This window comes from Callospermophilus lateralis, chromosome 1, assembly GCF_048772815.1.
Source record: "Callospermophilus lateralis isolate mCalLat2 chromosome 1, mCalLat2.hap1, whole genome shotgun sequence".
Taxonomy (NCBI): domain Eukaryota; kingdom Metazoa; phylum Chordata; class Mammalia; order Rodentia; family Sciuridae; genus Callospermophilus; species Callospermophilus lateralis.
Window position 1 is genome coordinate 175,638,837 of NC_135305.1, and position 122,234 is coordinate 175,761,070.

Below are 122,234 nucleotides of genomic sequence, written 5' to 3' on the forward strand. Positions count from 1 at the left end.
TCTGAAGTCAGAGAATTACATCTTGTATTCAACAATGTCTTAGTGAGCACCCGCTCCATGCCCAACCTGTCCTGGTCAGCAAGACACATCGAGGTGTCCCTACACCTTCCCCCAACCCAGCCTCCTCGCAGGGAGACAAGACATTAGGAGGAAACACACACACACACACACACGCACACACACACTGATACATTATGAGCTAAGGGGGCCAGGAAGGCTACTGAGGGAATAACTTAAAGCCAACATGTGAAAACAGAAGACATGTACAGCACTGCAGGTAGGAGATAGCTAAGCAAAGGCCCTGATGTGGGAACTGAAAGCTGGGCAGTGTGACGGGAGGCACTGGGAGAGGAAGTGGGGAAGGAGTAGAGCACATGGCCTTGACAATGTGGGTAGGGAGAGGCCCCATCAAGGAGCTCAGTCTTTCTATAATAAGAGCCTCTGAAGAATTTTAACTGGAGCAGAGACCCATTCAGGCCTGCCCTTCAGAGAGTGTCCCTCTTAAGGTCCAGGCATAGTCCCATATAAAAGATGCTGTGTGAGGTTGAAACCCAGAGCCTGTCTCATGAGCTGAAAACCATCCTACAAAGGTGAAGTTGTCCCAATTACACAACCTTAAATAATGCACCTTCCTCACCCAATGCCACAAGCTGGTTGTGAAACGTGACCATGGAGCAATCTGCATGCATTATGAGATTATTGCCCGGGCTCATTCATCATTAGACAGAGGGCAGCGCCCGTCACTGGAAACACCTGTTTGAATCACATGGCCCATCCCTGCTAGTAGCGAGGACTTTCCTGCCGGCCCCTTGTTTCTTTGCTGCTTTTGAGTGACTCGGCCTGTGACACTTTTGCTCCTCCTGGACTCTGTGTCTTCCTCAGATTCCAAGGTACCCTGTCCACCAGGGCCTGTGCAAATGGCTGTGGCTGCTGGTGATGTTTGGGGTCATGTGTCTTAACTCTCAGCCCTCATTTCTGCCCATTCACCCAACATGCATAAGACTTACCAACAAGAACAAGAGCTTGAGGCTTTGAGGTCATCTGATTAACCCTGCACAATCAAACATATTCCCAAGGTGGATGTTGCTCAAAATATTCAAAGCAATCTTGAAGAAAAAAGTACAACAGGACTGGTGATGTGACTCAGGGGTAGAGCACTCGCTAGCATGTGTGAGGTCCTGGGTTAACCTCCACTAGCCCCGTGGGTGGGGGGAAGGGAAGTAGAAGGACAATAAATTTGGAACATCCTGTTTCAACTCATTTAAGCAACTTTTTTAAAATTACAGGTCATCTCAGAACATTTGATGCACTAATAGGCCTTGTAAGTCTCTTGAAAGGAGCGATACATATTTATCCTGTATTCCATGAGCATCCTGCACACTAGTGTTTGAAAGTACATGCAGCAGAAAATGTTATGCACAGCCACTAAATAACAGAAGTAAGGAGAGCCTAGAATGGTTTGTGAGGGTCAGGCCAGTGTCTAACTTTCCTCCCAGGTTCTCAGCTGGCAGGGAACCCCGATTCCCAGCACTAGGACCCAACTTCAGAGCAGGAGGAAGGGCTCCTCTCTCCCTGGGCCCCCAGGACTATCCTGTCCACTCAGACCCTCACCTTCTCAGTGACTCCTGAGAGCAGGAACTTCCTTTGACTCTGTGGCACCCGGAGATAGAAATGTGTTTGCATGGGCATAGTTAGTATTAGTATGAAAAGCATTTGGCATTTGCTTCTTTCTCTTCAATGACTAAAATACATGTGTTTGTTTAAAGAAAAAAAAAAAAAATATATATATATATATATATATATATCTCAAGCAATACACTTGCACATATGGTTATGATCAAAAGTGGAATCCTGCTTCAGTCTGCCAAGCCACTAGGATTACAGGTATATGCCAGAGCATAATTTCGTATACCTGTAATCCCAGAGACTCAGGAGGCTGAGGCAGGAGGATCCTAAGTTCAAAGATAGTCTTAGCAACTTAGGGAGACCTAAGCAGCTTAGCAAAACCCTGTCTCAAAATAAAATATAAAAAGGGCTGGGGATGTGGCTCAGTGTTCAACCCTCAGTACCAAAATAAAGAAGTGGAAGTCCCCTGTTCAGCCCCTTGACCACAGTGTGGGCGGTTCTGGGAAGTGAATATTTGGAGCATGAAAACCAGTTGACTCAGAGGCACTGGGTTTGAATCCCAGCTCTACCTTGCACGAGCTTTGTATCCTTGGTCCTGGGCAAGAATCAAGGGACCTGAAACAGCCTGGATGTAGCTCTTCCACCAAATTGGAGTCAGTTAAATTTGGACTCTGGATTTTCTTCCAGAATCCAGGCGCTTTAAAAAAAAAAAAAAAAAAGCCTAATTTTATGCAATGAATGGTGTCCATCTCTTCAGACTGTTCATGTCAATTTTAAGTCCTAAAGGACAGCATTGATATACAGAAACCACTATTTAGAGATTTAATTTTTTTTTCAAATGAATATTCAAATTACCAAAGTTAAAAATGCAGAAAAACCAATCAATTGACTCTCTATATCCTACAGGTTAGCCTGACTATTTATTTATTTTTTGTGTTGAGGACTGAACCTGGGACTTCACACATGCTGGGTAAGTGCTGTACCACTGAGCTACATCCCACCCAGGGTTTATTTATTTATTTGTACCATGGATAAACCCAGGGGCACTAAGTCACTGAGCACATCCCCAGTCCTTTTTATTTTTGAAACAGGATGTTGCTAAGTTGCTTAAAGCCTTGCTATATTGTAGAGGCTGACCTCAAATTTGCAATCCTCCTGCCTCAGCCTGCAGAGCTGCTGGGATGACAGGTATATGCCACCATGCTGGGCTGGGTTGGTGTATTTTTTGATGCTGAACACTGAAAGTTTTTCCAGGACTCTTAAAAAGTACTACATATAAAATTCAGCAAGTCTTCCCACCACCAGTGCTCCCCAACCCGCCTGGACTGAGCCGTGCACTCCAGGGAGAGACAAGCCTCTCTCCTCTCATTTTCTCTGTCTCTGTCTCTCTGTGCTGGGGATGGAGCCCAGGGCCTAAGCTACCCCCCAGTCTCCAGCACATCTCTTCTTTCTTCCCAAAGCAGGAGGGGCCTCAGTCACCTCACTGCCCAGTCACTGAAAAGTATTTCCCAGCTCAGGCTGAATTCAGGAGAGGGCTGGCCTTCCAAACTGATAGCTCAATAGAATCTAGCATCCGCACTCTTGGGCTTAGATTACACACACACACACACACACACACACACGCACACGCACACGCACACGCACACACACACGTGCATACACAAACATGACTTCTGTGTAGCTGTGATGCTAATCAGTACTGGTCTCTTTCTGTTAAACTTATTTATGTGCCCAAAGCGTATGAACCTCCGAAGATGCAAAACTTAGGAAAACACTTTGCAAGGCGGGTGTCCTCCAAACTCACATACTGGCAAGGCACAGCCTTTTTCAGTTTGTGTCGTGTGCTCCTAATTATCATGATTACTGTCTTTGAGCAAAGATAGTTAGATATGCCTAAACGCTTGGCATCCCAAACAATGCCAATTGGATAATTATAAAGATTGGACATATTTATAAACAAGTATATTTGACTTTATTTTAAAACCATTTTATTTTTTCTTAAAAGACAAAATTAAAATGGGATTTGTTTATTTGATTTAATATCTTATAATTGGCTAAAAGTCACCTGTTGTTGGTCAGTTGTATATGAAGAATTGTGTTATCCTTGACGTGGAGGTGGGAATTTCAATGTATTTTTGGAAAAGAAAATAGTGAAAGCCTGATTGATTTAAAGCTTAAAGGTGAAACAAACAAAAATGCTTGTCTACTTTTTACATAAAGAAAGAAAATTAAGATCTCTTAGTCTTTCTGTTTGATTCATGTTTCAGGTGTGACGTTATTGGGCTAGTTTTCAAATGGACTCAGGAAACAATGTATAAAACCTTTGTTTTATTTTTTATCCTTTTTTTTTTTTTTTTTTTTTTGGTACTGGGGATTGAACCTGGGGCACTTAACCACTGAGCCACATCCCCAGCCCTTTTAAATATTTTATTTAGAGACAGGGTCTCGCCGAGTTGCATTTAGGGCCTCACTAAGTTGCTGAGACTGGCTTTGAACTCACGATCCTCCTGCCTCAGCCTCCTGAGCTGTTGATATTACAGACTTGCGCCACTGTGCCCGGCCTTTGTTATCTTATATTCCTAAAAGGAGTGATGTTTAGAAAGAGGCCTGGATTAGCTTCAAATGTAAAAATTGCAGCTAAGATCTGTCAAAAGGCCAGCCTCACCCGGGATAATGCTCTGCCTGTTGCTTGTACCATGTCAGGACAGCCCTCCAAAACAGGCTGAAATTAAGCTCACTTAGAGTTCTGTTCAAAAGAATTTTTCCCATAAAGATTACTGTGATCCCAAAATAGAGAAAGATATAATGCAAAGCTAAATAAGAGTTTGGGTAAATTATAAAAGGTATTTCAAGATTATGAAAGGGTTCCTAAAAGAAATAGGACTTGTAAAAGATTTTATGTGTGATGGGGTTGACATATTTTGAGTTTCTACAGAGGCTAAATAGATATCAAATGTTTATTAGTGTTATTATAAAAATTACGCTTCAAAACTGTTTATACAAACTGAATATGCTTTTTGCTCTTATTAATTTTGTTTTGTACTTTTCTTGGAAAAATTTATAACTATTGCCTATTAGTGTTTTGCACTTGTTAGAAGTACAACTTATAACAGAGAAACCTGATTTGAGATAATAAGCCATTACCTACAGGAAAGATATGTTTCATGGGTTCATTTTTTTTTTTTTTTTGAGGAGGGGTGTGGGGGGGATTTCAGGGGATCAAACCCAGGGGCTCCTTACCCCTGAGCTACATCTCAAACCCCTTTTTAAAAAGATTTTTTTTGTAGTTGTAGATGGACACAATAACTTTATTTATTTTTATGTGGTGTTAGGATTGAACCCAGTGCCTCACACTTTCGAGGCGGGCGCTCTACCACTGAGCTACAGCCCCAGCCCCTTAAAAAAATTTTTTTTTCTTTTTTTTTTTTGCAACAGAGTCTCACTAAGTTGCCCAAGTCTGGCCTTGAATTTATAGTCCTCCTGAAAGACCCTCCGACTCCCTGTCCAAGGAAGAACGCACGAGACACTGGCTGCAAAAACAAGAGGCAATTAATTTATTGTTACACAGGCGCCTGCGGGTGCTCAGCAAAACCTCAGCTGGAGCTTTGGTGAACTGGCACACGGGGCTTTGGGGTACAGGTCTTTTATAGGATAAAGGGGCAGGTTTCGCGCACGCGGTAAGCAACAGGTTTCTTATTGGCTATTTTGAACCCAGCATATAGGGTACCGAAAGGGTAAAGTTGTTTTTTACTTCACGTTCCTGGAAAAATACCACATGACAGTTACATATGAGCACTCTGGTTTTTCTGCTCTTTCCCAACCATCCTGTTTTTCCTTTTAATTGGTTACACTTAACTGATTGTCTAAAAAAAAAAAAAAACACATCTGGTGCCTGCGCAGGTTTGTGACATGCCCTGGTTATTCTGTAACTAGGCCTGAGGTTGCTGGGCTAGGGTCTTTCACTCCTGCCTCAGCCTCCTGAACCTCTGGGATTACAGGTATACACCACCAAGCCAGACTCCTGGGGTATTTTCTATATCCTGAATAATTAAAATAGACCATGATTTCCAAAGGCATTCTCAAGTGCATAATGTTGGGTATCCTTCATCAAACCATCATCCAGAATGCTTCAACCCTGCCCCCTGCACCCATTGGCCTGTTTATCATCTCTGTAGTTTTCCTTCTTCTGGCGTGTCATGTGAAGAGTGGGTCATGCAGTGAATAGCTTCTTCAAACTGCCTTACCTCACTCAGCAGTATGCAAGCAGGACTTATTTATGTCTTTGCAAGGTTGACAGTTCATTCCTTTCCACTGGATATTGCTGAATATACTGCACTATATGGATGTGCTCTGATTTGGTTGTGCATTCAGCTGCTGAAGGACATTCTGATTACTTCAAGTTCTGAACAGTAGGAATAGAGCTTCGGTACATAATTACACGCTGGTTTATATTTAGACACAAGTTTTTTAAAGCAGTTGTCTAAATTTAGGGATGTCATTATTGAATCATAAGGTTAGACATATTTTTTGCTTTGGAAAAAAACTGACACACTGTGTTCCAAAGTGACTGTGCTCTTGTGCATTCTACCAGCAATGATTGATAGTGCTTACTCCCTCTAGTCTTCTAACAATTGGAACTGCTGTTTTTTTTTTTTTTTTTTTTTAAGAGTTTACCAGTTTTCATAGGTGCCATTAACCATACAAGAACAGGCCAGTTCTAGTAGCTGTGCCAATAACCATGCAAGAAGATGCTCAACATCATATATCATTGGGAAATTGCCAAAATGTGATGATGATTATTATTTTGGTATACCGGGGATTGAACTAAGGGGCATTTAACCATTGAACCACATCCCCAGCCCTATTTTATTTAGAGACCTGGTCTCACTGAGTTGCTTAGGCCCTCGATAAGTTGCTGGGCTGGCTTTGAACTCGTGATCCTCCTGTCCCAGCCTCTCAAGCCACTGAGATCACAGGCATGTGCCATTCCGCCCAGCATAAATATTGTTTTAATTTTCAATACCCTAATGATATATGATATTGACCACCGACTTTGTATTTTCCTTTGCTCAGGTGTCTGTTCAGAGATTTGCAGTTTTACCTAAAACGGTGCTTGTATTTTGCCCAAAGAAAAACTCTCACAACTAATCAACACATAACCTCCAAGTCAGGAAATCAGCATGGTTTCTCCATGACAATCCCATCCACAGGCTTGCTTCACTTTCACCACCTGCCGCTTCTGGGAGAAATTCTTTTTCTATTTGAATCCAGATTTATTTTTTGGAACTCTTCCTGAGCCTGTCCCTCATTTTAAAGACCATGACAGATGAAAAGAATGCATACTTTTTTTTTGTTTGAATACCTGTTTTCAGCTCATTTTTAAGTTTTTGTATATAAAGAAAAAAAGATTTGTGTGTTTCAAATACAAATTCTTTTTCTGATCCATGTTTTGTAGATAATTTATTCTCCTCTGTGACATGTCTTTCTTCTTTAAACAATCTTTCACAGAGTAGAGCATTTAAATTTACCAAGTCCAAGTTATCGGTACTTTTTCTTTTGCAAATTGGCTTTTGTTGTTGTATGTTAAAATTCATCAAGTCCAAGGTCTCATAGATTTTCTTTTTCTTTTCCTTCTAGAGTTTTAAAAGTTGTTTTTCCTCTAATTTGTTTAAAGAATATTTTTAGTAAATAGTAAATATTTTTAATAAATTAGTGTAAACTTTGAAGTTTGTGTCTATATTACTTCATTCCAAATACTTGTTCCATCATCACTTTTTGAAAAAAGGAATGGGAGTGAGTTTCATTTCAGTTTGAATTTCCAAAACTATGGCATTGAATGATCTAAATACAGTAGGGAAAGAATTTGTTCCTTTTGCAGGAATTTCATTGTACCTGTTGAATTTCACTGTACCTGTTGTTAAGATTTGTTTTTAGGGGGTCTAATTTTGTTTATTTTGGCCATCTTTTATTTGTCAGTTTAGCTAAGGGTTTGTCAATATTATCATTTCAGCAAACCAACTGTTTCATTGATGCTTTCTATTATTCTTTTAGTCTCTAATTTATTTATTGCTTTTCTGATCTTTACTGATTTTTTTCTTCCATAGATTTTGGATTTTGTTTGTTCTTGTTTTTGTAATATTTTATAATATTATGATTAATCATGATTTTTTTTATTTTTAAAAATTTTTTATATAGGCATTCATTCCTATAAACATGCCTGTTAGTACTTAAAAAAAAAAAAAAAAAAAAAAAGAATTTGTTCCTTTTGCAGGAACGCCAGGAGGGGGCGCATGTGCACCGCTGAACTACCAGCAGCCTGTGCTGAGGCCTGGTGGCCACCAGAGGGCGTGAAGTACCTTTCCTGACTCACTGCAGCCTCGAATGGTGTAGAGATGCAAAGCGCTGAGCTGTACCCCCAGCCCCATATGACAGATTCTCATTACTAAGACATTATCTTCCCAGTGTCCTCTAATATTAACTTATTGTGCACACAGTGGCCACTAATACATGCTGTAGCCTTTAATACTAATATGCACACAGTAGCTACTAGGGACATTTTCTTTTTGGTCCTGGGGATTGAACTCAGGAGCACATCCCTAGCCCTTTTTAATTAATTAATTAGTTTATTTGTTTTGGATACAGCGTCTTACTAGGTTGCTTAGGCCTCGTTAAGTTGCTGAGGCTGACCTTGAAGCTGTATTATAGAGGCCACATCTACCCAAATCCAATTCAGCCCAAGTTGTAAAACCATCATCCTTGTAAGAAAATCTGAGTGGTGCTTTATAAAATGGAGTAATTCAGGTCAAGGAATGAACTATCAACCTTGCGAAGACCCGGATAAGTCCTGCTTGCATATTGCTGAGTGAGGTAAGCCAGTTTGGAGAAGCTATTCACTGCATGTCCCACTCTTCACATGACACCCGGAGAGGGAAAACTAGAGATGATAAACAGGCCAAAGGGTGCAGGGGGTGGGGTTTGAAGCATTCTGGATGATGGTTTGATGAAGAATACCCAACATTATGCACTTGAGAATGCCTTTGAAAGTCATAGTTTATTCCAATTATTCAGGACATAGAAAATACCCCAGGTGGCATCCACCTATAATCCCAGTGCCTCTGGAGGCTAAGGCAAGAGGTTTAGAAGTTCAAGGTCAGCCCTAGCAACTTAAAAAGACCCTAAACAACTTAGTAAGACCTTGTTTCAAAAATGCTTTTTAAAATTTTTAAAAGGGTTGGGGATGTGGCTGTATTACATGCTCCTGAGTTCAATCCCCAGTACCACAAAGAAAAAGAAAACTGAATGTCCCTAGCAGCTACTGTGTCGCATATTAAGAGGTTGTGGGTGGGCTGGGGATATAGCTCAGTTGGTAGAGTGCTTGACTTACATGCACAAGGCCCTGGGTTTGATCCCCAGCACCACAAATTAAAAAGGTTATGAGATCTGAGATTTAATTTGTGGGAGCTGGTCCTATTTCAAGAAAGACAGTGTCAGGATTGTGTTGAGCTGTGGGACACCCTGCTGGTATGCTGAACTGAGAAGTTGGTTTGTGTAGGCAGCCAGCTGTACCCTGCTCTGAGCCTAGACCTGAGTTACTCCATTTTATAAAGCACCAGTTTGTCCCAAGCTATTCCATCTTGAGTTCAAGTGCTAAGGCAGAATGACTTGGTAACTTACCTGAGCAAGCAGATAACCACCAGATATTAGTCATACAGAACCTACTTCAAAGAATAACCCCAGCTCCACAGCACAATCAGAAAGCTTAAGTTAAAGCTGATTATAAGTAAATTAAGTATGCTAACAAAAAACTATCACCTCTGCATTTATCAAATTAAATCAGGGATACGTGGTTGCATGGCCATATCAAACCCATGACAGAGAAACTCGGCCTGTCAGCATATCAAACTCACTGGACCTCTGATTGATGCCTCTCTAAAGTACATAAAAGAATGTAGAATTGGCAGTTCACACCAGCCCATTTTGTTACCAAGATTACTTGGTGAATGCAACTTAAGATCAATAGGTGACAAACTTCCAACTGTCCCTAGGCCTTCAGCTTAGCTTGATCTTCCTGCTTGAAGCAATCCACTTCAAAAAAAACGGCCTCCCTCCAGATCCTTATCTTGAACAGCTCTAAGTGCCCAGGTAACCTTTTCTTAGGCATTCTGGGCTTTATGAACAATCATGTAAAGTCCGCTGTGTGACTTGATGTGTGAATTAAGATTGGGAAGGAATAAAAGAACCTGTGATTGCCACAGTCATGATACCAGGTGACCCGTGAGTCCTTGGTGAATTGAAGCTGATGAAGTTGGCGCAGCTTGTGAATTTATTGTTATTTGATAAATTCTGACCTTGTGGAAAGACACGAACATACCCTGTCTGTGTCTGTAGTTCTGCTCACAATGATTTGTTTGCTGCTGGTCCTGAAAGCTGAGATTCCCTTCCTGCCTCAGCCATTTGAGTCGCTGGGATGACCAGCACGGGCCACTGGGCCACCGTGCTCGGCTACAGTGCCTCTATTGACTTTCTTGATTGAGAGCCAACTCAGTGAAGGGACCTGTATGTGGCTATGTGCTGGGGAGGAAAAAGAATGGAGGTGTCCTTCCAGTTCAAACATGCCCAAATGTTCAGATGTTGCTCTGCTGCTGGACTGCTGTTTGTATCGGGCATCTGGCCCTTCTGTTTGTGGGGCAAACAGATCGCCTAGCCTTCCGTAAGAGGTGGAAGATACCTGTTCAGGTGCAATAGTGGCAGTCCCTTCAGAAGCACTCAGCCGTAGGTAGATCACTGATTTTTGAAGCAGCTAGGTGAGACTCTAACCTATCCTACATGTGTCTCTCATTTGAAGACGACAATCCTTGCCTAGTTGGATGGCTGGGAGGAATAAATGAGGTTTAGTAAAATCCCTGTCGAGTTTATGTTGTAGTAAATGCCCACGAACATATGAACCCGGCTCTTGGAGGTCAACCTGGGGGTTAGCAGGGATTAGGACCCCATACTTCATGTTTGAACTTGTTCTTTAAAGAACCTTTACTGTTGTAGGAACTGACCAGGCAAGACACCAAATGTAGCAGGTAGCATATTTATTGTTTATTTATGGTGGCAACCAGGTTCAGAGGGAACAGCTTTCACTGCAAACAATTAGTCCCCCTGAACTGCAAAGTTCAGGTAGTTTTAGAACTTTATACCCAGTGTGTAGGGGGAGGGGCTCAGAATTTCACAATCTGCAGAAGTTCACACAAAAGCAGCTCCTTCTTTCACTGTTTTGGGCAAGTTAACCCTTCAAGGATAGCATAAGGGGAGAACCCCCCTCCAAAACCAGCTGTTCCCATGGAGCCCAATTAGTAACATCTTCTCTTTGAAATTGTGAAGCTCTGGCCCAAGGCCAGAGGCTTCTTTAAAGAATCTGTCTTTGTAAGGTCCTTGGCTTAGCATCTGGATGGCCATCTTTTTTTTTTCTCTTCCTCTCTCCCTGCTCCTTCCTAATCTCTCCCCCTCCCTAATCTCAGGGAAACAAGATTAGTTTTCTTTCCCATTTTAGATAGATTTATCTGTCCTTGAGTCCACAACCCACTGAAGGATGTGGAATTGGGCTGGCATGGTGGTGCATGCCTATAATCCCAGCAATTGGGGAGGCTGAGATAGGAGGATCTTGAGTTCAAAGACAGCCTCAGCAAATAGCAAGGTGCTAAGCAACTCTCAGACTGTCTCTAGGTAAAATACAAAATAGGATTTGGGGTGTGGCTTAGTGATCCAGTGCTGCTGAGTTCAATCCCCTGTCCCCCCCCCGCCCCCCCCACACAAAAAGGTTATGTCCCCACTGTAAAGGACAATGGAAAAGCTCTGTAAATCAACAAGCCAAAACAACCATTTATTAGCAGGACCATAGCGGCCAGTGGCAGAAGCGAAGGGAGTGAAGGGAGTCGAGGGGGAGAGAGAGAGGAGAGGGGGAAGAGAGAGAGAGGAAGTGGAGGAGAGAAAGGAGAGAAGAGAGAGGGGAGGGGAGAGAGAAAGGGGAGGGGGGAGAGAGGAGAGGGAGGAGAGGGAATAAGAGAGTAAGAGCTGGATGGCCATCTTAAATGACAGTCACCATCCTGCCCAAGGGATTTTCCCAGAAAGGCTCAGCACCCTGTCATACACCTTTTACCCCCAGCATTAGGACCTGCCCGACTGTAATCTGTAAGCCTGCCCCATAAAAGTCCTGAACCCTGTTTTCCTGTCTCCGTCTATGGATAGCTGGCCTTTGTCAGCTCTGACATATAAACTCTCGTGTGTATCTCTGCTCTGGCTCTGTCTTTCATTTCTCACTCACCCATCTCCCGGGTCCTTGCTTTCCCTTCATTTTGGTGCTGAAACCTGGGATCGGGTTCCCAGGTGTGCCTGCTCCCCTCTTCGAGGGTCACTGAGCATCCCCAGATCCTGATCTGGATTCCATCATGGGACCAGGCCCTCCATTCTGCCGAACGTCCTCTCTGCACCCACCACCGGACATTTCGTGTAAGACCCTTGTCTCCAGTCAACCTATCCATCTACAGGTCCTGGGAAGTGACCATTGATCGTCCTGCACTCCCAGGGTTTCCATATGGTCAGGGGCTCCCCCAGCCACAGCTTTCACAGCTACAGCTGATCCGTACTGTCGACGGGGTCTATAGGTGGTCTTCTATTTGGGTCCTGGGTTTTAAGAAAAACCACTGAGGGTGGTTGGGGGTTGCTCCTGGTGAGACCTCTTGGCCTTGGGTTAATCTCTATGGCTTCTGCCCCTATGTAGTCCCGGCCAGGCACCCAAGTGCCTCTACAGGCCCTGCCCCCGACTCTTATTCAGTAGTGGTGACGACCCCCTGAGTGTAACCATCCTCTTGACTGGGTGATATTAGAGACTGGGGGACACCCCACCTCTAAACTTACCTCCTAGGTCTCACCATGGGCAGCTCCTCATCCATTCCTTCCCATAGTCCCCTAGGCTGCCTCCTGACTAACCTAGGGTCTCTCTCTCTCACCCTGGACCTAAAACCCAAAAACTTATCCACTTGTGCAACCAGATCTGGCCTCAATATCCTCTGGACTCTAAATGGCTGCACTCTAGATCCTGTTAGCTGCAGGGCAGGCTGAACAAATGTTAGCTGCAGGGTGGGCTGAACACTGACCCCCAACAATCTGGTGCAATGGTAACCCACTGCGACCTGGCCGGTCTGCCTGAGGGCAGAAGATAACACCCTTAGCAACTACTGTATGAGCCAATCACTGTACACCAACAAAGCGGCTTACAGATCCAGAGACCTCATAAGATTTTAGTTATAAAAACTCTCTCCTGCCAGGCCCTCTCCACCCACCTCCCCTTATTTTGCTCTCTCCCCACCCCCCTCTCTCTTTCTCTTCCTTCCCTGTCAATCAGACACCGCCGCAATAAAGATCTCTTGGTTGCTCTGAATGTCACGGTCACTTTCCTTTCATTTGGTGCCAAAACCTGGGAAGGTATTGTCCAAGTACATGTCCCCTTCTCTATGGTTCACCTTTCTCAAATTGAAAAACAACCAGGCTTGTATACTACCAACCTGGTCCTATAGACCAAAGAATTCCAATGCGTAACACAGGCCAGCTCACCTTCCATGATGTCTATATGATCCTCTCCAATACTTAACTTCCTGAGGAGAGAAGACGGATTTGGGAACAGGCTCGCATTCATGAAGACAAGATCCATCAGTCCAACCCGGCACTTCCCACTGGGCCCCAAGCAGTCCCAGACCGAGATCCCCTCTGGGATTACAACACCAACAACGGCATCATAAACCGAGATCATTTCACCACTTGTATTCTAGCAAGCCTAAAAAGGGCAGCCCAGAAGGCAGTTAACTTTGAAAAACTTCAGGAAATTATCCAAGATAAACATGAGGACCCACCACTGCCGGGGTCCAGCCCCAGCGGGGTCCAGGGAGTCCTGAAGGAGGAGTGGCGTCGGCGAAAAGATGAGACAGGAGTCGTTCTGTTCGAGCAATCTCCAGAGAGAGAGCTAAAGCAGCTTTCTCTGGGTCCCCTTTTATTACAATTTTTCTCATCATTATAGATTCACAATACGTCATTAATTATATAATTTAAAACTTTGCCAAGACATGACATTTCCTTAACCATGATTGAGGGTACATTAATTTACATTTTTCCAGGATGTGACCTTCAGTTATATAATTATTAAAAGTACACAATCATTAATAAAATATGTCACTAATTTACATCCTTCAGATTTTCCCAAGATTTACTATTTTTCCCAAGATATGTTATTTCCTTATTAACTAATGCCAAACTACGTAACCAGACTCTAAGTCTTTTAGCCAATCATTAACCTAAAGTACACTTGTACTTTATTTCTAATTCAAAATTCCCATCTAAAAACGTCCCTTTAAATCTTATATTTAAAATATCCTAAAGTTTATGAATCATCCTTAAAACATATCAGAAACCTATACAACTAAAGACTTAAGAATTTCTAAACTTAAGAATCTAAATAAAATAATATTTCTTACATTATTCTAAAACTGTGTCTTATAAAGCTATTTTAATTAATTCCTAAATTTATTCTCATAAAACTGGTTGAGCTGCTTTCTCAAAGAGTTTCTTTGTTTCTCAGTCAAGGTGCACTAGTTCTCATGACCTATCAGAGGATGATTGTTGTCTGTAATTAGGTTTGTCCACAATGTACTGAGATAGAAGAATAGCCTTCTACTTTGTCCTTGATATGCTGAGGGGAAGTAGAACAGCCTCCAAGGCATGAACTACCTGTTCTGTTCTAGCCATCTGAAATTTAATTTGTTTGGCATTTGACATACTCATGCCTCCTGTGAGAAACATAAGCATGAAAATGCAAAGTCCCAATTACATAAAAAAGGGTCTCATGGTTTCGGTTGCCCACCAACCAGCGTGGCTTTGCCAGCATTCATCCTCACTGTGACCCTGTCAAGACAGTGAGTGGGGGATCGCCTCCACCACACCACCCTTTCTGGACGGCCTTACTAAGGTTCTCCTGCAATACACTAATTTGGACTCAGAAACCCCTGACGGCTGACAGTTATTGATGACTTATTTCTTTGCCCAAACTTTTCCTGATATTTGGATCAAACTTAAAAAATCAGAATGTGGCCCCCTCACTCCCCAGACTGAGATGCTTGCTACCACTTTAAGGTCTATCATACTGAGATGAGAAGGCTAAATGCCTAAAGTCCCAAATGCTGGCTCAGGCCCTCCTGGGCCTTCCCAAAACTCATCTCCTATGTCATGAGGCCATCCCCCAAGGTCAGAGCCCCCTGGGGCTTGCTTTAAGTGTGGACAAGAAGGACATTGGAGCAGAGCCTGCCCCAATCCAAGGCCACCTACCAGACCCTGCCCAAAATGTTCCACAATGGGCCACTGGGCTTCAGACTGTCCCAGTACCCAAAGGGGTGTACGGCCAGACCCCAGCCCTCAATAATCTTGCAGGGCTGGCTACCAACGATTGATGGGGCCTCAAGACTCCTGTCCCAACAAGCCAATCACCATGCTGGAACCCAGGGTCTAAATGATGGTTAATGGTTGCAAAATCCTTTTTTTTTATTAGATACTGGAGCAACATTCTTGGTCTTACAGGAGTTTTGGGGACCCTTCCTTCCCTCTCAGTCCCCTATTGTTGGGGTAGGTGGACAAACAATATATCCCAGAGCCACCCCACCCCTACCTGCTCACTTTCAGGCCACTCGTTCTCACACTCTTTCCTGGTGATGCCCAATGCCCCATCCCCCTTTTGGGCAGAGAGGTTCCATCTAAGTTTAAGGCCATGATTTTCTTTCCGCTGTTTTCACCATCCTCCCTCCCCTCAATTATAGCCATGGCTGCCCTACAGACTACATCAAATCATTTCCTTCCACTTCTGCAAGTTCAAGTAAACCCATTAGTCTGGGACACTGAGACTCCCTCTTGGCTCAATGCCCCCCAGTTGAGATCTACTTAAAAAAAAAAAAATCCATCACATTCCAAACAAGCCTCAATATCCCCTCCTGATGTCCAGTCAAAAGGGACTACAACCCATCATTTCCAGCCTTCTCACAAAGGGCTTCCTTAGACCACACATTCACTATATAATACTCCCATTCTTGCAGTCAAGAAACCCAATGGGACCTACCGCTTGGACCAGGATCTCCGTCTCATGAATGAGGCGTCAAACCCATCCACCCACTAGTTCCAAACCCATATACTCTCCTGTCCCTTATTCTGGCCTCAACTTCCTATTTTTCTATTATAGATTTAAAGGATGACTTTTCCGCCATTCCGTTGGCCGCACTTTCCCAGGACCTCTTTGCCTTTACCTGGACAGATCCAGACACTCAACAATCCCAACAATTAACAGGGACTGTCCTCCCTCAAGGCTTTAGAGACAGCCCATACATTTTTGGTCAGAAGTTGTCTGCCGACCTAAAGGGCCTCAACCTCCCTCTTTCAACTCTCCTCCAATATGTAGATGACTTACTCCTCTGCCCCTCAATATTTCCAAGACTGATACCAACACACTTCTTAACTTTCTGGCTGACAAGGATTACTGAGTGTCTCCCCAAAAGGTACAATTATCACAACCCCAGGTCACCTACCTTGGAGTCCAACTCTCCCAAGATTCCAAGGCAATCACCCTAGATCGAAAGGCTTTAATTCAGGACTACCCCATCCCCCAAACTAAGGAGGAAATCCTATCCTTCCTGGGTCTAGCAGGATATTTTAGGACTTGGATTCCCAACTTCTCACTCCTGACCAAACCACTACATGAAATGGCCAAAGGACATAAACAGGAGCCCCTCCCCTTGTCACCTAAATCTCACTTTCTCTCTGTACAACAAGCCCTCCCCCAAGCACCAGCCCTTAATCTCCCAGACATCCAACAAACCTTTATTCTTTATGTTCATGAAAAAACAGGCTTAGCCCTTGGAGTGCTGGGTCAGAATAAAGGGCCCACGTTTGCTCCGGTTGCTTACCTTTCCAAACAACTGGATCTGACTGTTGGGGGGTGGGCTCCATGCCTGCGTGCTTCAGAGGCAGCACACATTTTACTACAGGAGATGAAAAAGCTGACTTTCGGAGTGAAAAACCAGCCTCTATCTCAGAGCAGAGCCTGTCCAAGGAAAGGACATGACCTTTGTCCTTGGAAAAACCCACAGAGCACTCCTAGGTACATTCCCACCCTCTAAATTGTTTATCTACAGGAGAGATCTGCTGCACCAGGTGTCCCTGACTCAGTCAGGCTAGGTGGGGATCCATAGCAGTCCCCTAGCAGCCACCAATCAGCATGAGACAGGGAAATACCTGGGATGCCAGATGACCCTCCCAGTAGTTTATGATGTTGGGAAACCATGTAGTTCAGCACGTACACCCCTCTTGGCTTAAACCAATCAGTTCAAATGAATACCCCTTTTGTACTGACCAATCACCCCTACCCAACTTGTTCCCGCCAGTGAATGTGCTAATCATGTTTTAGAGTTGTTATTTGATTTTCCTGCGGTGTGTGATGATTTGCTAAAAGAGGCTATGATGTATGTGAAGTCCCTGCCCTCTCCAAAGAATGTATAAAAATGCTGCAAACCCTGGGTTCGGGGCCTCTCAGCGTCACCAGTTGCTGTGTGTGTGCGCGTGGAGGACCAAGCTAGCTCACAATAAACACCTCTTTGCTGCTTGCATCCATCTTGGGTCTCTGGGGGTCCCGAATTCAAGCATAACAGTGATACCGCTGTTGACCGGTGATGAGTCCTTGCTTCCCCGATGTTGAAGAATAACACAAAGAAGCACGCCGAGGCAAGGTCAGAGTAGAAATTAGAAGTTTATTAAAGCCAATCCCTTAAAAACAAATGCCAAATGTCTTCTTTGATATAAGGAGAGTAACTAAGAACAGAGTAGGGACGAAGAGCATGAGAAGAAGATTAACCTTAAACAGGGATGAGAGGTGGGAGGGAAAGGGAGAGAGAAGGGAAATTGCATGGAAATGGAAGGAGACCCTCAGGGGTATACAAAATTACATACAAGAGGAAGTGAGGGGAAAGGGAAAAAAAATACAAGGGAGAGAAATGAATTACAGTAGAGGGGGTAGAGAGAGAAGAGGGGAGGGGAGGGGGGATAGTAGAGGATAGGAAAGGCAGCAGAATACAACAGACACCAGAATGGCAATATGTAAATCAATGGATGTGTAACTGATGTGATTCTGCAATCTGTATACGGGGTAAAAATGGGAGTTCATATCCCACATGAATCAAAGTGTGAAATATGATATATCAAGAACTATGTAATGTTTTGAACAACCAACAATAAAAATTAAAAAAAAAAAAAAAGAAGTTTATTAAAGGACAGCAGAAAAGACTTCTCCCGGAGGAAGAAGGGGACCCAAGAGGTGGAATCCATGGAAGTGCGGTCGTCTCTCCATTTTATAGTTTCTTTCAGTGATGGAATGTAGGTGGGAAGGCCCGAGGGGTGGGACACAGGTGGACTTAATTATCACCTTTTGGGATGGGATTATCACTTCTCTGGGATGGGCTATCCCCAAATCTGATGGGGCTGTTTCCTGGGTTTCATTAACATTCCTTTGGGATGGACTTTGGCTTAGGGCCTTTTCAGGACTTCATTAACATTCCATGAGTTGTCCTGCATTTCCCGGAATGCATTCAACATGGCCTCCATTTTAGATTTCACTCGGTTTTAGACCCGATTTATCTAACTATACTGACTACCTAACTTTAAATCTGGCTTCAACAGGAGCATGAACTATTATCATTTCCCCTCACACTCTAGAGGGTCTTCTCACTTACAGAGGCTTACAGACCCTCCTCTCTTGCTGCATCCTTTCCCTTCTAGTCTCATTCCTCCATTTCCTTTAAGGCCTGCTCAGCCTTAAACCCAGTCACTCTGCCTCCCAAGACTGAAGCACCTCCCTCCCACCAGGCCTCGAAGCACTAGAGAACCTTATGCCCTGTCCCACTCATATCCACGAAGGGCCTTTGCCTGACGCCACTTACACTTGAGTCACTGATTGGCCACCACTACACAGGATATGCTATTGTCTCCCTGACTGACCCACTCGGCACAGAATTTTCTACAATGGAGGCAAAATCCCTGCCTCTGCACGCCACCAACCAGCAAGCTGAATTAATAGCCGCCACTAGGGCATTCCACCTGGTGGCTGACCATTTCCTAAATTTATACAGAGACTCTAAATGTGTTTATCCCATAATCCTCTCTCACTCTGCCCTATGGAAAGAGAGAGAGGACTCCTTACAACCAGGGGCTCCGCAGTCACCAATGCTAAACTCATCACCAATCTCCTAAAAGTCTCACTCCTTCCCACTAAAATTGGAATCACACACTGTCGCTCACACCATCGTGACTCTTTACCTGTTACAAGAGGCAACTTGAGGACTGATCAGGAAGCCCGACCAGCAGCCCTGGCCCCATATTGTACCCTAGCACCAGTTATCCCGCATCCCAAATCCTCAATGTCAACCCGATCCATGCTCTCATACGTCCATTCCAACTTTCACACTGACTCCCGAGTTCATTTCTCACACTCAGACCCAAGGACGTCCACTTTCTGCAACAGCTAACTTCTAACCGCTCCATCTGTAAAAGAACAAATCCTCAAACCCCTTTGAAACCAAGAACCTTCCCCACACATCAAGTGCAGGGCCACATTCCAGCAGCCGATTGGCAGCTAGATTTTACCCACATGCCAAACTTAAATACCTACTAGTTCTAGTAAATACTTTCTCAGGATGGGTTGAAGCCTTCCCAACTGCCAACAAGGGGGCGACCAGAGTCGCCTCTATCCTCATTTCTGAGATCATACCTGAAAGAAAAGTGACCACAACACTCGGAGCAACCAAAAGATCTTTATTGTAGCAGTGCAACAAAGAGAACAGAAAGAAGGAGAGAGAGAGAGAGAGAGAGAGAGAGAGAGAGAGAGAGAGAGAGAGAGAGAAGAGGAGAGATGAAGAGGGAGAGAGAGACAGAGAGCGTGCGCAAGAAAGACAAAGAGAACAAGAGAGAGGGGGGCCTGGCAAGAGGGAGTTTTTATAGCCCAAATCTAATGGGGCCTCTGGGTCTGCAAGCTGCCTTGTTGGCCCAAGGGGGCGGGGGTTAAGTGTTCAGCCTTGAGCGGGGTTGAATGTTCAGACTTGAGGCAAACAGGTGATAAAGGACCAGATAGAGGGGGGTTTGAGTGTGTGGGCTATTTTGCAGCCAACATCTGTTCAGCCTGCCCTGCAGACAACACAGTCCAGCCTGCTCTGCACCCAACAATACCCAGATTTGGAATACCCACCTCTTTTCAGTCCAACAACGGACTCAAATTCATTTCTCAGATTACAAAACACATTGCTAAGGCTCTTAACATCCCATGGCACCTGCACATCCCTTATCATCCACAATCATCCGGAAAGGTGGAACGTACCAATCGAACAATAAAAGAAATTTTAACCAAACATACCTTGAGATTCACTTAGATTGGACCAAATTCCTTCCCCTCACTTTATTTTGACCCAGGGTATTACCAAGGAAATCCACCCTTCTCTCCCCATTTGAGGTCATGTATGGCCACCCTGCCCACCCCCCACCGGCGTCATAGCTTCTCCGTGGACTCTATCAGAAAGTCTCTCTTTCCCTCTCCTCTCCTTTATTCGTTCCCAACTCTGGAAAAACCAAGAAACCCTTATCCCAGACCCCCGGAGGTCCCACACTTCTTTTCCCCTGATGCCAGGAGCCTGGGTATTCTTCTCTCCCCCACAACTCCAAAGTTCTCTGTTGTCACCAAAATGGAAGGTCTCCCTACAAGTTACCCTATGTACTCCCATGGCCATGAGGCTTCAGGAGTCTCCAACAAAGCCAGCTTCCTGGATTCACATTTCCAGGTTAAAACCTGCATCAGCTCCTGAGCCTGAGTCTGCGGATACCTCTTCTTCTCCTTCACTGGTATATGTTACAGCCCCTCTCCCACCAACCCACCGAAACTCCGTTTCACCAGGTCCCCCCAAAGTGATGAATAACTTCCAGATCTGGGTCCACCTTCCTTGCCTCCTCTTAGGCTACACCTACCTCCCTTTTCCATATTTCCTTTGGGTCCTACATGTAGAGGTTCACAGTTCTTTGATCAATGGAAGGATGGATCCATATCAAAAACTGAACAAATTGCCACTTATGATATGCCCCTTAACTCAACCACCCCCATTACCATTTCTCTTGCAAATTCTGGGTTCTACGAAACAGCCTCGATGGGACCCTATCTCTGCTTTCTATTTGATCAGACCCAAGATTACTGCAAATGGTGGCCAGACACTTATAAAGGTTGTCCTTACTGGTCATGTAAAATCCATTACTATGACAGGAGCCTGGAAGCCAGTATGCTCCAAATGGTACCGAGGAGATTTGGCAAGAGGCCAGAGCACAGAGCAGATATGGTGACAATACCATTTTGCACTGAAAATCTAAGATCTGGCCCACCCATGATGGGCTTTGGGAGTCACCGGTGCTGCCTTCTGGGTGAACTACCAGACCAAACCCTCTGGATATTTATGGATAGGGAGGAGCATAGCAGCACAGGCCCCGTCCAGGTCATCGATCCTAACCTCAGACATACAGACTCCGAAAAGGTCCTAACTAGGCAGTTAGAAGAACACCAAGGTCCCTCCTCAGACCTCTCCAAACCAGGTTCTCAGATCCATACTTGGTTCAAAATCATCCAAGACACGCTGACATTTCTAAACACGACAGTCCCTACACTAAATCCCCATACTGTTTCCTTCGTATCTTCCTGGAAAGGCCCCTCCTGGGCGCAGTCCCCCTCAACTTCTCCTCATATGAGCTCTCCTCCACTGGCACTAAAATGCAACCTGCCTCAAATGTCCCTTTGTGGGAACCCACCCCCAGTAACACCAATTCCTCTTCCTTGCCTGATGGCTCTGCATTAGCCCCTCGTCACACACCCAACACACAGATGCTCACACTACATGATTGCTTTCACAAATAATTACACAAGCCCTGGAGACTTTCTTTGGGGTAACATCTCTGACAATATAACCGCTCCCTGTTTCATTGTCCAAGTAACCCCCCATATTGCTTTATATAGCACTGCAGAGTTTGAACTCTTACTCCCTCACCCTAATTTCCCACGCAGCAAGCGTGCAGCCTTTCTGCCTATTTTGATAGGAATCTCCCTAGCCGCATCTGCAGCAGCGGCTGGTGTCGGAAGCCATTCTCACACGTGACTGGGTGACTCCCGGTTAGGGTCTGAGGCGCTCTGGCTGTGTCGGAGCTTTCCCGGCCCTCTCCTGTTGAGAGAACCTGTCCGTGTGGGGGTGTAACTGACCACTGACCCCGGAGGCCCAATCACTGACCCTGACCTTGGAGTGCGGCCCCCCTTCAACCTTCATTGGATGGAATTCTCCCCTGAGTTTCTTGCTCCCCAATAAAAGGCTACTCCCTGGCGTGCTCGCTCTCTCTCTCTCCTGCTAGCCCTGAGTAATCCTTGCTGCCCTGCCGGGCGGTTAGAGGAGGGAACCAGAGAGGGGAGCCGTCTCGGACCTGGTCATAGAAAAAGGTAACTGAGTCTGTGTGTTTATTTCGATCTCACTAGCTAACTTTTATGCCAAGAACCTCATTAATGAAACCATTGTGCTGGCCGCATGGTAGAATTGGCGCCCACGAGGGGGGCATTCTAGATTAGCTAGATTGAGTGGGAGCGCGCGCTATAAAGATAAAGAAAAAAGTAAAGATAAAGGAAGTGGTGACAATTTGGGTCACAAAAGTACCTTAAGATATTGAAGGAAAGAGACGTTAAATTAATTAAAATAAAAAATTCAACTTCTACCTATAAGGAAATGTAACTATTTTAGACAGTATAATTAATCAGAAAGGAAAACAGATAAAGAAAGCTCAGTTATTACAATTCTTAGAGATTGTAGGTAAATATTGTCCTTGGTTTTGTAAACAAGAGTCTCCAAATTTACTTACTTGGGAGAAATTAGGAAGAAAGTTACAAAAGGTCTGTCTTTCTAATGAATTACCTGGAGGCATAGATAATATTCAGAGAACCTGGACGGCTTTGGAAGTTTGTCTTTTTGAATATATGGGCCAGAATTCGTGGCCCCCTGAGGACCTGCTAAAAGACATTCAACGGGCTATCAAGTCTATTCAAATGGAAAATCCGCCTGAGGCTAAGTTAATTCCTTTTCCTTTAAGCCTAAGGGCCAAGCCCAAAGTTAAAAATGTAAGTTTAAATTTACAAAATCAGGCTACTCCGCAGGGAGATTATGGAGAGCAATATCAAAAAGGAGATACCTCCGAGGTCCTAGAGAGCCCTCCAAGGGAGGTAGACGATCTTCCTGGAGAGAAAAATGTGGAAGAGGTTCCTAGAGGGGCTCAGAGTTCTTCTCAGCCATGTGACTTAAAAGCCCAATTTCAAAATGGCGACAGCACAAAACCTTTACCAGCTAATCTATGGGGAAGAGATATTTTAACCAAAATGAGATTGTCATTAGTTACTCCTAACTCTATAAGGTCAGTTGAGGAAGTTAGTCAAAGGTATTTTCCTGGAGATGATAAGGAGACCCTTCAGGAAGAGTATCTGTTTACAAACCAGTCTCCACGACAAAGATTAGTAAATGCTCCAAGCCAAAATTTTTATTAGGGGCCCTGAGTACTTCCCCGATCCCTAAGACAGCTGAAAAAATCACTTGGCTCACAGAGGAGCCTATATGGATTTCTCAGTGGCCCATCTCAGGGGAAAAGCTTAAAATAATTCATAGGTTAGTTGAGAAACAACTTCAGGCTGGTCATATAGAGCCAACGCTTAGTCCTTGGAACACACCTAATTTTGTTATTAAGAAAAAGTCAGGAAATTGGAGATTGCTACAGGATTTAAGGGCAATAAATCATGCATTTCAGCCTATGGGATCCTTACAGTCAGGACTTCCCTCTCCCACAGCCATTCCTTTAGATTATAGCTTGATGGTAATAGATTTAAAAGACTGTTTTTTTCTCTATAAGGTTACATCCTGGAGATTGTGAGAGATTTGCTTTCACTGTCCCAACAATTAATTTTAAGGAACCTGTTAAAAGATATTGCTGGAAAGTACTCCCACAGGGAATGCGTAATAGTCCTACTCTGTGCCAAAAATACGTAGACCAGGCGATAGATCCCATAAGAAATAGCTTTCCTGATGCATATATTATCCATTTTATGGATGATATATTATTGGCTCATGCTAATCCCGAGGTACTTTCAAAAATTTTTACTCAGTTAGAGACTTCGCTTACAGCAATGGGTTTATGCATAGCTCCTCAAAAAATTCAAAAAGTGTCTCCTTTTCAATATCTAGGTCAGATAATTCAAGGACGTACAATCCGTCCTCAAAATCTTCAGATAAAAATTAAGGAGTTACATACCCTTAATGATTTTCAAAAGCTATTAGGAGATATTAATTGGCTGAGGCCATCCTTAAAACTAACTACTTCTGAGTTAAGTCCTTTATTTCAGATATTACAAGGAAATCCTTCTCCAACCTCTCCACGTCAGCTAACTTTAGAGGCTAAAACAGCTTTAAGGAAAGTTGAAAATGCAATTAAAAATGCACAGCTTACTAGAGTTGATCCTAAGGAAATGGTGTATTTATTAATATTTCCAACTGAACATACACCAACAGGAGCCATATGGCAAAAATTAGGAGTTATTGAGTGGATTTATTTATCCCACTCCCCTCAAAAAACATTAATTCCTTTTCATGATTCTATAGCTCAGTTAGTAATTAAGGGTAGAACTAGGATTTTACAATTAATTGGATCTGAACCTGATATCATAATTATTCCATTTTCTGTTCAACAGATTAATTGGCTTTTTCAAACTTCTAGCCCATGGCAAATAGCTTTTGCTGATTTTCCTGGCCAGATAGATAGTCACTATCCTCGTGATGAGATTATACAATTTGCATCATTAACGTCACTTATTTTTCCAAAGATTGTTCGTGCCCATCCTATAGATGAAGCCTTATCAGTGTTCACTGATGGATCAAGTTCAGGTAAAGCAGGATTTTATAGTCGTGTTCACACAGAGGTAATACAAACTTCTTATACTTCTGCCCAAAGAGCAGAGCTTCAAGCTCTGATTTGTGCCTTAACTTACTTTGCAAATGAGCCTATTAATATTTATTCTGACAGCTTATATGCAGTCGGAGTTACTAAAAATATTGAAACTTCAGTTATTGGGTATACTTCATCACAAGAGTTATTTAAATTATTTCATAATTTACAAAAGGCAGTGCTAATGCGAAAATATCCATGTTTCATAGGACATATACGAGCTCATACTAATCTTCCAGGACCTTTAGCTTCAAGTAATAACAAAATTGACAGACTCGTAGCTTTTTGTCAACAGATGTCTTCATATGATTGTGCACTAGCTTCCCATTCCTTGCATCATCAAAATGCTTCTAGCTTACGTAAAAAATTTAATATTACTAGAGAACAAGCTCGTCAGATTGTAAGCCAATGCCCTAAGTGTGTTATTCACACTCCATCTCTGCCATCAGGGGTAAATCCCCGTGGATTAAAACCAAATCAAATCTGGCAAATGGACGTAACTCATATTCCTCAATTTGGTAAGCAGTGTTATGTGCATGTCATAGTGGACACTTATTTTAGATTTATTTTTGCCACAGCACGTACTAAGGAAAATTCTCAAAATGTAATTTCTCATTGCCTAGCAGCTTTTTCTGTTTTAGGATGCCCTATGCAGATTAAAACAGATAATGCTCCAGCTTATGTGAGCTCTTCTTTTCAAAAATTTTGTCAAGAGTTTAAAATTAATCATAAAACAGGAATTCCTTATAAACCCCAAGGTCAAGCCATTATAAAACAAGCTCATTTATCTATTAAACTTCAATTACAAAAATTAAAAAGGGGGGATAGGCTTATGACTCCCCAAAATAGCCTTAATCATGCCTTGTTTGTTTTAAATTTTTTAAACTGTGACGCAGAAGGTCACACTGCTGCTGAGAGACAAATGTCTCCCTCAGTAACAGGCCCTTTAGGCAGAGTTTTGTGGAAAGATTTACAGACCGGTCAGTGAAAGGGCCCAGATCCGGTGATTATATGGGGCAGAGGGCATGCTTGTATTTTCCCAGAAAATTCTTCTCGTCCTATTTGGGTGCCTGAACGTGCTATCAGACATGGAAGAGATAGAACCCAGATTCAAGCGACTGAGGATCGACCCAGAGGAGCCCCCATCCAGAAGGAGGAGATATCGGAAAAGGATGAAGAAAGACCAGATTGACCCAGCCAAAAAGCTGATTTCATGGGAAGACGTGAAGAAGCTAACAACCCAGGCTTCCCGAATACTTCGAGACCTAGGAAAAAACAGGACCCCAATGATGATGGTAACAACAGTAATTGCCCTACTGGGCTGTCAGGTAAAGGGGGATCAAGTAGACACTTACTGGACATATTTCCCAGATCCACCCCTGGTACACCCAGCTGTGTGGACTGGAGAATCTATTCCAGTATTTACTAATGACTCATTCATGATGGGAGGATTTACAGATACTCATATTACTCCCAATCATGTGACTAGATTTAATTATTCTGGCTATAGTGCCCAATTACCCTTGTGTTGGTCCCACGATAAACATGCTGGCTGTCTGAAAGTATCATTCGAAGAAAAGACAGCGATTGGTAGACCTAGACTGACAAATAATTCTATTTATGGAGATTTAAAACTTAATACTAGATCAGTAATTAAGATGGGACTTTCCCATGATAAGCCAGTCATTTCTACAAAACCTCCACAGATACACCACTGTCCAAATAGTTCTACAATTGAGATTGGCACCTTTCCTAAATGGATGGATTGTATAAATCCCTTTCCTGTACAACATAAGGTGTCTAAAGATAGTGGGTATATTTTAGACTGGTCTCCAAAAATTGATAAGAGACAATTACGAAGAAATTCTGCTATGACACCTGCAGGATTTGTTAGTAATATTTTGACTTATAGTAAAGGTGGTGTTCAAAAAAAATATTTGGCGTTTAATTGCTGCCTCAGAATTCTTACATTTTACAGACAAACCCTTACCAAGATTTATTGGCAAGAACTGTAAAGAGGGATCTTGCTATGGCTTACGAGCTTGTGTCCAATCTCCTTATGTTTTAATTATTGGAAATGTAAAAGTTAAATGGATAGATGACAGATATATTGTTACTTGTAATAAATGTAACCTAACCAATTGTATTACTAGGTATAATGGAGAAAAAAGAGTGCTGATACTTCATCAGCCCTCTTTCGTTTTATTACCTGCTAATATTTCAGAGCCATGGTATGCTGATGCTGGTTTACAAGTCTTACAACAAATTCATGCCCAGCTGGCAAGACCTAAACGTGCTATTGGAGTTATAATTGTTGGTGTTTTGGCGCTAGTCTCTTTTATTACATCAACTGTCTCTGCGTCTCTGACATTGTCTCAAAATATTCAACATACAAAATTTCTTAATAATTTAGCTCAAAATACTTCCAAGGCTCTGCGTAATTAAGTAAATATTGATAAAAAAATTAAAACTAAATTAAACGCCTTAGAGGCAACTGTTATTGACATAGGTAATGAACTTTCAGCCTTAAAATTTAAAAAAAGGCTTAAATGCCATGCTAATTATAAGTATGTGTGTGTTACAGCTGCCAAGTACAATGCTTCTCTCTGGGATTGGGAGAAGGTTAAAAACCATTTGTTAGGTATTTGGCAAAATAGTAATAATAGCTTGGATATTCTGGAACTTCATCACCATATCCAAGATATTCAAAATAATAGAGCTGATTTTTCAGATCCTTCTTCTTTGGCTAACCAAATATTAAAGGAGTTAAATGGATTCAACCCTGGAAATATTCTCAAACACTCGGCCTGGTACATTATTGGATTATTCTCTTTGCTGCTAATTCTTTATTGCGTTGTAATTGTAGGATGGCGAGTCTTCAGAACAAGAATGCAGAAACTCCGGAGAGTAAACCGCCGCCTCATTTTTGCGAAAAGAAAGGGGGAATATGTCGGAAGCCATTCTCACACGTGACTGGGTGACTCCTGGTTAGGGTCTGAGGCGCTCTGGCTGTGTCGGAGCTTTCCCAGCCCTCTCCTGTTGAGAGAACCTGTCCGTGTGGGGGTGTAACTGACCACTGACCCCGGAGGCCCAATCACTGACCCTGACCTTGGAGTGCGGCCCCCCTTCAACCTTCATTGGATGGAATTATCCCCTGAATTTCTTGCTCCCCAATAAAAGGCTACTCCCTGGCGTGCTCTCTCTCTCTCTCTCCTGCTAGCCCTGAGTAATCCTTGCTGCCCTGCCGGGCGGTTAGAGGAGGGAACCAGAGAGGGGAGCCGTCTCGGACCTGGTCATAGAAAAAGGTAACTGAGTCTGTGTGTTTATTTCGATCTCACTAGCTAACTTTTATGCCAAGAACCTCATTAATGAAACCATTGCGCTGGCCGCATGGTAGAGGCTGGAGTCTCAGAAAGAGCTATCGGACACTCCATCTGGACTAAAGATGACCTTCACAAAAAGCTTTAAGCGGCTCTCACTGCTACAGTGGAGTCACTCTCCTCCCTCCAGACACAGGTCACCTTGCTGGCTCAGGTGGTTCTCCAAAACTGAGGAGCTCTAGACTTATTGACAACCGAAAAGGGAGGTAGTTGTCTTTTTCTAAGGGAAGAATGTAGCTATTATGTAAATGAATCAGGCCTAGTAGAACAGAATGTCAACAAACTCACTGACCTTGAAACCCAACTGACTAAAATTACTTCCCAAACTGCTTCTCTGGGATTTTTCAAAATCCCTTAGTCACCTGGCTCCTGCCCCTCCTAGGCCCACTTATAGGCATTTTGCTCTTCTGCACCTTCCTCCCAGGCACAATAAAGTTCCTGCAAAACCAGATGAACACAATTTCTAACCATACCTTTAACCAGCTTCTTCTCAGGGACTACCAACTGCTTCACGAACTAGATGACTTCAACTCCCCTCGCGAAGCCCTCACCCCATATTGACACTGCAAAAACAATGGCCAGTGGTCAGCGAGAGACTATGCACCCAGGGAACCTCTTGGCCTGTCATCCTGGATTTTTGAGACTTTATGCCCTTTAAGCCTCCTCATGGCCCTTGGCCTTTTCTCCATTAGTCCCCCATCGTGGAACTCCTGCCCCAAACTGAACTTTGCTTTAATCCTCACCCTGTTTTTGCTTGCTCTGATCCTCTTCAGGTGCTGGTGACACCATGTGGAGACAATGCTTTCAATATTTCCAAGAGTCCCTTCAAACAGGACTGATGGCGAATATCAAGGATCTCCTCCTCTCAGGAATGGTTGATGCCTTTGACAACTCATGGCTTCAAGGAATCTTTGTGGACTTTTCCCCTGCTGAGATAACAGTCTACAGCCACTGGGTGCTATCTCTAGCTGCCCTGGCATTCCCAAGCCTGTCCCGGAATATGCCCAGCCTCTCAGCAGGAAGTAGCCAGGTGAACTTATGCCACCCCCATGCCACTTAGGAAAACAAAAAGGGAGGAATGTTAGCTGCAGGGGAGCCTGGGCACTCAACCCCCATCCATCTGGATCCTTATTTTTGTTTGCCTCAAGGCAGAACACTCAACCCCCCTCAAGGTTGAACGCTCAAACCCCCCATACCCCCACCCCTGCTCAAGGCTGAACACTTAGACCCCTAACGCCAACAAGGCAGCTTGCAGACCCAGAGACCCTATTAGATTTAGGGAGCACAGCACCGCAGAGGGCTATAAAAACCTTCTCCGGCGAGGGCCCCCTCCCCCTCCTCCTCTTTTTCCTGTCGATCAGACACTGCTGAAATAAAGCTCTCTTGGTTGCTCAGAGTGTTGTGATCACTTTCCTTTCAGATCCCAATGTTATCAGGGATGTTTTCAACTATTGTGAACGTTCGGGAAAATGGAAAGAGATATCATACGTTCAGGCCTTCTCTGTATATTCTAAGTCCTTTCTCTGCACCTCTTGCTCTCCTGCACAAATCCCCTTAGCTCTCACCTCCCCTATGCCTGCTTCCAAAGGGACAGAAGATCCTTCCTAGGACTCCTCCTCCAAGGACCTAGCAGATGAGCCCCCACCATACCACAATTCTCTTTCTGATGAAGCTGCCACAGCAACTGTCCCCACAGCCCCTCTACCCTTCTCTCGTCCTGCCACACACTCATGGGCTGCCGCTGCCCAACCCACATCTCTGTGTCCTCTGTGAGAGGTGGCTGGGGTAGATGGTGTAATCCAGATTCATGTGCCTTTCTCTGCCACAGATGGAAAAGTGGCTTGGGTCCTATACTTCAACCCCACCACATATATCAAAGAGTTTCAATATCTGACCCCAATTATATGATTTGACCTTCCATGATGTCCATGTGATCTTGCCTACCACCCTCCTGCCCGAGGAGCGCAGGGGAGTTTGGGAGCGAGCTAGAAATTATGCTGATGAGGTACATCAGACCTCCCCTGCCCATCTGATTGGCACTGAAGCGGTCCATGATTGGGACCCCAATTGGGATTATAATTTGCCTAGAAGAGTAACTAGTAGAAACCCATTCATGACTTGCCTTATGGCAGGACTTAGAAAGCCAGCCTCTAAGGCTATTAATTATGACAAGCTCCAGGAAGTCATCCAAGGTAGAAATGAAAACCCTTCATCATTTTTAGATCACCTGGCCAAGGCTTTATTACAATATACTAATCTGGACCCTGAGTCTCCAGATGGGAGACAACTACTAATGACCTACTTTTTCTCCCAGAGTTTCCCAGTATTATGGCCAAACTAAGGCCCCTCAAGAGGGGGCCCCTAATTCCCCAAGCTGAAGTTCTGGGAGTGGCCTTTAAGGTGTATAATAGGAGAGACAAGAAGGCCTGGTAGCAGAAACATCAGATGCTCACTCAAGCCATCCATCCAGATTAAGCATCTGTCTCTGTTTCTACTGGCCCATGGAAGAGTCCCTCAGGACCACCTGGACCCTGTTTTAAATGTGGTCAGACAGGTCACTGGGCTTGTACATGTCCCAAGCCTTGCAAGCCTCTAGGCCCTTGTCCTAAATGCCATCAGGAGAGACACTGGGCTGTTGACTGTCCCTGAGACCATAGCAGCCCCCAACCATCTGGTTCCCCTTTCCAACTCTTAGGACTGGCTGCAGAGGACCAGTGAGGCCCAGGTCCCCATCACCTGACCACTACCATCACTCCACAGGAACCCAGGGTAACTCTGCGTATTTCAGGTAGGCCTGTCCTCTTCCTCCTAGACCCCAGGGATACATATTCAGTCCTCAAGGAGTTCTGGGGGCCTACTACCAACCCTTATAGACACCTAGCCTTGTTTGCACTTTTGGCTCTAATTTTTACCCACTCCTTTTTGGTCATTCCACAGTGCCCAGTTCCCCTAATGGGAAGGGACATCCTCTCAAAGTTGGGGGCTACGCTTTCTTTCTCCCCTCATATACACTTCCATCCAGACTCACCTACTGCTCCCCTGATCCTCACCCTTACCTTAGGACCATCCCCTATTCCGTCCGTCAGGGCCTTCCCATTACCCCCTTCCGAGGTGGACCCTGCTGTCTGGGATGTTTCAAATCCTTCTATTCCTCACACCATGAGCCCATTCACATCCATAACAAAGACCCCCTCCATTTTCTGGCCCAATCACAATACCTGCTCTCCCTCCTTGCTGCTGCTGCCCCTCTCTTTTTGCAGAGCAGCCTTGTCAGGCTCCTGACAATAAACCTGCTTCTTACCCCATCTCTGTGTGTGATTAGTCCTGCGCCATTTTCTTTCATTGATGCCAGTGACTTGATCACGTTCTCCCATCAGCTTTGCTTTCCCCTCCGGAACTTGAGCGACTTTGGGATCCTGGCCTGAGGGCCCAGGACAATGACACGCCTTCTTCCATTCACCTAGCACTCTTCTTCTTCATCCACACTCTGGCGTCATTTGAGTAAGGGGCTTCGCCCTTCCCCTCTCTTCCCCCTCCCAAGTCTACTCCCTAGAGACAGCAGTGACAAGTCTCCTCTCTAGAACTTAGATCTTGGCCCAGCACCAAGATTCTCACCCATCCCTTCCCCTTGGTGAGTTCACTCCTGTTGTGGGGACAAACGAGGCAGGGCACCGAAGACAGCAGGAAACAGTTTTATTTGGCTGCAGCCAGGTTCAGAGGGTACAGCCTTTGCTGTAATCGATCAATCCCCTGAACGGCGAATACAGGTAGTTTCAGAGTTTTATACCCAGCATGTAAGGGGAGGGGCTCAGAAGTTCCCAGTCTGCAGAAGTTCACACAAAAACAGCTTTTTCCTTCACTGTTTTAGTCAAGTTAACTCTTCAAGGACAACACCTGAGAAAGGGAAAGCTTCTTCTCCCCTTTCTTTCTTCCCCTGCCAGATGTTACCATGGAGCCCAATTGGTATCTTCTTCTTAAAAAATGTAGGCATCTCTGTGAAGCCCAGCTCCAGGCCAGAAGCCTCGCTAGCACATTTCTACAAACTACTATACTGGGTACATTTGTGAGAAATTATTAAGGGGGTGCCCAGCACCTGGAGTGCTGGTATCTTCCTGTCCAGTGGCCAAGCTAAACAGGGCAACAGGAAAATAAGAAATTTATCCATATTTAACTTTTTCTCAGAGACTCTTTGGCTGACAGTCCCAAAATCAGCCATGGTGAGAATTCTTGGAGAAGCCCAGTTAAGACTTTTTCTGTGGAGAGAGGGGGTGCCACTTCACTCCAACTCGCCATGGGGAATTCCCAATCCCTTTCCCTTGGCGAGTTCACTCTTGGGTCTTGGTTCTCAGCCCTGGCCAGGCAACCAAGATGCTGTACGGGCAAAGCCCAGGACTAGGGAAGTAGCAGGTGACTCCCCTCTCTCAGTCCCAGACTCCAACTCGCCATGGGGATCTCCCAAATCCCATCTGACTCACCTCTTGGCTGCCTCCTTGCCCACTTAGCCTCACTCCGTTTGGCTCCTGATCTAAAAGCCCATGGGTCAATTGAACCTTCCAATCTTCATAACGTTTGTGAGTGCCTAGGAAAATGGAAGGAAATCCCTCATGTGCAGTCTTTCTCCTTTCTCCATTCTAAGTCTTCCCTTTGCTCCTCTTGCTCCCCCCCACCCAGGTTCTACTCGCCACTTAAGCTCTGGATTCCTCCAGAGACCCTACTTCTAGACAAACAAGGGACCCAGAACTCTCCTACATTGTGAAGTCCTAGGCAGCCATCTCCCTGGCCAGGGCCACACAGAAGCTAACACACTGAGCTGGACCCCTATCTATACATGAATGCCAGGAATTGCCCTCCTGTACCACCCTAAATGAAACCTATATAACCCAGGTCCTTGCTGCGATCCACTGCCATAAGAGGTCTAAGGAAAAAAAGAAAATAAAAAGAAAGAAAAATACAGTGTCAATTTAGCTTTCCCCTTGGCTACAACACAGAAGAATAACTTCAAAACTTTCTCTCTCCATCTCCCTGATCTCACATGCCCATTTCACCTTTACATGGCTGAAAAGCAGAGATTTGCTCTAGGGGTTCTCCAATACATGCTGGGGCCAAACTTTGCTCCTGTGGCTTTTCTATCAAAGGGTCTTGACCTCTGGTCGCAGCCTCTCTACTCATTAATGAGTCAAAGAAACTCATCTTTGGGGCTCCACTCACCATCCTGGCTCCCCCTCACCTAAGGGAACTGCTCCTCTACAAGGGTGACATTCCTTACCCCCCTGTCGCCTTTTACCTCTACAAGTTTCCCTGGTGGAAGATTCCAGGCTTACTCTCCACACGTGCTCACCTTTAAACCCTGTTACTTTCCTCCCTGCTCCTCGGGACTCTTCCACCTCTTCTCCTCTTACCCATTCATGCATTGAAACTCTGGAGGGGCTTCTTCTACATCCCTCCCAAATACAGCGAAGGTGAGGATCAGGGGAGCAGCAGGTGAGACTGAGGGGAGAAAGAAAGTATAGCCCCCAACTTTGTGAGGATGTCCCTTCCCATTAGGGGAACAGGCCACTATTTCATGTGTATGTTGCCTAGAGCAAGGAAGGCCCCTTACTCCAGACAACATACACATGGTTCACAGATGGCTCCTCCTTCCTTCAAGAGGGAGTTTGTTGAACAGGGTATGCACAGTCTCCCTAACCCCGGGTGTGGAAGTGGCTCCCCTCCCCAATAATACATCCAACCAGCAGGCCGAACTGGTTGCCCTCATCAGAGCCTTGATTCTGGCAAAGGGAGCCTCCCTCAATGTCTACACTGACTCTAAATACGCTTTCCACATACTTCTCTCCCACTCTGCTATTTGGAAGGAGCACGGATTCCTTACCACCAAAGGAACTTCAATTACTAATGCCCCCTTTATCTCCGATCTCCTTCAGGCCTCAAAGCTTCCAACTGCCACTGGAACTGAAGGATGGCAGCTAAGTAACCCCCTTCTCCAGTGGGCCCTTCCTTTCCTGACCCCTCTCCTTGTCATAGGCCTTTTGCTAATGCTTGCCCCCTGCGTCATTAGATTTATTCAAGACCAGATTCAAAAGATCTCTAACCAAACTATGAACCAGCTTCTGTTACAGGACTTCCAAGCCCTCAACAAAATTGGGCCATCTGGAGTCAGCATCGCCCGGCACCTCCCGACCATCATAATCGCCTCAGTGGTGCCCTGCACCCCTAACAAGTGCTCAGAAGCCAATCTTCCCAGCAGGAAAAAATCTGCAGAAGATTGATCTACACCGCTGTCTCCTGAGAGGCCCAATAACAAATAAGAAAAGGGGAATATAAGGCTCTTGCTTAGCATCTGGACGCCTTCTTAAGCGACAGCCACCATTTTAAGAAAAATTTTGCTTTCCCACCCAGGGCCTTTCTGATAAAGGCTCACCAACCCTCATAGCAACCCCAGGCTTAACTGCCTGCATTAGGACCCACTGGGCTCTGATCTCTGAGCCTGCCCCATAAGAGTCCTGAACCCCAAGCCTGTTTTGCCTCTCTCCGTCTATGAAGAGATGGCCTTTATTTATCAGCTCTGACAAATAAACTCTCCTGTGTGTCTCTGCCTGGTCTCTGACTTTCATTTCTCACTGGGCCATCTCCAGGTTCCTTCTTTCCTTTCAGTCTTCCTTATCACACTTTGCATTTGCAAACACACTTCCTGATTGAAAAATTTTACAAACTGTTGTATATTTGTTAATATTACTAGATAGTCCATAAATGTTTGTGAAACATTAGTAAAGGGGCATTCATCACTTTTTCAGGCCTGTGGCCAAATTTACTTATTCTAAGATAGAGCAACAGGAAATAGGAAGCTTAACTACACTGAACTCTTTTGCAGAGATCCTTTGGCTGATAGTCCTAAGATCAACTGTGGTGAAGACTTCTGGAGATGCTTAATTAAAATTTTCTGTGGAGGAAAGGGTGCCACTATATTACCAGGATTTCCAGTGACCTTTACAAGTTCATGTCACAGGGACAGTTATTTCTGACAAAAAACAAACAAACAAAAAAACCCCAAAAAACGGAGACCCGAAACTTTAGGGGACTCTGTTCCCCTACTCCTTTTAGACCATTTGTAAGGTGAGGCTTCATAATTTATCAGGATCCTGATGAATTTCAGGAAATCCGCCAGTTCTAGTCTTCATTTATTCTCAGGTGAGCCTGACCTTGAAAGATATGGAAAATAAGTCCAAGGACATTTTCCCTAAGCTTTTGTCATTTTAAATCCCAGGCCTTAGCCAGAAAAGGAACACAAAAGGAACTCCACCTGTCTGGCACCTGATCCCCCACCCTAATGGGTTACCTGATGCCAATACAATAAGCCCCAGGAAATTCCCTATTCACATTCCCGACCCAGACTAATGACTGAGCTGGACCCCTACATAATGAACGCCAGGAATTGCCCTCCTGTCCCACCCTAAATGAAGCCTATATAACCCAGGTCCTTGCTGCGGCCCACTGCCATTTTCTGCCCTGAAAATGAGCCATGCCAGCCACCAATTGACTGGGCTGCTAAATACTGAATAAGGAAAAGCCTTCTGATCAGTGGTTTGCTTCCCATCTCTTGCCTTTGACATGTGTGTGCCGTTTGTCCTACAGACCTGACCTTACTTTAAGAACTAGCCTGGCATTTGCCATATCCACGATTAACACCTTCCCATTTCTGGTATCCTGCAGGGGTGGAAATACACTGCATTGCGCATGCGTCTTGTCCAGAACAGTTTCTGTGTAGCTGGAGCCAGATCGCATTGGTGCAGGGAGAGTCTGGAAGGGATTTCCTGGTGATTGAGGAACAGAAGGGTGTCCAGATGACAGTCTGAGTTGGGAGCTTGTGTTAATATGGTAGGTGCATTATGGATGGAAGAGCCTGAGGATCTTGGAGAAGCTGGCCTTGGGACAAGTGTCTTGCTTTGGAATTTCAGAATGAGGGAGAGCTGGAAGGGCTTAGGCATCCAGGGCAGGTGTGGGGGGGCAGAACAAAGGAGCATGGAGAGGGTCTTCTGATGAGGTCAACTTCCTGCTCGATAAAAGTGTTCCGTGGGCACAAGCCAGACACTTCTAAATGCATGCTCCTAAGTCGGGGAATCCAATAGAAAAATTAAAAACAGAGGGGGCATCAATCAGTAATGGTGGGCAAAGTGTGGAGAGGGGAGGAGCTAAGGAAAGGAGGAAATTCCAGAGACCATAAAAGATCATAAAAAGAACAGGCCAAAACTTCCCCACCTGATTTCCAGCTCTGGGGTACCTTCTGTTTCAAGAAGTCTATCTTTGTATCTCTTTCACTTTTGCAGTCAACCCACTCTTGCTTGCTATTTCTGTATCCTGTTCTTCAGTTTGCTGAATGAGGCAACGAACCCAGCACCCCCTAGATGGTAATAGAGGCCTAAGGCCTCCTTGCTAGTCTCTCAGTCACTTAGTGCCTAGTATCAGGCTGTGCTTTAGGCTCTGTGGCTACAGAGGCCAACTGGACAGCCTAAGTCTCCGCTTTGGTACCCTCTTTTTCTACCATTGTGTCCCACAGGGCTGTGGGGATTAGGCTTACTTATTGCCCAAGGATTGTTGAAGATGTGTTTTCTGAAGGTCTCTGCTCTTTCTGAACATGATTAGACTCTTCTACTCCAGATGGGAGAGGATTTTCTGGCTGCCTGCTTACGTGGGCAGGGACTGTGTTGTAGACAGCGCTGGGTCACACTGTGATTGGCACTGTGCTCACCTTTTTTATTTGCAATATCTTGTTCTCAATACAGTCTGTGAACATAGAGGCATTGCTATATCCATTTTTTTTTAGACAAAGACATTGAAGTCCTCAAACATAACATAACTTGCCCAAGTTGCTTGGTTATAGGAAGTTTTAAAGTTTTACACTACACTATACAGAGCATTGTGAGCCTTCTGAAAAAACACACCAGGAATCACCCATGAAATAGTTTTTCTTATAAAAAAGTGAAGCTGAATCCATCAAGCTTCTAGATTCAATACAAGAAATACACTTTAAAGGGGAATACAGTCGGGCACACCTGTAATCCTAGCAGTAAGGGAGGCTGAGGTAGGAGGACTGCGAGTTCAAAGCCAGCCTCAGCAATAGCCAGGCACCAAGCAACTCAGTGAGACCGTGTCTCTAAATAAAATAAAAAATAGGGCTGGGGATGTGGCTCAGAAGTTGAGTGCCCCTGAGTGCAATCCCTGGTACCAAAAATAAATAAATAAATAAATAAAGGGAGAACATATTAAATGATGTGGGTAGGATGCGCTAGCAAAATTCAAGCTGTGGAAAACTCTACAAGGCAAACAACCATTGTCTTCAACAAATAAATTACAAAGGGGAAGAAAAAAAGAGAGTATAATATGAAGAACCCCAATTAAGAGATTTAAGAGAAATGCCAATTTCTTTTTAATTTTATATATTTTTTAGTTGTAGATAGACACAATATCTTTATTTTTATGTGGTGCTGAGGATCAAACTTAGGGCCTCGCACATGCTAGGCGAGCACTCTATCGCTGAGCCACAGCCCCAGCCCCGAGAAATGCCAATTTCAATGTGTGGACTATTACAATTTTAAAAGTAGGACAGTTTGTGAAGACACTGGAAATTCAAACATCAACTGTATATAGACTTTTAAAATTTTTGTTTTAGTTGTCAATGGACCTTTATTTATTTATATGCAGTGCTGAGAATCAAACCCAGTACCTCACACATGCTGGGCAAGTGCTCTACCACTGAGCCACAACCCCAGTCCTTGGATATAGACTTTTGATGAAATATATTTTAAAATGAGTTACATAGGAAAATATTTGTGGATAAAATCAGATAGTGTAGGGATTTGTTTCAAAGTATGATGGAGCAGAGTAAGGGTGATGGATAGGGTTGACCACAATAATTGTTGAAGGTGGGTGTTAGGTACGTGGAGGTTCATCATCTTGTCTGCTTTTGTATATGTCTGAGCATATTCATATAAAATGATAATACAAACTTGGGTGATTCTACAAACTCAAAATAGAGTCCAAACTCTTAGTAAGACATAGAAAGTCATGCATAATCTAGCCCCAATCTGCCTTTCTTGGCCTTATTCACGTTATGACCTAGACACATAGGTGCATGTTTATTTCTCCCTGAACAAGACCCATACTTTCATACCTTTCTACCTTTGCACATTGACTTTTTTCCCTCCCTCATTATCTTCTGAATGAAGTTCCAGATCAGATGTCATCCAAGCTGGATGTGATTCCCCCCATTTTGATTCCCCCAGACAGTGATTCCCCCATTGGTTTAATACTCTGTTCTTTCCAGTCACACAGCAGTGACTTGGACCACTGTACCATACATGGTATAGTACAGGCGCTTAGAACAAGCAGGGTTCTATTAGAGTGAATTCCTGTACTAAGGGTAGAGATGTTGAGCAACTTGAGGGCAAGTTTAACACCCTTCCTATTTATTATAGCAGCAAGGACAATGCCTGGCACATATTAATTATTTTCCTCAGGCATAAATACTCAAAGATTGGCAGGTTCTTACATAATACAGATAACTTGATGATATACTTGGCAAAGTCTTTGTTTTTAGTGCTCAAACTATTCAAAGGATTAAATCTCCTAGTGGATCATTTATTCTGCTTTAGTTCAATTTCAGCATCTCATATCCTAATACTAAAATCAATGCTGTCAAAGTTATTAAAATCTGTACTGTTATGGTCCACATTTAGGTTCCAGTGTTTCAAGTGAAAAGTACAATGCTTGGGTACATGATATTAGAGGGTGGCTTATGGTTTCCTAATGAAACCATAAGCCAGGGTATGAGGGCAGAGGCTATGGAGTCAAGCCAACCCAGTCTAAATTCTCATGATTTAGTAGGTAAAAGGCATTGGTGAAATTACATAACTTCCTAAATCTCAATTTTCCCATCAGTAGGTGGAGTGATAATGACCTCAGAACTTTCTTAAGAAGCACAAATGAGATACTGAAAATACTTAACCTGACATTTAAAAGGGCTCAATAAATTTCACATGCAATTACTTGTTGAATGAGCATAAACTCTTACTTTATTCTGTTGTTGGTGATTTAATATTGATTTACCACGCTGTATAGTGGCTAGCATGCCGCAGTCTGGCTGGGCACAAATCACGAGCCACTCATAGCTTTGTAGATTCAAACAGCAATTCTTTATTCCCGATCTCACACCGGCCTTCTACAAACACGTTCTGGGGAAATCCACGTTCTCTGCCCAAATCCACACCTCCACTGGGCTTCTGTCTCCCCAAAATACTGTCTGAACCCCGTGAGAACTCAAGGGGAACTCAGGCAGCAGGATACGCCCTATTCCCAGTAGGAATAACCTTCCTAAACCGGGAACGCCCTAAACCCGGATCCGCCCTGGTCCTTGAGCAAGGTCACCTTACATGCAATGTCACTGCAAAATGTCCTATTTCCACGAGTCCTTCCACTAAGCAACATGGGGTATGCTGGCAAGGAAATTGTCATACCTACTTGGCTAATGGCTCCCAGCATCAGCATATGATAAAAACTGATGGCAAGCGTATTTTAAAACTACGCCCCCTGAACAGTTCCTTTTCCTATCTTCCCTTCAAATAAATCCTTGAACTTTAAGATTTCTATTACACTGTTTCAGACTTTTGTCTCAAGTTGGTAATCATAGCCTTATGTTTCTGCAACAGTCACAATTATTGGGTGTACTATGTCACCTCTTTGGTCCTTGATTTCTCTAAAAAAAAGAATGGTACTATGTAATCTCTCATAAACTTAATTCTATTTATTTCTCATCATCTTTTACAGCATGCTGATAGAAACATGAACCGCTGGACTTAGATTTCAATTCTACAGTGAAACCATTATTGTATCAACCAATGGTTTCAAGATCTGAAAGATGTCTTGAGGGTGGGGTCCGTGTGTACACCCTCACATCTAGCACATTGTCTTACACTCCTCAAAGCCCCCATATGTATTTGATGAATTAAATGCAATGTTTAAACTAACAGAGACAGAGCTTCCTGAAAACCGACAACACTTTCAAGCCTCAAACATTTCATAAAAGGAATTATCAAGCAAACACAAACTACTGTAATCAAATCAAAATATTCCAAACAGGAATTTAACAAGTAATACATAGTAAATCAAAAGTTCTTATTCACCCTCTCCTGGCTAATTGTTGGAGTAACACTGAATTAAAGCATATAAAATAAAGCAACATTAAAATTGAAAAAAAAAAAAAAAAACCCACTAATTCCAACTGAAGGTTTCATGAATTTTTTTTTTTTTTTTTTTGGGCCCAGGGATTGAACGCAGGGGCACTTAATCACTGAGCCACACACCGAGCCCCTTTTCTTTAATATTTTATTTAGAGACAGGGTCTTGCTGAGTTGCTTAGTGCCTTGCTTTTTCTGAGGCTGGCTTTGAACTCTGATCTTCCTGCCTCAACTTCCTGAGCACTGGGATATGATTGATTTTTTATTTGAGAGAGCCTGTGGAGAGTCAGTGGAAAAAAAGCTCAAGAAAAGAAAAGTGGTGGAATTAACAGATGATGGCATGGGTTGTTGGTAGATCCCTTTCCATCTGTAAAATGTTTTTCCAACAAAACTTCCAAACAAATTTTAAGGCTGCCTATAGCTCTAGTTTACTGTTAGTAGTCTAAAGAATCAAACTAAATAAAAAGTTTTAAAAAGAGCATCGCAAGGCATCAATTTTAATCATTTTAAAATTCAAGTATTAATCACTGCTCGAGAGACAGGTCTCCCAAGTACTTATAACACCACGTATATACAAAAGTGCCCACAGTAAGATCAACCTGTCAGAGCTTATGCACAAAGCAAGACATAGAGGAACGCCATCTAGATTTCCTTATGTTTGTTATTGTTTTCTACCTGTTGATGATTAACGAGGATAAGTTCATTTAAAAAAATCTGCCCATGGTCATGAAGAGTACAGACATAAGCCAAATATTTGGATTAAGAAATAATTCAGGATTACAGGATTAATCCACTTCATCTGGATGGAGTTCAGCTGACCAGAACAGGAAAGGTCCTCACAGCAGTTCTCTTGAGAGTTTGTTTCTTACTTTAGAGAACAGGCAAGGCTTGTAAAATATTTACACATCGGGGTGTCACCTGATTAACAAGGAAAAAAAAGAACCACTGCTTTGTGGGTGTGTAAAATATCAACTAACATTTATTTTTGTTTCAGATCTTAAAACCGATGTTGTACTGAGAGATGTGCTAGAGGAGGATGTGGTTTGAAAAGACAGATATTAATAGAAAATACCAGAAAACATCTCAAGCTCTGACATGTAGGAGGAAGAGGGAACCTGCCTCTCCTACCTCTTCCCACAGTTCCCAGGTGGGATCTGGTGCCCCAGAAGTGGGCGGCTACCCCCAGGGGGAGGTGTTCCTGTGTACATGCTCTGTGGCCTGTGGAGGGCGGGGCTGCCACGTGACAGCCAGGGCCCACTCACAAATCACACACTTGTCCTAGTTCTTCTCATACAACCGCCCATAAAGAGCTGCCGTCACCAGACCAGAGGACAGTCCACGCTTCCTCAGGAAATAGTGGTCATTCTCCCAGCCAAGCTGGTCAGGGGATTCCAGGGTCATCCCTGAGGTCAGAAACAGAGGAAAGATATAGGAAGTGCTGAAGTTGCCCCACAGGTGAAACTCGAATATCCCCGTGGCCTCTGTGATCTCCTGCCCACAGGTGTGGATGTCAAGACCCCCACACTTGACCAGGGCGCACACTTGGATGTAGTAAGTGCCGTGCACAGTGTGGAAGCCATCAAAGACCCCCAGGGCATAGAGCTCTTGGGACAGGGTGGGCCTGTCATACAGCAAATGGCAGCAGAGGCTGTTGGAGCAGACTTGGAGATAGCCTTCCTTTCCCCAGACGGGGACCAGGGTGAAGTTGTCATACATCATCTCAGAGTGAAAGGTGGGAGGAGCATCCATGTTCCACTTGGCAGCTTCGCAGTGGACTTCCTGAGCGTCCTTCTCACAGTATGGCTCACCTGATACAATTTTTAAAAACCTACTGTGGGACGGGTCTGTTTTACCTGTTGTGTTCTCCGTACCAGCAAGACCCAGTGGATTTTTGGCTACCTGGGCAATGATAAGGTGACCTTTAGGGCTTTCCATGTCATGGTACCAGAAGGACTTCAGAGGGGTGTGTATGCCACTCCCTGTCATCCCCAGAGATGGGTGGTGGATGTTGGCCGCCAGGACATTGACACCAAAGGCAGTGGCAAAGGCTTTCTGAATCTCGATGGCTGCCAGGAGCGGGAGCTGGTTCATCCAGGCACTCGGATACACCACGTGCTTCACCTCGGGGTCTCTCAGCAGTCTGATGGCAGGGTCGAAGAACAGTATGTCAAAGCAGGTGAAGATGCCAAACCTGCCAGCAAAGGGGGTATCGAAAGTGACGCGATCCACTTCAAGAGGGGTATCAAAAGCTGCCTCGAAGTAGAGGTTGTGTTTTCGGTAGCGGTCAACAAGGGTTCCATTATTGCTGAAAATGACATTTGTGTTAAACTGGTATCTCCCATCATTTGGGCACCCTGGGTCATTGCTATGACATGGCTGTTTTGTCCCAAGGTTGGCCACTAAGAACATCTCTCCCTTGGTGGCCATGCAACTCAGGCGCTGGAGGACCTGGGGGAGGGGGGAGAAAAAGGGCATAAATATGTGGATTTTAAATATTCTGCCTTTTGTCTCATATTTTTAATAGAAAAATTCCTCACTGTATTCACAATAAACAAAGAGCTCTCATAAGTCAATAAGAAAAAAAAATCACCACTGAAAACATACAAAGGAGATGAACAGGTGATTCAGGAAGAAAAAACAAATGGCCAAGAAATATCTGAAAAGAAGCTGAACCACAGGGCTGGGAATGTGGCTCAAGGGTAGCGGGTTCGCCTGGCATGCGTGCGGCTGGCCCAGGTTCGATCCTCAGCACCACATACAAAAAAAGATGTTGTGTCCGCCAAAAACTAAAAAATAAATATTAAAAAATTCTCTCTCTCTTTAAAAAAAAAAAAAGGAAGATTTTCCTTTTTCTACCTTAAATTAAAAAAAAAAAGAAGCTGAACCACATGAGTTATAGGGAAATGCAAATTAAAACCACAATGAGACATTATTTTTCACCTTCATTAGATTGTCAAAAATTCTAAAGGTTATTCTATCTTGCACTGACCAAAAAGTGAGAAAATAGGCCTTAATGACTATTATTGGAGATAGAAAGTGAAATAAAAATCTCTTGAGGAAGAAGTTTGTTACTCTTTAAAATAGTGTAAAATGTGCACAGCCTTTGAGAAATCCCATTTCTAAGAATTTCACCTTACGGAAGCACTTGGACATGTTTCTGAAAATATATGTAAAGGATATTCATTGAATTGTTGCTCTTGATATCAAGAGTTTTAAGAAAATAATGAGCATATACCATGCTAAAAAAGGATGGCAATAAATATAAAAGCATAGAAAAGGGTAAAGTTGGATACATAGCAAATGGATATGTTTCTCTAGGAAAGGAAGTAGGATGAGAATGGGCTGTGGTGAAGGTGAATTTTTACTTTTTTTTTTCTTTTTTTAACTTCTATTTGACATGTTTAAGTTTATATTCATGTATTTCTTGTGTAATTAATAAATTAAATATTCATAGAGCAAATGCTTTACAATAGTGGATTTTCTTTTTTCCTTTGCAGTACTAGGTGTTAGGTCAGTAGGTTTCCCTGACCCCCCGCCCCCTTTCTTGGTGGCTGCGGGGTGGGACTTTCCACCTGGCTGACCGAAATGGCCAATCAGAAGTTGACATGGCAACGGACCCCAACCTACACGGTCCTGGCAGGCAGAAGCAATCGCCCTGTCAACCCAACCAGCCCTGACCAACCTGCGACCAACAAGATACCCCTAAACTCGGCGGCCAACCTGCTGTCAGTAGCTGCAGTGTAGATGGCCTGGGCCCTCCCCCTCCAGTTCCCTTATTAGCACTGTTCTTGCCTTTCCCGCCTGCGGCTTCCCCGGCCCTCACCCTTTCGTGGATTGGTGAACCCCTCCCAGGGGCGCCCCCCAATAAACCTTCTTTTGGTGCCTCATTCTGGTTCCATGGTTGCTGATCTCGCACGCCCCTTTCTGCTTTACACTAGGGATTTAACCCAGGGCGCTTGACCACCAAGCCACACCCTCAGCCCTTTTTATTTATTTAGAGATGACTCCTTATGTTGTCAGGGCTGGCTTTGAACTTGCAGTCCTCCAGCCTCAGTCTCCCAAGTTGCTAGGATTACAGACAAGTGCCACCACACCCAGCTCTAGACAGTCTTTAACTGAATGTATAGCACATGGAGTTTGGGTTTGGTTTTTGGGGTCCTTGGGTCTCCTTTATATCTCAGCATGCTGTGGCTTTCAGGCACTCACTTGGTTCACCTTGGCATGCCCTCTGTTATGGGTCAGGCTATATGGGCAATGACCAAACAGACTCCATTTTACCTGGAGACTCCATATCACCTAAGAAATGCTTCTCCTATGGGAAAGCTCTGCCTCTGTATCCATTAATAGTTACCTAACATAGCATACTTGGCAACACAAAATAGCAATTTTTATACAATGTAAAATTGTTCTCTTTGGTTTCCATTTTTCTTGGGCAATGTACCTTGTCAGAGATTGATTGTCTAGACTTTAGTAACCATTCTCTAACTTGTTTTGAACTAGGGTCATTTTGACCCACTTCCCTTCTGCTTGCTTGCTGCTATGCCAACCTGGAAAGTCCTGTGGGAAAAACCAATGTGCCCATGGCATTGTCTTGCTAACTGCCCAATTCAGCTTCTGTACCTGCTTGCTTGCAGTTACATCTACCCAGATGTGTTTTTTGCCTTTAAATATCCTAAAATGCTCAGGCTCAGGGCTGTTCCCTGCAGAGATAGTTATGGGTCTTGTGGGAAGCAGTCGCTGGCTGGCCAGCTAAATAAAGACTCTTCAATTTGGACAAAATTGGGACTTGGTGTGTTTTCTGAGCAACCTGCCCCACAACACCCTTGGCCTGCTGAAGAGGAAGACTAAGGCCCTAAAATACCTCTGTGTCATTGAAACGGTGGGGCTCCAGGCACGGGTTCCATTTGACCAGCTGGGGAGATGGCATGAAGTCCAAAAATGGGTAAATGGATGTTCTTGTGAAGTTGAAGCCATGGATGCCATCTTCTGGAAACACTATGATCTGCACGCCCTGCAAGTCAGAACAGTACAATGTAGTCTGGTATCAGACGTCGAGAAGCGCCACTTCATTCATTAGCTCACACCCTGGGCAACCACCGAGGCGTTAACTGTACCAGAGCCAGAGATACAGAGCTGGTGGCTGGACTCTCATCAGGGATCCTAGTGTTGGGGATGCTGGCTTGCTTGGTCCAACCCTAAAGGCACAAAGACAAAGTCCTCCAGGAACATGCATCACTTGTACCTGGAGTGTGTCAGGGAAGGAGGGTGAGTAAGCTGCTGAAAGAGCAGGAATTTACCAGGCAGGCTACTAGAAGGGGTGTGGAGTTCTCGGTGGTGAAATTGGAGCTGGAGCTGTTTACAAAGGGCATCAAACATTGGACCATTAACAGATGAGGTGTCTCTCACTCTAGTAGTTCTCAACTTCATTCTGTTCTAAATCAGTTGGGGGTTTTTTTTTTTTTTTAACTAGGGATTGAACCCCAGGTGTGTGTGTGGGTGCTTAACCACTGAGCCACATCCCCAACTCTTTTCATCTTTTATTTTGAGACAGCATCTTGTTAAGTTACCTTGGGCCTCAATAAGTTTCTGAGGCTGGCTTTGAATTTGTGATCCTTCTGCCTCAGCCTCCTGAGTGGTGAAATTACAGACATGTATCACCACACTTGGCTAAATTTTAAGTTCTTAACACGCATTGTCAAATAGCTTTTCAGAAAGGTCATATCAATGCATAGCACCCTGTGAGACTGACCCATTCTGAGTAGTGACTATATAAATAAAAAATCATCAAAAACTAGGAGTAAGGTAAGAAAAAGAATCCGTATATTTCCAAATTAGATTGGGGTATTGATCAACAGGCTCACTCAAGGATTATTTAATTATCTAGAGAATGTGTCACTGTTTGTTACTTAAAAGCTCACCTCAACTGTGTTATCCTATAGGACCTTTAAAGTCAGCTGTGTATCTATTAGCAAATTCATTTCACTATTCCCTGAGCTGCTGATAGACACATTTCCGTTCTTCAAATTCTCCTTTGAATCAGTTTTACCATGTTACTGATTCCTTCATTAGTTAATGCATTAAATAAAAATTTTGTTCATTCATATTTGCATAAGAGTTATGCTTTTAACTTTTTAAAATTTACACATGGACAAATATTTTCCTTTATTCAAATCAAAACTGAGAGCATTGGATGGTTCCTTATGGATTTATGTATACATATTAGATTAAGATGAACATTAAATTGCATTTCCTGAGTACACAGCAGCCAGGAATGAGGCTGGGAACCAAGCATGAGCTGGGCAGAACTTTGGGTCTGATGTGAGCACTCCCAATGAGCACCACCAGCCATTTTCTGATAGACTTTGCTGAGATCAAGAATTCCCTCTAGGGGCTGGGTTGTGGCTCAGTGGTAGAGTGCTCGCCTAGCATCCACAAGGCACTGGGTTTAATCCTCAGCACCACCTAAAGCTAAAAAATAAATACTAAAAAAAAAAAAAAAAAAAAAAAAGAATTCCCTCTAAGGAACAAAGGTCACCAACCAAGTGCCTGACCACACTAATTAGCTGTAAACTCCTCCCTCCAGCCCTACCCCAGTGCCTCCGCGAAGAGAGCAATACTTCAGTTGGCTTGTTTAGGAACCTGTGCCCTTAAAGTAAATCTGATGGACAACTCTGACACATGCTCCCCATTAGTTTGTCTAAGCAGCTGCTTTAACACACGCAGCGATGTAGGGCAGCTGAGCAACCAGTGAGCACCAAAGGGATCCTCTGATCAGCTCCATCCCCGCTCCTGGACCACTAGTAATGGAATGGTATCTTGCAGCCTGTGCAGGCTCCTCAAAACCATAGCACTGGTTTCCATTAAACCTGGAAAGCTGGGGAATCCTAGTCACAGTCTCTGGGTTTCAGTGCGGCATCTGCTGAATGTCCCAGGATGGTCTTGGGAACAGGACAGAGAAGCAAGAGGGGGTAAAACTGAGGTCTGAATTCATCGCAGTGCAGCAAACACCTCCCCCCCAAGGAATGCTGCCCTCGACAGGATCGGGGGCAGCAGGTCATCTGTGGGCATAGCTGGGATTTTTTTTTTTTTTTTTTTTTTTTTACACTGACTTCAGCAGAGACACAAATGAGGTATGTACCAAAAGTGTGAATGATGTGCAGGAAATTGACATGTGGGAGGTCCAGTAAAGATCCCTAAATCACCCTTTGGACTGGAATGATGACATTTAATGACATTAGTGTAAAGGCTTGCTCTTGTGCTCAATCAGCTTCCTAATGGCAGGTAATGGCAGCACATGTGTCTGTGTGAGAGAAGGGCACAGGAGTTTTAGTTGACAGCAAGAGCTCTGTGAATCCACAGAGAGAAATCACTGCCAAGTTTGCAGGGGACAAGGTCTGGAATGAGGGAGGTGAGAGTGGCCTGTAGCCTGCGCCATCAGCCAGCACCTGGAGAGCAGTACACAGCTGTGAGCACTGGGCTGGAGATGGAAGCCCCCAAGGAACTGGGATGGGACTGGAGATTAACAGCCTTGGGGTGACATGCAAGGGGCTGGGGCAGTCAGCCTCAAGTGTGAAGAAGATGGCACTGTGTATGGGACTTGGGCTCTGCTCTTTAGCTCCAGGACAGAACTGCTCACTGAAAGAAAGGCCTATCCAGAAGTTCCCACCACTGGACGAGTGGACCTACGAACAGTGAGTTCTGGGCCCCTGAAGGTGTTCAAGGAGAAACTAGAGTCAGCTGGGACAAAGAGCAGTGCGTCACCCATCAGAAGCTCCCTTCCAACATCAGTTTCAGATATGTACACGTATATATGTCTCTGTGTATTCTAGGTATATGTACTCTAGGCTAGAATTTTTTTTTTTTTTAAACAAGACTCTACTGACTAAGCTATATTCTCAGCCCTGATCTGTAATCTTTTTTTTTGTTTTAATATTTTATTTACATTTTAGTGTTCGGCAGACACAACATCTTTGTTTGTATGTGGTGCTGAGGATCGAACCCGGGCCGCACCCATGCCAGGCAAGCGCGCTACCACTGAGTCACATCCCCAGTCCCTAGGCTAGAATTTTTAAATGAAGTGACAGATGTCTTTCCAGGCCATCCTGACCTGCTTAAAGAGAGGGGACTTGCAGGGCAAGACCTCTTAGCAGGACCGGGTCTGCCCTTTAAAAACCCATGACAACAGAGAAGTTTTTACACCCATGGAATTTACTTCACCTTAAACTTCCCTGGAGGCAGAGCAGGGCCTTCTGAAGCAGCAGGGCTTGGTCCAGGGTTAAAGCCCAATCTCCTCTGGTTATGGGTTTCCCAGAAGGGAATTGCTCACTTCTGACACTGACATTCCCCTCTGCCCTATGGGGCACTTCTCCTCCATCCTCAGGCTTCCTGGCAGGAGGGGAATGAGGCCAAGCAGGAAGCCTTTACAAAGGCTGACACTGACCTGCCCTTTGTCTTGGAGTGAGCTCTGACTGGGCGAAGGTCTCAAACTGTTTAGTCTGGCATAAGAAATGAAGTGAGCCCCAGATAATCTGCAGGCAGCAAAAATGGCAGTTCTTTGGACAGTGACTCTTTCAGGTGAGCTGTGAATGCTTCACAGATTGTGGTGCTCATCATGTTCAGTGGTTTTCAATTTTTTTCTGCACATTAGAATCCCCCAGGGAGATTGTTTAAAAAAATTCCAGTGCCCAGATCACACTCCATCTGGACCATCTGGACAATGGATTCCTAGGGATCCAGGAACCTCTAGTGTTTATAATTGGCCCAGTGATTCCTGCCCACAGCCATATGGAGAACCTGTGACTGAACCCAGGGCTTCTCAAACTTGAAGGGCCTCATCGCCTGAGGATCTTGCTAAAATGCAGATTCTGATTTGGTGGGGCCTAAAATTCTGCATTTCTAACAAGTTCTCAAGTGCTGCTGATGCTACTGGACCACGGACCACTCTCCGAGTAGCAAGACTCTAGCCACCTAAGTCAAATCAGGCTTACTTGCTGGACTGACTTTCACAGAGGTCGTAGGAAGCCTAGGGTCACCCAACCACTGCTTGAGGGTCAAAGCACCCTTTGTTCTGTTCTATGAGAGGAGCCCAGGTCATAACTGAGGAGTGTTTCTTGCCTTCTGGGCTGCAGTCATCACTTGCCGTTCGTAGATATCGAGGTTCTGGTTCATGAGCTCCAAGGCCTGCTGGCGGGTGGTGAGAGCTAGAGGGTTGGGACTCAGGATGGAGTGGTGCTCATACACGGCCGCCATGTAATATTGAGACCCCTGATGGTCAGCCACGCAGTACTCCCCGGCCTGGACTCCCAGGGCAGTGACATAACAGATGAAGAGGAAAAGAGCAGGCTTCCTGCTGGCTCCAGACATGATACAGGCCGTAAATCTGGAATGTAATGGGGCAAGGGAAAAACAGCTGAGTAAGGAATCCGCCAAGAATCCAACGTTTGTTGAACATGTTTTTTTCCAAACATGAAGGAAGCTATGTTTAAAATGGCTCACTGTGTTAATAATCGTCTCTTTTTAGAATATTTCCACAACAGACTCTATGTTCGCCATGATTTTCTTACCCAGTATTCAGCAAGGCTGTAATGCATCACTATTCACTTTCCTGGCTGTGCACTTAAGTTTTAGGCAAGAGTAATTATTCTGTTTATCAGATATAATTTCATGATATATTTTACACTCCTCCTGCTCTCTGTGCACACAAATGCACTATAGGTCCAACATCTACATTAGCTATGTTTGTCATGATGATCCTAACAATACAGCTCTGCTTTCCCTGCCTTTCTTAGAGTAATAAAGAATACAATGGAAAACTTTCAAGGGAGGAACAGACAAACTCTAGATAGGGCAGAGGGGTGGGAGGGGAAGAAAGGGGGCAGGGTGGTTAGCAAGGATGGTGGAATGTGATTGGTCATCATTATCCAAAGTACATAAATGAAGACATGCATTGGTGTGAATATACTTCATATACAACCAGAGATATGAAAAATTTTGCTATATATGTGTGATAAGAATTGTAATGCATTCCACTGTTATTTATTTTTAAAAAATCAATTAAAAAAATCACCACATTGTTTGGGGCCAAGAAACTGCAGACTTCCACTTAAATGCCACTTACACTCTCTGTTACAAAAGCAGCCTCCTAATCAAAGCACAGCATTGTTTCCTTCTCTACTTGAGAAATGCCATCACACATTTCACTTTCTCAACCTTCATCTCTGTGATTCCAAATCTCTTGCTCAAAAGCAATGCTCTTTTGGAAATAAAATCCTATTTGCAGTGATAATGTAGAATTTTCTAGAAGATAAAGTGGGCTTTTCTAGAATGTAAACTCCATTTTGTGGTTCCTACCATCAAAGACTAGAGGTGAATTACACATCTGTGTATCCCTCCTTGAGTCTCCAAGAATAGGAATGGCTACTTTTTTTTTCTTTCACATTTTCCATTAATTTCTATTTTTAAAAATTTTTTTAAATATTTATTTTTTAGTAGTAGTTGGACAGAATACCTTTTTATTTTATTTATTTATTTTTATGTGGTGTTGAGGATTGAACCCAGGGCCTCACATATGCTAGGTGAGCGATTTACTGCTGAGCCACAACCCCAACCCTAATTTCTATTATATTAATGCATATCAATTATACAAAATGGGTTTGTGAAATGTTCATACTTATATATATATAATGTATTCCCTATTACCCTTTGCCCCACCACCTTCCCTCCTCCTGGTCCCTTTCCTTAATGGTCCTCTTCTACTTTCTTGTCTTTTTTTTTCTAGATTCCACATATGAGAGGAAACATGATACTTGTCTGAGTCTGGTTTATTTTGTTTAACATGATGATCTCCTTCTTTATGGCTGGACAATACTCCATTGTGTGTGTGCATGTGTGTACATATGTGTGTGTGTTGTGTACATATGTGTGTGTGTATACACACACACACACACATATATGGCCTCTTCTTTATCCCTCTGTCTCTTGATGGGCATCTGGGCTGATTCTGTACCTGGCTATTGTGTATGGTTTGCAGGTTTGCAGGTCTCTATTGCATGCTGACTTTTATTGCTATAGCTGGTCATATAGTAGGTTCTATTTTTTTTGATAATAAAACTACTAGTACATGGCATAAATACATATACAACAGCATGTGACAAAAATACAAAATATATTTCACTTCTGTATAGAAATATCCACTACAGGACTTTTTTAGATTAGATTATAATATTATAAATAAAGTTGCCAGGTGCAGTGGTGCATGCCTATAATCCTAGTGGCTCTGGAGGCTGAGACAGGAGAATTGCGAATTCAAAGCTAGCCTCAGCAACTTAGCAAGGCCCTAAGCAACTCAGTGAGACCCTGTCTCTAAATAAAATATTAGGAAAAAAAAAAAAAAGGGCTGGGGATGTGGCTCAGTGGTTAAGTGCCCCTGGGTTCAATCCCTGGTTCCAAAATATAAAACAAACAAACAAACTACCGCACCCAGGACCAATGTTTGATAAATGGCAACTACTGCTTTGGGGAGGCAGACAGATAATACTTAGGACTACAGGCTTGGGAGTCACTCAGGTCTGGATGTGAATCTTGAGTGGCTTCTTACTGCCCTAGGAAAGTGGCCTGTTCGCTTAGGACCTCATAAGCCAGGAAATTGGGCTCCGGTGGCTTCAAAAATGCATGATTTTTTTACTGAGATAATCATGTTTAATTCTCATTTGCATGTCTACTCTTCTAGTGACTTATTTTTTCCTATGTGCTTGCGATTGTATTTGTCTTGCTTCTTCTTTTGAGTATAGGATTCCTTTAAGTATCTTCTGTAGTGATGGTTTTAGTGGTCATGAATTCCTTCAGTTCATATTTATCTTGGAAGGCCTTTATTTCATCTTAAATTCTGAAAGATAACTTTGCTGAATATAGTAATTAGATTAGCTGTTATTTTATTTCAGGACTTGAAATACATACTACCATATCCTCCTGGCCTTTAGTTTCTGCTGAGAAATATGCTGTTATTCTGATCTGTTTGACTTTATAAGTGACTTGGCACTTCTATTACAGTTTTCAATATTCTTTGTTCTGTACCTGGGGCAGTTAATATTGTCCTGGAGAGGTCCTTTTCTAGTTATTTCTATGGAGGGTTTTGAATGCCTCCTGTACCTGGATATTCATATCTTCTCCAAGGTTTGGGAAATTTTCTGCTATGATTTCACTAAATAGGTTTTCTATTCCTTTAACCTACACGCTGGCTTCTACCTCTAAACCAATTTGTAGGTTTGGTGTCTTAATTGTGGACCATAAGTCTTGAATAGTCTGTTCATAATTTCTTCTTCTTTTTCTTTATTACTGCCTGAATAGGATGATTCATCAACTTTTCTTCAAGTCCTGGTTTTCTTTCTTCTGCTTGATCTAGTCAATTGGTGAGGCTTTCAATGGAGGTTTTTATTGGACTTATTAAGCTTTTCATTTCTGTGATTTCTGTTTGATTCTTTTTTCAGAATCTCTATGGTATTAACTCTTTTGTATTCTGTATTGTTTTTCTTAGTCCATTCAGTTATTTATTTGTATTCCCCTTGAAGTCATTGAACATTTAAAAAATTACTCTTTTGATTTCTTTGTGTAGCATTTCATCTATTTGAGTATCTTTGGATTCAATTAGTGAAGAGTTATGAACATTGGAAGAGTCATGTTGCTTTCCCCTCACATTTCTTGTGTTTCTACATTGAGATTTGAACATCTGTTGAGATGAATATCTCCTCCACTTTTATATGAGGGTCTTCTTAGTAGAGTAGCCTTCTTCTGAGGGCTCCATCTCCAGTACCAGAGAGGAGAAGACAAACTTCACTCACAATGACAACACAAAGATGAACAGATGTAGGAATTCAGTAAAAAACACTTAATAGAGTAAAAACCACTTAAACCAACAGCTACATCACCAATAACAATAGAAAATGATAAAAAGAATATGGAATAAACTAAAAAATTAAAATTTAATGAAGGTAAAAGTAGTACTGATAAAACAAATTTTTAAAATACGGGGCAGGGAAAGGGGACAAAGAAAGAAGCAGAATTTTTTAAAAAAGGAAAACAAGAAAGAGGAGGAGAATAATGTGAAAGATTTTTTTTTTAGTCCAATTAAAGAATAAAAGAAACTGGGCATGGTGGTGCATGCCTGTAATCCCAGCAACTTGAGTGGCTGAGGCAGGAGGATTATAAGTTCGAGACCAGCCTCACCAATATAGTGAGGCCTTAAGCAACTTAGTGAGACCCTGTCTCAAAAAAAAAAAAAAGGAAATAGAATCAAATAAAAGTAAGAAAAGGAAAATAAAAAGGAAAGAAAAACAAGTCCACCTTCTTTGCAGGTCCTGAAATACTGGGATTTACCACATATGGGGAACAGGGAGAGTCATAGCAGGGCCTGTTGTGATTCCTCTTTGCTCCCACAAAACTGGTTGGTGTTGTATGTAGATTGAGCCCTGTCCTGTGTTTTCTGCAGACTGGGCTGGCTAAAGATATGTGGCAAAGCTATATTCACTCCAGAGGCTTTCTTTATCATATGCTGCTAGCCCCAAAAGGTGGGCTACAGGTGCTGCTTGCTCCAGGGGCTCTCCAGTCTGTGGTACCTGGGGTCATGGTAAATGTCCAAGCCCATGACTTTTCCCTTAAAGCACTGGAGTAGGGGAAATAAACAAACTATTGAGTTCTGCACTGGTGCAAGGCAGATGAGGGAAGTAAGTAACTCGTTAGCCTCAGTCTTGGTGCCTTCAGACCAATCCCCTCAGTAAACCATGCACCATGGGTCTCACTCCTCACCACCGAGGTCAGTGCCACCGACCACTGTGCTCTTTGCAGTCAGAGCTCCCCGCTGCTTCTCAGTGGGTCTGCAACTGATCCTCCCCTCTCCATGACTGTCTCTTATGGTCACCTGCCACCCAGTCACTGTGGCTGGGTGTCCCTAGGGACCCTGAATTATGACTGGTCCGTGTTTTCTGACCCCAAAAGTACCTCTTCAAAGTTATGTTGATAATATTTCCAAAGTATAAGTCAATGATTTAAGATGTGTGGAAATTGAAACTGGGGTAGAGGTCAATGAGCCAGTCTCAATTGGTGGCACATTAGGAGTTCCTGGGGCTAATAGTGGCACATACAGGACCTTCTGTTCTCAACAGGGAGCTCTGTACCAAAGATTCATGAACATAGAACATTTATTTATTTAACCTTTATCTTATTTATTTATTTATATGTGGTACTGAAGATTGAACCCAGCCCCTGGCACATATTAGGCAAGTGCTCTACCACTGCGCCACAACCCCAGTCCAAACAGAGCATTTAAATCTAAGAAACTTGCAATCCAATAAAACAAGTAAACTGGAATGAACAAGATATCATATTCCTTTTTATTTTGAGAACATAAGATCTATATTATTTATAGAAGGAGCCTGGTAGGAAAGCTGTAAGTGGCAATCATCTGTGCAGGAACAAAGGTAGGTCAATTAGAAGAGGCTCTGCAGATTTAAGCAGGTATTCATGCTTGAATGTTGGCAAGTTTAATGAGGCAGGAGAGAATGAATAATTACAATAAAAACAGGCGCAACCCTTTGCTTACCCTAAATGTCACTGGGCAGAACTATAACCACTTGTACTTCATAAATACTTAGAGCCGAACTTGCAGGAAAATAGGTATGTTTTCTCTCATATGTGGAAGCTCGAGAGAAAAAAAAGGAGGGAATCTCATGAAAATAGAAGGGAGACCAGTGGAGTAGAAGAAGGAGACCAAGGAAGGGAGGAGAGGAGGGAAAGAGGAGGGTACTGGGGAATGAAACTGCCCAGATCATGTTGTGTGCGTAGGAATATGTAATGAATCTCACTATGTACTGATAATTTTTTAAAGATAGGTTTTATTCAAAGCCAGCTTCAAAGGAAGATAGAAGAAACTACTTTATGTTTCAAATTTCTATTTTCAGGAAAACTGAAGGCCAGGAAATCTTTTATAAGGGAAGAGGCTGCATCAGATTTGCAGAGGAGGCTTTGAAGTGGGACAACAGGCAGGAAATATACATACGCCGATGCAGTTATGGGACAGAGAATGTCAGTGGGGTCAGGTGGGGCAGGGGTCACCCCCACTCTCAATTTCCTTGCTGTCCTCTGGGCCAGGCAGGTGGCATGGGTAGCCTTTACTCTCGGTGTAAGGAAAGACAGGATGCAGAAAACAACTTATCAGGAAGTTTCCCTTAATTTCAGGGAAACTGAAATTCACCTGTCTCACAACTGGTGAATCAGGAGATATTTTAACCAAGGCTGTAAGGCTGGTTTCCCCTCTGTGCTTAGCATTGTCTTGGGAAAAAACAAACCAGGTTGGGGCAAAGACTTTGAAGGGCTGATGAGGCAGCAGAAGTGGGTATTTAGTTTTAAAATGGCAGTGTTACAGAGCAAGGGCCCACCACAGAACTGAGGTAGCTACTGTGGTTTGGTTCTTGTGATAACACCAGAAAGATTTCAGACATAGCAGGCGTGAGTTTATTAGAAAGGTTAGGACAAGGGAAAAAGGAGACACGCTCATGGGAGAGAATGGGTCCTCCCGAGAGGAGAGGATGGTGCGTGCCTCCTGCCTTCCAGTTTTATTGAGGGTCCCAGGCCAAATTCTTGGCTTTTGACTGACAGCAGGATTGCATCAGAATTCCAAGTCCCACTGTACAGGGTCTTACCCCATGGAGGGGAGACATACTAAAAATCCAAGGCAACCATGGGTCACTTTGGCCCATGCTGACCAGTTATAATTTGAACTTGTTCTTACAGATTTTATGGTTAGGGGGCTTGCTTCGAACTATCATCACCTCCCTGAGTTCCTGAATCTGGTCTGCATAAAGGTCACAAAAATCTTTTCAGAGTAACTTGTATTTTTATTGGCAGGGAGGAGCTTTTTGGCCTTGTATTTTTCCTGCAGATAACAGGTTATTTGCTAAGGAATATACTAGATCCCATTCACTTATAGGGAAGTTTTTAAAAGAAGGCAAGTGGGGGTCAGGACAGTAGGCCCAGTTTATAGAATTATCCCCTTAACCTCACGTTCCCTCCATTTACATCTATTACCTATCAGAAGGACTGAAGGAACTGGGACAGTCCCCAGACTGTTATCACATGGTACTTGGCAGCAGAATCACACACAGGGTATTAGGAAAAACCAAACCAGGTTGGGGCAAAGACTTTGAAGGGCTGATCAGGCAGCAGAAGTGGATGTTTAGTTTTAAAATGGCAGGTGCTAGCTCAGGACAGTATGCACAGGCAAATTAGGGTACAAGGTTCCCTGGGAATAAGGTGTTATGAAGTTGTTAGGTAGTAGACAGCAATGAGCAGAGAAATGCATGGAAAGGTCACAAGCGTTCTTTTAATTATTTTAGGGTCTCTACTTTAAACTAATTTCTGAGAAAGCATTGGGTAGTAGTTAATTTGTAGAAAATAAACAGAAGTAAAGGAGCTAATTGAAAAATATGTTAAAAGGATTAATGGGACTAACTCTTGACAGGGTCCATTGAGGTTGATGTGACGCTAGGAATTGCCATAGGTGTCTCCATTTGTGTAGGAAGGAGGATTCCTTTAGTAGCACAGGGGCACTAAGATAACTTCTGACCAGCTACTGACCCCAGTGCCCACATTAACATGGGACTGACTTGTAGACAAAGCCCCCCAAATAGGATGGCCACCATGACAGTTCCGCAGAGGACCAACTAAGGTCAAAACCTCCACCGCCTGATGTGAAGGAGGAGTTGGACCCCTGAGAAGCATCAAACAGTAATAGTTTAGATATAGTGTTGGCTCCTTTGTCATTCCTCTTGCTTGGAGTTGGCCCACTCTCTCTGCTTGGGCTTTGCCTTGCTTTTACTTTTACCTCAATAAAACTTTACTTTCAATAAAACTGTCTTGTATATTTTTGGTGTCTGACTTTTTTTCTTTTGTCAGAACACAAGAACCAAGGTTTAGAGTTTCAGCTCCCTGTTTTCCTATGACAGAATCAGGGATTTTTCTTTTCTTTTTTTAATCCAAGTGACTCATCTTTAGAGCTGGTTGGGACTTGGACCCTAGAGAAAATACTGACTGTGGGTATGTGTGCCTGGCCTGGCAAGGCAGAACATAATCTGTTTCATTGAAAGGCCTCTGACATAGGAGGCTGAGCTGTAGGGGATGTGCTTACTCTCTGCAAGTATGCTCTATTCTCTTGGCTTGTGATGTGCCCTGAACCCCACTGCCAGGAAACAGCCGGGCCAAGGCTTGCTTCAGACATCCATGAATACCCACTTGAGCCAGGCTCAGCTTTAGGTGTTGAAACAAACTGAATTTGGAAGCCTCCCCTTCCCAACCTCCTGAAATTAGGAAGATAAAGATAGTGGCCCAAAGAGAGTGGCTCCTTTGGGTATAAGGAGGCTCCAAGAACCAGTGAAATACCTGTGATAACTCCTTTTAGAACTAAGAAGGAGGTGGAAGCTATGGGAATGCTATCTTTGTCCTAATCTACCCCTTCCCCTCTTAAAACCTTTCCTTGTCCCAGAGCTTTTCAGAGATGGAACTGTTGAAACAATGAAGTTTCTTCCATCTTCCTTCAAAGCTGGATTTGAATAAAACCTATTTTCCTACCAATCCGACTCTGAATATTTCTGGAGCAGAGAACATTATGGTCTAGTCTGCTCCTACATGGGTGGGATCTTGTGTACCCAGTAATAATATGACAGCGGACAAGATCCCTCATGAAGCTCAGTCTGCACAGACCAGGAGGCCAGGCATAATCAAGGAGATAAATACCTACAGGCCAGATGTTGATCAGTGCAAAGGAGGAATCAAGGCAGTGAAGAGGGTAGCGAGGGCTAGTGGTTGGAGGGGGTATCATTTTCAATAGTAAGGGTGGGAAGGCTTCAGTGAGATGGGGATATGTGAGCAAACAGCTGAAGAAGGGAAGAAGAAGGCACGCAGGTGACTGGAGAAGCATTCCAGGCAGAGGGCCTGAGACCACAAGGAGAGCAGTGTGGCTGGGGCCAAGGAAACAAGGAGGTCAGTAATGACAAATGGAATCACAGAGAGAAATAACGGCCACCCACCATTCTCCTAATACCTCCTGGCCCTTGTTCTCCTCTAGTCTAGTGTCATCAGAGGAGCCAGTGAGAACTAGGAAAACCTGAGCCAATCATTACACCTTCTGAAAAATTTCCAGTGACTCTCCATTTAATACAGAGCAAAATCCAAGGTCCCTAAGAGTCCAGTGGTTGGAAGTGATTGATGGGGTGTGGGGAGATGCTGGAGAGGCATCTTTAGGTGAGCAACTGATCTTTGCAAGGCCTACATCTCTGCTACTTAGTTCATACACCAATCCGACTAGGGAGGTTCTTTAGATCTAGGAGAAAATAAGTCAAAGTTGAAATTACATAGAAATCTATTTTGTGGAAATCTGGTGGCTTGTCAATCACTACACAAAGGATTTCTTTTCCCAGCTTGTTAAATGATTCATCTCATAATTAGCTGTGTTTCCTTCCTAGCCACGCTTCTACAATAAAATAAAAATTATATGTGGATCTATTGGTCTTTATAATGAAAGATCTTGTCACTCTTTACTTGCTAGGGAGAATAACAGTCCCATGATTACAAAGGGAGGTGAGGAAAAGCGGCAAAGGAAATGTCACATGTGGAGGAACAAACCCCGAGGGACCTGCTGAGGCATCAGGATCTGCACAGTCTAAGTGCCTATGTATAGCTGGCACGATGCCAAGAAAACACTGTAAAGTTCCAAATACTTTAAGAACTATTCTTACAATTTTGTGATTTCCTCCTCTAATTCCTTTATGTAAGAAGTAGAAATAATGTCCATCTCCACCTAATTTACATAATCTCAAGTGTACAGAAATAAGAGATCTTTTATTTCCCAGAAAGCCTCATAACTGCCTCTTATTTTCTGGTTTCCTATCTGAGAATGCTGGCCATGAGCTTGTCTGTGTCTTGTCCCTGGATCAGTTTTAGCTTGGACAGCTTTGTTCAGATTCACTAGTGAGACTTTTGACATAGCGGTTGGAAAGGTCAAGTGTGAACACTCGTGAGTGGTAACCAAGGCTGAGTGTACAAGGAAGAGTAAGTAAATTATAGAGTCTCTGGGTTGAACTGGTAAATTGTGTTTTCAGTTTAAAAATAAATTACAGCTATTATCTTCAAAAAAGGAGACTGATGGACAGAAATAACTTTCCACTATGCCTTTGATTAAGGCCAATTTCTGCTCCATTAACAAGAATAATTTATCTTAAACTAAATGAGCAATTAAAGGACAAGTTAACCTAAATGTCATATTTCTTTTCCTCAAATGGGAAATTATCTTCACAATTTAAATCAAATAAAACTTCTTCGTGGGCTAGGCTTGTAGTTCAGTGGTAGAACACTTGCCTAGCACATGTGAGGCCCTGGATTCTACCCCAATACACCAAGAGTCTTCCTTAGGCTGGGCAATGACTGTAATCCTGGACTCTGGAGGCTGAGGGAGGAGGATTTCACCCACATCTATAGCTTTGGCAACTTAGTGAGGCCTTGTTTCAAAATAAAAGATGAAAAGGACTATGGATGTAGCTTAGAGGTAAAATAACCCTGAGTTCAATCCCCAGTACCTAAAAAATAGTCTTCCACAAATGCTGAATTGTTTTACGTAAAATGTAGTATTTGTATACAGCCTTAGAGTCTATTTCACTTTGTATAGACAGAAAGAACCCCAGCCCAGGCTGACTCTACAAGTTTGCTACTGCCATTTGTGGGCCAATTGAGGATCACAAACTCAGTAGGTATTTGATCTTGACCTAGCCAGAAACAGCAAAAGGCAGGCCACTGGGTCCTGATGGTGTCAGTTTCCTAGCACCTACAGAGGATGCTCTTGACATAGGCATGGTGGGAAGATGTGGGGACACACAGCATACTGCAAGCGGTCAACGGCGTTTGGTTACAGAGCAGAACACAATCAAGAATGACAGTGACCTGTCCAGACCTATTCACAAAGTTGGCAGACTTCTTCCCTCACAGCATGGCAGATGCGCAGGGAGATGGTTAGCACCTCCGCCTTGCTTCTCTTCCTGGAGGCACTGAGCATTTTTGTTCTTTTCTGTTTGGTTAAATTGGTAATTGCCACTCCTCCAGCCAAGTCCCCGCTCAGCCATAGCTGCAATCTGGTTATAACACAGGTCCCACTGCCCTATGCCACCCAGACTCACAGCAAGGCAGGCATCTGACAGGCTCTCTACATACCTGGCACAAGGGTCCAGTCCTCAGACTTGGGACTGACTTGAGGGTGGTGGGAACACAGGGCTGGTATGGAACTTTCAGTCTCTTCCAGGATGCTGTGCTACCTTCCTCAGCACCAGAGACAAAGCACAGGAGTACAGTCCAGCTTCTTTTTGGGAAGAGGTTATCCTAAAACCAGAAGGGGAATGATATCCAGAGTCAGAATTTTACCCACATCTATTCTGTCCAAAAGCCCAGTCTTTTTATGCCACCATGCTCAAAATAATGGGGGGAAATGTTGAATAAGTAATATTGAGATGACTAAATAACAATTTAGAAATACATTTAATACCTTAGGACATATATAAAAGTAAACTCAAAATCAGGGGTTCAATATATCATGAATTAGAATTGGGCATCACACACTTGATGGAACAACTTTCTAAAAGTTGAGGCAGCTAAAATAATAGAAAAAACAGGCCAGGTTGTGGTGGTGCACATCTATAATCTCAGCAATTTGGGAGGCTGAGGCAGAAGGATGGCAAATTCAAGGCTAGCCTCAGCATCTTAGTGACATCCTATTTCAAAATAAAAAAATAAAATAAAATAAAAAGGACTGGGGATGTGGCTCAGCGTTGAAGCACCCCTGGGTTCATAGAGCCCCCACAGGCACAAGCTCTGGGTTCAATACCTGGTATCAGAAAAAAAAAAAAAAAAAAAAGAACTCATCAAATTTTCTCATTAACTTTTCTTAAAAAAGACATTGATAAAAAACTTCTGCCAAGCAAGAAAGGAACAGAAAAATTATAGCAAGAGCCTTCAATAAAATAAATATGAGGAGTATGTTTATAGAACACAATGCAAATATTACAAACTCTAATGATGTTGAAATTATAAAACCAACACAAGGTGGCAAGAATAAGGGGAAAAGTTAATAAAGGACTGAAAAGAGAAGGAAGGAGAAAACAGAAGTGAAAATTTAAGTTAGAAAATTTTAAACATGGTAGAACAAATAAGCCTAAGAGTTTGTTTTTTGAAAAAATTATGAATTAACCTAATTATGGGGGAAAAGAAATGTAAAAATTAAGTAATTATCAGGGGCTAGGGTTGTGGCTCAGCGGTAGAGCTCTCGCCTAGCGTGTGTGAGGCCCTGGGTTCAATCCTCAGCACCACATAAAAGTAAATAAATAAAGGTATTGTGTCCAACACAACTAAAAAATAAATATTAAAAAAAGAATTATCTACAAATACAAAAGAAATTAAAATAATGAATAATCTACTTTTTCAATTCTGTGTATTTTGAAAATTTAAATAAAATGAATAATACGTATTATATTCTTAATATGTATTCATTTTACCATTGAATATATTCAATATGTTCATACATATATATTCATTTTACTATTTGGTAAAATAAATTTTCCCAAAACTTCAGATAAAAGAGAAAACCAAACCCAGCCAAGAAACACAGAAGAAATACTTACTAAAAACCACTCCCTCTCATTTTCCAGCCTCAAAAGAGGCCTAGATATTCCTTGCCTAGCATGCGTGAGGCACTAGGTCCGATCCTCAGTACCACATAAAAATAAAATAAAGATATTGTGTCCACCTATAACTAAAAAATAAATATTTAAAAAAAGAGGCCCAGATAGGTTCTACAGGAATTCTTCCTAACCTCAAAGGAGCAAATAATCCCAATGCTACTTAATGTGTCCCAGAATATAGTAAAAGAAGAATTTGTCTTCTTAGGAAATGATAAAATTCTGATGACAAAACCTGACAGGTGGGAGCTCCAGGACTTTAGGTGACACCTGGGTCCTCCTCTCTTTCTGCTTCACTGTCCTTAGCATGTGTCTTCATCTTTAGGGTCACCTCGTGGTAGAAAGATGACTATATAACTCCAGTTACCCTGCCATGCAGAGGTGGAAGGGTATCTGGCAGCTCCATCAGCCTTCCACAAAGCCCTGCCTGGTGACCTTCATTTAAATTGCTTTGATCCATGCGGAAACACATGACCTCCTCTAGCTACAGGGAGGGTTGAGGCAGGTAACCCCCTCTTAAAAATCATGCTTTGCCAAATATAATACAGGAGGCCCAATTAAATTTGAATTTCAGATAAATAAGTATGTTAGAACATACTAAAAAGTTATTACTATTAATTTGAAATTCACATTTAACTGAGAATTTGGGTGTCCTATTTTTCTGTTTTTGTTTTGAAAAACCTGACAGCCTTACTCATAAGTTATCAGGTATTCGTAACTCTGGCTCTTATTGTCATCATTTCCTTATGTTTTAAAAATAGCTTTGTCACCTGTTGTGCATCCCTAGACATTATTAGTCTTGCCCATTATAAATTTAAATCTCTTTTAAGTCTCTTTTAATATATCTTTTATAATCTCTTTTAATCTATTTTCCATCCCTTCCTTTTCCTTATAATGAATACAATATACAAGATAGTTTCAAAAGAGTGAAGCAGAAGGACTATATATATATATATATATATATACATATATATATAGAGATAGATAGATAGATGACATAGGTATATAGAGATAGATATGGAACTCTGATATATGACAGGTCACATTATGAATAATTCACTGGAATAAGAATGAAATATTTTAAAGGTATTTGGACAACTGAATTAAGATAAACTGACTACTACAAAAATAGTCAGCAATTATTCCCCGATCTGTTTGTAGGTTTCCTTATCATGTAACTTTAATGCCTTGACTCAGAGCCTGAGGTCAGCCAGGCCACTTGCTGTGGCTAATGGGATGCTGCCACACATGACAGGCAGAAGCTTCCACAATGGGGCCTGTTCCCTTTTGCATTCTGTTGAAATCATATGAAGAAATCGGGTAGGTGGGCAATGAGGGATGCCTGGCTCAGTGGCAGATACGTGGGACACCTAGGTGGACAACCTCCCAGTAATCAACATCCAGAGTCAGAGGAATGTAGGTGACTGGCAACTGACCACAGGACCAGGAGTGAGCTCAACCTCACTGGAGCATAAGTTAAATGAATAGGAGTTGTTTTAAGCTACTAAATTTTGAGGTGGTCAGTTATACAGCAAACTAGCAGATACAAGTATTACGTGGAAAAATATGAAACAAAACTCTGGATTACTACCTCCCATTTTATGTGTGTGTAATATTTTTCTATCTCCATATGTATCCAGGTAGATTAGGTGTGTCCTAGACATGTATCCAGGTATATTAGAGACTTAAATATGACAAACAAAACTTAAACTTTTTGACAGAGAAAAGAACATTATGACCTCAGATTAGGGATGTTTTTTAAGCAAGATGCAAAAAATACAAAACATAAAGGAAAAAATTATCACATGTAACTTCAAAACATTTGCATCTCAAAAGAAACTAAAAACAAAGTTAAAAGACAAAGAATTAGCATTTGGAATATATAAATAACATATAGAAATCAATAAAAATTAAATAATCCAATAAATAAATGGGCAAAAAATATAAACAAGTAATTCACAGATGAAGAAATCTGCATGCGTGTGTGTGTGTGTGTGTGTGTGTATGTGTGTGTGTGTGCACATGTGCATGGACACACACATGCACACACACACACAACTTAACCTCATTAGGAGTCAGGAAAATGGAAATGAGAAGCCATTTCATATCCATCATTGGCAAAAATTTTCAAAATTCCCATTTTGAGGACTTGGAGGGGATTCTCAAACACCGATGGAGGGGATATAAATTCATACAATGACTTTAAGATCAATTTGGCATTTTCTGATAAACTTGATAATGAGCTCCCCATTCTCACACACATTCACACACACCCACTCCCACACACATACACCCACCCACCCACATACTCTCTCTCTCTCTCTCTCACATAAATTCTCACACATGTGCACAAGGAGATTCACAAGGATGTTCAGCATCTAAATGTCTGCAATGCTTTAAGCATGTTCCCCAAAATGCCTGTGTTGGAACTTTAATTCCTCACTGTAGCAGTGCAGGGAGGCAGGACCCGTGAGGAAGTGTCTGCTTATGGAGCTAAGCCCCTGTGAATGAATTCATGTTTTTCTCTCATGAGTGGATTCACTATCTCAGGGGTTCTGCCCCCTTATCTCTCTTCCTCATGCATCTGCTTGTCCTTCTGCTATGAGGCCCTTACCAGAAGCCGAGCAGATTCTAGCACCATACTCTTAGATTTCCTAGCTTCAAGAACTATGAGGAAAAAAATCCTCTTTCCTTTATAAATTACCCAGTCTCACGTATTCAGTTACAGCAACAGAAAATGGATTAAGACAATGTCCACTGCCTGAAAAAAAGGGTAACGTGGGAATTACAAACATCAAATTCAATGGGATAGGGAAGGCAGTACAATAGGAAAGGGACATGCAGGAGGCTCATTCAATTTCAACATCATATTTCTAAAGATAGCAGCTGTGTGTATCAATGTGTTTCTTTCATGTGCCTGAAAGATGTCATAAATGTTAAACGTATAGAACAATAAATCACATCTAAGCTCCGAAAAGGAACTTAAAGGTTGTGATGAAGAGACAAGTTCACAGACCTAAGTTTTCATAATGAAGATGTCATTCACTTGGAGATGTACCTAGTTCAAACCTGCACCCTGTGAATCACTCAAGAGAGTCTGCCCTAGAGATGACTCTTTGTTTTGCAGACTCAGAGAAGAGATGTAAAGCAAAACAAAGCAATAAGGTACAACTTTTTTCTGGGGGGTGGGTACTGGGGATTACACCCAGGGCCTTACATGTTAGACAAGTGCTCTACCACCGAGCTATATCCCCAGCCCTTTTTATTTGATTCTGATACAGGCTCTCACTAAGTTGCCCAGTCTAGCCTCAAACTTGTGATCCTCTTGCCTCAGTCTCCCAAGTAGTTGAGATTACAGGTGTGCAACACCTGCCAGGCAAGAAGGTACAATTTAAAAAGCTAAGCAAGTCATGGTAGTACACACCCATAATCTCAGCTACTTGGGAGACCAAAGCAGGAGGATCCCAAGTTCGAAGCCAGCCTTAGTAACTTAGTGAGACCTTCTTTCAAAAATTCAGAAGAGCAGGAATGTAGCTGAAAGGTAAAGTGCCCATAGGTTCATTTTCCAGTATAAATAAATAAATAAACAAGTAGCTAGCTAAAGCAAGGGGCGGTAATGATACTAATGGCTACTTAGAAGAAATAAATGAAAACAGAAATTCTTTCAATACTGGTGATACTGGTAACCATGTTTCAAAACACACATGCATCACCAAGAGGAATAATATGACATGACTTCCAAGCCATTTGAAATGAATCTCTTATGTCCTCACAACACTACATACAGTTATCACCATTTCCTGGTGTATTTTACACAAAAAAACATTCTTGTCAGTGATGTTTACCGCTGATGTCAAACTATACCAAATTTGCTTAAAAAAAAAAAAAAAAAAAAAAAAACCACCCAAAACCCCAAACTCCATAATGGATGAATCAAAGCTAGAACAGGGAAACAACATTCATCCCATCTTATTCCCATAATGCTCCCTGCTCCAGTCCTAGGTCTCACTAGCATCCAAATACAGGGCAAAGGTTAAGGGCTTGCCAATGTAGGCCATGGGCAGAGGTCAGAGGGCCCCCGGGAAAAACTCTCAGTGCCTGTCAACCTATAAAAGGCACTGGGAGTTTTTATTATTTAGTTGCTGTTGAGCTGTCCCCTGATGGCTCCATAATAAAGGTGCTTTTCACTGGTTTTGCTTCAGGCTTATCTCTTGGTACTTTGCAGACTATAAATTTAATAAGAAACAAACAAAATCAATTAACCTATTTTATTCAAAGAATCATTTTATGATATTATTTTATGTCCTCATCTCTGTTGACATGTTTCCTATAGCACATTTCCTTTGTATAGTTTTAAGTGTTGTTTTTAAAAATAATATGCCACGTAGATTTTCTTTCTTATTCCTTTTGTTGGCTTTTTATTTGTTTTTAAGATATTCAGTTGTAATTTTCTTTTTTAGCCATTTTATAATGTATCCTAAATAATCCCATTTTTTCCTTTCTTTCTATCTTTTTTTTTTTTTTTTGTATTAGGTATTGAACCAGAGGTACTCTACCACTGAGCTACATCTTAGTCCTTTTTATTTTGATGCAGGGGTTCACTAAGCTGACCAGACTAACCTTGAACCTATGATTCTCCTGCCTCAGGCTCCTGAGTCACTAGGATTACAGGTATGTGCCACCACATCTGGCTCCAATTTATTTCTTCATTTGATAACCACACACTTCATAATTTTGATAGAACATGTCCATGAGACTATTTCTTACAGGTCCTGCTAGTGTTGTGTTTTAAAATAATCACAAAGGTTCTTAGTGTCCTTGTTAGGTTACTGAAATTAAAATGTACAATCAGTGTTTTGGAGTCTAAGGAGTCACTGCCTGTAGAAGCTGCAGTCTTCCAAGAGTATGTTTTCACCAGATGCTAACTTACCTATTGCCTAGATATTCTCTTCATCCAGGTGGGAGACAGCTGTCAAACAGCTTCTTTTCATAATCTCAGATCTAGAACCCTTGAATAATCAGCATGCAGGCTGGATGAGTAGCTCTGTTCTTTGGAGAGCATGTTATTAATTATTTAGTCTTTATTTTTAAAAACATTAGGCTTATTCCTTTTTGATGAATAAATAAAACAAAACCAATAAATAAACAAAAACAAAACATCCAGCAAATAAAATTCCATGCCTACTGCCAACAAAAGTAATAAAGAACATGGTCAGTGGTTACAAAGTCCACACAAAGGGCTTCGGATAAATTCCAGATCCTGGGGTCTTTTAATTACAATTGGACTAACAAGGAGTTGCTCTTTGACCTGTGAATCCTGGGGCAGGACTCAGAACTCCTGCTGAATCATCAGAGACCAGTGAATAGGGGAAGGCTGCACCCTGAACTGAAAGGGGTAAAGGTGAAAGCAAGAACTCTCTAATGGCTTTTCTCTTTGCTAACTGGTAGAATCTAGCTTGTTGAGGATTTATGCTTTTGCAAAGCCACTTAATTTGAATTCTAGGGAAATTCCCTCTGCACTTCATATTGTCAGTGATTCTTTTGACAGGAAAGCAGACACAAGGTCTCATGAATTGACTACCATCTATGCAGCTTGTGCTGTTAATGTCAAACAGGTTTAGCCTTGAACCTATAAATCCAAGTTCATCAACTGTATTACATTGGTAATAGTTAGGCAATCAGACATTTAATTATTACCGCCAACATGAGTACAGAGCTAATGGTTCTGAATTTGGGAAGAAAATAAAAATCAGGTGTGGTGGTACATGTAATTCCACATGAGGCAGAGGATTTCAAGTTTGAGGCCAGTCTCAGCAACATGGCGAAACTACATCTCAAAACAAAAAAAAAAACAAAGGCTGGGAATGTAGCTCAATGGTAAAGCACACCTGGGATTCATTACCTAATACCACATACACACATGCACAAATCAGGTAGCAGCTTTAAAAAAAAATACAAGTGCCTAACATATTCTAAGATGCTAATTCATGGTGCACACCTGTAATCCCAGCAGTTTAGGAGGCTGAGGCAGGAGTCTTGTGAGTTCAAAGCCAGCCTCAGCAAAAGCAAGGCACTAAGCAACTCAGTGAGAAGCTATCTCTAAATAAAATACAAAATAGGGCTGGGGATGTGGCTCAGTACCCCCAAGTTCAATTCCAGCCCTCCAAAAAGATGCTAATTCAGGAGATCTGAGGTAAGGCCAAATAACTGTACTTTCTATGTGATTCTGATGCAACGCGAATCATGCAAGCACTGTCATGCAAGTATCAATATAAACTACAGCACATAATGGAGGGGAGTTAATCAAATAGAGGTAGGAGTCACTGTGCTAAGGACTATTCAAAGCACAGAAAGAATGTTTTACATCTTTCTGGAACATCAGTTTTACTTGGCAGGTAAGCAGCTTAAGATATCATTTTAATTTTGGGTGATAGCTGCATAGGTATACATAACTGTCAAAACTCACATATTTAAGATTTGAGTATTTAAGCCAGGCACATTGGCACACACTTGTAATCTCAGAAACTCAAGAGGCTGAGGCAGGAGGATGGAAAGATGCCAGCCTCAGCAATTTAGCAAGACCCTATATAAAAGTAAAATTTGATTGTGCTCATTAAATCTTAAGAAACAAAATGCCATTTTATATCAAAACATGGATACATTCTGGAGTAGAAGCAAAATCTGCATTTACTGTTTAGATGAACCTGAGACTTCAAAGAAATCTCCCTCTTAGATGGGATCCACAGACTCCCTCATAGCTAGGGAGGCGACCATTTCACTCTCCATTGATTGGGGTGAAGAGAGAGGTTGAAATAAAGAGAGGAAGACATTTTGAAAGGGCCTGAACTACACTTTAAAAATCTCTAGGTTTAGAATTCCTTTCATTTCCAATGCTTCTCATTTATTTCACTACCCATGATTCTGGCTCCTTGTCTTCTACCTATACTTTTTAAGCAGATTACCTATTTATTTTTAATTTTTATTTTTGTTACCGAGTAGGAGGTGGTCTAAGGATTGGGGTATAGCCTCAGAAATTGCACATGCAAACATCTTTCTTATTGGGAAGTGTTTTGAAAGGCTTTGAAGAGTAGGGCCTGGTTATGGGAAGGGACTGGTGTAAAAATTGTGAAAAGCTGCATGTCCTGATTTGGAAAGACAATAATGGAGAGTAATGGTCAGCAGCACAGGTTGAATTTCTCGAGGTTCATGGGCCAAAGAAGGACAAGGAACCAGAATAGTCTGAAGCTGGTCCGGGCAAGTTACTTTCTCCCCTCCTTGGAAGCCAGGTGTCACCTATGAAGCCGGGGTAGCTGCTTGCGGATTTAAGTAAGGCGCATTAGTATGATTTACGGAGTGCAAAGGCACAAGTTATGAAACCAGAGGATTTATCAGTATGACAACACGACCCACAGACCACTTTGCTCTTCGTTAGATGAGCTTCTGCCGCCCTCATTCCTGCAGCCTTCCTACAGCCTGTCGGAGACCCCTCAGCAAGCTGCCCGGGCGGGGGCGGGGCGGGGCCGGAGCCACGCCCCCTTCTCTCGGGAGCCCAGTCCGCCTTCCGTCCCATGTGCGCATGCGTCACTTACGGTGCCAAAGAGCGTCGGGACCTTGGAGGAGTCTTGGGCAATGGCGGGAGGCCTCTGAGAAGCGGCTTCTTACCTGCTCGGCATAGGTCGAGGCCTCCAGCTAGTCCTGCCTCCTTTTCACTCTATGTGTCTGCCAATGGGGGAACCGGGAAGAGGGCTGTTTACATTCTCACCTCACGCGGAGCGGGCTAGTTTAGCCCCGCCTCTTCCGTCCTGTTATTTAAAAGCGGTTGGCTGCCCTGCTGTCCGTCAGAGGCGCGGTTCCACTGGCGGCGTGCGGGGTGAGGGTTTGTTTTGCCGGAGGCTGGTGGCTGCGAGAGTTCCTTGAACTTTTAGGTGGAAGATGCCGGAAAGTAACTTGGCAGAGCGGAGTGACAGAAGCGAGGAGCAGGTGTCTGGTGCTAAAGTCATCGCCCAGGCCCTGAAGACGCAAGTACGAGGGCCGCCTCTGAAGTGAAAGGCTCCTACGGTGGCCGCACGGGACCCAGGCGTTGTCATGGGGACGAGGAGAGCTTGGGAAGTTGGGGGTGGGGTCCTTTGGGGTTTCCTTTTGGTGCCCGGGCGGGAGGCTTCTTGGGGAGAGGCCCGGGCGTTTATTCACCTGTTCTCCTGCCGGCAGAATGTGGAGTACATGTTTGGCGTCGTAGGCATCCCGGTGACTGAAATCGCCGTTGCAGCCCAGGAGCTAGGCATCAGGTACATCGGGATGAGGAATGAGCAAGCGGTGAGTAAGGACTCAGCCGATGCATTATTGAGAATGATGGATAATCATAGCTGTTCATTGCAAACACTCAGTGCTTACAACTGTTCTAGTGCTTTGCACGCATCAGTCCCAAATTTAATTATTGTTAATCTTAGTTGACAGATAAGAAAAGTGAGACACAGGTGAATTAGTGGCAGAGCCTGGATTTAAATTCAGGTACTCTGGCTCCGAGAACTTGGTCATACTAGTATATTGTGTTGTGCTCTGCCAAGTCTAAATTTCAGGATTGGAAAGGACAGTTCCTGAATGAAGTCTGGCTTCCCTATTAGCCTGTGAGCTCCAGGAGAGCAGAGATGTTATTTCTTCACTACACATCTATATTGCTATCCTGGTGTGTTAGAGGTGCTGAGAGAGTAAGTACCTGCGGGATGAATGAGTGAAGGCCAAGTCTCATGTTACATAATAGGTGTCAGGGCAGGGTGAAGGATACCACAAATGGTAAAGCCATGATTGAAACTCAGGTTGCCCAAATCCTGGTCTAATGCACAGTATGCCACCTCCTTTCTTGGAGTATTATTTGGAAACAAGGAATATAAGCTAATAAATTTTGTCAGCCCACTTCTAGTGCTTCTTCTGCCATCCCAAACTTACCCTTCTGTCAGCAATGCTGTCTTAAAAGATCAAAAATCCACTTTTTTTGGAATTGCCTTCTATTATCTTTATGACAAGGTGAAGTTTTTCACGGTTAATTGCATTTATTTTTTATTGTTTTTCTGGAGGTGTATGTCTTCTTTATACAGGATATTGGGTATGTACTATGCTATGTAACTGGTGCTAGAGAGCAATATAAAGAAGGAATTAGGTTTAATCTTAGTCTTCAAGTTCATCACAGTCTGTGACCATGAGAGCAAGACATACAGAAAAAACTTATTCTGTATAATAACTCCCCCAATAGATGTACAATATATGGACTTTGGTGGCACAGGGAAGATTGCTTGTAGAGGTATTGTTTGTTCATGGTGCATCAAGATAGTTTGAAGACATGGTTGACTAGGAAACTGGATAGGTAGGCCAAGGAGGCTGTAAAGAATCTTCTCTAGCTGGAAAAGTTTGAAATTTTTTTTTAACAATAGGCAATTGGGGAGACTGTAAAAGTTTTTCTAATTAGTAAGAGACATATTTAGGATTTAGCTTTAGAAAAATTGTATTCATGGTAGAGTGAAGTATGGACCAGCAGGATTGGTGGTTTAACTCAGAGTTAAAATACTTGCGAGCATGCATGAAGCCCTGGGTTCAGTTCAATCAATAAACAAACAAATAAGGACCAGGTTAGGAGCCAGAAGACAGACTCCAGCTTGACTTTTTTTTTTTTTTCCCAGTCTTAAAAGCTTAGTTGAGGGTTTCTTAGGTTTAAGGTGCTATGCTGGGCACTGGATAGAGGGAAGGGCCAGTTTGGAGGGGAAAGATGATCAATTTGATTTTGAACATTTGAGTTTGAGATGTGTGTGGAACATCCAGCACATACGTCCCTCAGGCAACCTGAGTCTTTATGGTAGTCAAAGGAAGACTTAGTGCCTGAATTAAAGTAGTGACAGGATTATTCAGAAGGAATAGGAGAATAAGTTCAGAAGGATTTAGGATCTTGTTTGTACTAAAGAGAAAGGCATAGTTGGTTATGACTTGTTTTTCATCAGTTCCTTATAGTAACCAAGACATATTTGATCAGTTAACCAGCAAACAGGCAGATTGTCAGAAAGTCAGCTGCTTAGAGTTTATTGAGTACAGGCACTATTCTGAGTGTTTTACATTGATTACGTGATTTTATTCTCACATCAGTGCCCTGAATTACATTTATTTTATGAAGAAGCCAATATACAGAGTAACTTGCCAAAATCATGCAGTAGAATGTAGGGGAGCCAGGCACAGGGCACACATCTATAATCTCTCCCACTCAGGAGGCTGAGACAGGAGGATCACAAGTTTGAGGCCAGCTTCAGCAAATGAGGGAGGCTCTAAGCAACTTGGTGAGATGCTTGTTAAAATAAAAAGATAAAAATGGCAGGATATAGTTCAGTGGTAAAGCACTCTTGGGTTCAGAGGATTAATACATTTGATAAACCCCTCATGAGACTGATGAACAATCAAAGAAGGATAACACAGCTGGGTGTGTTGGTGCATGGGAAGTGACTCAGGAGGCTGAATGAGGAGGATTCCAGGTTCAAGGCCAGCCTCCACAATTTAGGGAGGGTGGTATAGTGCCCCTGGTTTAAATCCCCAGCCCCTGCCCACACACAAAGAAATGAAAAGAAACAAACCCACAAATTACCAGTATTAGTAATAAGAAAAAGAGGACATTTCTATTGATCCTGAAGATATTTAAGCAGTTTTAACTAAGCATTTGGAAGAGGATATTATAAATAACAGATGATAAAATTAATTCTTTGAAAACTGGAGATTAGATACTTTTAGGTACTGTTTAGCATTATTTGAATTTTTCGGGTAGCACATTTCTCATTTTTAAAATGAAAAGTGTTCCAATTCCTCTTTTATCATTTAAATTCTAGTCTCCTATTTAGTAATAAATTGTTCTCATATGTACACTATGAGAATCCCAATATGCTTGATTAAGTTCCAGTGTTCTTGCTTTGTAGGCTTGTTATGCTGCCTCTGCAATTGGATATCTGACTGGCAGGTAAGCTAAAGTCTTTATTTCAATTACATTAATATGATCCTTCAGTTAAAGGATCATTTGATTTGAAAATATAACAGAAGATGGTATTGATAAAAACATAAGAAATTTAGAACTCTCTGAGTCATATTGAAAGGATCATACCAGAAAAGTGTTTGGGGTAGAACATATTTCCGTTTTGTGTAGTGAATCGCTAGTGAACAGATACTGACATTCTTTGTCTTACATGTCCCAATTGCCCTAGCCCGCTGAATATAAAAATGCTAAGTTCAAAAATGAGATTGTTGGGACTTGATTCACTTATCATATTTTTAGTTTGTATCTATATTAACTAATTATTCACCCCTCTTTTATTATTAAAAATTAATACTTTCTTGGGTTGCAGATATAGTTCAGTTGGTAAAGTTCTTGCACAAGGTCCTGGGTTCAATCCCTAGCAACACACACGCGCGCCCACACATAAATAAAAAAATTAAAAAGTAAGAATTAATATTTTTTAAAGTGCTCCATTTTAGGGCTGGGATATAGCTCAGTTGGTGGAGTGCTTGTCTAGCATGCACAAGGGTTCAATCCTCAGCACCACAAAAAAAAAAGGTGGGGGAGAAAGAAAAAAGTGCCCATTTTAGAAAATTTGGAGAGTATAGAAAAGTATAAGGAAGAAAACTAATATCACCTCTAATCCCATACTGTTAAGAATTTGTAGTATTTTCTTCCAGTTATTTTTCTACATGTATTTTTTTAAGCAGAATTTGGACTCCCACTGTAATTTTTATCCTTTTTTTCACTTATATTATTAATTTTTTGTTTCCAAAAATGAAATGAGTAATTAAACTGCAAAGAAATATAGACAAATGTGGTTCTCAAAAGTCTAGACCTCACCATAGTCCCACCTCTTTGATGGGGACCTTCTGAACTTCAGTGCGGAAAAAAAATAGGCCAACCAAAAAATAACATCTTTTTGCCACTTTCTGTCACATTATTTACATAAACAATATTTGATCTTTTTGTTTAGCCTAGAAAACATTTAAATCATAGTCACTGATGCCTTAATTTTTAAAAATGCTGGAATGATGATCAGGAAACAGTCAAGTTTATACTTTCAAAGATTTTGATATTTATTTATTTTTTGTTTACTTATTTGTTTTTGATACTGGGGAATTGAATCCAGGGGCAATTTACCACTGAATTACATCCTAGCGTTTTTTTTGTTTGTTTGTTATTTTTTTTTATTTTGAGACAGGGTCTCACTAAAGTTTCTGGAGCTGGCCTTGAACTTGAGATCCTCCTGCGTCAGCCTCCCAAGTTGTTGGGATTACAGGCTTGTGCCATCATGCCCAGCAAAATTTTGTTTCCTTTAATGAACTTCTGGTACTACATTGTTTATTATACTAGCTACTAGTCATATGTGACTACATTTAAATTAATTAAAATGAAATAACATTTAAACTATAATTTCTTATTTATGATGGCCACATTTCAAGTGCTTAGTAACCATCTGTGGACTGGCTGCCATATTGGACTGTACAAAAAGTTTAGTCAGTATTGTAGAAGTTTTAATTTTTGGTGATAAGTTAGTGCATTTTAAAGTCTGTCTTACAGACTCTTAAGAAATTATAAATGTTAAGTAGCGAACTCAATGAAGAGATACCTTTTTCTTGAGTGCTTTAGGCTTAGAAAGTCATTTCTAGGGTAAAACATTGAACTTTAGTTGGAAAAGAGTTTTGGTAGAACATGATGTATAGAATTACTTTCCTCTCAAAGCTCAGTTGACTTTTTTTTTTTTTTTAATTTTTTGAGGTTGTAGATGGACAGCATGCCTTTATTTTGTTTATTTTTATGTGGTGCCAAGGATCGAACCCAGTGCCTCACAATTGCTAGGCAAGCGCTTTGCCACTGAGCTATAGTTCCAGCCCCTGAATTGGCATTTATTTGTTAAGAAATGGAAAAAAAATCACCTTCCTCATACAAAATATACCCATTTCCAAAATGCTTCTCTATGCAGTCAACTCATTTTAGCCCACATGAAATGGGAGCAAAATATGAAGAGGATAGAGAAATTCAATGTGAAGATGATATGTGCTTTATTTCTTATAAGAAGGCTTATGTAATCATCTTTTTTATTACAAATATTCTAATAATTTTTCTACAATTATAATAAAGACCTACATGTCTTTATTTGAAGTTCATGAAGATTGCTGCTGTGTTTCTGTGATCTGAATCATTTGTTGTTATAGACCAAAAATATTTGGTTCAAAAATGAGATTGCTAGATTGGGCACAGTCGTACATGTCTATAATCCCAGCTACATGGGAAACAGAGGCAGGAGGATCACAGATTTGAGGCTAGCTTGGGAAACTTTGCTAGACCCTGACTCAAAGTGAAATTTTAAAAAAACCTGGGTATGTGCTTCAGTGGTACAGCATTTACCTGGCATGCACAAGCCTTTGGGTTCAGTTTCCAGTTCTGGAAAAAAAAAAGATTTTGGGGGCTTATTCTGCTTGTTTAGTTGTAAATTTGATCTGCTTTTAATAAAATAAATTCTGTTTTGCTTCTAGGCCAGGAGTATGCCTTGTTGTTTCTGGCCCAGGTCTCATCCATGCCTTGGGTGGTATGGCAAATGCAAATATGAACTGTTGGTAATCAAAGTTTTATTACTGAAAACATTTTCTTAAAATGTCCTCTGTAGTCTTACTAAGTAGAACTGATCTTCAGTGGAAAGACTGGAAAAAATCCTCTAGTATATAGAAACAGAATAGAAAGGTGATTAAGGGAAAGGCGGTAGGTGAGAGGTGAAGGTCAAAGGGTACAAGGTTTTAGTTATGCAGGATTAGATAAGCCTAGAGTTTTAGTGTACAACATAAGGACAATAGTTAATGTTGTGTTGTGTTAATTAATAGAATTGGATTCAGGAAACTTGCTTAGGAGAGTAGATTTCAGGTTCTTTTATCACACACAGAAAAAGTATCTATATGAGATGATGAATATGTTAATTTTACTTTAGGATATTTCATTATGTGTTTGTGTATTTTTTAAACACCATGTTGTATATCATGAATATAGGCTGTTTAAAAAGGTATAAGGAAAATGAAAATTATTCTTATTCCTTTACTTAGAGGTGAACACTGTTAACATTTTAGAGTTTCTTTCCCTCTCTCTGTATGTTTATTTGTATATGCATATGTGTATGTATGTGTATATTTATATAGTTCTGTTTGCATTCAGTGAGGAATTATTTTTTAAAGATCCCAGCTTAGTATTTTAAAATCTGTCTTAATTCTTCACTTTGTATAGTTAGCAAGGCAGTTGAGATCCTTGTATTTGAGTTTGCTTTACAAACTGCTTGGTACTTATTCTCTAACTTTGCCTTTGGCCCATTTCTGGTACTTTACCAATAAGATCAGGTTGAAGGGGGTTATGTTCTAATCAATGTATAGCATGTTTAATTTCTTCTCCTTCCTTCCTAGTCTTTCCCTTTATCAGGATCTGATATTTTTTAGTACCTTTAGGTTTGCTGTGATTTTTTTTTTCACCTTAAGGGTTAAAAGTTTTATTGATGAGGAATGTCAGTCATTTTGCCATTTCTAAATAGATTTACCTAATAAAGTATTGAATTTCTCTTTCCCCTATCCTAAGAACAAGAAGAAGAGCATAAAAATTTATTTTATGCTTCTACCCCTATTAGTCTAGCATCAGCATCCAGTAGGGGTGAGGCAGGAGTAAGGAAAAACATTTACTATAAATGTTACATTTTTCTGAAATTGAGGAAGGGTACTCTCACCACCTATAGTTTCTAAGGGAGGATGTAACCTGTTCTGTTTCTCTGTTTCTCATTAGTATTATTGCAATGTTATACATTGAACACTCTGTAGAGGGTTTTACATAGTCTCATTTGTAGTTATCTTTTTTCAAAAATTACTATTTCAGGCCATTGATTGTGATTGGTGGTTCCTCTGAAAGAAATCAAGAAACAATGGGAGCCTTCCAGGAGTTTCCTCAGGTATCTAATATATTAACAACACAGTTATATACTGTAAGAATTATGGACAAGATATAAGAACTCCTGCCTGCAAAATAAAAAATTTTTAAAGGCATAAATTAGAGGTGCCTAAGGTAATTTTCCTGAACAAGACAATCTCAGGGGAATATTAAAAAAAGGGCTTATTCCTGCTTTGAGATCAGGCTTTCAATAAATATACCAAAATTGACAGGATTTTTAATTTTGAAAATAAGTTCTTGTAAGAGTCAAAAGTGGTAATAAAAATGAATTTGGACTATGCTTCCTAAATTTCATGGAAATAAAAAGTTGAGAGGATAATTCCTATTTAAAGTGATTATCAGAAGACTCTGGACAAATTTATATTTATTTTAGAAGGAAGAGAGAAGGAAGAAGGAAAGTATTTCAAAAGTAAAATTAAGATTTTTTTTCAAGAAAATATTAGTTTAAAAAAAGTTGTAGAAAGCAATACATAAGAGTGAATGATAGATACAAAATAATATATATTTCAGCATTTATAGGATAAAGTAAAGAGCAAAGTTAAAACCAAATTGTGGAAAGAATTATAAACAGAATTTTTAGAAAGATTTTCTTGCAGTGCCAGAGATCAAACCCAGAGTCTCACATAGGCTAGGCAAGAACTTTACCACTGAACTACACCCACAACCCCAAACAGAATTTTATAAATGATGAACTAATACAAAATTCTATACTTTGGTGTAATTTAATATGAATGTTATGTTTTTATACACTTAAAAGGGACTTGAAATTTTACTTGTCAAAGGAAGATAATTATAATTATTAGTTATTTAAAAAATGCTGATACATCTGAAAGAGTAAATGGAGCAGATAAGTTAATTAAAAGGAAATTAAGGTTACTCCAAAAACAATCATTGAGTATAAAAAAAGAATACTGACCATCACAAATATTTTTTTACCTGATAAGAAAACTAATAGCAGCTTATTAGAGTAAATTTTAAAATTGAAGAGAAAGATCACTGATTTAAAATCCAAGTATCTTCTTTTTGTAGAAGTCCTTAAAACTAAAAGACATGACCATAAACAGAAATTTCAGGGATTAGCTTAATTCTCTCTCTCATGCCCATGGCACTGAGGTGTCCAAGTTTTTCATAGATTTCATACCAGAAACTCAGGAGAAACAGTTGATATATTATGCTAAAGGTACATTAAACAGTGAGAATTTATCACTACTAAATTCACATGTTCTAAACAGCATAGCAACAAACATAAAAGGGGAAACTGGTAGAAACATAAAAATAGATAAGATGTAACAGATGAAGTTGTATATTCCTAGCTATGGAATTGCTAGGCTCAGGTTATGGAAGCTGAATTTTTTGGTAGACATTAGTAAACCTTCTTTTCTATTTATGTTCTTACCAGAAGTTATGAGAGTGCCTGTTTTCCTGTGGTAGATGGTGGGTATTATCAAACTAATTTTTGCCAGTCTGAGAAATAAAAAAGGTCTCTTGTTAGAATTTTGATTATGATTTGAATAGGCCTTTAGGACATAGTCTTAAAATGCATTTTCTTCATCTTCTAAATGTAATAGAAAGTAATAACTTAACACTTTGTCTTACTTGAGAAGAGTAATATGATTGTGAGCTGAATGTTTAGATAATTTTCATTTTCTATATAGGTGGAAGCTTGTAGACTATATAGCAAGTTCTCTGTCCGGCCAAGTAGCATAGAAGCTCTTCCCACTATTATTGAAAAGGTACAGTATTTAATAACACTCTTTCCTTTGGATTAAACCCAGGGCCTCACACTTGCTAAGCACATGCTCTAACACTAACTCTTACACCTTTAGCACTGTTGTTATTATTTATTTTTTTTAGAGAGAGAGAATTTTTAATGTTTATTTTTTAGTTTTCGGCAGACACATCTTTGTTTTTATGAGGTGCTGAGGATCGAACCCGGGCCGCACGCATGCCAGGCGAGCTCGCTACTGCTTGAGCCACATCCCCAGCCCAGCACTGTTATTTTTACTCTCAATAAAATTAATGATAATTAGGAGTATACCCAGACTGGTAAAAATGACCTTGTTACAAAGCTTTTTACATTTTAGTGTTCACTATAACTACATTTAATTATAGAAACATAGGGGTGATGAAGTAAGTTATTTTTGGAAAATTTTTTTCCTGTGCTTCACTTTTTATAATTATCTTTTTAATTATGCATAAGTGAATATAAAGGTATAACAAACCCCTGGGTACTCCTTGCTTTTGAAAAAGATTATTTTTGAAAATTGGGTCTAATGTGTAAAAAAACTCTCTCAGTTAATAAAATGAATTTTTAATAAGCTATTTTATCTATCATTTTTTATATACACATTTGAACTATGTCAAAACCATGAATTATAGAAATTATACATATTACAACATCACAGCTTCTGAAAACTTTGCCAGATTATTAGGATTAAGAAGCAGGTGAAAGTACACATTACAGTGTCAAAACTTGGCATGCAGAGTCTAGTGAATAATTTCTGAAAGTGGAATAGAACATGAATTTTAAAGCCCTAAGTGAATACTTTCTTTCTTGTCTCCCCCACCCCCTTTTTTTCAGCACTGGGGACTGAATCTAGGGGTGCTCTCCCATGGAGCTACATCCCTACCCCTTTTTTTTAATATTTATTTTTTAGTTATAGGTAGACACAATATCTTTATTTTTATGTGGTGCTGAGGATAGAACCCAGTGTCTTGCACAGGGTAGGTGAGCACTTTACCACTGAGCCACAATCCCAGCCCCCATTCCTAGCCCTTTTTATTTTTTGTTTTAAGACAGGGTCTCACTGAGTTGCCTACGCTGGCCTTGAACTTGCAATCCTTCTGCCTCAGCCTCCTGAGTCACTGAGATAACATTGTGTACCACCACCTCCGTCTAATCTCTTTTTTTAAATAAGAAATATCTTCTGAATTATGTAGATTTAACGGAGGACATTTCAATTTTAATTAGAAATTTTTTTCCCTCCAACTAAGGATGTCTAGAAAAATTAAAAAAGCATTTATTTTACAGTTTTAAATTTTCTTCAAGTAAAACAAATAAAATGAATTATCTTTAAGTAAAATATGATAATAAGGATTGAGATTTTTTTTAAAAAAAACCTTCTTTTTGTGATAAACGTAGGCAGTAAGAAGCAGTATCTACGGTCGTCCAGGTGCTTGTTATGTTGACATACCTGCAGATTTTGTGACCCTCCAGGTGAATATGAATTCTATAAAGTGAGTAAAAAAAAAAATTTTTTTTTTTTTTTTTTGGTACCAGGGGTTGAACTCAGGGGTACTTGACCGCTGAGTTGCTTAGTGCTTCACTGTTGCTGAGGTGACTTTGAACTTGTGATCCTCCTGCCTTGGCCTCCCAAGCCCTGGGATTACAGGCATGTGCTACCGTGCCCAGCTAATACTTACCTTTTAAAAAGAATTTCCTAGTAGTTTATAAATTAATCTCCACTTGTATTAACTTTTGACAGTTTAGTGATTCAGCTGAGTCCTTACCAAATGGCTTAATTTTCTTAATTAAAATGGTATTATTTCATAACTATTTTAAGGTTCAATTACTAAATCAATTACGTGGAGCTTTCTGAATTTCTCATTTGAAATTATTTCCCTGGTAACCATAAATATATATTCCCTTTAATGGGTTATTAACAGTCTTCCTAATGTAAGCCAAGAGATGAGGTGATTGTTGAGAAATTATTGCAACGCAGCATAAAAAAACGTATGTCTAACTCTCTGTATGATTTTAAAATGTTCTAACATAGATGTTTCCATAATTTGTCATATCTTTTTATTTTTTAAACACTGAGTGAAAAGAAGTACAAAAATCCTTTTTTCTCTGGTTTCTCACTCGGCCATTTAAGGATGGCACTTGAGAATTATTTAGTGCATCAACTTGGGAATTATTTAGTGCATTCCTGCTATTGTGGACCTTGGTGCCTTAGTGATATTTTCTTGGTCCTACAAGTGAAATGTGTTTTTTTCTTCTTTGTGGGGGGAAAATAGTCAGAAAAGTAGAAATCATTTCAGCTAAGAATTGACATTTTTAACACTATTTTTCTATTCTCTTTTCATGCATATTTTACATATTGTATTCATACTATATAGTTTCATATTCTATCTTTTTTACTTGGCATTATCATGATATTTTTTTCATTGTTGTGATCATTTCCTGGCCTAGGGATGGATGTAATTCAAGGTAGAGTGCTTGCCTAGCATGCAAGAAGCCCTGGGTTTGATCCTTAGCACACAAACACACACACAAAAGTCCTAATTATAATTTTTGTGGACTTTGTTATTGTGGAAATGGTTCTTTACTGACTGTAGAAAGTGGGCCTCAGGGGTATCCTCAGTATACCAAGGGTGATTGGGAGAGTCAGACAAAAAGACATTTACTCTGTATAATACCTGAACATGATAATCAAAATAATATTAAGGAGTGAGAGAAGGTGAGGCTCAGAGAAGTTGTAATTATTATAAGCTGCCTTTTATATTTTTGTAAAAGTTGAATATTCCTTTTTTTTAAAACAAATATTTCTATTAGTTTTTGATGGGTCTTTATTTATTTGCTTATATGTGGTGCTGAGAAATGAACCCAGTGCCTCACACATGCTAGGCAAGCGCTCTAACACTGAGCCACACAACCCGACCCCTCACATATCCCTTTTTATTAGAATAAATTAATCACAGTGAGGACTTGTCCAGAAATGCTTACCTGGGACGATTTCATTAAGTTCTTTTGCTAATACATAGTAGGGGACAGGTAAGACAGGATAGCAAACAGGAAACAGGAAGCAGGTTCATTTGGCTGCAGCCAGGTTCAGTGGGTATAGCTTTCGCTGTAATCAATTAATCCCCCTGAACCCTGAGTTTCAGAACTTTATACTCAGCGTGTAAGGGGAGAGGCTCAGAAGTTCACACAAAAGCAGCTTTTTCTTTCACTGTTCTGGGCAAGTTAACCCTTCAAGGACAACACCTGAGAAGGGGAGAGCTTCTTCTCTCCTTTCTTCCATTCCCCTTCCAGCTGTTACCATGGAGTAGTTGTAACCTCTTCTCTGAAATGTAAGCATCTCTGTGAAGCTCTGCCCCAAGGCCTGTGGCCTGGTTAAAAGAATCTGTTTTTCATATAATAACTCTGCATTTTCAAGCACACTTCTACAAACTACTATATGTTGTTATGTATGTTCGATAGTCCATAAATATTTGTGAAAAACTAGTAAAGTGACATTCATCACCTGGAGTACTGATCTCTTACAGGCGGTGGCCAAGTAAGATAGAGCAACAGGAAATGGGAAGTGTCACTACATTGAATTCTTTTGTAGAGATTCTTTTGCTGATAGTCCTGAGATCAATTATGGTGAAGATTTCTGGAGAAACTTACTGAAGATTTCCTGTAGAGGAAGGGGTGCCACTACAGTATTGACTTACCTAGTGAGTGGATATAGTGAGTGCTGAGGGGAATAATGAAACACAACTAGAACTTAGGAGACAGAAAGACTTATTTAGTGCAGTCTCTGTCCTGTGCCATTTGGGGACCATGGGTAAGTTACTGTCTATGAGTCTTTATTCCACAGTGGTGAAACTAAGGTTAGTAATACCTCTCTTTACTGTTTTGAAAATTAAATGAGAAAAAAATGGCATATAGCGTAAATAATTGGTTTTAATATGGCATTTACTATTACAACAACAATAACTACTACTATTGCTGTTACAGTGCAAAGCTATTGACCCCTGTCTCCTGTCAATGAATTGCCTGTTTGGTTACTAGATATTGGGGAAGAACTGTTAATTTACTAGATGTGATAAGGATATTATGTTTGTGTAAGAGAAAGTTCTTCTCTTTTAGAGCTGCATCAGGAAATTTTTAGAGTGAAATGTCTTGATGCCTGTAATTTACTTAAAATGATTGGGTGTGGAGAGCTCGGTTGTGGCGCAGTGGTAGACCACTTGCCTAGCATGTGTAAGGCACTGGGTTGGATCCTCAGCATCACATAAAATAAATAAATATTTATTAATGTAATGTGTCCATCTACAACCATATATATAAATGATTCAGAGGAAAAACATGCACATGTGTGAGTGAAGCAAAGGTGGTAAGCTGGTATCAATTGTTAAATCTACATGGTGAGTTTATGGAGTTTATTGTACTATTTTTCTACTTTTTTAAGGGAAGAGTGAGTACCAGGGATTGAACTCAGGGTCACTCAACCACTGAGCCATATCCCCAGCCCTGTTGTATTTTATTTAGTGACAGGGTCTCACTGAGTTGCTTAGGGCCTTGCCGATGCTGAACTCGCCATTCTCCTGTCTCAGCCTCCCAAGCTGCTGGGATTACAGGCATGCAGCATTATGCCTGGCTTCTACCTTTTTATGTATCTGAAATTTTCACAGTAAGAAATTTTGGAGTTGGCCTGTTTTAATTAAGAGAGCTGTTTATTTGCAGGTACAAAGAGTGCTGTATGCCACCTCCTGTTAGCATGGCAGAAACCTCTGCTGTGTGTATGGCAGTATCTATAATTAGGAATGCCAAACAGCCCCTTCTCATCATTGGGAAAGGTAACATTGAATAGGACTAAGTCTTGCAAGGCATTTGAAAGAATGCTGATTCTCTTTAGGAATTATTTTTATTTATTGTCTGCTCTATTGTTGAAACTGGAATAAGAGTTTTCTTCATCTTCATTTTACATTATTAGTTTTCAGATCATAGAATTATCCTTGATTGTCCAGAGATCTCTAACAAGGAAATTATTACACTGCTTGGGACTTAAGAGTAAAATGATTTTTTTTCCTATTATAAAAAATTTTGGGAAAATCTAGAAATATAGAAGAAATCTCTTCATCCAGTGATTTTTAACCCTTATACTTTTCTATTCCTTTTTTCATTGTAACATTTTTCATCATCTTAAAATTATTTTCTAGACATAATTCTTAATGTCTGTTCACATACATATTAATACTTTACTGGTGAATATCTACTGTTAGTTTATAGTAGTTGTGATGAAAATATCCGTGCCTAACACTTTTTTTTTCTATTTAGGATTTAAGACAGATCCCCCCAAAGAGAATCGACTAAGTCAAAATATTTTTAAGGCTTTTGGTATAAACTGTTAATTGCTTTCTCCTAAGCTGTGGTACCAACCAATTTATACTCCTATCAGAAATTTATTATTGTAAGACTGTTGGGATCACCTATGACCATGTTAGTCAATTATACATTACTTAGATATCACATAGAAACTAAAAATAGTTTTAAAGAAAATGGTGAACAACTGAAATAATTCTGAGTTGAATGCATTTTATGATGTATTTTGGCAAGCAGTTGCTCTGAGTCTCAATATCTCACTTGTAAAATAGGAATATTAACTCCCTCAATAGGGTATAAACAGCAACAACATACGTGGAAAGCACTTAATGGGTGCTAGTTTTCATTCTTCCTTTAATAAACATTTGATGAGTACTTATGATAAGGCAGGGATTATAAAACCATTCATGAGGAATACAGAAAAATAATGATTCCTACCTAGAGGGGAATAGGCCTGATACCTGATTACATGTAAACTCTTAGTGTGTAAAGAGAGGCCGAGGTGGCTTCTCCAGGAAAGCAGCAACAGTTTGCCTTGTGTAGGTGGTGCAAAGACATTCCAGAAGGCATGGCACAGCCTTGAAAAACTGGGTAATAGTTCTCTAAGTTTCAGGGAGAACAAAGACAGTCTAGGAAGAGAGACTGAGTGTACATCGACATAGAGGTAAGAAGGAGAATAAGGAAACTTGCTGCATAAAATCTAAAGTATTTTTCATTGTGTATGTATGAGAAAGGAGTCGGGGAGATTCTGTAGGGGGAATGTGATATTGGATCTGAAAGTACACTATACTATTTAATAGGATTCAGTAAAGAATTTAAATTCCAAATATTGATAGAATTCTGCTAACCATGAAAAAATTATAAAATTAAATAGCTAAGAATAATAGTGGCCTTGATCAAATTAGAAATGGAATCATTCCTATATTTCAGCAAACATTCAGTGTTTTAAATGTCAAAGACATGGTTACTCTTCAGGCATATAGTTGTAAAAAACAGATATGTATCCCATTCAAGTTAGCCCTGTACAGTCACAGCATTGTAGAACCTATAGAAAGATCTGGGGAGCCTTAGGAATTTAAGCCCCCCTAGACTAGTGCAGACTGGATTTGCTGGTGATGGAGAGAGATGTGTGAAGATAGAGGGAGCCTTTCTCCTTCTGCCCACCTGGGCCTCCCAGTAGATACAGTGTAAATTGCCATTAGTAGTTCAGCAGGATGATGGCATGGAACAGGTAAGTGATGTATCAACAAGAGATGCATGGTGTAACTTTTGTTTATTCTTCAGATTAATCTAGAATATTATTGAGGGGAAGTTAGAATTATTGCTTTCTTAAGCACTTTAAAATACTAAAGATAAAAACCATAGTTAGTTTATTTTGTTCTTAAGCCCATGTATAAGCAGAAGGAAAGTATTTGAGGTCTAAAAGCAATTTCATGTGAAGTATTTTTATGGTCCCAATGCCAAATTTAGCTAAATCATCTAATACATTTCCATTTCTTATAGGTGCTGCTTATGCCCACGCAGAAGAGAGTATCAGGAAGTTGGTGGAGCAGTGTAAATTGCCATTTTTGCCTACTCCAATGGGAAAAGGTGTTGTCCCTGACAACCATCCAAATTGTGTATCTGCAGCCAGATCCAGGTATGTGGCATTACACATTTTAAATACAATGTCGTGGCAAATTTTAGGCTTAAATTGTTTTGTTACCGTAATGCATCTAGAGAGAAGTTCTGAAAGAATCATGTAATTCTAAGACTACCTGCTTCTTTTGGACTTTTCAGTACTTTAAAGATGATACCGAGTCTCCTCAGGCTCTTGTGGGTTTAGTCGAAAAATCTGCAGTCATTTGAATCTTTGTTCTCTTATGTAATAAGTTCTTTTTATCTGTCTGCTTTCAAAATTTTTCATTATCTTTGGTTTTTAGCAGTTTAATTATGATATATCTGGACATGATTTCCTTTGGATTCTCAGATCTTTTTGAGTCTGTAAATTTTGTCTTTATCCAATTTTAGAAACTTTTTTATGGTTATTTCTACACCAATTTTTTGCTCCTCCTAATGGAACTCCATTGATACAAATATTATACATCTTGATTTTTTCCAAGTATCTGTTCACTTGTTTTCAACCCTTTTGTTTCTTACATTTTCTGTTTCTTTGCTCAGAATTTCTATCTTTAAGCTTATTTCAAGAATATTTTTCTTTATTCTTCATGGAACATAGTTATAATAGTCTTTATTTAGTCTTTATTGCTTTAAAGTCTTTATTTAGTAATTCTAACATCTGGGACTTCTTGGATTAGCATGTATTTTTTTTTTTTTTTTTTTGAGAATTGTCACATTTTTCTGTATTGAGTAATTATGGGTTATATCCTAGATTGGTTAATAATAGGTTGTGAGATTCAGGGTCATATTAAAATCCTTTAGAATGTTGATTTGTTTTGTTTATTTGTTTAGCAAGCAGTCAACTGATTAGGTTAGGTTAGGTTCAGACTGCAGATTCTCTTTTACTTAACTTGGGGCACTAATTCCAGAGTCAGTTCTGCTTCAGAAACTGTGCTATTATGTTTTGGGTCTGTTTGCAATTGCCTTGCTTTTGGGGGTAAGCTGACACTTGCTGGTTCATATCCAGAATTGGGGATTTCTTTTCTTTTCTCTCTAGGGTCTCTCTGGTTTCCACCTCCACTTTCTTTTTTCCCAAAAGTGCCTTTCCCAGGCCCTTGCTGCAGCCTTATAATATCACACAGCTGGGCAAGCAAGAAGAAAAAAACAATGGAGGCTGATCCCATACTTTAGACCATGGGGTGGGGACGGGGTGTGCTTTTTCTAGTTCCTTTTACCTGAAAAATGACATTTATCTTATATTTTTGACTGCTGGGGGAAAGACCACAATGAAGTTCTCTCTAGCTTGCAGAGTGAAGCGAAGCAAGTGTGAGAGAGAAAGGTGTATGTGTATGTGAGAGAGAGAGAAAGAGGGAGAAACGGAGGGAGGGAAGGTGTGTGTGTGTGTGTGTGTGTGTGTGTGTGTGTGTGTGTGAGAGAGAGAGAGAGAGAGAGAATGTGAGAGTGGCGGTGGTTTGGTGGCATCCTGATCCTCTGGCCAAGAAGACAGTATTTATTTCTAAGTTTTTGCCATCTGCAGTTCTGTAATTAGAACTTCCGTAAGCAGCTTAGCAAAACCCATCTCAAAATAAAAAAATAAAATGGCTAGGGATGTGGCTCAGTGGTTAAGCACCCCTGGGTTCAATCCTTGTACTAAAAAAAAAGTTAAATGTCATATTTACTGCTTATGTTTTTTGTTTAATGCTATTAGATCATGCTTTTACTTTTTACTCAGTATACTTAGGATAGTAATCAAATTCTTATGTATAGTAGTCAAATTAATTCTTATACTATTAAGTGTGTTTAATATTGTAACTTAGTTTGAACTGAAGTTTATCTTCATTCTAACTAGATTTTGAGAAGATAACATTAAAGACATAAATAGTGTAAAAAGTATTGCAAAGGATTATAAATAATTAATAATTTAAAGAGTTGTAGAGTATCGATAAGCTAATTCATCCTGCAATTTGCAGTTTTTATCTGTTTGTTAAATTAGTTTCCCTAGGATTGACACAATATATGAAGATGCTTTTTTTTGAGTAAATACCTGATAGCTGAATTTCTATGAAAAATTGCATTCATCACTGAAGAAGACAAAAGCAATAAAAATAGATTTTGTACAGCAAGAGGAAAAGGGAGTCAGCCAGAAATCAGGACAATGAGGAGTGAAAACAAAACAAACCTCATTGGAATTATGATAATAAAGTGTCTCAGAAAAAGGCAGAAACATTCTGATTGGATTAATGACAGCAACTCTGTGCTATAAGAGCTATCAAAATGACACAACTTAAACACAAGATTGAGCAAAGATATATGAAATAAACATAAAACAAGAGTGTATGTTAGTATCAATGTGGATATCAAAAAAAAAACTCATTCAAAGATTGGAAGTTATATTAGAATAAGTTCTTTATTAGAATCTAATAAAGATTAGAAGTATTAAGGCATATAAAATAAAACTATTAGTAATACACTTGTATAATATTTTGGAAAGCAATTCAGGAATATTAATTGATAGTCTTAAAAATGCCTACTTCTAGAGTGCTAGGAATGTGGCTCATTGGTAGAGAATTTGCCTCATGTACACTAGGCCCTGGGTTCAATTCCTAGCACTGCCCAAAATAAAAACAAACAACCCTGCTTCTAGGAATCATTGGAAAATGTGCATTAAGATTCAAACATAGATGCTGGTGTTGTGGCTCAGGAGTAGAGCATTTGCCTAGCATGTATGATGCCTGGGATTTCATCCTTAGCACAAGGGTAGAAGGAAGGGAAGGAGAGAAAAGATGTGCAGCCCCGCAGTGGAGAACATTAAATAAATTGTGGCATATATGTTCAGAAAAACATGTAACTTTTAAAAAATTTTACTTAGGAACTTAATGATAAAGAAAATGTTTATGATAAGTGAAAGTATGTGTGGACTGTATTATGTAAGCTCAGTTATGTAAAAATATGCTTACATAGAAAAAAGACTAGAAGAAAATATGCCAGGATATGAATAATAGTTTACAATTGATAATATTATTGAGATTAACTTGGCTTTTTTGGTGTTTTTTTTTTCCTGGATTTTTTTTCAAGACTATCTACAGAGGACTTATGTTAATTTTTCTAGTGATAAAGTAAATGGATTGTAGATACAACTTATGATAATATTTATTCTATTTAATTTATCTTTTAGATTACTATTTAAATAGAATGGCTTTATAAATTATTTTAGCTTGGATGATCAAATTTACCCTGGAAGCGAATTCATAAGTTTAATGTAAACTCCAAATTATCTAGACATTAAAAATACTTCCAAAATTAATTTTAGAATAATTAAGAGGGCTGGGATTGTGGCTCAATGGTAGAGTGCTCACCTAGCATATGTGAGGCACTGGGTTCAATCCTCAGCACCACAAAAAAAATAAATAAATAAATTTAAAATAAAGATAATGTGTCTACCTAAAACTAAAAAATAAATATTAAAAAAAAATAATTCAAATAAGAAATATAGATGTACTCTTTGTATTACATTCATTTTTTTTCTTAAATAGGGCTTTGCAATTTGCTGATGTGATTGTGTTATTTGGTGCTAGACTGAATTGGATTTTACATTTTGGACTCCCTCCAAGATATCAGCCAGATGTGAAGTTTATCCAGGTACTCAGAAAAGATTTCAGAACAGAGCTGTCTGTGGTTCATCGTTCTTCCTCTCAGCCATCATCAGATCTGCTTTCTTCTTGACTTTTGTAAAGAACCTTTTCTCTTATTACAAAGGAAGATTTTTAAAAATTGTCTAACATAATTAAAGGCCCTAAAGTTATCTGCCTTTTTAAACCTCTAAAACATCATGTTCCAGTTTACTTCTGACCAGAAAACTTTTCAAAATAAAGTTTTGAAATGCAAAATCCAAGTTCAAGTATATTTAAAGGTTGAGAATCAAAACTCAAATAGGATGGTAGATAAGAATGAAATATTCAGCATTGTTATGGAGTGAGTTTTTCTTTTAGAGCCAAAACTTTCACTCTTTGGTTGGAAATCTCTAAACTACTCTGCTTTTACCTATGTCATTAAACCGTGTCTGAAAAATACTCTTACCTCTTTTTGATTCTTCTATCATTCTGACCCTCTTTATAATCCAGTTTCTATACTATAGGAAGAACTACCTATCTAGTGACATGAGTGAGCTTTGTTTGCCCTATACAGATTGGCCTCATTCCATTTAATGTTTAATGACTTAGCTTCAATTATAATTTTCTCCCAGCCTGCCATTCAGTTTTTTAAATTTTATTTGTTCCTTTTAGTTATATATGACAGAACATATTTTGACATATTTGCCATTTACCTCTTAAGGAGTCAGCTTCTAGTAGTCCCTTTCCCACATGGGTCATTGAGAACTAAAAATCGCAAACAAGATTGTGGATTATACCTGGAAGATGCTGCCACCTCCTGACTGCTTGTCTTTATTACCAACTAATCTCCTTCAGGGTAGTTAAATTGTTCCTTCTTGAAAAAGCCATTTTCACTTGTTCCTAGCTGTCCAGAAATGGAACCTCCGAGTAAAGGGAAAATAATCAGGCCATGCTTTAGGAGTGTTTCTTGGAGTGTGTTCCCTGAACCACCAGCATTGGCATTGCCTAGAAAACCTGTTAGAATTGCATATTTTTATACCCCATCCCAGACTTAATTAAATCAGAAACTCTGGTGGACTCCTGCAATGTATGGTTTAATACCACTAGGTGGTTCTCATACATGCTCAAATCTGAGAACCTCTTCTCTAGATTGGAATCTTAAGTGTATTTCATTCAAACCTTATTATCAATTAGATTCAAAAACTGTAATTGATCAGCTCAGATGGATTCCTGTGGGTATAATGGGACAATACCAGAATTCCATAGAGAAGATTTTAAAATGAGAAAAGATGAGGAGGTTCTCTATTCTAGCTATGATACTTGGAATAGTTTTATGGGTTTTTACTTTTATTGAGGAACTTTTTGAGTTGAAAATAAAATTTTATCATATATGCACAGTCCATTTATTCAGCTTTAATTGACTTAAAGATTTTGAAGAATAAACATGACTTGTTCTTCAGCCTTTTTTCTCTTTTAGGTTGACATCTGTGCAGAAGAATTGGGGAATAATGTGAGACCTGCTGTGACTTTACTAGGAGACATAAATGCTGTTACTAAACAGGTAGGAGCTTTTTCCTGGATTTAGTTTATGTGGATTGAAAAAGTCAGTTCTTGAAAATATTAATCTTGATTACCTTGGTGACAGGTCTGTTAATATCTGTTTTAAGCAAAATTTATGATGGAAAACTACTCTTTTTCTAATATTTATTTTTTAGTTGTAGATGGACACAATATCTTTATTTTATTTATTTATTTTTATGTGGTGCTGAGGATCAAACCCAGGGCTTTGCACATGTGAGGCGAGCACTTTACCACTGAGCCATAACCCCAGCCCCGGAAAACTACTCTTAATGTAACTGTGAAATGTGTTAACTCTAACTTCTTGTGCATAACTCATATTCATGTAAGTTAAACATTTTGGGAAGGTACTTTAAAAGTACCTTAAAGTCATTCAGTAGGCAAACAGGGATTTATTAAATAAGATCTGGCTCTATATACTGGAAAAAAAATTAGGGTGTATTTTGTTTTTGTTTTATTTATTTTAGTTAATGAAGAGCTTTTTACTATCCCAAAGGCCTGTAATCAATGACTTGTCCAGGTTCTTATTATTTGTATATAACATATATTCCATTGTAACAGGAGATAAAATATGTCACATTTACTACTTGATTTTAGAGAATATTTGTTATCATAAGCACACAGTATTAAGATACATCTCCAATCGCATATAAAATCACTGTGGAGTCTGCAACAGAGGACTCTGGGTATTTACCAGCCTTCCTATAAGGATTCTAGGTAGGGAGTTATTTTCCTTCAGTGTCAAAGACTGAAAAGGCTTAAGAGCCCTTGCCTGTGAGATGTGGAGGAGGTGGCACTTCACTCTGTCCTACAGAAATCCCAGATCTGGCAGAAATTCACACTGACCCAAACAAAAGCTTACCATCTTACCCATTTATCGGTTGTTTCCTGCCTAGAAGAAAAGCAGAGTATGAGCAATGTGAAGGGTAGAATTGCATAGCAAGCAGTGTGTCTTCTTCAAGAAGAGATTTTTAATTTTAATAGATGTAGATGGTCAGGATGCCTTTGTTTTAGTTTTTTTTTTTTTAATGTGGTGCTAAAAAATAAGTGCCTCACACATGTCAGGCAAGCGCTGTGCAACTGAGCTACAGCCCCAGCCCAAGAAGAGATTTTTATATTAATGTGATTTAAGTTTATTTTCAAAAAGGAAAGAAAACTTTTTTTTTTTTTTAGCTTTTAGAACAGTTTGATAAGACACCATGGCAGTACCCTCCAGAGAGCAAGTGGTGGAATACTCTGAGGGAAAAAATGAAGAGCAATGACACTGCATCCAAGGTAATGTGGGACCCCCTGAAAGTCGAGAACACCTCAGGTTCATGGCTGACTTAGTTCTGCCCTAAGTCACCATGCTGTGCAGAATCATAAATGAAAACCACAGGGCTTGGAAAAAGGGGTTAAACTCACAACTGTGAAAAACTTTGTGAAACAAAAATAAGGTAGGAGGAGCCTAATACAAATGGTAGCAAAGTTTTAACCATGTTTATGTAATAGATACATATATAAATATGGGTACTTGAAAAAGACATGAAGTTTCTTGTAGAATTGGACATCATCTTGGCTTGCAGCTTGTCAGTTACTGTGAAGTGGTAGAAGGAGGGTGAAAGTTATAATAGCAGATGCAGGTGGATGTGGCTTATTGCCCCTCAGTTTGATTTTGGCACAGAACATCAGTTTAGTGATCTTTTGAAACCTTAAGTCCTAGGGCATGTCAAGGGTTGGTTTTCTGCCTTTAAGTACAAGTCCTTCAAGGCATGCAAACATAATAGATAGCTGTTTCATTAAAACTGAAAATTTGATCCACATATTGCCTTCTTTTTTATTTAACTTTCGTATTGCTGCTGAAAATTCTTCTGTGGTTTTCTTCTTTGCACTGATGGTTATGCCAGACAGTGAAGGCTTTGGAAGGGAGTCTATCTATCCATTACCATCACTAAAATGAATCACTTCTTCTGGATTTAGTGATTTCTGTTTTAAGTGTTTGTATAAATGGTGCTTATCCTTTGATTATGAAATAGGTTGTTCCTGAGGTATTCACTATTTTATGTATTCAAATGTGTCTTGGTTCAGCTGGGTGTGGTTTTCTGTTTACCTAGTGTTTCTTGCTGGTGGAATCATGCATTAACACATAACACATAAGAAAAGCAAATTAGGGCTGGGGATGTGGCTCAAGCGGTAATGCACTCACCTGGCATGCGTAGGGCGCTGGGTTCAATCCTCAGCACCACATAAAAATAAAATAAAGATGTTGTGGCCACTGAAAACTGAAAGATAAAATATTAAAAAATTCTCTCTCTCTAAAAAAAAAGCAAATTATGCACATTTAATTCCCTACTATATTCATGGTCTTGGAAAAAATTCACATGTTCAAAGCAAACAGAGCAGAATTGATTATACCTGATTTTGTCTTACATCGGAATTTTAATCAGTAACTATTTTTCCTATCAAGAGCTAGTCTCAGCCCTATTTTCTAAACTGTGTTATAACTAATCCCTTCTTTTCCCTAGGACTCTCCATAGTTTAAGATGAATGGAGCTTGACTGTCTTCTCTGGTGTAGGAGTACAGGAAGGTCCTTAGTCCATCTTGGTATAATCTCCAACAGAGCATAGTAGCCCAGGCAAAGAGGTAGTGCTAGGGACAGATGAAACTTGCTGCTAAAGGCCCAGGTGGCTTTCTGTACACACTAAAAAGCATATGGATATACAGAGGCATTTGTAGCTTGTGATTTTTGCTTGTTGTTTTCCCCCTCCATTCAGAACTCTATAATGGTGGATGTAGTACATCTCCTTTAGTCTCCAGTGTATGGGGCAGAATCAGATTTTAGCATTGTCTTCTGAATTCCTAACATTTTATTTTTAAATTTAGTGCCATATTTTAGATGAAAATATTCTGGAATAAAAATTTTATAAATAAAAAGTTTTTGTAAGGCAACATTATCCTAAGAGTGCTTAAATAAGATTGTTCAGGTTTTGTTTAATTCAGTGTATCTTAGCTATCTTTAATGTACAACTTCTTAGTCTTTAATATGCCCGCCTATATTGTGGCTCTCCAGGAAGAAGAATATTCCCTGGTTTATTTGATTATGTCCCAAAGTGGGACTGTGGGACACATTTTTCTTAGCATATTGTCATAGGTTATTTAGCTCCTGAAGAGTAACCATTGTATAGCCATTTGGAAATTGGGTAGCCTCTAATGATTAACTATTTCCAGATAAGTTTGTTAGTAGATTATTGATACTGGTTATTTTCATTGTGTCCCAATCTAATTTAGAGTATATTTCCCTCTACTGTTTTAGGAATTAGCTTCCAAAAAATCCCTGCCTATGAATTATTACACAGTATTCTATCATATTCAAGAACAACTCCCCAGGGACTGTTTTGTGGTAAGCGAGGGAGCAAACACCATGGACATTGGACGCACTGTGCTTCAAAACTACCTACCTCGTCACAGGTAAGACTTTTGAGAAAGAAATTATAATTGATTATGATGTGTTTAATTTGAAACTATCATAATATAGATTAAGAAAACATTTTAGGGAGGGCAATGTGGTAGAATAGAGGTACCATTCATTTGCCTGCTTCTCCACCAGATGGAACCAAAACAACAGGTATATAGCTGCATATTGAGGTGAGTGGCCATGGGAGAGCACTGGAGTTCAACAGTGGAGACAGACCTAGTAAAACCAGGTTTTGGATAATAGAATATCAAGAAAAACAAAGCATCCCAGCATTTATCACATGGCAATATGACTTGAGGAGGGTTGGGGGAGTATACCCTTAGCAGAGGTATAGGTAAAAGAGAATCCCAGCAAACTATTGATGCAAAATTTGAAGCCTCACAGAAATAGTCTAAACAGATAAGAGACCTGGAATCAGCATGGTGAACTAGCTTTGGAGAAGGAGTTCACTGCCTCATCCAGCAAATTCTCAGGGTGCTGTAATCAGGAGCCATCTTAAGAAGGGTCCTGTTGGCTGAGCTTTTACTACTCTGGGGGTCAGAAATCCCTGAATCTTCCCATCTCCAGGCCATTCTACTTCATTACCTCAAGGTGGCCATCTCATAAGACAGTCTTGGCTCAGGAGAGTGACTTTGACACAAACCTGCTGAGGGTTCTATCATGTGGGAAATGTAGACTGTCATGCAGAGGAGAGCAAAAGGTGCTTCCCTGTAAAATCAGTAGTTCAGGGAACCTTCCCTCTGAGTGTTAGAGAGTGAATAGATGTGTGTTTCATGAGGGAGTCAGGACTCAAGACATCAGGATCTTGAGGGTTTACAGATCTTTGTAACCCTGTTGCCCCTCTCATCCTTCAGAGGTGATGAGACATTGCAGCGCCAACATTTGACTCATAACTCTTGGGAATACTGTACCTATGAGGGTTCCCTGCATCAGAGGCACTTGTACCCTATCAGATTATTCATTGCTAATATGTGAATATGATGCACAGGTGGGGGACTTTGATCTTGGCCCATGCCTCTCCCTATGAAGCACCAGGAACTGAGCCAGTGAATAAACAGAAAGCAAGAACTTCATACCATGCACTGTGATTGGAACAACAAGTATCAGAATCTCTTTTCAAGTAACAGATCCAATATCAACAGAGCCCATCACCTGAAGGGGGCTTCTACTCCCATGGTTGGAGTAACCACAGAGGGCACACCCCACATATTCTGCTCTCTATACCACACCTGACTGAGTTACCAGAGGACTTATACTCTTGAAAGACCTACAGAAGCAGTGGGTTCTTCAGAGTTCCTCAGACTCTGATATGGTATGCACTGTGTCTATACCTACTAATCACAGCCAAAGAAACCACAGGGAGATTACACCATGGAATCCAATTGAAAATAAACTCAACTTTATACTACAAACCAGTACCTAAGAACACAGCATTAAAAGAAAGCTGCTTACTAAGAAAACCAGCATATAAATGAAACAGAATCCATCCCAATAGATGTGTAAATCTCAACATAGAAACACAAGACATATGAAAAATAAGGTAATATGACATCTTGTAACATTCTTAACTCTCTAGGAACAGATTCTGACAATGTTGATGTAGATGAAATTCTGTATAAAGAATTCTAAAGAATGATTTTCTGAAAGCTCATTGGAAGTCTAGGAGAATAGATAAAGAGTTGAATGAACTAAGGAAAACAATGCAGAATAGGAACTGGAAATTCTGTAAAGAGGTAGAGATTCTGAAAAAAGAATCAAACAAATATCTTAGAAGTGAAAAGCTCAGTAAGTCAGATAAAAAACTCTATTAAAGCCTCAAAAACAGATTAGATCAAATAGAAAAAAGAATATTGGAGCTTGAAGACAAGTCTTTCAGTATATTATATTTAAATAGAAATTTTAAAAAGAATAAAGGAAACTTACAAGATCTCTGAGACACCATTAAAAAAAATCAAACATCGGGCTCAAAAGCATACCTGAAGGTCAAGGGCATGAAAAACCTGTATGCTCCAATAATAAAAATTTCCCAAGTGTTGGGAAAGAAATGAACATTCAGGTACAAGAGGCATTTAGAACCCAAATAGAGATAACCAGAAGAGAACCTTTCCACAATTTATTGTAGTTAAACTGCCAAAAATACTGGCAAGAGAAGGAATATTAAAATCTGAGATGTTCCAAGTCACCTTTAAAGGTAGACCATGAGTCTAAAAGCAGATTTCTCAGCAGAAACTCTGAAGGCCAGGAGGGTACAGAATGACATATTTCAAATCCTGAAAGAAATTAACAGCCAATCAACATTACTATACCCAATAAGGCTCTATCTTTCAGAATCAAAGGAAAAATAAAGATTTTCCAAGATAAGCATAAACTAAAGGAATTCATGACCCTAGACTAGCATGATGCTTAAAGGAGAGCTTTTGGTATGATATGTTCTGCTTTCATTTTTGTTTGATTCAAGGACTTTTTAAATTTGCTTCCTATGCCCAGAAGAGGAAGAAAGATAAACACCATCATGAGAGTATGAGAAAGAATACATCCCACTAAAAAGGGTAGCTATGCCTATGAGACTTAGGAAAGAATCAAACATTATCAGTAGAGTAAACTATCAAACTTCAAAGATGAATAAGAGAGGAGAAATAAACAAAAACTCAAAACCACCAGAAGACCCAACAAAATGACATGAACAAGTACATACCTTTTAATAATAACTCTTTTGTTTAATTGACGTTGAATACAATACCTTTATTTATATGTAGAAAAAAGAATATTGGAGTGCTGAGGATTGAACCCATCACCTTACACATGCTGGGCAAGTGCTTTGCTGCTGAGCCACAATCCCAGCCCCTCATTAGTAACTCTTAAATGTAAATAATCTGAATTCTTCAATTAAAAGACAGACTGACAGAATGAACTTTTTAAAGAAGACCCAGCAGTGTGGAGGCTACAAGAAACTCCCCTCACCTGCAAAGATATACCCAGATTAAATGGATGGAAAATTATATTCCAAACAAATAGAATCTGAAAGAAAGTAGGAGTGGCTAAACTTATAGCCAACAAAATATTCTTTAAGACAACATCAGAAGAGACAGAGCAGGTCACTATATATAGATGAAGGGAACTATATATGATGAACTGTTCATCAAGAAGATATAATAATTATAAATTTATGTGCACTGAACATCAGAGCATTCAGCTTTATGAAACTAACTCTACTAGACATAAAGGGAGAGGTAGGCCCCAAAACAATAATAGTGGGTGACTTCAGTATTCATTCTCATCAATAGGTAGATGGTCCAAACAAAAAAGTCAGCAAATACCAGTTAAGTTACACTAGAGAACAAAAGGACTTAACAGGCATTTATAGAATATTCCATCCAACAGCTGTAGAATGCACATGGAACTTTTTCTAAAATAGTTCAGATATTAGGACACAAAGCAAATCTTAACAAATTCAAAAGAATGAAGCTATATTTCGCATTTTCTTCTTCAATCATAATGGAATGAAATGAAGTTACAAAAAGCCAGTATATGCCTATAATCCAGCAACTCAGGAGGCTGAGGCAGAATGATTATAAATTCAAGGACAGCCTTAGCAGTTTAGTGAGACCCAGTCTCAAAAAAATAAAGGACTGGGTACTGTCAGGGGTAAAGTGCCCCTGGGTTCAACCTCAAGTAGCAGCGGGGAAGAAATCAACAACAAGAGAGACTGAGGAAATTATAAAAACCACATGGAGATTGAACAATACACTTTTTGATCAACTAGTAGATAATTGAAGAAGTAAGAGGGGACATTTTAAAATTTCTTTGAATCAAACAAAAATGGAAAGAACACTGAAACTTGTGGGGTGCAGCAAAAACGATTCTAAGAGAAAAGTTTGTAGCAATGAGTACCTACGTTAAAAAAGAAGAAAGATCCAAATAAGAAAAAAAATTCATATCAGCAGAGGAAAGAAACAGTAAAGATCAGACACATAGACCAGTGGAAAATAGAGAACTCAAGCCAGGTGCCATGGTACATGGCTGTAATCCCAGTGGCTCTGGAGGCTGAGGCAGGATCATAGCCTCAAACCAAACTCAGCAATTTAGTGAGACTGTAAACAACCTAGTGATACCCTGTCTCAAAAAAAAAAAAAAGTGTGTGTGTCGGGGAGGTTCTGAAGATGTCGCTCAGTGGTTAAGCACCCCTGGGTTCAATCTCTGGTACCAAAAAAAAAAAAGAAAGAAAAAAAGAAAAGAAAAGAAAAAGAAAAAGAGAACCCCCAAATTAAATCTCCATATATCTACAGCCAACTGATTCTCAACAAAGGTGCCAAAATGTACATTGGAGAAGGTACAGCCTCTTCAGCAAATGATGCTTGCTGGGAAAACTGGATAGTCAACATGCAAAAGATTGAAATGTGTTCCCTGGCTTTTCCCTTGCACAAATTTCAACTCAGAATGGATCAAAGATCTTAATGCAAGACCTGAAACTTTGAAACTACTGGAGGAAAACTGGAGATACTAGCACAGTTAACAATTTCCTGAATAGGACTTCAAAAACAAAAGCAAGAATTGACAAATGAAATTACATCCAGTTAAAAAGCTCTGCACAGCAAAGGAAACAATCAACAGTAAAGAGACAGCCTACAGAATTAAAGAAACGGAACTAAACAGAACCTGAAAGACTTAACATCAAAAGAACAAGTAATCTACTCAAAAAATGGACAAATAATCTCAACAGATACTTCTTAAAAGTACAAATGACCAAATAGCTACATGAAAAAATGCTCAATATCTTTAACCATCAGGGAATGCAAATGAAAGTCACTTTGAGATTCAACTTTAGCCACATCAGAATGGCTCAAAAAAAAAAAAAAAAAAATCCTGGTGAGGATGTGGAGAAAAAGAAACCCTTATACACTGTTGATGAGATTGGAAACTAATACAGCCACCACAAAAAACAGTATGGAGGTACCTCAGAAATAAAAAATAGAGCTTACCATATGATCCCACTCCTGTGTGCATACCTGAAGAAATGAAGTCAGCACACAAAAGCAATATGTGCAGCATGTGCAACCTTTCTTTATAATGGCACTATAAACAATAGCCAAGTTATAGAATCAGTGTAGGTGCCCAACAGCAGATGAATGGGTAAAGAAAATATGATAACTATACACTGGAGAATATCATTTAGTCATGAAGAATGAAATCCTGTCATTTGTAGGAAAATGGATGTAACTGGAAGAACCTGTTACATGAAATAAGCCATACATAGACAATTATCTCATGTTTTCTCTCAAATGTAAAAACATAAAAAACAAGAGAGAGATGACCTAAAAGAAGAAGAGGGACTGTTAGAGAAAAGGAGAAAGACTGGGGGCAGGGAAGAGAAAGGAGGCCAAAGAGGGATGGATGGACATAATATATGTGTGGATAGAAATGTCACTGTGGATTCCATTAATTTGCACAACTAATATGTGTTAATTATGATAAAAATAGGAAGTCACCTGAATGTTGATGAATGGAAAAATAAGCTAGCATCTCTTGATTTGATACTCCTTTTTTTCTTTTTGTGGTGCTGGGGATTGAACCCAGGGCCTTGTGCATATGGGCAAGCACTCTACCAACTGAGCGATATCCCCAGCATACTCTTCAACAATTTAAATGAATATACTAAAGGTACTTGAGTCAGCATGAACACATATCAGAAATGTAATGTTAACTGAAATAAGGTACAGTCTAATGCCATCTATATAATTTTAAAATAATACCAAATGCATGAGATTATTTAATAAACACCAAATTTAAATTAGTTATTACCTGTGGAGAGGTAGGGATAAAATGGCATCAGGGAGAAGTACAGAGGAAGCTTTAACTCTTAACAAAATTCTACTTCTTTACAAACACAACTAAGGGATGAGGTGGTGGTTCTCTAGAAGTGGAGTGTCCTCTGGTGCCCAAGGAGGCTGATCACTGGTTGCTTTGGAACCCGACTGGTCACCAGTGCCCACATGCCTCATTTTCTCCAGGACCAGCCTACCCCAGAGTGGGTTCCAAGTCTGTTCACTACTGGACTGGTGAGAGTGTTGTCAGTGTTTTGCTTCTGAGCCTGCATCCAACAGCTGATTTTAGTCCTTGCTCTGTGATGATCTCCCTGGCTGCAGCCTCCACTCTCCATGTCAACTAGGCCTTGGACAAATTCTTTCTGACTATGTCCATGGACTTACATGGCAGAAAACTGCCAAGGCAGGTCTTTTGACACTCTCAGCTTTAATCTTTGCTGGGTTTTGTTAATTCCAACTATGCAGTGGATGCTCCGACCTTTTTAACTTACTACCTTAAGAATTGATTGTGGGTCTGAGGTTGTAGCTCAGTGGTAGAGCGACATGTGGGGCAGTGGGTTCGATCCTCAGCACCACATAAAAATAAACAAAATAAAGGTATTGTGTTCATCTACAACGAAAAAAAGTAAAAAGGAATTGATTGTTCACCTCCTTTGCTCTGTCATTGCCATTTGACTGGCAATAGGAGGAAATAACAGAAAAGTCCAAGTTGAGACAGATCTTCTAATTACAGTTATTTAATAATTCAATTATAAACTGGGACTTAATTGTCAAATATATTTTTGTTACTTATTCTAAAATAATCTGTCTACAAATATAAAAGTGTAAAATAGTGTAACTTTTCTATTGTGAAAATCTCTAAATGAAACTAATCTATGAAAATAAAATTTTTAAGAAGTTAAATGCTGTAGAAAAAAAGTGTGGGAACTGTATGTGTTTATAGTATAAGGACATATAAGTGAATTCTTGGTTGAGTTTTTATATAGAGTTTTTATGTTTGATGTATGATTATCATGTGACAATTTACATGCTTATTGTTCTAAGGATATCTTTAAATTTAAAGTCCTCTGAGCAATCGTGTGGCTTTTTCCGCTCATGTTCCTTATTCTTGACAAATCAGTTCCTTCTAGTCAAAAACTTTTATATTAAAGAGAATGTTTTTACATTTTCTTATTTTCCAATGAGCCATGTAAATATAACTAGAAGGTTTGTGCCAATGCCTCCTTCTATGACATGCCCCAGAGATTTTATTTTGGCTTTGTTCCCCAACAGGCTTGATGCTGGTACTTTTGGAACAATGGGAGTTGGTTTGGGATTTGCTATTGCAGCTGCTCTAGTGGCTAAAGATAGAAACCCTGGGAAAAGGGTCATCTGTGTGGAGGGAGACAGTGCCTTTGGGTTTTCTGGCATGGAGGTGGAAACCATCTGCAGGTAAGACACAGTCCTACAGCAGAGCATTTTCTTCTCCTAAATGTGAAAATTTACACACAAGACCCCCTTGCCTGACAGTTCCCAAGTGTTCCCCATATTGCCAGGTGCCCTGAGCATAGCACTGGTAGGTAACACAGTATAAATAACCTGCAGAGTGGTGAGGTGTAGTTTTGAGGTCACTGGAAAAAGAAAAATGGGCCTGAGAGAAGCTTGTTTTCTGCAGGGAGATAGAGGAACCTGGTGGTTAAGAGCATAACCTCTGGGCTAGGTGGCCTGGATTTCAGTACTGGTTCTACTCTGTCAGGCCAAGTGATTTTATTTGTGTCATTTAACCAAGCCTCTCTCTTCCTCTCTAAAATAGGAGTAGGAATAGCAATAGTTCCTGCCTTAGAGAGTGATTGTGGGGAACAAATGAAATAATCAGGGTAAATTTTGAAGTGAAGCCTAGTGAATATGAGTCATTCAGGTTATATTTTTAGTCATGAGGAATCATGGAGAAACTCATGAGTTGTGGCTCCTACTGAAGGATTAAGGGGACCCCCTATCCCCAGCTATATTTAAACTGTAGTAAAGCCATTCGGTTCTTAGGACTCTTATTAGGACTTCTGTGAACATGTTTTGGGGCTTTTGCTTTTCTTTTTGTGGGTACTGGGGATTGAACTCAGGGGCACTGGACCACCGAGCCTCATCCCCAGCTGTATTTGTATTTTATTTAGAGACAGGGTCTCACTGAGTTGCTTAACACCTCACTTTTGCTGAGGCTGGCTTTGAACTTGAGATCCTCCTGCCTCAGCCTCCCAAGCTGCTGGGGTTACAGGTGTGTGCCACTATGCCTGGCTGTTTTGGGGCTTTTGAAGCTTTGGTATATTAAAACTTTCAAGATTGGGGGAAGATACTGCCTGTTAGAGTGTCAGTATTGACAACTAAATGACACCAAAAAAATGATTTATGGGGAATCAGCTTTCTGGAGAGTAACGATTCCCTTTTAACCTGGAGAGCAAATAGTTGCCACAATCCTATAGTATAGCAATGTGTGGTTCAGTTTTGGCTTCACTGCCTATCCTAAAAAATTAATCTGTTGGAAATAAAACCCCTATTCTTTTTCTGTAACTAATGAAGTTTAATCAGTTGTTTGTTTTGCTTTTTTTATTGGTCTCTTTTCTTCCTTGAAGACATTGTTAGACACTCTTTCTACTGATTATAGCAGCTGAAGCATCTCTTATTACAGGTAGATGTGTGAGCACAAACTGACTTTGCCAGTTGCTGTGTGTCTCTCACAGCATCTAGGAAGGACTGGTTGTCTGTGAGGAACTCAGTGAATAGAAAGGCATTTTCTAAACAGTATTCCTAGCAACTTCTTCAGAAGACATGCTTCAGAGGATATTAAGTAGAAAGGTGTTGCCCATGTGATGGCACATGCCTATAATCCCAGCAACTTGGGAGGCTGAGGCAAGAGTTCAAAGCCAGCCTCAGCCACTTAGTGAGGCGCTAAGCAACTCATGAGACCCTGTCTCTAAATAAAATACAAAACAGGGCTGGGGATGTGGCTCAGTGGTCAAGTGTCCCTGAGTTCAATGTCTGGTACCAAAAGTAAAGTAGGAAGGTGTTATTTTTTTTTCTGCCACTCTATGATGTTTCTGTTGATGGTGTAATATTCTTTATTAGGATAATAAATGCTTGGTTTTTAGTTTTCCTCTAATATTACAAAATGCCTACAGAAAACTGATTTATAAGTTAACATTTACACCAAAAGAAAAATTGAAGAATGATTTCCTTCTTATTTTGTTCTCATTTTGAGGTACAATTTACCAATCATACTCTTGGTGGTGAACAATAATGGAATTTACCATGGTGTTGATAAAGATTCTTGGAAAGAAATGTTAAAATGTCAAGATGCTACTACAGGGTAAGTAACCCAGAACAGTGTGTATTTGCTTTCTCTCATCTCTCTCTCATTCTCTCTTTAAAGATTTTGCTGTATTGGAATGTGCTTGTGTCATGTGAATATTGTTTGTTTCTATTGTCAGCCCCTTTAAAGGATAGAAACCCTGCTTTCATTGTTCCTCTTTGCACAACTCTCTGTGATTAGTGCTTTATAAATAGTTTATAGCTGATGAAGACTCATGAGTGTATGTCTAAGCTTTGCTAATGACAGGGCTTATTGCAAGGTCCCCAGTCCTAATGTTCCTACTACACCAGGGAGGGACATGGATGTTTACATATTGTTTATGATCCAGAGGTCTTCCTTCCTTTTACCACTTAGCTAAATCTTGGTCATCTGATGGCAGAGCCAAACTAAGACTGTTACAGCTGGCCATGGGGTGGGTGCAAGATGTGAATTTGTGAGCCAGCCAGGATGTTTGTTAATGCCTCCCAGACTTCATGTACTGCTTTGTTGTTGTGCTGTGACCATTCCTTTCGGATTCCTTTTGGATTCTCATAGTTGAAAGTATAGCCTTGGCTGTCTGGCATAGTAGCCACTAGCCACATGTTGCTACTTATATATAGTTAAAATTAAATGGAACTAAAAATTCAATTCTTCAGTTTACTCACATTTCAAATGCTCACAGCACCAAGTAGCTGGTGGTGCCATACTATCTGTAAAACATTTCCATCATCACAGGAAGTTTTCTTAGATATTTCTATAGACAATAAAAAATATAGGGAAAATTTCATGTTCTGACAGCTTACGTGTCAAGATCAAAGGGTTAGATATAAAAGTATGCCTTTCAGCTCAGCTTCAGTTTTTTCACTGATTATTTCAGAGAATGATTTTTTTTTTTCCTAGAAGCTTTAAGGTTTAAATTTCATTGACCCGTAACGTCTTTTTCAGGGCCCCTCCGATGTGTCTCCTGCCAGACTCACATTATGAACAGGTCATGGCTGCATTTGGAGGCAAAGGATATTTTGTACAAACACCGGAAGAACTCCAAAAATCCCTGAGGCAGACCCTGGAAGATACTACTAAACCCTCTCTTATCAACATTATGATTGAGCCACAAGGCACACGGAAGGCCCAGGTAAAAGCATTTGCTAAGCAGAAAGTAGGAAATGCATCTGCTCCTTCCTCATCTCCCTCCAGAAAGGAACACTGTTATAAACTTTATAAACATGTCTGAGTTTGGCAGTTTTATCAAATGTTCAGTGAATATTTATTGAGATATCTTTGGGTGTACTGTGTTAGGAATAGCATGGTGAGCAAAACCAGGCTCAGTCCTCATCTCCATGTAGCTTAAACTGTTTTGCAGGGGAGAGGACAGTCCAATAACCTCACAGCTGAAGGTTGCATGATCCACCTAGGTAACTGCTCAAGAGGAAAGGGAGCCAGTTCTAAACAAACACACAACAAAGGAATCTGATTTATATTGGAGTTATAAGGAAGGTTTCTGGGAGGAAGTGATACTTAAACTGAGATATGAAGGATGAATAGGGAGAATCTGTCAAAGAGGAATGGAAAAAGATGTGCAAAGGCTGTGTGGCAAGAGGGAGCAGGCCACATCTGAGCAACTGCAAGGAGGCCAGAGCAGCTGGAAAGGAGAATGGAGGACGCACAGTGGGAGATGAAATTGTAATAGGATAATTAGTGCAGTAACATCCAATATTAGTTACTTTGACCTCTAAAGCAAAACTGCACTGTAGATTATAGCAGTAATATAATGCCACTGCTACATGATTAAGTTCCTTTTGCTCTTGGTTTTTCACGTTTAATTTTGCACTCTGGTCCTGTCACCCACCTGCTCTTATACACCTGTCCTCCATGTTTCCACCTGGTATGTCAGCCACTCTTTTCAGAACAGATTTTTTTGAGTGCTTTCTGTCTTGGTGCTTAGACTGGCATCCACTGTAGAATCTCTTCCTTTGTTGAACAAGGCAGAACACAAAGAGACATCTGGATGATTAATGAAATATAGGGAACTAATTTAAAAACTTAAGATATGTAGAATTGTTTGTGTAAAAACAGATATCAGAGACTGGAATTTACCTTATAGCCAAGAGACTACTCAAGGTGAAGTCTGGTAATGAGGAAAGTGAGCTCAGACAGGCTGAGTCAGGAGGGGATGGGCAGGTAGCATTAGCATGGATTTCTGTGGAACAAGAAGGCAGACTGTTTTGAGATTGGGTCAGCCACCTTGAAAAATGTACCCCTGTGGGCTTATTGATTGCCTTTTCTTTTGTTTTCTGATACTGAGGATTGAAACCAGGGCCTTATGCATGCCAAGCACATGCTCTACCACTAAAGTGTACATCCCTTTGCCTTTTTTCCCCCTTGAGTTCTATTTTTTGAAGTAATTTTTCTCAACCAGACACCCAGTGGTCAGGTTCTTAAATCATGACGTTTTATTAATTTATATCTGGGTATATACTTTCCAGTGACTGGGATGTTAGTTTTGTAAACCAGGATGCCCTCTTCCTGGCATCAGGGCATCAGAGTACTAGGGAAACTAAAGCCACTGTAAGACCCTGACAAATACTATGATAAAAATGGTCTTGATCTGTGTTAGTCATGGAAGAGCCCGGTGACTTGCTCTCTTTCCGCTAGTGAGTTCATCCTTCTAAAGAAATGTTTCCAGTGATCCATTCTATTATTTTCTCTGTGAATTTTGTTCAGGTATTTCCGGGGAAGTTCTTATCCTTGTCTTATAATTCTTTGAGGATTATCCTTATATATCTTGCATTTAATCACTTCTGAATTATCTTCCTTTCAAGAAAAAAAAATATATATATATATATTTCAAGAAAAAAAAAAAATATATATATATATATATATATATATCCACTGTGTATATGTGGATATATATACACACACACCCACCCCCACCCCCACCTACCCACCCCATAGTTTTCAGGTTATTACTTTTCAGTGATGGTCCCTTAGCCATTTACCACTGAGTCACAGTGTAGGCTGGCTGCTTCCTGCTTTAACACAGGCAATACCTAAATCTCTGTAGTGTCCTCTGTCCAGGCCACATGAGTAGGATGCTGTTAGTCCTGGAAAAGGTTTCCATGCATAGTTCTTTTTGTCCTTGTTCTCAGACCCTGTAGCTCAGCCCTCCGTGGGCCTCCATCCTCTCTTCTCTCCTTTTGAGTTATTTCTGCTTCTTTCATTCTCTAGTTTGTTATGCCCTGATTGCAGTTTGAGGAAGAGGACCCAGAAAGCCATGTTACATTGTTTGTAGGGCCAGGCAACAAGTTCACTAGTGGATTGTTAGCTCCTTTTTGGGAAAGCACTAGATCAAAGACAGACCTCATTGATAAAAGTCCCTTGAGTGGGACTTTTAAATTATAGAATAAGCAAAACAGAGTACAGTTTGAGATGAATTATTTCTTCTGACTGAATGTCTTTTCTTTTCTAGGATTTTCACTGGCTCACCCGCTCTAATATGTAAATAAAGATGCCAGTAGGTGTTTTTGAGGAATTTTCTCTTTCCTACAAGGTTTGAATTTTGTTTTCCACAGCAAAGTTACTACAATTATAATGGTGCAAAGAAAAATAAAATAATACTTTAAAATAACATTTTATAATAAAGGAATTAATTAAACACAGAAAAGTTACATTGTTTGTTTCAATTTCAATCATAAATGTCCCCTTAAGGTCCGTATGTATACTCAATGCCTGTCGCCGACCTTTGGCACGGTTGGAAGGTAGTAGAACCTTCAGGAGGTGGGGCCCAGAAAAAAACGAGGTTAGGTCATTGGGGACTTGCCCTTGAAGGGGATTCTGGAATCCCAGTCCCTTCCCCTCTCTCTTGTTTACCAACCACCATAAGGTGAAGAGACCTCCTGCGCCACACACTCCTGCTGTGCTACTGCCTCACAACAGGCCCAAGGGCCATAGGGCCAAGTGATTGTGCACAGAAACTTCTGAAATCCTGAGCTAAAATAAATCTTTCCTCTTTTTAAGTTGATTTTTTTAGGTATTTTGTCAGTGACAGAAAGCTATCCTAGTGTATTCTACCACAGAAGAAATAATTTACAGGTGAAAGAAGAGGAAGGGTTCTACAATTGCATTGTAACTGTCTTAATTGCTGATTTACACATCTGTTTTCTTTTATGTAAATCCTTTCTGAAAGTTAAACTTTACTTTGTAAAAACCTTTGAAGAAAAAAGCTGTTAAGAATTGTCTAATATGGGCTGGAGTGGTGGCTCAGCGGTAGGGCATGTGTGAGGCTCTGGGTTCGAGTCTCAGCACCCCATAAAAATAAATAAATAAAAAAGAGATTGTGCCCAATTACAACTAAAAATTTAATATTTTTAAAAAAGAATTATCTAATGTAAGCTGGGTGTGGTGGCACATTCCTGTAACCCCAGCAGCTTGGGAGACTGAGGCAAGAGGATCAGGATCGTGAGTTCAAAGCCAACCTCAGCAAAAGTGAGGCTTTCAGAGACCCTGTCTCTAAATAAAATACAAAATAGAATTGGGGATCTGGTTCAGTGGTCAGGTGTCCCTGAGCTCAATCCCTGGTACCCACTCCCCAGAAAAAGAGTTGTCTAATGTGGAAACATGTTCAGTAAATTGGGGAGCATAGGCTGTATTTTATGTTTTATCTTGTGATGACTTAGTACCTTAGTTTTTAGTGGGACCTGTGCTATATTTGAATTGTTTTTGTTTTGTTTTTCCCCCTGAAAGAACTGACTGAAGAGCTGAGGTTGTGGCTTAGTGGTAGAGCATTTACCTAACACATGTGAGGCTAGGTTCAATCCTCAGCACCACATAAAAATAAGTAAATAAAATAAAGGTATTGTGTCCTTCTACAACTGAAAAAAAAAAAAAAAAAAAAAGCAAAACAAAAATCTCACTGAGCCACAGGAGATGTAGAAGCACACTAATAACTGCAGGGTATATTTGAACTAGCCACCTCAGTTTACAGAGGCCACATCAAGACCAATAGAGGTGGCCTTAATGTGCAGTCATGTACCACATGACATCATTTTGGTCAGTGACAGATCATATATACGACAGTGGTCCCAAAGATGATAATGAACTAAAAATTGCTATCACCTAGTGCATCGCAGCCATAGTAGCTCAACAGCACAAGGTATTACCCTTGTGTTTGTGGTAAAGCTGGTGTAAACAAATCTGTACTGCCAGTTTAATAGAAGGATAGCACATAAAATCATATATACTATAAAAAATCGTATATACTATGTAATACTTGATAATAAATGTTACTGATGTATGTATTCCTTTTTATATGTGGGTGTGTTACTGGGGATGGAATCCAGGGGCACTGTGCCACCCAGCTATATCCCCAGCTTCTCTTTTAATTTTATTTTGAGATATGGTCAAGTTGCCCAGGCTGATCTCAAACTTGCTATCTTCCTGCCTCAGCTTCGTGTCGCTGTATATACTTTTATCAGTACTTTTAAACTGTATTCCTGCTTATTAAGAGAAAGTTTGCTGTGCAGCAGCCCATACATCTTGTATTTCCTGAATCTCTGAACTGCACCATTTTCTCTTGTACTTCATGTAATCTCGCGTTGCTGTGTTCATTGTAGCCTCAGGAGCCAAGAGCTGTACTCCACACACAGCATACAACCTAAGTGTGTAGCAGGCTATTCCATTTAAGTGTGTGTAAATACACTATGATAACTGCACAATGATGAAATTGCCTTAATGATGTGTTTCTCAGGCCACATCCCATTGTTAAATGGGATGACTATATAAAGAAATATTGTAAACTAGGCACAATGGTGCACACCTGTAATCCCAGCAGCTTGGGAGGCTGAGGCAGGAGGATTATAAATTCGAAGCCAGCCTCAGCAAATTGGTGAGACTCTGTCTCTAAATAAAAAATCAAAAGGGCTGGGGTTAAGCACCCCTGGGTTCAATATAGGGTACCAAAAAAAAAAAAAAGAGAAAAGAAAAAAAAAGAACTGTTGTAAATAGGAAAAGTTTTAATGTACCAGTAGAAAAAAAGGAAAAGGTCCCAAAAGATCACAGAGGTAACAGTAAAAATACAAATGGTAGTGAAACTTGAGTCTGAATAAACATGGATGTTATATATTCTGAAAATCAGTTCCTTTGGCCTATCCACCTGGCCAAGCACTTTTTAAATGATTTAGTTCAGGTAAGAGTGAAGTGAAATGGAGACTCCTGTGCTGCCATTGGGAGGTGAAATTGGTGCAACATTTCTAATTAGTAATTCTAGGAGAGTTTGCCTTTGGAATCTTAAAAATGTTCATACCCCATGCCTTTTGACCCAGCGAGTCTACCTAGGGAATGGATCTTAAAAAAAATAATAATAAAATGTTTGATCAGGTACTCTGGGTTCAATCCTCAGTATCACCAAACCAAAATGAAAAACTCAGTGGAGATTTTTTTTTTATAGTTACTACACACATGCACCTTTGAAATAGCTCAGTTTATTATATGACACGAATACCTAGATAATGGGGGAAACAGTGCATTCCAGTGAAGAAGTGGCCTGGGACTGAAATAAATGGAAACTTAAGAGTGACTGCAGTAGAGTGTCATATGATTATATGAAAAGTTAGAAACCAGTTGAATTCCAGGTGGGAAATGTGACTGGGGAACCCTGATAAAGCTGATGGCCTTCTGCTGTGGAGAGTGAAACACAGCTAGAGTTGGAATCATCTGGTGTCCGGTGGTTGCATTGGCTGCTACGAATCTGAATAAATTGAATTATGTGGAAAGAAGAAATTGACAATCCTATAAATCCTACCCTTACAGGAATTGGAGATAAAATTAGGCCTTAGACTCAGCCCTGACAAGCAGGGCCGCGTGTACCCCTGGATTTCACTGAGTAATCTTGCATATTCCCTCCTCTTCAAGGCCTTTCTGTCCAGGAGAGGGGCCAGCTGCTCAGCAAACCCAGAGCAAATCCAGGTTGTATGGTCTCCCCTCCAGTTAGGGAGAGAGAAAGGCACACTTGGAAACCTCTGGGTCAAAGTTTGAAGGGATCGCTTTAAGGGACTCAGGACCTAGAAATATGCACAGAAATGGCAAAATCCATTATTTTTATCTTTTGTGGATAGAGCTGGTCTTTGGAACTGATTCTGTGGAATGTTAATCTACAGCCACGTGGTTTGGCCCAAGGCTCATTCCCCTGGTCCCCCTGTCCATTCCCAGGAATGGCCTCCCCACTCCATGGTCATGGCAGGTTTAGAAAGTCAGACCCAGTTTCACCTTAGCCCTGACCTTGCTCCTGCTCTTTCTGCTGGGGTGCTTTGCGCATCCTCATACGTTCTCACCATGAGAATCTGCTCCCCGCCCCCAAGGCCCAGCTCCACAGTCCCTTCTTCCATTGAAGTCGTCTTCCCTGCTTGTTCCCCTGACATACCCTGTGTGCACCTTTGTCACTTACATTATATGATATTCGTGGTGAGTTGAACTCCCATCTCCCTGACTCGTTGTGAGCACCTGGGTAACCCAGATACCACCCACCTCACCCCACCCGCTGCCAGCCTTCCAAGCCTGCACCTCTTGCTCTTGTTTGACCAGTGTCTTGGGGAATTCTCCCCTCAAGAGCCTGCTTTTGCTTGGCAGATTGCAGTACCACGTTACAGATTATCCTGGGGTGGAAGTGATCTAGGAGGGCTTTTCTCACTCAAGGCACAGCAGACAACTTTAACCAAGATGCAGGGTGCACAGATGAGCCACCAAGGATCAGAAACCCAACCCAATGCCTGTGTATTAAATAAGCCCAACAATTCTTAGAGCAATGCTGGAGATGGGGGTTGGAGACCTGAGGCCCTGAAATGATTGAAATTTAGTTTCCACCCTGGCAGAATGGAAGTAAAAATTAAAAATAGATTCAGTTACCGAAAATAATTTTTCCTTTCAGAACAGAGTGCTGTGGACTGAGATTCATGTCACTACAGTCTTCAAGCAATGGTGTCAACCCTGCCCCTTTGTCCTTCATCAGCCTCTCCGTCTATCCCTTTGCCTTGCCACTCTGCATTAGTTCTTCAGAATTTTCACATTATCTTTATTCAGTTATTTTTGTATATTAACTTTAATAGCAAAAATAAATCTGGTATTTTAATTGGAGTAGGTCTGGGGGAAGCACAGCGGGGAGGTGCCCAGGGTGGAACCCAGGCTGGGCCTTGCACATGCTGAGAAGGTGGTCCACCACTGAACTGTACTCCAGCCCTTTGGAGTGTGTCTTAAAGTTGATTGTATTAGCAGAAAAATGTACTGTTCGATAAAGCGAGCCTTTCAGGAGACAAATGCCATTGAAAAGTTAGTTGTTAAATTTGAGACTAGAAGGCACTTCACCCCACACCTCACAGGGTTGCAGGAGGCAACACCCAAGCAGCCTTGAACTAGTGGGCTGAGGCTTTTATTGCAGGAAGAAAGGTAAAGGATAGGCTCCGGAGTGGTGTTGGGCTGTCTCTATCCACTTGTGGCCCTGGGGTAAGGCAGGAGAATAGTGGCCCAGAAAGTGAGAACCTGATAAAGAGGGAAGCTGGGGGTTTTTGTGGGGTTTTTGTTTGATTGTTGGGTATGGATGCTTTAGTTTGCATATGAAAAGCAAGAATTACAAAAAAGAAAAAGACCTGGTTAATGGTATTGACTGAATATTCATATAACCATGAGATGGATAATTGGAGAACTGAATCTTAAGATATTATTTCTATTCAAGAATAAAGCTTCTTTTATTGAAACTGTTTCTTTGGGGAAAGTGCTCATCATATTTGCTCTATTCTTCTGTTTAATTTGTTCCTAGATATGAATCTGTTTCATTACTGTTGTAAATACATTATCAGCTTCCACTATGTTGTATATGTAGCTATTGTTTGCATATTTTGAGTATTGAAGTCTAAACCTAACCTCTTTTTCCTTTCTTTTACCTAGTGGCATTGGCCACTACTTCCAGAACAATTCTCAATGATATTGGTGGGCATGCTCTGTCTTCCCTCTGGGTGTTATTAGAATCACCACCATATCTTTTATCTACTTTCCTCCTTGAGGAGGAGGAAAAAATGAAAACCTCCCTAGGAGGATTTCCTGAGGTTGCAGGATTGGAACATTGTCATGGTTTGGATCTTAAATGTCCCTCAAAGTCTTATATGTTAAAGGTTTGGTTGCCTGCCACATGCTGTTGGAAGGTGGTGGAACCTTTAAAAGGCGGGGCATAATTGGAAGAAGTTAGGTCACTGGGGACGTGTCCATGATGGAGACCTGGAACGCTGGACCTCCCTCTGTCTTTGCTTCCCAGCTGCTATGAAGTGAGCAGCTTCGCTCCAGCACACACTCCCCACGGTAATGTCCTGCTTCACCACAGACCCCAAACCAATAGAGCCAAATGACCATGGACCAAAACCTCTGGAACCATGAGCTAATAAGCCTTTCTGTTACATCTTCTGTGGCATTTTGTCACAGCAACAATGAAATCTAACAAATGTCTTCCCCAAAGGTATATGACAAGATCAGAGAAGAATACCTACTGTTTCCAAGTTGGGGCAACTGCAATAACAGGTGATTTCCTGGCCTCTTAATTATTGCTAGGCAATTGCTTTTTCACCTAAACTGCCTTCTTTCAAGGCATTGAGACCAAGGATCCCTTCCCCTGGGTTTTCACCTTCACCATCAGGCCAGCTTCCACTTGGTGTCAGCAGAAGGTGACCTCCTCCTCTGCCCTTCTCCCACTGTGAGCTGGGGCACCACTGTGGAGGGGCACCACTTTAGTCGGGGTGCTAGGAGAAGCAGATGAGATTAAACAGGTAAGATGACCGTGAGAGGAAACAGGGAAGTTGCTGAGAACGTCTGGGTGAGCCCTCAGATGCTCAGGCAGATCAGACCTCCCTGGGGGAGTGTTAGGATGGCCTTAGGCCTGAGCCTGAGCAACTCCATTTTAACTTCATTTAAAAAGACCTGCAGTTTCACCAGGCACATCCACAGATCCCTCCAGTATGGCCTCAAACAAGTTACTTCCCCTCACCCTGATAAGCCCCTGGCAGGCTGTCCTCCCCTGATAAGAGGGAAAGGCGGGAAGATCAGGGTGGAGACCACCAGACCAGATGTTTCTGACCCCAGGGTAAATGATGTCACTGAGAAATCCTGTGGTAGCTGATAAGGATTGAAAGAGGGGTTAAAAGCCCCAAAATTTAGTATAAATAATAGAGCAAATGAACAGGGATTCAGCCAGCCGAAACAAGGATGCACTAGAGCTGGAGAGCCTGATGAGGACCTGACATCCCATCACTTGTCATTGTTTCTGAACCTCTGTGTGGTCCTCACTGCTCTCAAACTCTACTGCCTTGTCTGGACCTTGGTGAGAGCCGCAACTCCTCCCAGGATCCCCTCCTCAACTGGCCGTCCACTCCACACCAGGAAAAGTCTGCCTTGGTTCTGGACCTGATCACCGCGGTCTGAGTGAGTGTGCATCTGCTGGACTCAAAGCCTAAGGCTTAAGACCTTTGAACTTAGCACGCAGAGGGAATGTCTCTGTCATTAGCCTTCATGATTAAGTGTGTTTTGCAGTGCTGGAATTAATCTAGAATTGTTTGCTCTGAATTAATTAATCTAGGATTTTTTGCTGTGAATTGATTATGTCTAGTGCGGTGCCTAGCACTAAGGATTGTCATTTTCTTGATTAAGAACCTATAGAGTGAAGAAAAAAAAAAAAGGAATTGTGTCACATTAGATTGGGTAGAAAGAAGTGATGGGAGGGGAGGGGAGGGGAAGGGAGCATAGGAAGGACAGCAGAATAAAATAGACATTATTATTGCTGTATGTATATACGTGACTGCATGACCAATGTGATTCTGCAACCTGTACACTCAGAAAAATGAGAACTTATATCCCATCTGATTCAAATGTATGATATGTCAAGGTTATTGTACTGTCATGTGTAACTAATAAAAACAAATTTAAAAAAAGAAAGGAAAAAAAGAACCTATAGAGTGAAACTGTATTGAATAATTTGAGTGCATAAAGCATTGAAAGGGGCAGAAGTGCGTGGACATTCTTTATTTCTCCCCTCGACTGCATACATCGCAATTTTGCCCCCTCGAGACAGGGAGGAAGCCTGCATGCAGCCTAGGAAGATTTGGCAAGGCCATGGGAGTTCCTGTCTTCTAGGAATGGGCCCGCCTTCCTGCCCTGCTGGACTCTGACTGGTCAGGAGCAGCACGATGCCTGAGAGACATGGCCACAGCACAGATGCAGGCAACAGATTTCCAAGGGCTGCAGCTGGGGACTGTGGTCAGGTATGTCTCTGTGGTTGGAAACAGGTTTGTGGCACTTCCTGGAGGTTGCTTTGCTGCTGCCCTTTAGACTGTTGGAGTTAAAAAATTGGGAGGAAAAGTTCATTAGGCAGGACTTAAAATCGAAGGATTGATTGGACCCAGGTCTATATGTAGCCAGGGAGTCCTTGGATAGGTGGTGTTTCAAAAGAATCTTTTGAGAATAAGCCTGAGTGTCTCTCTTGCATTGGCTTTGGTGGGCACACAACCTCCCTGGGCCTTAATTTCCTCATTTCTGTGGTGGGGTAATAAAAAGCCTGTCTGTGTTGTGTGAAACACGTACTCTTTATTGATATGCTGAGCACCAAAAGGTGCACTCATACACTGCTGGTGGGGCTACAAATTGGTGCAACCACTTTGGAAATCAATATGGAGATTCCTCAGAAAACTTGGAATGGAAGCACCATTTGACCCAGTTACCCCACTCCTTAGTATATATCCAAAGGATTTAAAATCAGCCTACTACAGTGACACAGCCATATCACCATTTACAGTAGCTCAACTCACAATAGCTAAGCTATGGAACCAACCTAGGAGCCCTTCAACAGACAAATGGATAAAGAAAATATGATACACAGACAAAATGGAGAATTATTCATCCATAAAGAACAATGAATATAATATTTGCCAGCAAATGGAGACTATCATGCTAAATTAAATAAGCCAGCCCCCCAAAACCAAAGGTTGAAAGTTTTCTCTGATATGTGGAAGCTAATCCAAAATAAGGAGGATAGTGAGGAGAAGAATCTAAGTGCTATAGATGAGATAATGGGGAATGAAGGGAAGGGAAGGGGATAGGAGTAGGAGAGACAGAGAAATGAATGTGACATAATTTTCCCATGTACAGGGATGAAAACAACACAGTGAATCCCACCATTATATCCATCCATAAGAATGAGATCCTAACTAGAATAAGATATAGTCCATACTTATATAATTATATCAAAGTGGATTCTACTGTCATATATAACTAAAATAAATAAATAAATAAATAGATAAGGGGCAAAAATGCCGAGCACCAAAATGGATAAACAGTCCTCAGTAAAGAAACCCCTCTCTCTTCAGTCCACCACGCTTCTGACCCCCAATCTCACAGAGTAAAGACCTGGAGAAATGTAGCCTTGCCCACTGTGGAACGCTTTGGTAAGGAAAGTCCCTATGTCTGCACAGGGACTGTGGGCCTTTGACAGGCCACAGGGGAACTGGCCCCAGCTGAGATCTGGCCACCATCCTTCCACACCTCATCGCAGGGCTGGTTGTGGTGTGAACTCAGGAAGGGCACATTCATTTGGACCAAACTGAATTAGCCAGACCAGTCGGCAGCCAGGAAGTCATGTGCTGCATTCCCAAACCAAAGAAATTAGTTTTAGATCATTCACTTTTGGCATTAGCCATGCCACAGCTCCCTCCTATTAGGGCACATGTGAGAAAACTGGTTGCAGCGGATTGATGGATATTTAGCAAGTCTTTTGCCAGTGCCAGTACAGGACCTCTCTGTTCTTATTGTGAAGAGTAGTACCCTGGCAGTACCTGGCAGGGGAGCTCTAAAAACCTATAAATCACAACCTGCAAGGAGGCCCCAAGACCCCCAGGCAACTCCAGGTATAGCCCAGTTTGGGAATCAGTGAAATACAGTTTCAAATTTTCCTTTCAATTCCAGGGAAGTAGAAAGTGCAGTCTACTTCTTATTCATGGAAATTGGAATTGTAGTCCAAGCATTGTGATGCACACCTGTAATCCCAGCTACTTAGGAGGCTGAGACGGGAGGACCATGTGACAAAACCAGCCTAGGCAACTTGGTGAGGTCCTGTCTCAGAATAAAATAAAAAGAGCTGGGGATGTAGCTCAGTGGGAAATCACTCACCTGGCATACATGAGCTCCTGGGTTCAATTCCCAGTACAGAAAAAGGGAGGGGGGATTGTGAGAATGAGCATTCCAGCAATTTATAACTATATTCTTAAATTCTCTCTCTCAATCTTGTTCCTCTTCAGTACCTTGGCCACTCCGTGTTTAGACTCATCTCCTTTTTTCCTACATAAATATTTGTTTACTTCATGCATCTCTTATAATACATGTTTCCACTTATATTTTTGTAGCATGCACACCCTTCAAAGAATCAATTAACTATTCTTTTTTTCTTTTTCTTTTTCTAGGGGCACTTAACCACTGAGCCCTGTTTTTATTTTCTATTTTGAGATAGGATCTCAGTAAATTGCTTAGGGCCTCACTAAGTTGCAGAGGCAGGCCTTGAACTTGCAATCCTTCCTGCCTTAGCCTCCCAAATTTCTGAGATTATAGGTGTTCTCCACATGCTCAGCTTGGTTAACTTCACTTTTTTATTCTAACAGAAATTAGCTCCTGAATTCCATTTGCTCTTGGTATTTAAGTACAGCTTGATGGATTATTATTTTCTTCAGTACTGTGGTTTAAACACTGGACCTCATGAATGCTAGGCAAGCTCTTAACCACTGAGCCTTCTCCTAAAATTTTGAGACAGGGTCTTGATAAATTGCCCAGACTAGAGCATGTCATTTAATTTCCATAGTTTCCATTCTTCTTCTTGTTGATTTGTAGTTTTATTTCATTGTAGTCTAAAAGATACTTGTGTAATTTTACTTTTTAAAAATTTATTGAGTCTTGATTTATAGCCTACTGTATGATCTGCCTTGGGGAATATTCTGTGTGCAGATGAGAAGAATTGTATTTGCTGATGGATGAAATGTCTTGTAAATATCTGTTACATGTATATGCTCCATAGTATGGTTCAACTCAGATGTTTCTTTGTTGATTTTTCTGTCTGGATGACCTATCCATTGATGAAAGTGGCATGTTGAAGTCTCCAATATTATTGTATTAGAGTGTATCTCTTTAGATCTAATAGTTTTTGCTTTATATCCTTGAGTGGTCTCAAGTTGGGTGTATATATGTTCATGATTTTTATATATTCGTATATATCAATATATGATGACCTTCTCTGTCTCTTTTTACAGTTTTAGCTGCATGTAGCTACTCCTGCTGTTTTGGGATTTCCGTTTACATATGTCTTTTCCCTGTCCTTCACTTTTAGTCTATGTATATCTCTACCAGTGAAGTAAGATTTTTGAAGGGAACATGTAGTTTGATCTTTTTAAAAAAAATCTGTTCAGCCAGTCTGTGTCTTCTGATTGGTGAATTTAATCAATTTACATTCAAAGTTATTATTGGTAAGTATGAACTTCCTCTTATCATTTTTGCTAATTCTGTTCTGTTTGATTTGTGTGTGTGTGTGTGTGTGTGTGTGTGTGTGTATAAATTTCCTCCTTATAATCTTCTCTTATTGGTTATTTTTGTGGTTTGGACATTTTCTACCATATTAAGCCTTGATTCTCTTGATTCTCTCTTTTGTGTATCTGTTCTTCCCATGAGTTGTGCATGTTCATATATTTGGACAGTAGTTACCATCCTTTCGTTTCTAGCATAGAACTCCTTGTAGGGCTGGTTCAATGGGGAATTTTTCCCTCAGTTTTCTGCTTATCTGGGAAAGACTTTATTTCTCTTTAGTTTTGAAGGGTAGTTTAGTATTCTGGGTTAGCAGTATTTTTCTTTCATTATTTTGAATATATCATCACATTCCCTCTGGCCTGTAAGGTTTATGCTGAGAAATCTGCTTAAGTCTTATGGGCCATCCTTTGTGTGTGACTTGATGCTTTTCTCTTGCTATTTATAGGATTTGCTCTTTGTCTTATAATTTTGACTACAGTATACTTGGTTAAAGTCTGTTTGGTTGATCCTTGTTGGATCTGGATACCTATATCTCTTTGAACATTTGGGAGGTTTTCATCTATTATTTTGTGAAATAGGTTTTAATGCCTTACTCCTTTTTATCACCTTCTGAAATTCCCATAATATGGTTATTTGATCACATAAATTGTGCTTATAAATCTCATGGGCTTTCTTCATTCTTTCAAATTATTATTATTATTATTATTTGGTCTGGGTAAGTTAGTTTTCTATCTCTTTTATCTAAAAGTGTCTAAAATAGTACATAAGTACCAACAAGTTAGGGCTATTTGAATGAATATAAATCATTTTAGTTTTCTGTGATAGTGTGACTCAACTGGAGCAAATACAGCTGAAAAAGATCCAAAGGAAAATAGAACACATTGTTTACTTATGGAGCCAACTACTGATATGAATATAAGTGCTTTTAGTACACATTCTTTGCCGTAATGAAACAGGATAGAATTAAAAAGCAAAATTACTTTAGGAAGGGATTTGCATATTAGTTGCTACCATATATCCTTGCCTTGGGCTTGTGATGTTTCTAATTCAAGTACTATTCAGACTCAAACTGATATGTGAAGGGGGTATATAAAGGAAATGTGGGCCATAGAAAAAGGAAAAAAAGTGATGAGATGTATTTTTAAGTGGATCTCAATTCAAGCTGTTTTTGAATTTGCAAACCAAAGGGTTCCTCAGTGTGCCTCAATTCTGGGAATTTGTGTACCAATAGAATGAATCAAGTTATAAAGAAAAATCTAAAAATAGCATCAGAGAAGATGAGAGACCACAAGAATATAGTCACAACATAGAATTCCCAGGGCAACGTAAGTTTCTCCATATTTCCCTCTTAAACATGGTCATATGGACAAGTATGCTCCAATAATTCAATCACTTCTCATACATTCATTTTGCTGCTCACTTAATCCCTAAAACAATGTTCTCAAAGTGGCACCATGGACCAGCAGCAGCAGCAGCACCTGGAAACATGAGAAATGGAAATCCCCACCCAATTCCCAAGACTTCCTGGGTCAGCACTGTAGAAATCTGTTTCAACAGGCCCTCCAGGAGATCTCATGAATGATCAGATGAGACCCATCTGCTCACCCAAAGTTTCGTGTATCTAATAAAGAAAGCTTGGCCCATTTTTCTCTTGTTTGGGTGTGCATGGGTACTTGGTCTCATGTCTGAAGCATAGGATGTCAGAAGGATGGAGATGTGGGTTTAGGGAATAAGTTTGTTCAGGGATAAAGTGACATTTAGTTTGGAAAAAAGTGTGCTGAGCTCAAGCTCAAGAGAAGAAACAGGCTGCAAGTGCCCCCTGCAAGTCAAATCTAGAGGTTCAGCCTAGAGGATGCTGGGATCCTGTTGCATCAGAATCATAGAGGGGCTGGGGTTTGTAGCTCGGTGGTAGAGTGCTTGCCTAGCATGTGCAAGGTTCTGGGTCCAATCCTCAGCATCACATAAAAATAAATAAATAAAAATAAAGGTATTGTGTCCAACGACAACTAAAAAAAGAACCATAAAGCCTTATGAGAAGGCAGTCTCGTAAGGAAAGAGAGAGAGTTGGTATGCACAAGCCTGACTCAGAAGAGCGGGGAAAGGTGGTGGTTTTGAAATGTGTCCACAAATACCTCTCTTCAGGTGGGGAAGCTTACTTCTCTGCTTCTTGAGTGTGGCCTGCACTTAGTGACTTGGCTCTAGTGATACGGTGTCACTTCCAGGAGTCGTTCATCAAAAGGCAGCGTGGCATTTTTCCTTGCTCTTCCTCTTTGGTCACTTGCTCTTAGGGAGCCAGATACATGCCATGGAGACTCATGAAGCCCTATGAAGACGTCTGTGTTGCAAGGAACAGAGGTCTCTGCAGACTCTACGGCCCTACCTGTGTCTTCAGATAGCTGCAGAGATGGAACCGACTCTACCTCCCTCATCCTGACTCAGATCGCCCTGTCTCTCCCTCTGCCAGTCTCTCCCCACCCACACTTGTAATAGAGCTTTCGATTAAAGTCTGTATTACATTCTAATGTGCTTTTTTTAAAAAAAAAATGGTAAGAAATTTGGAGTGTCCAATGAAATAAATGGTAAAAATCAAATGGGATGTAAGATTTTATTCAAAGGCGAAAGCTTAGGAAGAGCTTTGGATTGGCTCTTGCATTGCAGGAAAAGTCAATAGGTCAAAATTTTTGTTGCTTTGAAAGAGTACTGACATGTAAGACGTGAAAGAGACAATAAGTACTGATAACCAGTTTATGAAAAGTTTTTGGTTCTCAAATGAGATGTATCAACATCCCCTTTCCCTGATTTGGGGCTATGGTTTAAACAGGAATCATAGTTTTTGCTCCCATTTCAGGTAGTAGCCCCCAATTTTTTATTTTTCCTGCAATCCAAAGCTCTTCCTAAGCTTTCCCCTTTGAATAAAATCTTATATCTCATTTGATTTTTACCATTTATTCCACTGGACACTCCAAACCCCTTACCAAACTCTCGCATTCAGGGAGCTTTAAAAAGTCCAGTCCTGAGTGTATCAAATCTTCAATCTCTCATCCTGTTCAAATAACAATGGATGTTACTCACTAAGTTGCTTAGGATCTCACTAAACTGCTAAGGCTGGCTTTGAACTTATGATCCTCCTGCCCCAGCCTCCCAAGTCACTGGGATTACAGGTGTGCAGCGCTCTGCCAGCTGCAGCATCTTTCATCAGCGTTCCTCGCCACGCCCACCTCCACTCCAGCTGTCGTATCAGCAGGTTGCCTCTGTATCCACACTTCCCACATGTAGGCTGAGAGGGGAACCAGCCCTCCCGTACCCACTGTGTAACAGGTGCTTTCCACATGGCAGTGCATTTGAATCTCATAAAACCCAGGATCCCAGGTTTGCAAATGAGGAAGCAAAAGTTCAGACAGGTTTAGCAACTTGCCCATGATCCACAACCAGAAAATTAATGGACTTGAATCTGAATCTTCTGACTCTGGAGAATGTGCTTTCTCTTGCAGCTGAAACCAATGAAGTTGGGTGAATTAAGCTTGACCTGTGTTGTGTTCTTCCAAAGTTTATGTTTAAGCCCTGTTCTGAGATTAGATCCAAGCTTTGAAAATTACCTGGGGTCAAAATAAATTGCTAAATCGGTCTTCCTCCCTACCCCATCCAACCTCTTCAGATTCAAGAGGAATCATGTCTCTGGAAGAACTGGGATAGTGGTGGGGGGCAGGGTATGGTCAAGATCTGTCAATCATTAGGATGTCAAGAACGATGTGGGAATCTCCTTTGAAGCTCCATGTGATTCCATGTGATTCTCCATGGGTCAATCTTCCACCAGGAATATAGTTTCACATCTTTAGAGCTGAAAGAGCCTTTTCTTTTTTTAGTGTGATTTCAGGTTGATTAATGTTGCAAGAGGAGCAAGTCTAGCCCTGAAGGACCTAAAGCACAGGAGACATCTGACTTGGTTCGTCATTGGGCAGTCTGGAGGGTTCAGCTCCAATCTTGCCAGTAATCACTGTGGTTTGCCAAACGAGGGCATGAATCTCTGCCATGGTTCCCAGAAGTTCTTATAAATAAGCCTTAGTGTCATATTGTAAAATGCA

The 122,234-nt window shown here is 40.8% G+C and overlaps 2 protein-coding genes and 1 long non-coding RNA gene across 12 annotated transcripts; 2 read left to right on the plus strand and 1 right to left on the minus strand.

The window, feature by feature from the left end:
* Positions 1-25,782: 25,782 nt before the first annotated feature.
* LOC143408374 (uncharacterized) lies at positions 25,783-27,951 on the plus strand. 2 transcript variants are annotated; one of them, XR_013092479.2, is made up of 2 exons: positions 25,783-26,069; positions 27,608-27,951. It is a non-coding gene; the product is annotated as an uncharacterized LOC143408374 (long non-coding RNA). The 2 variants fall into 2 exon arrangements; XR_013092480.2 differs by having other exon boundaries at positions 25,783-26,036.
* Positions 27,952-39,050: 11,099 nt separating this feature from the next.
* Positions 39,051-70,141, minus strand: Btd (biotinidase). 9 transcript variants are annotated; one of them, XM_076871787.1, is made up of 6 exons: positions 69,702-69,880; positions 67,043-67,156; positions 60,596-60,760; positions 49,463-49,727; positions 45,210-45,359; positions 39,051-42,796 (listed from the first exon to the last, which is right to left on the minus strand). In XM_076871787.1, exons 4-6 carry the CDS (start codon positions 49,709-49,711, stop codon positions 41,627-41,629), a joined length of 1,569 nt encoding a protein of 522 aa, XP_076727902.1. In that variant the 5' UTR covers positions 49,712-49,727; positions 60,596-60,760; positions 67,043-67,156; positions 69,702-69,880; the 3' UTR covers positions 39,051-41,626. The 9 variants fall into 9 exon arrangements, with proteins under 9 accessions (XP_076727902.1, XP_076727999.1, XP_076727978.1 ...); XM_076871884.1 differs by lacking the exon at positions 69,702-69,880 and adding an exon at positions 69,527-69,612 and having other exon boundaries at positions 67,043-67,121; XM_076871863.1 differs by lacking the exon at positions 69,702-69,880 and adding an exon at positions 69,527-69,599.
* On the plus strand, positions 69,710-107,191 carry Hacl1 (2-hydroxyacyl-CoA lyase 1). Its single transcript, XM_076871511.1, has 17 exons — positions 69,710-70,134; positions 70,321-70,425; positions 73,056-73,096; positions 75,649-75,729; positions 77,018-77,090; positions 78,745-78,822; positions 80,232-80,326; positions 83,544-83,656; positions 85,686-85,821; positions 89,315-89,420; positions 90,870-90,953; positions 92,144-92,245; positions 94,264-94,418; positions 101,520-101,678; positions 103,477-103,584; positions 104,512-104,698; positions 107,033-107,191. The coding sequence occupies exons 1-17, from the start codon at positions 70,045-70,047 to the stop codon at positions 107,063-107,065; spliced, it is 1,746 nt and encodes a 581-aa protein (XP_076727626.1). The 5' UTR covers positions 69,710-70,044; the 3' UTR covers positions 107,066-107,191.
* Positions 107,192-122,234: the final 15,043 nt, after the last annotated feature.

Coding starts and splice junctions, on each gene's coding strand:
- Btd (XM_076871875.1), bottom strand. CDS start 49,711: ATGTCTGGAGCCAGCAGGAAGCCTGCTCTTTTCCTCTTCATCTGTTAT. Junction 45,360..49,462: donor TGATGACTGCAGCCCAGAAG/GCAAGAAACACT, acceptor TCTGACTTGCAG/GGCGTGCAGATCATAGTGTT. Junction 42,797..45,209: donor ACCGTTTCAATGACACAGAG/GTATTTTAGGGC, acceptor CCCCTCCCCCAG/GTCCTCCAGCGCCTGAGTTG.
- Hacl1 (XM_076871511.1), top strand. CDS start 70,045: ATGCCGGAAAGTAACTTGGCAGAGCGGAGTGACAGAAGCGAGGAGCAG. Junction 70,426..73,055: donor GGATGAGGAATGAGCAAGCG/GTGAGTAAGGAC, acceptor CTTGCTTTGTAG/GCTTGTTATGCTGCCTCTGC. Junction 75,730..77,017: donor AATGCAAATATGAACTGTTG/GTAATCAAAGTT, acceptor TTACTATTTCAG/GCCATTGATTGTGATTGGTG.